Source organism: Stomoxys calcitrans, chromosome 1 (genome assembly GCF_963082655.1).
Source record: "Stomoxys calcitrans chromosome 1, idStoCalc2.1, whole genome shotgun sequence".
NCBI classification, from domain to species: domain Eukaryota; kingdom Metazoa; phylum Arthropoda; class Insecta; order Diptera; family Muscidae; genus Stomoxys; species Stomoxys calcitrans.
Window position 1 is genome coordinate 145,231,373 of NC_081552.1, and position 144,179 is coordinate 145,375,551.

Sequence of the window (144,179 nt, forward strand, 5' to 3'; positions counted from 1 at the left end):
CTTTTACAATACCAACCGACCTACACTAATAAGAAGTATTTGTGCAAAATTTCAAGCGGCTACCTTTACTCCTTCGGAAGTTAGCGTGCTTTCGACAGACGGACGGACGGACAGACGGACGGACATGGCTAGATCGACATAAAATTTCACGACGATCAAGAATATATATACTTTATGTGGTCTCAGACGAATATTTCGAGTAGTTACAATCAGAATGACGAAATTAGTATACCCCCCATCTTATGGTGGAGGGTATAAAAATTTGGTGTCCAAATTTCGGATGGGGTACTAAGGGGGGCCGCCCCACCCTAAAACCTACCAAGTATATATTTACACCAATCACGGCAATATGAGACTCAAGTGAAAGGTATTTAGGATAAGAAAACGTATCTGATATCCATTTGTCGAACCAAGTGGTAGGGGGGCCACCCCAAGCCTCAAAACACCCCTAAATCGGACATATTTGCCGATCATGGCAATATGGGAATCAAATGAAAGGTATTTGCGAGTAGAATTCAAATCTGATATCCAAATGTGGGACCACGTTTCTGGGGGTACACCCCTTCCCCAAAACACCCCCAAAACAAGACTTATTTACTGACCATGAGAATATGGGACTTAAATAAAAGGTATTTGAGTGCAGAATTAGAATGTGATATCCAAATATGAGACCAAGTGCTTGGGGGCCACTTTTCCCCAAAAACATCCCCCAAAGAGGACACATTTACGACCATATCCACATGTGGCTCAAAAGAAAGGTATTTGCGAGTAGAATACGAATATGATATCCAAATGTGGGATCACGTTTCTGGGGGGTGGACCCCTTCCCCAAAACACCCCCCAAACAGGACTTATTTAGTGACCATGGGAATAAGGGTCTTAAATAAAAGTTTTGGGGGCCTACCTCCCCCCAAAAACCTTCCCCAAAGGGGACAAATTTACCACCGTAACCATATGGGGCTCAAATGAAAGGTCTTTGGGAGTAAAGCACCAGTCTGATATCAATATTTGGAAAAAGTCTCTATGGGGCCACACCACCCCCACAACACCACCCAAATAGGAAGTATTTGCTGACTTTTGCAATATGAGGCTCAAATAAAAGGGTTTTTAAAGTAGAACACAAATCCGATATATATTTTCAAGGCCAACTAACTGAGTGGCCGCCCATCCCATAAAACACCCACCAAGCCGGTCATGTTTGCTGACTATGGAAATATGGGGTTCAAATTAAAGTTATTTGGAGTACAACATGTATCTGTTATCAACATTAGGGACCAACTGTCTAGGGGACGTTCCAACACCATAACAACCCCCAAATAGGACGTAGTTGCTCACCAAGACAATTTGGGTCGTAATGAGAGTGGAACTAAATATTTATAGTTTTTAGGGCCAATACCCCAAACGGGACATATTTGCTGACTTTTGCAATATGGAGTTTAAATGAGATTTGAAAACGAATTTGATATCCAACTTTGAGGCCAATGGCAATATGGAGTTCAAATAAATGATATATAGATACATGAGAATAGAGCACGTTGCTGATATATTTTCCGGACTTAGTGTTTGGGCGACCACCACAATCCTCAAAATACCCGTAAATCGGGCATATTTACCGACCATGACAAAGTGGGCCTAAGTGAAAAATATTGGGGGGTAGAGTGAGAATTTAGCGCTCATTCTAAAATCTCTGACACCAAGTATCGACGTGTCTCCCACAATTGGATCTTTCCATCGGGCTTTTGGTCTTCCCGGTTTGCGTGTACCACCGTGTTTGCCTTCAAAAGACTTCTTTGCTGGAGCTTCTTCATCCATTCTGACAACATGACCTAGCCAACGCAGCCGTTGTATTTTGATGCGTGTAACTATGCTATCGTCGTCATACAGCTCGTGGTTCATACGCCTATATTCTCCGTTAACGCAAACTGGTCCATATATTTTACAAAGGATCTTTCTCTCCAATACTCCAATATCCGGTTTGGGGTATTGGCACTAAAAACTATAAATATTTATTTCCACTCTCTTTACGACCCAATTGTCTTTCCCATATTCCCATGGTCATTAAATAAGTCCTGTTTGGGGGTGTTTTGGGGAAGGGGACCGCCCCCAGAAACGTGATCCCACATTTGGATATTATATTCGTATTCTACTCGCAAATACCTTTCATTTGAGTCTTATATGAGGATATCAGATACATTTTCTTATCCTAAACACCTTTCATTTGAGTCCCATATTGCCGTGATTGGTGTAAATATATGTTTGGTAGGTTTTAGGGTGGAGCGGCCCCCCTTAGTACCCCATCCGAAATTTGGATACCAAATTTTTATTTTTAGGGTACTATATGAGAGCACACAAAATTTCGCTTAAATCGCACAACCCATCTCCGAGATCTCGCGTTTCTAAAAATTAGGGTAAGGGGGAGGGTCTGCCCCCCTTAAGATATCATAAAATGTAGAACCCTATTTTCACCACGGGTTCATTATGCACTATCTGTTAAAATTTCAAGAAAATCGGTTTAGCCGTTTCTGAGTCTATAAGGAACACACAAACATACAAACAAACAAACATACAAACAAACAAACATACAAACAAACACAAATTGATTTTTATACCCTCCACCATAGGATGGGGGGTATACTAATTTCGTCATTCTGTTTTTATACCCTCCACCATAGGATGGGGGGTATACTAATTTCGTCATTCTGTTTGCAACTACTCGAAATATTCGTCTGAGACCCCATAAAGTATATATATTCTTGATCGTCGCGAAATTTTATGTCGATATAGCCATGTCCGTCCGTCTGTCCGTCCGTCCGTCCGTCCGTCCGTCTGTCCGTCCGTCCGTCCGTCCGTCCGTCCGTCCGTCCGTCCGTCCGTCCGTCCGTCCGTCTGTCTGTCGAAAGCACGCTAACTTCTGAAGGAGTAGAGCTAGCCGCTTGAAATTTTGCACAAATATTTCTTATTAGTGTAGGTCGGTTGGTATTGTAAATGGGCCATATCGATCCATGTTTTAATATAGCTGCCATATAAACTGATCTTGGGTCTTGACTTCTTGAGCCTCTAGAGTACGCAATTCTTATCCGATTTGAATGAAATTTTGCACGACGTATTTTGTTATGATGTCCAACAATTGTGCCAAGTATGGTTCAAATCGGTCCATAACCTGATATAGCTGCCATATAAACCGATCTTGGGTCTTGACTTCTTGAGCCTCTAGAGTGCGCAATTCTTATCCGATTTGAATGAAATTTTGCACGACGTATTTTGTTATGATATCCAACAACTGCACCAAGTATGGTTCAAATCGGTCCATAACCTGATATAGCTGCCATATAAACCGATCTTGGGTCTTGATTTCTTGAGCCTCTAGAGTGCGCAATTCTTATTCGATTTGAATGAAATTTTGCACGACGTGTTTTGGTATGATATCCAACAATTGTGCAAAGTATGGTATAAATCGGTCCATAACCTGATATAGCTGACATATAAACCGATCTTGGGTCTTGACTTCTTGAACCTCTAGAAGGCGCAAATCTTATCCGATTGGAATGAAATTTTGCACGACGTATTTTGTTGTGATATCCAACAACTGTGCCAAGTATGGTTCAAATCGGTTCATAATCTAGTATAGCTGTCATATAAACCGATCTTGGGTCTTGACTTCTTGAGCCTCTAGAGGGCGCAATTATCGTCCGATTTAACTAAAATTTTGCACGTAGTGTTTTGGTATTACTTTCAACAACTATGCTAAGTATGATTCAAATCGGTTCATAATCTGGTATAGCTGTCATATAAATCGATCTTGGATCTTGACTTCTTGAGCCAAGTGATGGCGCAATTCTCATCCGATTTGGCTTAAATTTTGCATGAGGTGTTTTGTTATGACTTCCAATAACTGTGATAAGTATGGCCTAAATCGATATAGAACCTGATATAACTGCCATATAAACCGATCTGGGATCTTGACTTCTCGAACCTCTAGAGGGCGCAATTCTCATCCGATTTGGCTGAAATTTTGTACAAGGCCTTCTCTCATGACCTTCAATATACGTGTCTAGTATTGTCTGAATCGATCAATAGCTTGATACAGCTCCCATATAAACCTATCTCCCGATTTTGCTTCTTAAGCCCTTACAAGGCGCAATTTTTATCCGAATGAACTGAAATATTACACAATGACTTCTACAATGTCAATCAGCATTCAATTATGGTCCAAATCGGACTATTACTTGATATAGCTCCAATAGGATAACAGTTCTTATTCAATTATTATTATTTGTCTAAAAAGAGATACCGCGCATAGAACTCGACAAATGCGATCAATGGTGGAGGGTATATAAGATTCGGCCCGGCCGAACTTAGCACGCTCTTACTTGTTATATATAAGATATCCTTCACCGATCCTATTCATGTAATGAAAATTTCTATCCTTCGTCTGTAGTTTGTTGTAAAAATTGCCAGAGAAGACTGTTCATTTTATTGTCCTTAAATTGTTGGGTAATATTTATGTTGCTTTAGATTTTGGTCTAACTATAGTATTTAACTGGCTGTGAAATTTCTGTAGCCAGTATTACCATAACCCCCCATAGTTCAGACTATGGAGTATACGCATCCCTACCTAATGAGAGGTGGCCCCCTCGGTCGGCAGGGGCGTGTGTGAGTGGCGTGGGAACGAACGATTTCACGATGTTCGTGAATGTGTCCGTCAATTGTCTGCCTTTAAGAATTGAGATATTGAGATGAGATATTTTTCCATGCGCAGATAAAGTCTTGAATGGGCCAAATCCTATTATATTTGGATATACAAATATGCCAATTAGACCGATAACCCAATTTAGTCCTTTGGCTCTTGGAGTCAAGACATCTACCCTTTCATTCCCCTTTACTCTGCTATGGACCAGCACCAAATCGAAGCGGATTTTGTCATACCCAGCGAAGGCGAGAACTCCAAGACACTATCTTTGTAGTTATTTCTCTATTAGGCAACTGTGCATTAAAACTTTCACCCTCGACAACAGTGCGTTGACTCTGCACTATCTCAGGTTATTGGTCTGTAAGATTTGTATACCCTCCACCATAGGATGGGGGTGTACCAATTTCGTCGTTCCATTTGTAACTCATCGGTATATTAACCTGGGACCTAACAAAGTATGTATATTCTTGACCGTCTTAACATTCTGAGTGAATTTAGCCATCTCCGTCCGTCTGTCAGTCGAAAGCACTCTAACTTTCGAAGGAGTAAATCTAGGCGCTTGACATTTTGCACAAATACTTCTTATTAGAGTAGGTCAGTTGGGTTTGTAAATGGGCAAAATCGGTTCTTGTTTTGGTATAGCTGCGATATGAACTGATCTCGGATCTTGACTTCTGGCTGAAATTTTGCACGTAGCGTTTTGTTTTGACTTACCAGAACTGTGCTAAGTATAGCTCAAATCGATTCATAATCTTGAGCCTTTGCAGCGCTGAAATTTTGCATGAAGCGGTTTGTTTTGACTTCCAACAAGTATGCCAAGAAGTATGGTCTAAATCGGTTTTTAATCTGATATAGCTCCCATATAAACTGGTCTTCCGATTCTTATTCGATGTGGCTGAAATTTTGGGCGAGTTGTTTTGCAGCAACTTTCAACAACTGTGCAATATATGGTCTAAATCGGTTCATAACCTGATATTACTACCATATAATCCGATATGGGATCTTGATTTCTTGAGCCTATAAAGTGCGCAATTACTATCCTATTTAGCCGAAATTTTGCATCATGTGGTTTGTTTTGAATTCCAATAACTATGACAAGTATGATCAAAATCGGTTTTTAACCTGATAAATATTATCCGTTATCCTTTGTTTGCCAATAAAGGGATAGCGAGCAAAAAACTTAACAAGTGCGGTGCATCCTTACACTCAAAGACAGTTTTTGATCCTACCGCCTTGATTGTCATCACCCTAAAAGTCGTTAACTATCTGAGAAGATATTCACCCTAGACAATCTCGCATTCCTGTTATCGCCAGCAAGAAAAAACGAACTCGGTCTGTCGGATTTCAATATAAATGACTACATCAGTTCTCTTTTCTAGCTTTGATCCGTCCACGCAGCATGAACTATTAGATTTCCGTCAACAGAATAATGTGATGATGGAAAGTGTTTCATACTCGATCTCAACTGTTGTTCTTGTTGTCACTACATTTGTTATGGTCCTCGTCAAGGTCCATAAGTGAGCAATCTTGTTCCGGTCCATGCGACCGATCGCCGCTAGAAGCTACAGCCGTTGGTTATTTAAAGGCACCAATAACTCAGCTTGTCATATCTAGTATCACCGGCAGTCAGTATTTAAGCAAGAGCCGATGCCAACCGGCCTTTCACTGAGAATCTCCACTCGATACAGCTGATTGTATAATGGCGAAGGAAGAATTGTATGACAATTTTGTGTTGCTATGAATGTTTCGCCACTTCTTTGAATCGCCCTCAAAATCATAGACTCGACATTCAAAAGGCAAAAGTGTGGGAGCGAACAAGTGTATCATAACTAAACCGAAATTGGATGAAAAATACGACCCAGATATAAAATCTAGCGTTTGGTCTGCGCCGAAATGAGCATTTATGGAGATCATCTTTGGATATAGAAGAGGCTAACGCATGTCAATGTTCTTACCTTGAAAGCAATTTAAAGGTACGTATTCAGTTCGTCTATAGTGGAAAGTTTTCACAAAACATTGTTTCCCTTATACAGGGTGGCTGATGAAAGCCGCTACCAAAAAAAAATGTAATAACTTTTTTTCTATTTAATAATAATAATTTAATAATTAATTTAATTAATTAATTAATTAATTTAATTAATAATAATTTAATAATTAATTTAATAATTTAATTTAACATGAATAAAAGAAAAATGTATTCCATACACCGAAAAAAAAATGTAGCAATATTCATCATTGTAGCAATATTCATCAGCTACCCTGTAGACTGGTACTACGTTTTTATACCCTTATATATATATACTTGACCGTCATGTCATTTTTTTAAGTCGACCTAGCCATGTCCGTACGTCTGTCCGTCTGTCGAAAGCATGCCAATTTTCAAGGGAGTAAAGCTAACCGCTTGAAATTTTGCACAAATACTTTTTATAAGTGTAGGTCGGTTGGGATTGTAAATGGGCCAAATCGGTCCATGTTTTGATATAGCTGCCGATCTTGGGTCTTGACTGTTTGAGCCCCTAAAGGGCGCAATTCTCATTCGATTTGGCAGAAATTTTGTACAACGGCTTCTCTCATGACTTTCAACATACGTGTCTTATATGGTCTGAATCGATCAATAGCTTGATACAGCTCCCATATAAACCTTCCGATCTCCCGATTGCTCGTTTATAGTGAGTGGTGTCAGATTAGATGTTCCTATCCTCATCAATTTGGTCTTTGTTATGATTATCCTCAGGCCTACTTTGGCAGCATTTTCATTCAATCGTTCCAGTTTCGGCTTTATGTGCTAAAAGCGATGCGTAAAGAGGCATATATCATCCGTGTTGTCGATGTCTCCGAGGAAATCGTTAATAACCCGGGGTATGCCATAGGTTGGCCCAGTATTTGTTGCTTCTAATACGGAGTCTAATAAAATTAAGTATAGCGTCGGTGACAGGATGCAACCCTGCTTCATTCCTTTATCGATCCCGAAAAGTCGGCTCCCTTTTCCATTGAAACGAAATGAAACTTCAGTATGCCTATACAGCTCCCTAATTAGTGTCACGATCTTTTCAGGGATGCCCTTGTTCAACAGCGTGCTCCACATTGAACTTCGCGAGACTGTATCGAAAGCACGATTGAAGTCGATGAATAAAAGTTATAGGTGTGTATTAAGTTCTGCAGACTGTTCAATGATTATGCACAAGAAGTTAATATGATCGGCACAAGAACGTCCTGGCCGAAAACCTGTCTGTTGCTTCCTCAAAATGCTGTCAAGTGTAGGCGACAGTTCTTACACTGGATTAGGCCACCCTTTTTTGTGATTGTGATCATGATCCCCTTCTTCCATTCCGTTGGAATAGCGTTTGTATTGCAGGCCTCTCTGATTATTGGCGAGATCGCTTAAGCTATGGGGTATGCCCCACACCGCAACAGTTCAGCAGGTATATTATCAGGGCCGGCTGATTTGCCGTTTTTGAGTGAGACCAGAACGGCCTCAATTTCTTCGCAGATGGGTGGGACCGTAGATATATCCCTGCGTGGGTTTCGGCGCACAGGGGGATTAAGAGGGTCGGAGCTTACGTCCTCGGTTGCTGAAGAAACCGCGCCATCGCTCTAATTGCTGTTAGGGCGTTGTTAATTCCGACCCGTCCTCATATTATATTATAGCCGTTGGCCTTATACTGTTGCCACTCATTTGTTTTATCCCTTTCAGACCTGAAAAAAACTTCCTCCGATGATGCTTTGAAAATTCAAAAAAAAAATTTGATCCCTGGATTATGAGAAAAGGACATAACACTTTTGTGTTACAGGTTTTCGGTTTTTACAAGTAGATAAATATTTGAAATATATATGACATTTTATAGTCAGATAGCACAATCATGTACGGGGGTCTGAAAGGGTTGTTGACTCGTATACACCATGCATGTTTCCAATATTAGCTGCATTTTCGGCTTGCTCTACCGGCGATATTCAGTAATATCCGCAATTTTAGTTACAATTGATTTTGCGCGTAGCAGAGCGTTGCGTAGACGTTTTCGGTGTTTTATTATACCCTCCACCATAAGATGGGGGGTATACTAATTTCGTCATTCTGTTTGTAACTACTCGAAATATTCGTCTGAGACCCCATAAAGTATATATATTCTTGATCGTCGCAACATTTTATGTCGATCTAGCCATGTCCGTCCGTCCGTCTGTCTGTCGAAAGCACGCTAACTTCCGGACGAGTAAAACTAGCAGGTTAAAAATTTGCACAAATACGTCTTATTAGTGTAGGTCGGTTGGTATTGTATATGGGCCATATCGGTCCATGTTTTGATATAGCTGCCATATAAACCGATCTTGGGTCTTGATTTCTTGAGCCTCAAGAGTGCGCAATTCTTATCCGATTGGAATGAAATTTTGAACGACGTGTTTTGCTATGATATCCAACAACTGTGCAAAGTATAATTCAAATCGGTCCATAACCTGATATAGCTGCCATATAAACCGATCTTGGGTCTTGACTTCTTGAGCCTCTAGAGTGCGCAATTCTTATCCGATTGAAATGAAATTTTGAACGACGTGTTTTGTTATTATATCCAACAACTGTGCCAAGTATGGTTCAATTCGGTTCATAACCTGATATAGCTGCCATATAAACCGATCTTGGGTCTTGACTTCTTGAGCCTCTAGAGGGCGCAATTCTTATCCGATTGGAATGGAATTTTTTGTACGACGTGTTTTGTTATGATACCCAACAACTGTGACAAGTATGGTTTAAATCGGTCCATAACCTGATATAGCTGCCATATAAACCGATCTTGGGTCTTGACTTCTTGAGCCTCTAGAGGGCACAATTCTTATCCGATTTGAATGAATTTTTGCACGAAGTATTTCGTTATGATATCCAACAACTGTGCCAAATAAGGTTCAAATCGGTTCATAACCTGATATAGCTGCCATATAAACCGATCTGGGATCTTGACTTATTGACCCCTAGAGGTCGCAATTATTATCCGATATGCCTGAAATTTTGTACGATGGATCCTCTCATGACCATCAACAAACGTGTTTATTATGGTCTGAATCGGTCTATAGCCCGATACAGATCCCATATAAATCGTTCTCTCTATTTTACTTCGTGAGCCCCAAAGGGCGCAATTCTTATACGAATTGGCGGAAATTTTACACAGGTCTCCAACATATAATTTAATTCTGGTCCGAACCGGACCATATCTTGATATCGTTTTAATAGCAGAGCAACTCTTTTCTTATATCCTTTTTTGCCTAAGAAGAGATGCCGGGAAAAAAACTCAACAAATGCAATCCATGGTGGAGGGTATATAAGATTCGGCCTGGCCGAACTTAGCACGCTTTTAGTTGTTTTCTCTATGGTTTCGTTGCTTATCCATGGTTTTTGGGATCGTTGAGCAATGCGTTTGATAGGGGTGGCCGTCTCCGTATATGCTGCTGTTATGTCGGCTGATGTATGGGTGTTATTTTGTTAATGTTGCATTGTATTCGCGCGCTATTTCGGGGTCTTTTAGGTTTAAGAAGTTGAACTTTGAGCTTTTTGTTTTAGTCCTTTTCACTATGGCTGGCCGTAGACGTAGAGTGACCACTAAGAGCTATCACTATCGATGTCGGCTCCTCGTCTAGTTTTCAAATCCATGATCAAACACCCCTGACGGGTGTTTCCATCTGGTGATTCCCAAGTATAATTGTGTATATTTTGTGCCTCCAATAAAGAGCCGGTTTCTTGCACAGAAATCAACCAATTTGTCGCCATTGTCATTCCTGGTATCGCCAAGTCCACCTGTATAATAAATAAAAAAAAAAATACACGTGGTAAAATCTTACTGCCTGTTTCACTAAGCTTATTGCTTCCACTCACTCGCACACTATCAGTCAAACAGCTGATTTGGGTTCCAATAAGAAGCAGAAAAACGACTAATCGGGTGAGTGACAACGTGCAAGAAGACGTAAGCAAATTGCTTTATAATTGCGTTTCACTATGCGTGTGCTAGTGTCAATTCGAAGAAGACAAGTGTCAAAAACACTCACTTGCATTTTAGCCTTCGCGCGCTAAATTATTAAAAAATGGAAAAGAAAATGTAAGTTGTTTTCACATAAAAAGCTGTTTTGCTGTTTTATTTTTTGCTAATAAATCGTATTGTTTGTAGCGTAAAAAAATCTACACCCCAGCAGCTACAAGAGCTGGTCAAAGCCATGATGGAGGATTCGGATTTGGCCAAGGGTATTCCAGTATTTGGAGGGTCCAAATATACAGTGGATGAGAAGTGGAAAACCATTACCACAAAATTAAATATGCATGGCCCTCCTATGCGTACCACAGCCGAGTGGAGAAAGGTATGTACGATAATATAATGGTTCTAATTTTATATAATTTTTCAATTTCAGACTTGGGCGGACTTAAAATCGCGCACCAAAAAGAAACTGATGGATAATAAAAAGAGCTTGGAAGCTACAGGTGGTGGCGAATATGCTTTCTGTGCCCTAACAGAATTGGAGGAGATGGTAGACCGTGCTATATCAGCCACTAGATCTGCGGTTCCGACCGGTGCTAAGTACGGCTTTTGTTCTCAACAACCCATAATGGTTGAAGAAGACATTGTAGAGTGCTTCACACCTTATGTAGCGTCACCGCCGCGTAGCAACAAAGATGTGGCTGTAAATACGCCAAAAAGAAACGGGGTACCTGATTGTAGTAAAAAAAATTATCAGGTTGTGCCCACAAACTACAGTTTATACACAAGCGGAATGGCTACCACTATTACAGATACCACCGCCCCATCTAGCACCCCCGCAGCTACCACCGTCCCATATAGCACCGCACGACCTAGTACCGCCCCATTCAGTACCGCCCCATCCAGCGCCGCCCCATCCAGCGCCGCCCCATCCAGCGCCGCCCCATCCAGCGCCGCCCCATCCAGCGCCGCCCCATCCAGCGCCGCCCCATCCAGCGCCGCCCCATCCAGAACCGCCTCATATAGCACCGCCCCATTTAGCACCGCCTCATTTAGCACCGCACCATCTAACACCGTCCCATCTAGCACTGCCCCATCTAACAGTGCCGCTGCTACTATGGCGAAGAAGCGGAGAATGGAGTATGAAATACCATCCAGTTCTGCAAAGAACAGTAAGCAAGAAGAACCAACTTATTTGATAAAAAAGCAACTGCAAATTGCAGAGACAACGGCTGGCATAATGGAAAAAATAGTTGCAGCCATTGACGCTCAAACTGATGTTTTCAAAGAAGTAATAATAGAATGGCAGAAAAATAAATAGACTAATATTTTTAAAATATTTTTTGAGAAGTACAAATTTTTATTTTTATGCTTGTGTGTTATGACAAGTCCTTCATAAACCCCATCAAATATGAATTTTACAAAAAAGTGGGTTCTTATGTATCATCATATATTTTTATCTACGTGTGTTTTTTTAGAAATACAAATTTGTGATTTGTTTTTAGTTTTATGTTTGTGTCTTATGGCTAGTCCTTCATAAATCCGATTAAATATGAATTTTACAAAAAAATCGGTTGTGTATTTTATGCATTTTTTTATCTACTTGCTTTTGTCGAGTACAAAATTTTATTTTTTCTTTATTTTAAGTTTGTGTGTTATGGCTAGTCCTTAATAAATTCTATTAAATATGAATTTTTGCAAAAAATCGTGTTTTTATTTCCAAATAAACCTTCCTATGCCACTATGGGCATATACCTAAGCTAGTAATCGACTTGCTGAGGGATCTTTCTGGTCAAGAATAACCTTCAGCTCAATATCTTCAAGTTTTAGTGTGGGGTTTATTTACACTAGTAAATTTCATAACATATAACATTATTATGTAGGTAACTAAAAACCTATAAATTAATTGCAATATTTCTTCTTATACATATTGCTCTGTCATCTTCTTCTTGCACACTTTCTTCGGTATTAGGCATCGTTATATCTGGGTTTATGTAGGGGTCCGTTGGCTCTTCGATGCATTTGTATGTTATACACATGTTGTGTAAAGCACAACATGCGTTTATTATTTGGGTTGCCTTCTCAGGAGAGTAGTGCAATCCCCGCGAGCCAATAATGCATCGAAATCTGTTTTTTAATAGACCGAAACATCGTTCAACAACATTTCTAGCACTGGCATGCTTTCTGTTGTAACGTGTTTCGGCCAGATCCCTTGGATTCCTGTATGGTGTCATTAAAAATGGCTTCAGCTTATAGCCTCCATCTCCTAGAAGAAAAATGAGCTGAAAAAAAAAATTCTTTCTACAAATGATTTATTACCAAGAATCCAAAAGTTCCGCTTTCCCCGATCAAAATCATTTTGCAATTTGAGGTCTGCGGTGCTTGCTTCCCATATAAAAGCGTCATGGTTTGCGCCAGGATGACGGCCATCAACACAAATAATTTTCATGTTGTGGTCACAGATCTAATAAAACACAAATTAAAAGTAAGTTAGGGATCTGTCTTACGGCGGCTATGTTTGGCTACAAGTTACGGTCTACATTATACTGCGCATAAAAGTCAAGAGGTCTAATACCCCTACTGTAACAAATTTCAACATAAATGAATATAGAACAATCTTGAACTTGTGCATATACTTACCACCATGGCATTAATACTATAATACCCTTTTCTATTATAGTACAAATGTTTGACGTCATTTCCAGGCCCCTTAAATCGAACGTGGGTTCCATCAACACATCCTATAATTCCTGGAAATCCTGTTTTTTCGAAAAATGACGCCATGGTGTCTTGCTCCTCTTCCTGAGTAGGTGTTTTTATCCATTTGCCGCAAATCCAATTTTCAAACAATTGGAGACACTCACGAATTATACGGCAAACGGATGATTTTGAGGCGGATGAAATAATTTCATTGCCTACTGTGCTTTGGTAGCTTCCAGTAGCCAAAAACCTCAAAAAAGTGGCCAGTTTTATATCTGGCCGTATATATGTGCTACGTACCATCGGTGACCATTTATCCTGAAAAGTGTCTAGCAGCATCAAAAATATATCTTTAGACACCCGAAAATTAGCTACAAACCTGTGAATAAGAAGTGCCAGTTTATTAAAAACTTATTACAAAAATTAAAATCAAATCAATTTGTGTTTGTTTGTTTGTGGTTTCCGCCTCACCCCAAAGAACCGCCAAATATATCAATGAACCAAGCACGACAATATGGGACTCAAATGAAAGGTATTCAAGAGTAGAAAACGAATCTGATATCCAATTGTGGGACCAAGTGTTTGGTGGAGCAGCCCACCCCCCAAAACACCCCTAAATCGGATATTTTTAACGACCATGACAATATTGTGCTCAAATGAAATTTGAGAGTAAAGCACAATGCTGGTATTTTTCAGGGGTAAGAGTCTGGGCTCTCGCCCCATCCCCAAACAGGACATATATATGTGAGGACTAAGGCAATAACAGGTATTTGAAAGAAGAATCTAATATATGTTTAGAGTCACGTTTTAAGGGACACTTCGTCCCACAAGCTCCCCCTACGCCAGACTATGGCATTATGGGGCTCAAACGAATGCTAGTTGGCGGAAGTAGAGTACGAATCTGACATCCACTTTCGGGGCAAAAGATTTGGCTAACCCAATCCACCACCAAAATCAAACCGGACATATTTACCGACCATGGAAAGGCATTTGGAAGTAGAGAACCAATTTTATAACCAAGTTCGAGGCGAAATATTGGGCTCCTATAAAATCTTTTAAGAATAGAGTACATCTAACTTCCAATCTTAAAATACCCTAAATCCTCCGAGCGAATTCATAGGCCATTAAAGATCATGTGAGATTCAAAAAAAGCATTTATATTGTGATACTGTAGTCAAGCGACGTACATGTACCACTTTCACAGCACGATATTTCACAAAAAGCTCTTGAATTGTCAAAAATAACTATTCAAAGGATAATTTTGTTCCATATATTGTAAAAGAAGACGCAGCGGAGCGGGCCCGGTTCGGCTAGTATTTTATACTTACTGGTTTGTTGGCATTTCCAGAACATTTGCGGTGTCACGCAAATGTCTACGAGGAATTTCCTCTTCTTTTTTTTTCAAAAAATATACTGCCACCGAAATATACATTTTTTTATTTAAATACGACGCACTTTTTCTGTTTCACTTTTATTTGTTTGTTTATTTTTTTTTTTTTTTTTTTTTGACACATTGTGTCAACTTTTCCGATTAGTGAAGACTACTTTTCTGTTTTTTATCTGTTTTCGCGTTTTTTTTTGCCAAATATACGTATTTTTTTTAAACTGTAGATCTGGCAGCATTTTCTCTCACTCACGAAACGTAAGGCCATGCGAATAATTATATACGAGTAAGTGAAACCCATTCTCACTCGGAGAGTGAGTGACTACCATTCGTTCTCGTAGCTTGTCACTCAGCTTAGTGAAACAGGCTGTTAGTATTCACCCGTTGAAACATATGCTTACAGCTGTTCTACTGGACCAAATCAATCAATGTAGAATCGATTTTTATGATCAGTGGAATGTTTGCGATCGATTGAGGTACAGACATCTAGATAATACAGCCCATAGTGCTCTATTATCTAGATGTCTAATGTTAGAAATTCCATATAAATATTCAATCATTCGTGGTTTGAGGTTATCTTCATTTCCTTGTGGTTAAATCTTCGCTCTTTGTATACTTAAAGTAAAGGCGATAACACATATATTCGATAACTTTCATAAAAAAACTCCTGAAATAGTTAAATATTTTCACGTCCAAAAAAGTTTTTGTGTCGAGTTGGGAATCACGTAATGAAATGTGTTTTTTAACTATGATTCAGATTTATTCCCCAGTCGCTGTATACCTTATTAGGTATTCAGAAATTGTACTGAGTGGTTGTTGTACGCACACATGTTTCGGGCACTTTGACAATTGCATGCACATGTCATACGGACTCCAATGCCTATTTGTTTGTTGCAAGTATTGCCTTAGAGTTTTGCATACAAACACGAGAGGTACAAGCAGCAGAAAAAACAAAAACCTTAGAATGTATGGATAATTTCCACATGTCACCATTCAGTAGCTTACTTTAATTCAATGTCCTGAGCCATAGTCCGCTCAATGCGATTATAAGCTAGAAATGTCCAATTAGGTGCGACCGTGTCGAGCCTACCCAACGCCCTGCTATACAAGAAAATAGTCATGGAAATAAATATCAATTTAGCGTGAGTTGCTCTGCAATTAGGTTGAAACAAGTGATGCTCAAAATGAAAATGTGAATATATGTATGTAAAATACTCTCTCTAAGTATTTTTATCCCCACCACCGTTGGATGATGGTATACTAATCTAGTCATTCCGTTTGTAATACCTTGAAATATTCGTCTAAGATCCCATAAAAAATTTCTGACGTAGCCGTTGTGTGTTTGTGTGGACGTGTTTTTATTTCGCTCCTCAAAGAAAAAAATCCGTGTTTCAGATAAGTACTACCTATTACGAAATTTTTTTTTACTTTTTGGAGGAGGCTCAAAATTATCTCCAAAGACTCGACAGCTGCGGTCTCCTATGGGTGTAGGTGCTTTGGCACCTGTAGTCGAAAGTAATGCTTCAAGCACACAACTAGTCGACAGACTAATTAATGTGGCAGAGACGGATCCGGGGCACGACGAAAAAGACCGAGGAGTGTGTACCGACATCGCAATCGCGGAAAGTGCTGGATGCTGGAAGGTATAGAACTGACATTCCAGGCACTTCTACGGAAGCTGGAGAGAGAATCATATCTCTACCGAGGAGCATAACACTGCTAAAATACTGAAGAAGCAAAATAGCTCCCCGCCTTCAAGTACTCTGGGAAGACCAAGCCATCCCCCCCGCAATGGAGGCACCAGACATTGTCCTGTGGAGGGGACAAAGTCGGAACAGCAACGAAGGAAGCGCACACGGCCCCTTAGTCTTCATGGAGGAATGTGGCTTCCTTTTGGAAGTCCATGGGAGGATGGTCGCTGAGAAAGGCAAGGAGCCGCCCGTACCGGCAAGGAGGCATAACAGAGATGAGATGACTTATGCAGTCATCGATATCGGCTGTGTATCCGGTAGGATTCCACCAGATCGTGGGTCCCAGGTGAGGCATTTTATAAACAAATGGATTACCGATTATGTGTTGAACTCTGGAGGGGGTCCACCCATTCAAATTATGTACTGCGAGTATAGAGGGAACATCTTAACGCTGCGCTTTGCGCCAGCGGAATGTATTGATACCGTCAAAAAGCTCTTTGGGTCCACACTCCCTGGGTCGCAAAGCTCGACCTTGCGAGAATGATGGACATCCCACAGTTTACAAAGGCGACGGTCTTCATCAAGAATGTGAGCGGCGAAATCGCGACGGAACGCATGACGAAAGTCTTAAACAAGCAAAACCAAGATGTTGCCATGGAGAAATGGGAGGTTTTCCACAGGGTGGAGAAGGAGAAAGGAACTCTCCTTGTGGTGATCTTTATCAAGTCTCCGTGAAAAGTTTGGCAAAGACTAAAGGCAAAGGCATGGCGAACTACGGGGCAATGGCCGTCTTTTTCAGGATTGGGAAGACTAGGATAGGCAAATATCCTCATATTGAGCTATCAGGCGGTGCAGTGGCGGGACACTCACTAACGCCTAGCGAACAGGCAGCCGACTACAAGATTACCACCGCCTCTCTCATTGGAATGACTAGGATAAGTAATGATCCTAATACTTAAACATCAGGCAGTGCAGGCGCGCGAGATCCAACACTGCCTAACGAACAGGGACCCGACGACGGAACCATCTACGACTTTCTCAAGATTCGGTAGACAAGAAGGTGCAAAGATCCTGATATTAAAACATCAGGCAGTGTAGTGATGGGAAATTCAATGCAGCTTAAAGAACAGGGAACAAACGAGGAGACCATCACCCACATCCAGATAAACCTCCATTGGAGCGAGACAGCTACTCACGCCCTGATGGAAAAATCAGGTAGGGCAAGATTCATATTGCCTTAAATCAGGAGCCATGGACGACACAGAACAAAGTTTATGGAGTGAACCATATCAACTACCAATTATTCGATGCGAACATTGGTACTCGGCCGAGAACCTGCGTTATTTGTCATAGAAATTTTAATTATATATTTTCCCCAGAGTTGTCAACGTCGGATGCAACAGTGGTGAGGCAGTGGAGCATACGTGGCATCACTTTATCTGCCTCTCGACTCTCCGACACCGCCACCCACGTCGGAGCTGCAACGACTGGTGAGGAAAGCAAAACAGAAAGGAGACGAGGTACTATTGGGTTGCCCAAAAAGTAATTGCGGATTTTTCATAAAGTCACAATAAATTTTTTCACAGCTTGTGACTCTGTAATTGCATTCTTTCTTCTGTCAGTTATCAGCTGTTACTTTTAGCTTGCTTTAGAAAAAAAGCGTAAAAAAGTATATTTGATTAAAGTTCATTCTAAGTTTTATTAAAAATGCATTTAATTTCTTTTAAAAAATCCGCAATTACTTTTTGAGCAACCCAATAATAAGGTGCGATGCGAACTTTCACCACATTTCGTGGGGTAGCACCAACACTAATAAGCGGGGCCAAGCCCTGACAGTTTTCTGAATACTAACGACCCAATAACACTTAATATTGATATCTCCGCCAACTTTGTTAGTAGGATTAGGGAGAAGGTATTAGATGTGACAATATGGAAAATCTAATCGATGAGGTTCAGGATTTGAGGGTCTCCATGGAACACTCTTTCTCTGACCATCGCTACACCACAAGTGGGCATTTTATCACCACTCCTTTTGGTGACCACCATAAATAACCTATTACGGATGCTGACTGAGGAGGGTTTTGAACCACTCTGCTATTCAGATGTTGAAATACTTCTTAGGGGTAAGAATCCGAACCAGCTGTGCAGAAGGACCGATAAGGTCTTGCATATGCCATATGACTGTGCTAGACCCAGGGTCTCAATGGTTACACATAGAAGACAGAAATATGCCTATTCCCGAGGAAGACGAAGGTGGGCCAACTTAACGCACTAAGTTTCCTCAATAAGACGATTTCGATATCTGACAAGGTCAAATACTTAGGTGTGATCTTGGAAAGGAAACTGAATTGGAAGTGTCACATTCGGGAGCGTACTGAGAAGGCTCACAGGTGTTGGGCACTATGTAGACGGGCCGTAGGCTCGAAATGGGGCCTGAATCCGAGGAATGTCCACTGGCTCTACGGGAGCGTGATTAGAATGAGAATGGTAGCAGCTCATACATACGTCGATAGGAAATCTGGAAGCAATGGAAGAGGTTTCCGATCGGATACCTTAGACGACACTTGAGGTCGAGTGCGAGGCACTGTTGCCAGCGGCACTGTCTTGGGCTGACGGACCCCAGTACTGCCGCCTGGAAAATTATGTTACACGGATAGATCGAAGCTAGGGGAAAGAGTGGGCCTTGGGGTCTACATGGAGAACCCATTGACTGAGACTTTTTTTTTAGACTGCCTGACCATAATTCGGTCCTACAGGCACAGATCCGGGCGATCACGGAATGCGTGAGGTGATGTGGACCTAACACGAGTATGTCGAGTGTGAACATCTTTACGGACAGTAAAATTGCCATAAGGGTAATAACAACCATGAGGGTAAGGTTACGAACAGGCTTGCAACGTGAGAAAGATATTAAAGCCTTCTCTGAGGATGGCAGAGTCCGCATCGTTTGGGTGCCGGACCATAACGGAGTAAGGGGGAATGAAGGAACAGACGATTTGGCAGTGAAGTCCAGAGAATTATCGTCAATAAACTTGGTTAACCCGAAGCCTTTCGGCTCGACGCAGTCCGATCCGAGTGAGAGGACAAGGCTCTTATTGAAAGGAAGTAAGAAAGAGGTCAGTATAGCTTTTGGTGTCATAGCGGGACACAGAGGACTACGAGCTCACTTGCGCAAAATCTGTGCGGCAAGTGATAGCATATGTAGAGCATGTGAGAAAGATGATGGGACTTTGGAGCATTTCCTAATGCGTCACCCGGCTTTCGCTTCTAACAGATGCCTGCACATGGGTGGGACACAATACCAGACATGTACCAACTTAGGGGCGTGGCATGGAATTCAATGGAACAATCCTAACTTAGATTTTCGTTATCGAGGTTACTTTTTTGGCATTTAGAGCGGACAACAAGCCGATTACTGGCGGTTGTCCGCTCTAAATACATTTACGGATTAATATCTGCACCCTCTTTTCAACCTAATCTAAGACCCCATAAAGTACAAATTTTCTTGATCGTCTCGGCATTCTGAGTCGATCTAGCCACGTCTGTTCGTCTGCCGAAATCGCGATAGCGGTCGAACGTATAAAGCTACCAGCTTGAAATTGCACAGGTACTATTCATATAATTCGTTGGTTCATATCTGGACTTTCGCCTGCAGGACCGTATTATGGCCGAGCCGTCAAAAACAGATCTTTGTTTCTGGGTTCTGAATGTAGACCCCCAGCCACAATTTGTCCCATACCCTTGATTCATCTGTGTAGCATGAACTTCCAGATGGCATCGCCAGAGTTCAGTCATTCCGAGATATTCAACTCGTTACTAATTTGTAAAAATGAATTATAAAAAGTTTGTTTATTTCTCTTTCAAGACCAGGTTAATGATCGAAAATTTCAATGCAATGAAAATTAAAGCTAGACCTCCCATCCTTGGTGGTGGGTATATAAAAGTAAGAGCGTTGGACTAATTTTATTTCCCTTATTATCTATGAATCCCATTGCTTATGTTCTTTGAACGATTTTTTTATAGGTAAATTAATTACGTGGACTGCTATAGAAGTTTCTGACCTAGGCGAAACTAAGTGTTGCCAGGTGCACTTTGAAGTTTCTATTGGAAAGTTTGACATTTTCTAGAATAATCGTGCTCAGAACGTAAGACGTTCGCTTTTCATTTGGGTTGTTTAAAGTGACTTGAAAAAAGTAAAATGGCATTAAGTTCTGGCCGGGCCGAACTTTGTAAAACTTCTCTCCAAACATATGTCGCACTGCGGCATGCCGTTTGGACTGGACTATAAAAAGGAGGCCCCTTATCGTTGCGCTTAAACTTGAATCGAACTTCATTCATTAATATGTAAGAAGTTGCCCCTGTTCCTTAGTGGGACGCTTATGGTCAAAATTTGCATTTTGCAAAAATGGAATTAACTCGTGAATATTTTTCTACGACTATTTTTCACAACTAAAGAAACCTACAGCACTGGCTTTATGAGTTCAGTGGTGGGCGATGCTCGCTCAAAGTCGAATTCTGTGAAGGTGGTCCAAAACCGGCCGTTGTACCGGAGTACATTGCAGTACGTGAACTTATAATGCAAGATCCTCATGTGACATACCGTGAGATAGAGGCATTCTTGGGCATTTCCTTCACCAGTGCACATTTGATATTGCATAAACACATTGCCGTAAAAAAGATTTGTTCTCGTTGGATTCCACATACTTTTGCAATCGTCAAATAAGGGTCGTGTCGATTAGTGCGCAGAAATGTTAAAAAATACGATCGCAGTGCTTCAAATATGATCCACTATTCATCACAGGTAGCTGATAGTGGATCTGAGCGTATGAGCCCGAATCAAGACAACAATCGCCCTTGTGGGTCTTCGAAGTCGTGTCAAATCTAGCGAAAGTTGTTCGTGGAAGAAGCACTTCAATGAAATTGGTCGCCTTTTTCTATGCAAAAATGGTCATGTGGCGATTGTTCCGATTAAGCAACGTATGACGGTCAATTCTGCGATGCATGCCTTGTATGTATGAAGTCCTGGATAAAATTCGAAAAACGAACCAGAGATAACGAATCATTTTTCACTATGGCAATGCGAGCTCTCACATATCGGCTCAAACCAGGTCTTTTTTGAACGGCCAAAATATCGAACTGATGGGTCTCTCAAAACTCACTGTTTCAAACTTCATCAAAATCGGATGAGAAATGCTCCTTTTACAGGCTCAATACTTTATATCGGGAAATCGGTCTAATGGCAGCTATATCCAAATATGGTCTGATCTGATCAGAACAAACAGGTGCAAAAGGGCACCAAAGCTCACGGTTTTAAATTTCATCGAAATCGGATGAAAAATGCTCCTTTTATAAGCTCAATATCCTATGTCGAGAGACCGGTCTATATGGCAGCTATATCCAAACATGACCCGATCTGGACCACATTCAACTAGAATGGGTAGGGATCTATTAGAACTCACTGATGGAAAGTGACCATTTTATTACCCCAAGACTTTAAGTCTGGAGATCAGTCGATATAGCGGATATATATAACAAAATTCCGATTGTATGGGATCAGGTGATCAGGTTTATATACAAAGAATACGAAATCATTAAAAATAGTTTACAAAATGTTTTTTACCCAACACATCTGCAAAATTATAAATGATCAGCATTTGGGTATATATGGATAAATACCCGGGCATTTTCCGAATTTACCTTTTGGGTATTCACCCATCGCCCGTCTCTAGTCATTAGCCGCACAGTCCTGACTTGGCACCCAATGACTTCTTATGTTTCTCAATATTTTGAAAAACAATAAAACCATTTTTATACCCTCCACCATAAGGGGGTATACTAATTTCGTCTTTCTGTTTGTAACTACTCGAAATATTCGTCTGAGACCACATAAAGTATATATATTCTTGATCGTCGTGAAATTTTATGTCGATCTAGCCATGTCCGTCCGTCCGTCTGTCTGTCGAAAGCACGCTAACTTCCGAAGGAGTTTAGCTAGCCGCTTGAAATTTTGCACAAATACTTCTTATTAGTGTAGGTCAGTTGGTATTGTAAATGGGCCATATCGGTCCATTTTTTGATATAGCTGCCATATTAACCGATCTTGGGTCTTGACTTCTTGAGCCTCTAGAGTGCGCAATTCTTATCCGATTGAAATGAAATTTTGCACGACGTGTTTTGTTATTATATCCAACAACTGTGCCAAGTATGGTTCAAATCGGTACTTAACCTGATATAGCTGCCATATAAACCGATCTTGGGCCTTGACTTCTTGAGCCTCTAGAGTGCGCAATTCTTATCCGATTGGAATGAAATTTTGCACGACGTGTTTTGCTACGATATTCAACAACTGTGCCAAGTATAGTTCAAATGGGTTCATAAACTGATATAGCTGCCATATTAACCGATCTTGGGTCTTGACTTCTTGAGCCTCTAGAGTGCGCAATTCTTATCCGATTGAAATGAAATTTTGCACGACGTGTTTTGTTATTATATCAAACAACTGTGCCAAGTATGGTTCAAATCGGTCCATAACCTGATATAGCTGTCATATAAACCGATCTTGGGTCTTGACTTCTTGAGCCTCTAGAGTGCGCGATTCTTATCCGATTGAAATGAAATTTTGCACGACGTGTTTTGTTATTATATCCAACAACTGTGCCAAGTATGGTTCAAATCGGTACTTAACCTGATATATCTGCCATATAAACCGATCTTGGGTCTTGACTTCTTGAGCCTCTAGAGGGCGCAATTCTTATCCGATTGGAATGGAATTTCGCACGACGTGTTTTGTACATAACAGTATTTTTTGCCGGGAGAAGACGTGTTTTTTATCGAGCTCCAGAAACTGCTTGGCTTACCAGTGGAAGTCGTCCTTATTTCATCTTAAACTGTGACGAGTATTGGGCTTTGCTGACTGCGATTCATCTCAGGTCAGTGACTCGATCAGTTGATTGGAGTTTTTTGAAGAAAATTCATTTTAAAAACTCTAAATTATGCACAATTTAACTGGAAAGCTAAACACAAAACAAATCACTCAATTGTAAAAGGAGTATCAACAATCAGGTGTAGCAGTCACAGCTGTTATTTCTTTCTGCCAAATAATGGTAAAGTGGATATAGCTGCCGTATCAGTTCAAAAAACATTAGTAGGGTGTTATCACCGATGATTGGATACAAAGAAGAAGCATACGGAAGCGCCTAAAAATATACCTTAAATCTAGTTTGTCGAGTCTTGAACAGTTTTACCAACCACAAGACAATAACAAATATGTGGGAGTCCCCTGCTCATAGTAAAAATACTCCTACTGGCACAGTGGGAGTCGATGAACAAAAAGCAAAGCGTAAACTCGCAGAAACATCTCCGGAAATTGCTACGGTAGGAAATATGTCCACAGCAGCCTTAATGAAATTAATGAACGATACGATGTCAATGTTACTAGATAAAAAAATTGCTAACTTACCAACCAAATCTGACATTATGGAAATAAAAAATAACATTGAGGGAGTAAAGGAGGAAGTCACACGTTTATCGGAGGAAAATAAAACAATGAAGGCGGAAATTAAACTCTTGAAAGAAATCAATGATGCCAATGAACGAAAATTAGAGAGACTTGATGTACAATCAAGAAGGAAAAATATCATCGTGAGAGGGTTACCACTCAAAAGTTCTCTATACGGAGCGGTAAAAGATTTTTTCAGGAATAAATTAAAAATTAACATGGATGTGGAGATAGAATATGTCAAAAAATTGAAACAGGCCAATGACAAAATGACGGTTCTGATAGAGCTTAAATCTGGAAAAATGATAGCCGATATATTCAAAAACACGAAGCACCTTGCTGGATCCACAATATTTGTGGAAAGAGATTTGTGCGGAATTCGGCTAGAAAGGAAAAAGATTATGATGCAGCTGAAGAAGGAAATTCTGCAAGTTGACAAGAGCAAGAAAATTGGAATTCGTGGAGACCAACTAGTAGTTGGTGGAAAGATCTTCTTCTGGACGGGAAATGATGAGCTGATGTGTGGTCAACGAAAAGGCAAGGAAGTCCTTGCAGAGGAATATGGTGTTGTAGCTCAAAATATACTCTTAGATTATAATAACTTATTGAGTAAATATAATTCAAAAAACTAATAGACTATGATAAATGTAAAACGAATAGCACCATAGATAGAAAGCCAATTGAAAACAAGAAATTTATTTTGAATTTAGTATCATATAATGTACATGGGCTGGGAGGAAAATATCTTCACCACGATTTTTTTAAATATTTAGAGGATTTTCATGTATTTATCCTGCTAGAGACACATGTCGAAGAGAGTCAAAAAAGTAAATATGAAAGTAGATTTAAAAATTATTTGTTGTATTGGAAAGCCGCTACTAGAATCAGTAATAGGGGAAGAGCAATAGGTGGGCACGTTTGTGGCATAAGAAAAGATTTACAATCTGTCGGATTCAGACATAAGTTGATTCAAATTGGAGGTATAGATATTATACAATGTCGGCTAAATCAGATGACTTTTGAAATAGTTCCTGTGTATCTAAGAGGAGCAAACTGGATGCAAGACTTCGGGAGTTTAAAAGAGGCTGTGGAAATGTCAAATTTGCCAAAAATTGTTATAGGCGACCACAATGCCAGAATTGGAGAAGAACAGCAAATTTGGGAAGAGTCAGTAGAAGAATTCATCGCATGCAGCAAAATAAGGAGATCGAAGGATAAAACTGTAAACTCATGCGGAAGAAAGTATGTTGAGTTTTGCAACAATAACGGGCTAATAATTCTTAATGGAAGAATCACAGGGGATGCAGAAGGAAATTTCACCTTCGCAAACCAAAACGGCAGTTCGGTTATTGATTTGTGTGCAGTCTCACATGACATGGTTGCGAATGTTAGTAACTTTAATGTTGAAAATCAAGTGTGGTCGGATCACTGGCCCATAACATTAAAATTGGAATGTAATAACGATTTAAAGTCAGACACTGAAAAATTGCACCAATTGCCGAGATTATACTGGAAAAATACCAATAAAGCAACTTATCAGCAAAAACTAAATGCAAATGTAACCACTGTATTATCCGACTACGCATGTTTAGCAGATTTTATAAGCCTCATTTCAAGCTCTTACCCTAAAAGTACAATAAGCAGGAAAGTAGAGTACAAAAACAAATGGTTCGACACTGAATGTTTTCGGGCAAGAGAGAAATCTATGAGGTTGCTAAATATATATAGATCTACAGATCTGATACAAGACAGAAAAGCCTATAGTGTGCAAAGAAAGGAATATCATCTCATTTGTAAGCGAAAACAATGCGAGTACAATATAAATCTAACCAGAAGATTGGACACGGTTAGCGATAGTAAAACATGGTGGGCATTAGCAAAGGAAATTAGACAACATGAAAATCCGATTGGATGCGAAATAACTGCCGAAACATTAAAGAATTATTTTGAAATTCTACTCAACCCTACTGATAACTCGAAACCTATCTACTTTGCCCCACCACTTTTGGAGGAAGTTCTTCTAGACAGTGACTTCACTTTAGAAGAAATAAGGGAGCAGCTGAGTAAGTTAAAGGAAAGGAAGGCCCCAGGTGAAGACGGCATTCCATACGAGTTTTTTATCAATGCTACGGATGACTTTCTCTCAGCTTTATGTCAAATTTATACAAAAATTTTCAATGGTAGCCAAGACTTCGATACTTTCCGCACCAGCGTTATATTCCCCATACATAAAAAAGGTGATATTAATGCAGTCGGAAATTATAGAGGAATAAGTTTTATGAACTGCATAGCAAAGCTTTTGTTGGGCATGATAAATAACAGAATAACTGAGTGGACGAATAGACTGCAGGTGTTAAATGAGTTTCAAGCTGGTTTTAGAAAAGGATATTCGACAATTGACAATGTTTTTAACCTAGTGTCAATTATAAATCTAAAGCTTGCTGAAAGAAAAAAAGTTTACTCATTTTTTGTCGACTTCAAAGCAGCGTTCGACAGGGTTCCAAGACAGCAACTTATATACAAAATGCACACAATAGGGCTCTCATCAAAAATTGTGGATTTTATTGCTAAAGTATATAAGAATACAAAATCAACGATATGGAACGGTAAGGAGTTGTCTGGATATTTTGAAACAAAATGTGGAGTGAAACAAGGTTGCCTGCTATCGCCCTTACTCTTTGCCCTTTATTTAAATGATCTGCACGATGCTTTAGGAGGTGGTCTATACATAGACAATTTGAATGTCCGTCTTTTGATGTATGCAGATGATACTGTTTTAATATCAGATGATAAAGATATACTACAAAAAATGATAAACAATCTGGCAGAGTATTGTGATCTCTGGGGAATGGAAGTAAACAAAGACAAGTCAGAAGTGATGGTATTTAGAAAAGGAGGGAGAATTGCTGACGTTGAAACATGGAAATATAAGGGAGAAAGTCTGAGGGTTGTAAATGAATATCAGTACCTTGGCATAACTTTGACACCAAAGCTTTCTTTCGCTAAACATATTGAGAATAAAAATAATGCATCCAAAATTTGTCTGAATGTAACATGGAAGGATTTCACAGGAAAACCGAATATTTCACTAACTGCTAAGTGGAAAATGTTTCTGTCAGTTTGTAGAGCGATCCAGAGTTATGGTTCACAAATATGGGGAAATGCTTATTTTGAGGACGTGGAAAAATTATACAGATATTTTATTAAACGTATACTGAAGCTACCAGAAAATACGCCCAATTACTTATTGGCTTTGGAAACAAGCTACGAGGAAGGATATGTGTACACTTATTCAATGCACTTAAAGTACTTGCAAAAAGTGATATTTGAAATGCAAGGGCATCGATTGCCAAATAAACTTTCTCTGAAAGTTATAGAAAGAAATATTTCTTGGTACAATGATTTAAAATTAATGCTATCAAAATACCAAATCCAAAGTGCTGATATTGGCGAAAGCAAGGAAACATGGAATAATGCATGCTATCAACTTATTGAAGGAATAAAAATGCGTAGCCTAAGGGATCACATGACCAAAGCCCGTGAGAGTGCTCACAGAATCTACAAATACCTTAATTATGAAGTAGGACCAATATACTGCAACAACAGTTTTAAACTAAGTCAAATATCATGCATTATACGAGCCAGAGGAGATATTTTGCCTTTAAACGGATCTATCTACCGAAATAACATTAGTCGTATATGCTCTATTTGTAATATGGGAGAAGAGGAATCAGTATGTCACTTCGTGGGCAGATGCCCAATATTTTCCAATTACAGACTAAAATTTTTTAACAAAACTTTTCTTGATGAAAATGAGGTTATCTTTCAGTTAGATGGAGGTGAAGATATGTCCTGGTCTACTTTATATAATTACCTTAGAGAAGCCCTTAAATACAGAGATTTATTGATAAATGAATTTAATTATTAATTTTAACGTAAATTTTTAAACTCAATTTTCCAGCAGACGGTTTAAGAAAAACCATGCTGAATATTCTTTATAGATAATAAATAAAACATATAGTATTATATATTTTTATAACGTTTAATAAAATAAAATAAAGAATGAATACTAATACTAACGTGTTTTGTTATGATACCCAACAACTGTGACAAGTATGGTTTAAATCGGTCTATGTTTTGATATAGCTGTCATATAAACCGATCTTGGGTCTTGACTTCTTGAGCCTCTAGAGGGAACAATTCTTATCCGATTTGAATGAATTTTTGCACGAAGTATTTCGTTATGATATCCAACATCTGTGCTAAGTATGGTTGAAATCGGTCCATAACCTGATATAGCTGTCATATAAACAGATCTGGGGATTTGACTTCTTGAGATTCTAGAGGGCGCAATTCCTATGCGATTTGGCTGAAATTTTGCATGACGTATTTTATTTTTACTTTCAACAACTGTGTCAAATAAGGTTCAAATCGGTCCATAACCTGATATAGCTGCCATATAAACCAATCTGGGATCTTGACTTCTTGACCCCTAGAGGTCGCAATTATTATTCGATATGCCTGAAATTTTGTACGACGGATCCTCTCATGGCCATCAACAAACGTGTTTATTATGGTCTGAATCGGTCTATAGCCCGATACAGATCCCATATAAATCGTTCTCTCTATTTTACTTCGTGAGCCCCAATAGGCGCAATTCTTATACGAATTAGCGGAAATTTTACACAGGTCTCCAACATATAATTTAATTGTGGTCCGAACCGGACCATATCTTGATATCGTTTTAATAGCAGATCAACTCTTTTCTTATATCCTTTTTTGCCTAAGAAGAGATGCCGGGAAAAAAACTCAACAAATGCAATCCATGGTGGAGGGTATATAAGATTCGGCCCGGCCGAACTTAGCACGCTTTTACTTGTTGACGATAAAAATGTACATTTTCATTATTAGGGCAGAAATTTATATAGCCTCCTTCGTAGTCATTTAATTTTTATTTTTTTTTTTACTACCCTAGGGTGGGGGTATACTAATTTCTCCATTCCGCTTGTAATATATCGAAATATTGATTTGAGACCCAACAAAGTACATATATTCTTGATCGTTTTGATGTTCTCAATCGATTAATCTGTCTTTCGATATCACGCTAACTTCCAAAGTGGTAAAGCTAGGCGCTTGAAATTTTGCACAAATACTTTCTATTAGTAGTAGTAGTAGGTGGGTTGTGATTGCAAATGGGCCATATCGGTTCATGTGTTGATATAGCTGCCATATCTACCAATCTCGGATTTTGGCTTCTTGAGCCTCTAGCTGGCGCAATTCTCATCCGATTTGGCTTAATGTTTGAATGAGGTGTTTTGTTTAAACCTTTAAAAGCCGTGTCAAGTATCGTCCAAATTGGTTCATAACCTGATACAACTGCGATTTAAAACCGATCTTTAGAACCGCTTTTTGAGCATCCAGAAGGCGCCAATACCACCCGCCAATACCAACAGCTGTGCCAAGTGTAGTCCAAACTGGTCTACATCCTAATATAGCACCCGTATAAACCAATCGCCCGATTTGACTTCTTGAACCTGAAGAGGGCGCATATATTGTATAATCTTATTTGACTAAAATTTTAAACGTCGTATTGTTTTGATGCATTGTTTGGATGTTGAGGAAGTCATTGAGAAACATTTTTCCCAAATCGGATAAGAATCGGGAGATCGGTTTATATGGGAGTTCCATCAGGCAATAGACCGATTCAGACCATATTTTACACGTATGTCGAAGTTCACGCATGTTGAAGGAGACGCCGTTGTATAAAATTTCGGCCGAATCCGATAATAATTATGCCCTCCAGAGGCTCAAGAAGTCAAGATCCCAGATCGGATTATATAGCAGCTATACCAGGTTATGAATCGATTTAGACCATACTTGGCACAGTTGTTGGAAGTTATAACAAAACACCTCCTAGCAAAATTTCAGCCAAGAATTCAAACTCGGGATCGGTTTATATGGCACCTATAGCAGATTATGAACCTATTCGAACCATACCAATAGAGTTGTTGGAAGTCATAGCAGAACGCTACGTGCAAACTTTCGGATAAGAACTGCTCCCTCTAAAGGCTTAAGAAATCCAGATCCGAGATCGGTTTGTATGGCAAATATACCAACACACTTGCCCCATTTACAATCCCAACCGACCTGCACTAATTTACAATCCAAACCGACCTGCTCTTGTGCAAAATTTCAAGAGTGTTGCATAACTTCTTCGAAGTTTGCGTGGACGGACAGAACGCGTTAGAGATATCATACGAGATAGTTTTGGTATTAACTCACGGTATTGCCTTACTCTCAATACAGTTGATACCATACCGAATCAATTATTCTTTGGGTGCATGACTTTGGAAAGCCCAAAAACAAAATATTGGAGATTGAGGGCAACTCTGTATTTAGAAATCATCTGGTAAAGTTGTCGTTAGTTCTTGTGTTCAATATTTTTAACCAAACTATGGAAAATAAATATTTGAGTGTCAAAACAAACATTTATAGTGTATTATAATGAAATGAACGTATAATGTTCCTGCAGGTATGAAATTAAACAAAAATTGTGAAATTTGGTTGAACCGTTGTTTTAGGCTATTATTTTTGTGCAATAAAATGTGTCATCATCAGTATGAAGTGTATGTATTTTTTCCCGAGTTTCGCTTTCTAGAGGCTCCGGGAGTATAATCGGGAGATTGGTTTAAATGGGAGCTATATCAGGTTATGTACCGATTTTAACCATACTTGCCGTGGATGTTGGAGGTCATAGGAGATGTCAGTAGGCAAATCGGATGATTGTTGCCCCTAGTAGGGGCTCAAGAAATTAAGTCGAAGAATGTCAATTGAACACCCACTGCGAAAAGTAGGCACGACTCATAAAATATAGACTCCAGATTTTGCAGGCGTTGTTTTGAAACCCTCACAGTGGCTGGTTCAAAATTTTAATGACCTGGCTGCTTCCTGAGAGTCATTGGGCCCATAGTGCATACGCACAATCTGATCACAGTCATTCCCAGTCCTTCCATTATTTGCCCATGAATATTCCATTAAGGAACAGCGGGGATATTTCTCTCCTATTAATGAGTGTTGTCCAATGCTAGTTTAAGTTCAACGATAAGCGATCTCATTTGCATTGTCGAGTCCAAACGGCTTGCAGCTTAGCGACACCACTACGCAGAGTAACATCCACTGCTGATTATCTTAGGTAAATAAATACTTCACAAGTGTCGCCAACACTATCATGTTCTAGACCGGAGGTCGCTCCTAAACTCTCAATAAATTTGAGAGTATGGTTAGGTAAGGTTTATGTCTCAGTCTGCCATAAAACTTATTTAGACGTCTGTTATGATACCACAGAAACAGAAGAAGGAAGTTGCCTTCTAGTTCCTGCCGTTGAACCACCGAGATCGCTTTAAAAGACCAACATCTTACGAAAGTTCACATCCGCTAAATCAGATAAGTCCTCAAAGAAATAAGGAGTATCAATTTACTCCTTCTGACTGCCAGTACGAGACACTCACTCATCAGATGTTCTACAGCCTCTTCTTCTTCGACGTCCTCCATCAATCTCCAGTCTGCCAGCATGTTTTCCGATCGGACAATGACCTGTCATGACAGTCACAATGACTAAGACTTCTGTTCTAGCCAGCAACAGTAAAGCGGTATACCTCTTCAATTTTAGAGTGTCCACAACCTCCACTTTGTAACCATATGTCATTCGATGCCATTTGTGCCTGATCCTGAAGACTTAGCTTGCTCACCCAGGGATTCCAGTTTGTCTGGAATGTGTAAGGTAGTACCCAGTCTCGCAAGCTCGTCAGCTCCTCAATTCCCTGGGATATCGCTGTGGCCCGGCGAATTTTGAATAGTTTAGCCATCTCGTTGAAAGGTTGTTCAGCCATCTCGTTGAAAGAACTGTTTCCCATAGATTTAATTGCTACTTGGCGGTCTAAGAACATATTTATGACAGTCAAAGTAATGACATTATACCTTAGCCATTCAACCACTCCCTTAATTCTAAGGATCTCCGCTTGTTACACACTTCAGTGGTCTAGTAACCGTTTCGATATGAAAAATCATATTTCTCAAAGTAACCCCAAATCCCACCTGGTCGTTTAGATTGTATCTATTACCAGGGATATTGTAGTCCCATTCGGTTCTATCAGGAAAAGAAGTATAGTACTTTCTATCAAAAAGTGGCTCAGGCAAAATGTAGTCCATATTGTAATCGGGCTTTATATAATGGATAACACAGTCGTCTATCCGCAATGTCTAGCGACATTAGGTTACGCTAAGTTAAACAAGTAAGAGCGTGCTAAGTTCGGCCGGGCCGAATCTTATATACCCTCCACCATTGATCGCATTTGTCGAGTTCTATGCGCGTTATCTCTTTTTAGACAAACATAGAATATTGAATAAGAACTGTTATCCTATTGGAGCTATATCAAGTTATAGTCCGATTCGGACCATAAATGAATGCTGATTGACATTGTAGAAGTCATTGTGTAATATTTCAGTTCATTCGGATAAGAATTGCGGCTTGAAGGGGCTCAAGAAGCAAAATCGGGAGACAGGTTTATATAAGGGCTGTATCAAGCTATTGATCGATTCAGACCATACTAGACACGTATGTTGAAGGTCATGAGAGAAGCCCTTGTACAAAATTTCAGCCAAATCGGATTAGAATTGCGCCCTCTAGAGGTTCAAGAAGTCAAGATCCCAGATCGGTTTATATGGCAGCTATATCAGGTTCCATATCGATTTACGCCATACTTAGCACAGTTATTGGAAGTCGTAACAAAACACCTCATGCGAAATTTCAGCCAAATCGGATGAGAATTGCGCGCCCAATTGGCTCAAGAAGTCAAAATCCATGATCGGTTTATATGACAGCTATACCAGATTATGAACCGATTGAAATCATACTTAGCACAGTTGTTGAAAGTAATGCCAAAACACTACGTGCAAAATTTCAGTTAAATCGGACTATAATTGCGCCTTCTAGAGGCTCAAGAAATCAAGACCCAAGATCGGTTTATATGGCAGCTATATCAGGTTATGAACCGATTTTAACCATACTTAGCACAATTGTTGGATATCGTACCAAAACACGTCGTGCAAAATTTCATTCAAATCGGATAAGCATTGCGCACTCTAGAGGCTCAAGAAATCAAGACCCAAGATTGGTTTATATGGCAGCTATATCAGGTTATGCACCGATTTTAACCATACTTGGCAGAATTGTTGAATATCATAACAAAATACGTCGTGCGAAATTTCATTCCAATGGGATAAGATATGCGCACTCTAGAGGTTCAAGAAGTCGAGACCCAGATTGGTTTATATGGCAGCTATATCAAAACATGGACCGATATGGCCCATTTACAATACCAACCGACCTACACTAATAAGAAGTATTTGTGCAAAATTTCAAGCGGCTAGCTCTACTCCTTCGGAAGTTAGCGTGCTTTCGACAGACAGACGGACGGACGGACAGACGGACGGACATGGCTAGATCGACATAAAATTTCGCGACGATCAAGAATATATATACTTTATGGGGTCTCAGACGAATATTTCGAGTAGTTACAAACAGAAACTAAATTAGTATACCCCCATCCTATGGTGGAGGGTATAAAAAATAAATGCAAATATTATTCCACCCCATGGCACTACCGCCATACACCTAAGCCAGTAAAAGGCTTGTTATGAGCTCTAAACAATAAAAAGTAGCGTCGAAAAAGAAAATCTAAGCCAGAAATTCCGTGCTGCATACAAAATCTCTAATCGTTTTCCATGCCACGCCCCTTAGTTGCTTCATGTCTGGTATTGTGCCCCCACCTAAGCGCCGGTATCTGTTAGCCACAAAAGCCGGGCAATGACATAGGAAATTCTCCAACGTCTCATCATCCTTCCCACATACCCTACACTTGCTATTACTCGCCTCACCGATTTTGCATAAGTGAGCTCGTAGTCCTATGTGCTCCGTTAAGATACCGAAAGTTATACTGACCTGCTGCTTACTCCATTCAGCAATAGCCTCATCTTCTCTTGATCTGGATTTGGCCATGGGATTTTCGTTGTCCTACCGACCGTTTCGCTGTTCCTTTGTGTTAAATGCGCGTTCGTAGCCCACTCCCTTAACTTGAATTGCGTCGACCCAAAAGAATTCGGGTTATCCAAGTTTATTGACGACAGTCCTCTGGCATTCACTACCAAATCATCTGTTTTCTCATTTCCAATTACTCCGCTATGGCCCGGCACCCAAACGATGCGGAACGTGACATCCTCAGAGAGGGTATTTATCTCCTTCATACGTTCCAAGACTGTTCGTGATCTTATCCTCCTGGTTGTTATTGCCCTTATGGCCATTTTATCGACATTATAGATTTTTATGCTCGAAGTCCTCGCGATAACACCACACCACTTCACGCATTCCGTGATCGCCCGGATCTCCACCTACAGGACCGTATTATGGTCAGGCAGTATAGAATAAATCTCAGTCCCTGGGTTCTCAATGTAGATTTCCAGGCCCACTCTGTCTTCTAGCATTGATCTATCCTTGTAACATGATTTTTCAGATGACAGTACTACTATGGTTCCGTCAATCCAAAACTGTGCCGCTGGCCATTCCATTCTAGGTTTCCTATCGTCGCCTCGATTATACCACGAGCTGATAACATCCTCTATCTATTCTCTTATAGCCGCAGTCCCAGCCGCAGTGACTGTCTCACACTTAATCTGTTTGTCTATGGGTCGGATATCTAGAATCCCCTGGTCGGTCAGAAAAACATAATTCTCAGAAAAAACCAACTACCAAATTCGTATGTGAAACTTTAAATTCTCAACGAATTTTAGCATTGAATCGAAGACATTATTTGTTGCAGTACGTAAGTAAGTCTACAAGAAACTTGGCAGACAAAATTAATGAAATTTTGTGGACTTTCAACAAATTCTTTAGTTGAGGTAGTTATTAAAATAGGCGTACTTCCGCACAAAACTCTCATGCAATTCATGACTTGCAAACACAGGCTCGAGTCCCCTGGTCGGTCAGAAAAAATTATTTTTTTATACCCTCCACCATAAGATGGGGGGTATATTAATTTCGTCATTCTGTTTGTAACTTCTCGAAATATTCGTCTGAGACCCCATAAAGTATATATATTCTTGATCGTCGTGACATTTTATGTCGATCTAGCCATGTCCGTCCGTCTGTCCGTCCGTCCGTCTGTCTGTCGAAAGCACGCTAACTTCCGAAGGAGTAAAGCTAGCCGCTTGAAATTTTGCACAAATACTTCTTATTAGTGTAGGTCGGTTGGTATTGTAAATGGGCCATATCGGTCCATGTTTTGATATAGCTGCCATATAAACCGATCTTGGGTCTTGACTTCTTGAGCCTCTAGAGTGCGCAATTCTTATCCGATTGGAATGAAATTTTGCACGACGTGTTTCGTTATGATATCCAACAATTTTGCCAAGTATAGTTTAAATCGGTCCATAACCTGATATAGCTGCCATATAAACCGATCTTGGGTCTTGACTTCTTGAGCCTCTAGCGTGCGCAATTCTTATCCGATCAGAATGAAATTTTGCACGACGTGTTTTGTTATGATATCCAACAACTGTGCCAAGTATGGTTCAATTCGGTTCATAACCTGATATAGCTGCCATATAAACCGATCTTGGGTCTTGACTTCTTGAGCCTCTAGAGGGCGCAATTCTTATCCGATTGGAATGGAATTTTTTTTACGACGTGTTTTGTTATGATACCCAACAACTGTGACAAGTATGGTTTAAATCGGTCCACAACCTGATATAGCTGCCATATAAACCGATCTTGGGTCTTGACTTCTTGAGCCTCTAGAGGGCACAATTCTTATCCGATTTGAATGAATTTTTGCACGAAGTATTTCGTTATGATATCCAACAACTGCGCCAAGTATGGTTGAAATCGGTTCATAACATGATATAGCTGTCATATAAACAAATCTGGGGATTTGACTTCTTGAGCTACTAGAGGGCGCAATTATTATCCGATTTGGCTGAAATTTTGCATGACGTATTTTATTTTTACTTTTTACAACTGTGTCAAATAAGGTTCAAATCGGTTCATAACCTGATATAGCTGCCATATAAACCGATCTGGGATCTTGACTTCTTGATCCCTAGAGGTCGCAATTATTATCCGATATGCCTGAAATTTTGTACGATGGATCCTCTCATGACCATCAACAAACGTGTTTATTATGGTCTGAATCGGTCTATAGCCCGATACAGATCCCATATAAATCGTTCTCTCTATTTTACTTCGTGAGCCCCAAAGGGCGCAATTCTTATACGAATTGGCGGAAATTTTACACAGGTCTCCAACATATAATTTAATTGTGGTCCAAACCGGATCATATCTTGTTATCGCTCTAATAGCAGATCAAATCTTTTCTTATATCCTTTTTTATACCCTCCACCATAGGATGGGGGGTATACTAATTTCGTCATTCTGATTGTAACTATTCGAAATATTCGTCTGAGACCCCATAAAGTATATATATTCTTGATCGTCGTGAAATTTTATGTCGATCTAGCCATGTCCGTCCGTCTGTCCGTCTGTCCGTCCGTCTGTCTGTCGAAAGCACGCTAACTTCCGAAGGAGTAAAGCTAGCCGCTTGAAATTTTGCACAAATACTTTTAATTGGTGTAGGTCGGTTGGTATTGTAAATGGGCCATATCGGTCCATGTTTTGATATAGCTGCCATATAAACCGATCTTGGGTCTTGACTTCTTGAGCCTCTAGAGTGCGCAATTCTTATCCGATTGGGATGAAATTTTGCACGACGTGTTTTGTTATAACATACAATAACTGTGCCAAGTATGATTCAAATCGGTTCATAACCTGACATAGCTGTCATATAAACCGATCTTGGGTCTTGACTTCTTGAGCCTGTAGAGTGCGCAATTCTTATCCGATTGGAATGAAATTTTGCACGACATGTTTTGTTATGATATCCAATAACTGTGCCAAGTATGGTTGAAATCGGTTCATAACCTCATATAGCTGCCATTTACACCGATCTTGGGTCTTGACTTCTTGAGCCTGTAGAGTGCGCAATTCTTATCCGATTGGAATGAAATTTTGCACGACATGTTTTGTTATGATATCCAACAACTGTGCCAAGTATGGTTGAAATCGGTCCATAACCTTATATAGCTGTCATATAAACCGATCTTGGGTCTTGACTTCTTGAGCCTGTAGAGGGCACAATTCTTATCCAATTTGAATGAATTTTGGTACGTAGTATTTTGTTATGATATCCAACAACTGTGTCAAATATGGTTCAAATCGGTTCATAACCTGATATAGCTGCCATATAAACCGATCTTGGATCTTGAGTTCTTGAGCCTCTAGAGGTCGCAATTATTATTCGATTTGCCTGAAATTTTGTACGACGGATTCACTCATGACCATTAACCTACGTGTTTATTATGGTCTGAATCGGTAATAGCCCGATACAGCTCCCATATAAATCGATCTCTCTATTTTACTTCTTGAGCCCACAAAGGGCGCAATTCTTATTCGAATTGGCTGACATTTTACACAGGTCTCCAACATGTAATTTAATTTTGGTCCAAACCGGACCATATCTTGATATCGCTCTAATAGCAGAGCAAATTTTTCTTATATCCTTTTTTTGCCTAAGAAGAGATGCCGGGAAAAGAACTCGACAAATGCGATCCATGGTGGAGGGTATATAAGATTCGGCCCGGCCGAACTTAGCACGCTTTTACTTGTTTTTCATTAAATTTATTTTGAAAATTCGGCATACAAAATTATGAATTTCGTATTCAGAAAAAATTTTAGAGTGCTTATTTAGTTATTTCATCATAAAGAAGATGATGTCAGTAGACTAGTGGATGCGCGCAAGACTACCAAACATGAGATCATGGGTTCAATCCTCTACGGCACCAAAATTATAAAAATTTATTTAAATGGTAATATTTAATAGAGGAGTGACAGAGAAAACTCCGAGAGCATACCCATAAAACGAACGAGACAAAACAGCGCGAGCCGAAAAGAGTGCCTTTCAACAACAAATTTTTACTTTGGGTCGATTGAGATTCAAAACTTCCGTAGTAGTTTTTTCAACCAAAGTTGTTGTTTTTGGACGCGGTCCCCTTCGCTCCGCCTCTGCCAAGACAACATGTTCTCTGAACCCGTTGTATTATCCTTACGATGTACTTTTTCTCCATCGCAATCCACCAAAGTACTGAGGCGTAAGTAAGTATCCGACTATGCTCGGGTTCAGGTTCCACTTTAAACCTAATTTAGAACGAGTTTACTTGTTTTGAATGCATTTTGACAGTTTTTCAGGCGAAAGATCGAACTTATAGGCTGTAAGAAAGAACTAAAAATGTTATTAATTCATGTCAAAATGGTTATTTACAAACTTTAAAACAGTGTTATAGGAGGTTCTATAAAGGAAGTCGGTCAAATGCCCATGAGCATTCCATTAAGGAGCAGGGGCAAACTTCTCACATATCAATGAGTGCAGTCCATTGTTATAGGTATCAAAATACAACGGTTGCGTTGGCTAGGTCATGTTGTCAGAATGAATGAAGAATCTCCAGCGTACTCGAAAACCCGGACCGCCAAGAGCCCAATGAAAAAATCAAGTGGTGAGAGACACTTCGAAACTTGAAAGAAGGAACGCAGAGATCGAGGCGCTTGGAACGCTTTTCTACGTTCGGGTAATGGGACAAATGTTCTGTCGCAGACAGTTAAAGTAAAGTAAAGTATGATATGGGGTCTCCTTTTTAGCCGAGTCCGAACGGCGTTTCGCAGTCCGACACCTCTTTGGGGAGAAGTTTTTACATGGCATAGTACCTCACAAATGTTGCCCGCATTAGGGGAAAACCACCGCTGAAAATGTTTTTTCTCAATACTTCAGGTGTATTTTATAGAAATCGGTAGAGATTTGGATAAAGCTCCGACATACATATCGCCCGCTTTCACCTTCAAAAGCCACTGCAAGCGTATTTTGTTTTTACCAATGTTCTCAAAATTTTGCACAACGCTTTTTTCGACAACTACCAACTAAAATATCAAAGATTTGGTCTATATCGGTTCAGTTTTATATATAGCTCTAATATATTTATGTTCATCCGATTTTGAGCAATATTGCAATAATGTAACCGGTTGTCTCCTTTCATTTGAGCCACATATTGAAATGGTTTAAAAATTTTTTTCGTTTGGAGGTTTTTTGGGAAAGGGGTGATACCCTAAATACATGGTCCCACATTTGGATATCAAATTCGTATTCTACTCCCAAATACCTTTATTTGAGCCCCATATTGCGATGGTCACTAAAAAATTGCTGTTTGTGGGGTATTTTGGATAAGGGGTAGACCCCAGAGAATTGATCCCGAAAATGGGTAGCAATTCTTGCTCTACCCCCCAATTCCTTTTTTTTAAGCTCCACATTGACATGGTCGGTAAATATGCCCCATTTAGGGGTATTTTGCTGATTGGTGTAGTCCCCCAAACACTAAGCCCGGAAAATATATCACTAACGTGCTTTATTCTCATATATCATTTATTTGAACTTCATATTGCCATTGCCATATCAAATTTGTTTTCTAATCTCATTTAAACTCCTTATTGCAAAAGTCAGCAAATATATCCGGTTTGGGGTATTGGCCGTAAAAACTATAAATATTTAGTCCCACTTTCTTTACGACCCAAATTGTCTTGGTGAGCAAATATGTCCTATTTGGGGGTTGTTTTAGTAGTGGGACATCCGCTAGACAGTTGGCCCCTAATTTTGATATCAGATACGTGGTCTTCTCCCACATACCTTTAATTTGAGCCCCATATTTCCATAGTCGGCAAACATGACCGGCTTGGGGGTGTTTTGTGGGATGGGCGGCCACTCAGTGAGTTGGCCTTGAAAATATATATCGGATTCGTGTTCCACTTTAAAATCCCTCTTATTTGGGCCTCATATTGCAGTAGTCGGCAATTTCCTACTTGGGTGGTGTTATGGGGATGGGGTGACCCATAGACACTTTTCCCGAATATTGACATCAAATTCGTGCTTTACTCCCAAATACCTTTCATTTGAGCCCCATATTGCTGGTCGTAAATTTGTCCCCTTTGGAGAATGTTTTTGGTGAGAGACGGCCCCCCAAACAATTAGTCCCATATTTGGATATCAGATTCGTATTCTACATTCAAATACCTTTTGTTTAAGCCCTATATTCCCATGGCCAGTAAATAAGTCCTGTTTGGGGGGTGTTTTGGGGAAGGGGTGGACCCCCAGAAACGTGGTCCCACATTTGGATATCAGATTCGTATTCTACTCGTAAATACCTTTCATTTGAGTCCCATATTGTCATGGTCGGTAAATATGTCCGATTGAGAGGTGTTTTGGGGGTTGGAGTGGCCCCCTTAGCACTTGGTCCGACAATTGGATATCAGATACGTTTTCTTATCCTAAATACCTTTCATTTGTGTCCCATATTGTCGTGATTGGTCTAAATATATGTTTGGTAGGTTTTAGGGTGGGGCAGCCCCTAGGTACCTCATCCGAAATTAGGATACAAAATTTTTATTTTTAAGGTACTATATGAGAGCACACAAAATTTCACTTAAATCGCACCACCCATCTCCAAGATCTGGCGTTTCTGAAAATTAGGGTAAGGGGGAGGGTCCACCCACCCTTCAGATATCAAAAAATGTAGTACCCTATTTTCACCACGGGGTCATTATGTACCATCTGTGAAAATTTAAAGAAAATCGGTTCAGCCGTTTCTGAGTCTATAAAGAACACACAAACATACAAATAAACTAACAAACAAACCTACAAACAAACACAAATTGATTTATGTATATATATATATATATATATATATATATATATATATATATATATATATATATATATATATATATATATATATACATATACATATATACATATACATATATATATATATATATATATATATATATATATATATATATATATATATATATATATATATATATATATATATATATATTTCTGAAAACCTCCCCCGAGGTCCATCAAAATTGATTCTGAATTAGATCTTTGAGAGATTTCTAATATATAAATAATATGATGCTTTAACTGTTTGACATATAAACTTTAAAATTTACACCGTGTGTTGCATCAATGCGCGTTCACTTATACCCATAGAACGTGTAAAATAAACATCCTTAATTATGAATAATGCCTTTTGACTCTTTACGAGTGTAAAGAGTGTACACACTTTGACAAATCATTGCCACTTTCGAGCCGTGGAAGTACAAAAACCTGTAGTTTTCAAATTACAATTGACATTTCATCAATCATAAAGCCAATGCCTTTCATGGGAGGATGATTCTTAACCCAACGAATAAACCTCAAATCAATCGACAGGAGCCGTTCATTGCTGTTTGACAAAGAAAGTAATTATGCATAAAATTCTTGTGCTTCTTGACAACGGTTGGCAGAAATTTATGTCCCAGCATCCTAATGAGGCAAAGGGGGTGGTACGAAAAATACAAAGGTCACCATATTGGGATTGCTATAAGCCTGTGTTCTTTTTGCCACCGTTGTGATATTTTTCTTCCAATGATAAAATTTCACCCGACTTTATGTCTGGCATAGTTGTCATCATTATGCTTTAAGGCAAATGCAGAAAACATTGTAATGCAAGCACATTTTTTTAGATTTTGCAAAGCATCTTTTTCTACAACAAGAATCTTCTAAATCGGCTCAGTAATTAAAAAGCATTAGCACATAAAATGTTAGAGAGAGCAATGTTTTGTCAACTTTTATTAAGGACTAGCTGGACAGGGCCCGCTCCGCTGCGCCTTCTTTTACTTTATATGGAACAGTATTATCCTTTGAATCTTTATTTTTGACAATTAAAGAGCTTTTATTGAAATACCATGCTACTAAAATGGTTTGTGTATATAGCTTGTGAAACAGTATATCAATATAAATGCCTTTATCTGAATTCCATATGATCTTTATTCGTCTATGAATTCGCTCGGAGGGTTTATGGCCATTTAAGTTTGGATGTTTAAAATTTATTTTAACTAAAAAGACTTTGTTGGAGCCCGATATTCTCATATGGATTTTGATAGTGGTAGGTGCCCCAGGGTGGTGTTTGGTGGGTTGAGGGGGTGGTGTGGACCCCCAGAAATATGGTCCCGTAAGTGGGTATACCTTTCATTTGAGCCCCAAATTGCCAAGATCGGTAGATATGTATGTCCAATTTAGGGATGTTTTGTGGAATGAGATGGTCCCCCAGACACTTAGCCCTGAAAAAATATTAGCGTCGTGCTCCACCCTCAAAAAGGATATTTTTAAACCCCATATTGCCATTGGTCTACGTGGAGTTTATGGGATGAGGCGTCGCCAAAACACTTGGCCCCAAAATTGTTTATTAAATTCGTTTTCAACTGTCAAATACCTTTCATTTGAGCCACATATTACCATGGTTGGTAAATTATTACTATTTGGAGGAAGGAGCGGTACCCCAAATACATGGTACCACTTTTGATTATCAGGTTCGTATTATTCTCGCAAATACCTTTATTTGAGCCCCATATTGCGTCGGTCAGTAAAAAATTGTTGATTATGGGTTGTTTTTGGGGAAAGGGTAGAAACCCTGAAAATTGGTTCTGAAAGTGGGTATCAATTTCTTGCTCTACTCTCAAATACCTTTCATTTGAGCCCCACATTGACATGGTCGGTAAGTATATCCGATTTGGGGGTGTTTTGGGGAGTGAGGTGTTCGCCCAAACACTTTGCCCTGAAAATATATCAGCATCTTGTTTTACTCTCAAATATCATTTATTTGAACCTCAAATTGCCATTGGCCACAAAATTGGATATCAAATACTAATCTCAAACACCTTTCTTTAAACCCCTTATTGCAAAAGACAGCAAATATATCCGGTTTGGGGTATGAGCCCTAAAACCAAATTGTCATGGTGAGCAAAAACGTCCTATTTGCGCCTGGGACGTCGGTTAGACAGTTGGTCCCGAATGTTGATATCACATTCGTAGTCTACTTCCAGTTACCTTTAAGTTGAGCCCCATATATCCATAGTCGACAAACATGACCGTTTTGGGGGCTGTTTTTAAGGATGGGGCGGCCACTCAGTGACTTGGCACTGAAAATATATACCAGATTCTTGTTCTACTCTAAAATACGTCTCATTTGAGCCCCATATTGCAATGGTCAGCAAATACATCCTGTTTGGGTAGTTTTATTGGGTTGGGTTTTTCCCTTTCATTTGAGCCCATATTGCTATGGTCGTAAATTTGTCCCCTTTGGGGGGGTGTTTTGGGGAAGGGGTGGGACTCCAGAAATTTTGCCCTACATTTGGATACCAAATTCGTAATCCTCTCGCAAATATCATTCATTTAAGTCCCATACTGCCATTGTCGGTAAATATGTCCGATTTAGGGGGGTTTTGGGATAGGGGTACGACAATTGGATATCAGATTCGTTTTCTACTCTTAAATACCTTTCATTTGAGTCCCATACTGTCGTGATTGGACTACCTCCTAGGTACCCCATCCGAAATTTGGATACCAAATTTTTGATTGTAGATTACTATAAGAGGGCACACAAAATCTCACTTAAATCGCACCACCCATCTTGATACCCTACAGGTATCAAAAAATCTAGTACCCTATTTTCACCATGGACTCATTATACACCATCTGTGAAAATTTCAAGAAAATCTATTCAGCCGTTTCTGAGTCTATAAGGAACACACAAACAAACAAACAAACAAACACAAATTGATTTTTATATATGAGACTAGCTGAAACCGGCCCGCTTAGCAGAGCTTCCTTTTACACCATATGAATTATAACTTGCAATTCAATTACTCTTCTTTGCATTCACTAAGTTATGTATATATTTTGAGGCCATGTTTTTATAGAACTTTTGGACTATTGTTGAAGCTTGTCCCAGGGTAAGAGGGTTAAACAAAAAATACCGAAAACAGTCAAAAGTTATTTCCTTTATTTTTTTATTCAAAGGACAGACAACTTGTCAAAACAGTAGTGAAAGGCATATGATCAACTTTGAACACACTCTCCTGTACGTCTCGCGCTCTTTTTCTTTGTTCGTGTTTGGTTGGCTATTCAAATAATTTCTATCTTCCACTAGATGGCGCTGAATTTGTTGTTGGTGATGCTCGCTGTTTTTTCCAATCACATTGTCATCATTTTGTCTTCAGTCGAATTTCTACATTTTTCGGCCTATCTAATGTCACCGTTGTGCATAGGTAAGCATCTTGGGCTTACCCATGCCAAAAATATCAGAAAAAAAATTGTGCACTGGATATTCTTTCAATAATGGTTGCGCAATAATCATTATCCATTTATGACTTCAGCACAAAAACTTACGGCCTAGAGCACTAAATTTTTTTTCCTCCATCATAATCTAATTTCGTCATTCCGTTTGTAAACCATCCAAATATTCATTTGAGAACCAACAAAATATATATGTATATTTTTGATCGTCTTGATATTTTAAGGCGATTTAGACTTGTCGGTCCGTCCATCTGTCGAAAGCATGCTAAATTTCAAATGGATAAAGCTAGGCGCATTAAAATTTTGCACAAATAATTCCTATAAGTGTAGGTCAGTTGGGATTTTAAATAAACCGATTTTGGATCTTGACCTCTTGAGCCCCTAAACGCAGCAATTCTTATCCGATTTGTATCTAATAAGTATAGTTGTAAAAGATATTTTGTTATGACTTCCAACATCTGTGCTAAGTATGCTTCAAACCGGTTTAAAACTTGATGTAGCTCCCGTATTAACCCTAGAGGGCGCAATTATTATGCGATTTGGCTAAATATTATTTTAACGACTTCTCCTATGACCTTCCACATTGAAAACAGCTATTTTCTCTTTATAAAATCAGCTGTTTTCAATGACTTGGGGAACGAATCGAGTGACAAAACAAACAAAAAATTGTGGTCATCGGCATGCCACTTGGGCTCGACTATAAAAAGGAGGCTGCTTATCTTTCAGCTAAATTTTCCATCAAACCAGCTCCACTGAGCTTTCGCTTTCAAGAAAAAAAAAGAAAAATGTCTCTTACAGTTCTGATTCTGTGTACGTTCGTTGAGCCTTCCCCTCTAACAGTAATTTGTAATTTTTTGTAATTTGTAATTTATTTATTTACACCCGCACAACAAGAATATAAAATTCTTATAATTAAAGTGCGGGTACTATCTCCAACAATTGTACATAGTGAACACTTAAAACTAAGAATCTATAGCTTTACAATACATCACAGTTTTTGAATGAATAACTTACGGAAAAAACTAATAATTGTGGCTTTGTAGATTGAATTTAAAAGAAAAAGAAACAATAGTGAATTTATCAATTAAAGAGGAATTAATAGACTTAGTTGATCCGAAAAAAAAGAAATTAAGGTAAGTATAGAAGAATAAAAATAAATATATAAATGAGTCTTAACATTCATCAACTTAATGCAGTAAAATGTTTCCAAAGTCTGGTTTTAAATGTTGCCGAGTTACTGAGTAATTGCAGATCATTAGGAAGAGAATTCCAGAGACGTACAGCGAATATGAACATATGCCATTCAGAAACAAGCCTCCGATACATTTTGGGAATGATTTTTTTACCTCTAGTAGATCTGGCGAAATCAATAAATCCATACAGGTATTGTGGTGCCTGCGTGTAGATCAGTTTATGCAGGAAAGTAAGCGATCTTAGGAACAACAATTGCTGTAAGGAGACGCCATACAGAGATAAACAGTATTCAGAGATGGAATCGCGCCGTCTCAAGCCAAATACATAACGAGTAACGCTATTAAAAAAGGTGTTTAGCTTACGTCTACTTACCGAGTCGCAATTAGCAAACAACTCACAGCCGTAGAGAATGCCAGGAACAAGATAAGTCTTTGCCAAGAGAGACCTAACCCGCAGCGGAGTAACCGAATATCCCTGACCAACAACAGAGTCGATATGATTACTCCAAGCCAGAGTGCTGTTAATAACAACGCCCAAGTTCTTTGCATGAGGAACGATTTCCAATCTAGAGTCGTTAATGAATATACCGACATCACATGAAAAACGAGACAGCCTGTTTCTGATAACCACACACTTGGACTTTACAGGGTTGAGACACAGGCCATTGGCTTTCGCCCACGTGCTGACTCTTGACAGATCATGATTAAGCAGACGTATGTTTTCTGCAATCTCATCCCTCGGACTGCTGATATATATTTGTACATCGTCAGCGTACATATGTACCTCACAATAAGACAATTGACCCGCCAAGTCGTTACTGTACAATGAAAAGAGAAGAGGACCCAGAATTGATCCCTGAGCAACACCTTTTGAAACAAGCAGAGGTGCCGATAGAGAAGACTTATAACTGACGGACTGAGTGCGGTGTGACAGGTACGACAAAATAAGACGAACGGACGTAGAGGAAAAATTGTAAAGATGTCTCATCTTATCACATAACAAGGAATGATCCACAGTGTCAAATGCCTTAGAATGGTCAAGAAGAACAAGAAAATTGATCTTGTCATTCTCTAAATTGGCCCTGATCCTCTCAGTGACCTCTGCCAAGGCAGTTACGCAGCTGTGGTTAGGTCGAAACCCGGACTGTCTCACATATAACAAAGAGTTCTCGTTGACAAAAGACGACATTTGCAAATACAACAATTTCTCAAAGACCTTTGACAAGTAACAAAGAATCGCAATTGGTCTATATTCCTTGGAATTTTTAGGCAGTGGGATGACTTTGGCATGTTTCCACGCTAATGGAAAGTAACTCGTGGTCAAAATCCTATTGAAAACATAGGTTACCTGAGGAATAATAAGGGGGAGCAAGAGTCTTACAAATCTAGGATCAATGCCATCAGATCCGACAGCGTTAGACTTTACAGTCGCGACGCACTCAAGGACATCGGTGGGACCAATACAGCTGAAGCCAAAACCAGAGTCGTCATCGAGGGTGGGGGAGACATTGAAGCCATAGAAATTGGGATCAACTGGGATCTGTGGGACATTAACAAAAGCATCATTAAGCCCATTGATGTCCAAGTTTGTTGAACATCTATTAGTATCTTTCCCAGTTTAACACAAACTTGGATATTCGCACTCTACTAAATAAATTTTTATCTATGGCAAAGATAGCCACATAAACTACCTGAATTATCTATCTTAGGGTGGGAAATTTGCAAAAAAAATAGTACAGCAAACAACCGCAACGAGATTCCTAGACTTTATTTTTCTTTATTTTACGAACCGATAGGTTGCCATAACAAAGATAAATGCTGCATGATCAATTTTTACCACTCTGCCCTCTCTCTGTTCGTGGTGGCGTCTCCATTCAGTAATCCATTTGCAAACAGAATAGATGACGCTTATTTAAATGCTAGTGCTGCCATCGATAAGGGAAAAGTTTAGACTTTAATACCCAAAATGTTAATAAAATAACTTAAAAGTTCTCCGTTCCATGTCGCCCTGGGTGCTTGCGCAATCACACATAAACGACAGAGAATTTTACATTTCTCCCATCTGTTAGAGCTTTTTTAAACATGTTATGAATCTATAAATTTCCTTTGTCTATTCTGCTACTCGCTTGGAGCGGCTTAGCGCCCATAACATTGATCATCATGTGTTAATTGACTATAACTGACTATATGGCTACCTGTTGAATAGTCATAATTTAGTCTTTTTAAATCAAATTGCCATATTAAACGATTGTCAGTGGTAGAGAACTAATTTGCCGGTCTTTATATTAGGTGCGGTGGCGATAGTTCTTAGTAATTAAACCATGTAAAACTTCTGAACAGTTTGAAGTGTTGCCCAGCAGCACGTTGTTTTGACATATCTAGGAAAAGAAGGCTCCTTGTCGATGGGCTAAAAATGGCGGCCACCTTGACTTAAGGTTTGCAACTGCTCCTATCACACTCAACTTCATAACTTTGGGGGTACGGCGGCAGTGTCCTGTTAGGTCATTATAATTGATCAACTGTTTCGAGGTGAGGTGGTCCACTAAATATATTAGCAGAATATCGTCCACAACCTGATACTTTGAATTTAACCCCATATTGTCATAATTGGTGCACACAGCCGTTTTGTGGGGGAAGCCTCACTCCATCTGCCACTTGAGCACAAATTTGAATGACGCACACCACTTAAAAATATCTTTCACTTGATCTCCCATTGTTTTATTGGGGAGGTAAAGCACCACCTAGATTCGTGGACACAAAGTTTAATGTCATATTCGTAATCTGCTTCCAAAAGCTTTTAATTTGAGGCTCATCTAGCTAGGATCGATTTATATTCCCATTTGAGGGTGTGAAGAACTTGGACCTCATTTTTTATGGCACATTCGTAGTCTAGTCCCGAAAACTTTTCATTTGAGTTCCATATTGATATTTACGTCCAATATGTTTGTTTGGGGGAGTTTTTGGGGTTGGACGACTCGTCGCATACTTCACCCAATTTCGTATTCTACTCCCCAATACCATTCATTTGATACCCATATTGTTCCTATTGGTACAATTTTGATTTAAGGTGGTGGTTTTGGGGTAATGGGGGAGGGTCCGCCCCCTTCCAATATCAAAAAAAAAACTGAAAAACCCTTTGCTCCTTCCTGACCATTATCGTAGCATACTAGATAAATGCAGGCCAGCAATAACATGTTACGGAAACCCTATATCTTCATCTATAAATGTTATGAAAACGGCCAAATACACGTGTTGTGTTGCCGCCTATACTGGAATACGTTTCATAAGCCTGAATTGATAAACTCTTTTCAACGTCCAAACAATGACCAATGTAAAATTTTATACAATAATATAAAAAACAAATAAAAGCGTGCTAAGTTCGGCCGGGCCGAATCTTATATACCCTCCACCACGGATCGTATTTGTCGAGTTCTTTGCGCGGTATCTCTTTTTAGGCAAACAAAGAATAATGCATAAGAACTGTTATTTTATTGGAGCTATATCAAGTTATAGTCCGATTCGGACCATAAATGAATTGTATGCTGAACATTGTAGAAGTCATTGTGTAATATTTCAGTACATTCGGATAAGAATTTCGTCTTGTAGGTGCTCAAGAAGCAAAATCGGGAGATCGGTTTATATGGGAGGCAGGGAGGTAGCCAGGATTTTGTTTCGAGGGGAGCCCACCCCACATTTTTTTTTTTTTTGAAAATTGTCGTCGCTACTTTTTGCGGGTATTGGCCCATCAGCGGTGACATGCAGTTAAATTCAGAGCTAAACTTAATTTTCTTATTTCTCCTCCCATGGTGAAACAATTAAAGATGGTCTCATTTGTTTAACAACCACATATCATATGGTGCATTCCGCCATCTCGTCATCAAGATGCCATTTCAAAATTTGCATTCTTCTCAACACAACCAAAGAAACTTGCCCTCGTTTACGTACGTGTGCCAGTTAAATGAGAGAAAGATAAATTCAAACAAAGAGAGTGTGCAAAAAATGGTGTAGTTTGCTGAGAATGCAAACACAGAACTGACATTTTGCAAATGCAAATTAAGCCCATGATCATTTCATTAAGGAAGAGGGGCAAACTTCTCACATATCAAAGAGTGAAGTCTGATTCAAGTTTAAGCTCAATGATAATGGGCCTCATTTTTATAGCCGAGTCCGAACGGCGTGCCGCAGTGCGACACCTCTTTAGAAAGAAGTCTTACATAGCATAGTACCTCACACTAGAACTAGAAGTCAGAAATACGAAGAGATTTCCACGTTACAGGAGCTGCAAACTTTTTTCTTTCTTTGCCCACTAATATTTACTCTGTAGATGAAATAAATAAATAATGACCTAACGACAGCTTAAGGTGGTTATTAAGATCTTTCAATCTTTTCAATGAAGAACATTTTTTTGGAAGAAAATTAATAATTCAAAATGTAAATTCTAAAATTTTTTAAAAAATATTTCACTGTGTCCAACTCTTCGGTCAAAGCATACAGAACTAATAAATTTCTACTAGAATCAATGCTGCTTGCTATTGACTGATAGATCTCGATCCTAACTCACTGCTAGCTCCGTACCAATTGCCTTAAAAACTGTATTGTGAAATTCCAAGGAAAAACTAATTAGTTTCATTTGAAAATTACCGTGATATAAGGTAATTGTTTTGGGCGGAAATTGGCTTGTCGAAATTCGGCAATTTTTATACCCACCACCGTAGGATAGGGGGTATATTCATTTAGTCATTCGGTTTGGAACACATCGAAATATCAATTTCAGACCCTACAAAGTATATATATTTCGGATCGTCGTAAAATTCTAAGACGATTTAACGATGTCCGTGTGTCTGTCCGTCTGTTGTAATCACTCTACAGGCCTCAAAAATTGAGATTTTGCTCTGAAATTTGGCACAGATACGTTTTTTGATGCACGCTGGTTAAGTTTTGAATGGGCCAAATCGGACCATAATTGGATATAGCTGCCATATAGACCGATCTCCCGATAAAGGGTCTGAAGCCCATAAAAGGTTTATTTGTTAACCGATTTCGCTGAAATTTGAAGCAGTGAGTAGTTTCAGGTCTCTCAACTTCGAACCTAAATATGGTTCAGATCGGACTATATTTAGATATAGCTGCCATATAGACCGATCTGCTGATAAAGGGTCTGAAGCCCATAAACCCTTATTTTTTTATCCGATTTCGCTGAAATTTAAAACAGTGAGTACCTTAAGGCCTACCAACATATTTAGATTTAGCTGCCATATAGACCGATCCCGACAAAACATAGAGAAATTTAGCCCATTTACAATCCTATCCAAACTACAGTAAAAAAAGTTTTTGTGCAAAATTTCAAGCGCCTAGCTTTACTCCTTCGAAAGTTAGCGTGCTTTCGCCAGACAGACGGACGGAAATGGCTAGATCGACTTGAAATGTCATGACGATCAAGAATGGTTAGTACACGCCCATCCTATAGTCGAGGGTATAATAAAGTTTTATATTATCTATTTTCGTGATGTATTACATAACTTTTGTTTACTACAACCACAGTATTTAATAAGTAAAAAGGCGTTAAATTCGGCTGGGCCGAACTTTGGATACCTACCACCTCGGGTATATATGTTAACCACCTTTCATCAAAATCCGGTGAAAATTGCATACCTTATGTCACAAAGTAGTTATATCGAAATATATTTCGATTTGGACCAAATACTAATAAGTACAAGTCATTGTTCAATTGTATATGACAAAGTATTTGTCTTTTTAATAGCTATATTTAAAAACGAGTAAAAGCGTGCTAAGTTCGGCCGGGCGGAATCTTATATACCATCCACCATGGATCGGATTTGTCGAGTTCTTTTCCCGGCATCTCTTCTTAGGCAAAAAAAGGATATAAGAAAAGATTTGCTCTGCTATTAGAGCGATATCAAGATATGGTCCGGTTTAGACCACAATTAAATTATATGTTGGAGACCTGTGTAAAATGTCAGCCAATTCGAATTAGAATTGCGCCCTTTGGGGGCTCAAGAAGTAAAGATCGATTTATAGGGAGCTGTATCGGGCTATAGACCGATTCAGACCATAATAAACACGTATGTTGATGGTCATGAGAGGATCCGTCGAACAAAATTTCAGGCTAATCGGATAATAATTGCGATCTCTAGAGGCTCAAGAAGTCAAGATCGCAGATCGGTTTATATAGAAGCTATATCAGGTTATGCACCGATTTGAACCTTATTTGACACAGTTGTTGAAAGTAAGAATAAAATATGTCATGCAAAATTTCAGCGAAATCGGATTGGAATTGCGCCCTCTAGAAGCTCAAGAAGTCAAGTCCCCAGATCTGTTTATATGACAGCTATATCAGGTTATGAACCGATTTCAACCATACTTGGCACAGTTGTTGGATATCATAATAACATACTTCGTGCAAAAATGCATTCAAATCGGATAAGAATTGCGCACTATAAAGGCTCAAGAAGTCAAGACCCATGATCGGTTTATATGACAGCTATATCAGGTTATGGACCGCTTTGAACCATACTTGGCACAGTTGTTGGTTATCATAACAAAACACGTCGTGCAAATTTTCATTCTGATCGGATAAGAATTGCACACTCTAGAGGTTCAACAAGTCAAGACCCAAGATCGGTTTATATGGCAACTATATCTGGTTATGAACCGATTTGAACCATACTTGGCACAGTTGTTGGATATCATAACAAAACACGTCGTGCAAAATTTCATTCTGATCGGATAAGAATTGCGCATGCTAGAGGCTCAAGAAATCAAGACCCAAGATCGGTTTATATGGCAGCTATATCAAAACATGGACCGATATGGCCCATTTACAATACCAACCGACTTACACTAATAAGAAGTATTTGTGCAAAATTTCAAGCGGCTAGCTTTTCTCCTTCGGATGTTAGCGTGCTTTCGACGGACAGACGGACGGACGGACAGACAGACGGACGGACGGGCGGACGGACAGACGGACGGACATGGCTAGTTCGACATAAAATGTCGGGACGATCAAGAATATATCTACTTTATGGGGTCTCAGATGAATATTTCGAGTAGTTACAAACAGAATGACGAAATTAGTATACCTCCCATCCTATGGTGGAGGGTATAATAAACCGATCTAAACCATATACGACACGGATGTCGAAAAGCTTAACTAGGTCACTGCGTCAAATTTCAGTGAAATCGGAGTATAAATGCTTTTATGGGGCCAAGACATTAAATAGATATATCGGTCTACATGGCAGCTATAACCAAATCTTGATCGAATTGGGCCAAACTGCAGAAAAATGTCGAAGAACCTAACACAACTCACTGTCCCAAATTTGGCGAAATCGGACAATAAATGCGCCTTTTATGTGCTCAAAACCTTAAATCGAGAGATCAGTCTATATGGCAGCTATATTTAAATCTGGACCGATGTGCTCCAAATTGAAGAATGACGTCGGAGAGCTTAACACAACTCACTGTCTCAAATGTCGGCGACATCGGACAATAAATGCGCCTTTTATGAGCCCAAAACCTTAAATCGAGAGATCGGTCTATATGGCAGCTATATCCAAATCCGAACCGATCAAATTAAAGAAAGATGTCGAAGGGCCTAACACAACTCACTGTCCCAAATTTGGCGAAATCGGACAATAAATGCGCCTTTTATGTGCTCAAAACCTTAAATCGAGAGATCAGTCTATATGGCAGCTATATTTAAATCTGGACCGATGTGCTCCAAATTGAAGAATGACGTCGGAGAGCTTAACACAACTCACTGTCTCAAATGTCGGCGACATCAGACAAAAAACGCGCCTTTTATGGCCGCAAAACCTAAAGCCGAGAGATCGGTCTATTCGGCAGCTATATCCAAATCTTTATCGATCTGTGCGATATTGAAGTACATCAAGGGCTTAACTTAACTCACTATCCCAAATTTCGGCGACATCGGACAATAAATGCGCCTTTTATGAGCCCAAAACCTTAAATCGAGAGATCGGTCTATATGGCAGCTATATCCAAATCCGAACCGATCAAATTAAAGAAAGATGTCGAAGGGCCTAACACAACTCACTGTCCCAAATTTTACCAAAATCGGATAGTAAATGGGGTTATTATGGGCCTAAGACCCTAAATCGGACGATCGGTCTACATGGGGGCTATATCAAGATATAGTCCGATATAGCCCATCTTCGAACTTAACCTGCTTATGGAAAAAAAACTGTGCAAAGTTCAATATCTCTATTTTTAAAGACTGTAGCGTGATTTTAACAGACAGACGGACGGACATGTCTAGATCGTCTTAGATTTTTATGCTGATCAGGAATATATATACTTTATAGGGTCGGAAATGGATATTTCCATGTGTTGCAAACGGAATGACAAAATGAATATACCCCATCTTTCGGTGGTGGGTATAAAAACAATATATAAATGATTAAACTGTGTAGCTAGTTTTATAACTTAAATTAAAGTTTTCAATCGGTCATTAACTAGCCTAATTCCTATGCCTGCTTAAATGGCCTGTAATTGCATGACATTTCATTGCAACATTATTGTGTCGATACTAAGGTAAAGATACGTAGTATGTATCTATTAAACTACGTTTGGTTGAACGTATATAAAGCAGTGCCTGAATCGCAGGTCGTTCGTTACCTGATTTAAAAAAGAGATGTGTACGTGATTAGATTTTGTGGCAAGAGCAAAAACGCAATGTGAATTAAATGTCGAGAATTAAAACATAGCTGGTGATCAAGGATATTGTTGCTAGGACCTAACATGCTTTGGTAAAAAAAATAAGTTTCTTCATATATTATGACTATTTAGCGAAGAAAAGTGGATTTTAACGACTATTGCTTAAAGCCGCACATACTTTCAAAATTAGTAGGCTAATCGCCATTAATTAATTTCTTTAATATAGAAACCATCAAATGCAACAGGATTCTATAATGGTTTCAAGAAGTCTCACTCTTTAGAGTTTGAGAAAATTTTTTGTTTAATTTTTTGAGCTATTAAAAAAATTGCCCACTTTCGACAAACCAATTTTCTCCCAAGACATGACCTAATTGGACGGGAAATTTTTATACCCTCCACCATAGGATGGGGGTATACTTATTTCGTCATTCTGTTTGTAACAGCTCGAAATATGCGTCTGAGACCCCATAAGGTATATATATTCTTGATCGTCATGTCATTTTAAGTCGATCTAGCCCTGTCCGTCCGTTTAACTGTAGAAAGCACGCAAACTTTCGAAGGAGTAAAACTGGCCGTTAGAAATTTTGCAAAAATACTTTTTATTAGTGTAGGTCGGTTGGGATTGTAAATGGGCCAAATCGGTCCATGTTTTAATATAGCTGCCATATAAACCGATCTTGGGTCTTGACTTCTTCAGCCTCTAGAGGGCGCAATTCTCGTCCGATTTGATTGAAACTTTGCACGTAGTGTTTTGGTATCACTTCCAACAAATGCGCTAAGTACGGTTCAAATCGGTCCATGTTTTAATATAGCTGCCATATAAACCGATCCTGGATCTTGACTGCTTCAGCCAATAGAGCGCGCAATTCTCATCCGATTTGGTTGAAATATTGCATGAGGTGTTTTGTTATGATTTCTTATAACAGTGTTAAGTATGGCGCAAATCGGTACATAACCCGGTATAGCTGCTATTTAAACTGATATGGGATCTTGATTTTAATTTTTAGTACTAAAAATTTTAAAATACAGTTGAACCTCTATTATCCGGCTCGCTCGGGGCCAAGCATAGCTCAGAAAATCGAAACACGGTTAATAGATTTTTTTTTAATTTCATTATTTAGGTATGTCTAAGATTTCATATAAATTGGTATATAGATATATTTTTAGCACAGGATGTGACATCATCATAGCACTCCATCTACTTTGAGAGGTCATACATTGAACGTCCAGGCGTTATAACAATGTTTGATTGTATTGCAGCAGCATAATTCACCTTTTCGTTATATTGTGACAGCACGTTGTTTCAAGCATTGAGTCAAACTTGTGGTGTTACATTGTCCCAAGATATAGCACCTGTCCACAAAGCCGTCTTGATATTCAAAGACTTGGCGGAATCATGTGTGCTGCCTGAATCCAAAAATACTTGGATGATTAATTTACCGTTTTTGAAGCTTCGCTTCTTGATCCATAGGATGAATTAAGCATGTGGGATTCGGTGGAAGAAATGTTACCGTAAATGTTTCAAATATCAGAATAGTTTCATCTGGTTGTGCTTTCACTTATCAAGAAGCAAAAGCACATCGCCCTCCTTATCGTATCCAATGTTTTGTAGATGTTGCCTTACTTCATGCCCTTTTTTCTCATACCATCCATAGATTCACTTCTAAATTGTTTTCTTCTTTTTTTATTAAATTGCGTAAAGTTTGTATGCCGGTACAAATTTTTTTGAAAATAAACCAACGGAGATGTATATTCACTGTGATCTTTAATCAGTTCTAATTTATCCTGTATTGAAAGAACTTTCAATTACAGACATAATGTAGTTTGACACTCAACTTTTACTCAGCATAAAAAGTGCACATGGTGCACGATTAAAAGAGGTAAGCAGGGTTAAAAGGGGGAGCATTACTGAAGCACGAATAGAATAGAAGTAAATCATGGTTAATAGAGAGCCAAAATTTAAAGAACGTCATGCCGCTTAACAGGGGTAACCGGTTAATAGCTAGGTCACTGCGTCAAATTTCAGTGAAATCGGAGTATAAATGCTTTTATGGGGCCAAGACATTAAATAGATATATCGGTCTACATGGCAGCTATAACCAAATCTTGATCGAATTGGGCCAAACTGCAGAAAAATGTCGAAGAACCTAACACAACTCACTGTCCCAAATTTGGCGAAATCGGACAATAAATGCGCCTTTTATGTGCTCAAAACCTTAAATCGAGAGATCAGTCTATATGGCAGCTATATTTAAATCTGGACCGATGTGCTCCAAATTGAAGAATGACGTCGGAGAGCTTAACACAACTCACTGTCTCAAATGTCGGCGACATCAGACAAAAAACGCGCCTTTTATGGCCGCAAAACCTAAAGCCGAGAGATCGGTCTATTCGGCAGCTATATCCAAATCTTTATCGATCTGTGCGATATTGAAGTACATCAAGGGCTTAACTTAACTCACTATCCCAAATTTCGGCGACATCGGACAATAAATGCGCCTTTTATGAGCCCAAAACCTTAAATCGAGAGATCGGTCTATATGGCAGCTATATCCAAATCCGAAGCATGTGGGATTCGGTGGAAGAAATGTTACCGTAAATGTTTCAAATATCAGAATAGTTTCATCTGGTTGTGCTTTCACTTATCAAGAAGCAAAAGCACATCGCCCTCCTTATCGTATCCAATGTTTTGTAGATGTTGCCTTACTTCATGCCCTTTTTTCTCATACCATCCATAGATTCACTTCTAAATTGTTTTCTTCTTTTTTTATTAAATTGCGTAAAGTTTGTATGCCGGTACAAATTTTTTTGAAAATAAATCAACGGAGATGTATATTCACTGTGATCTTTAATCAGTTCTAATTTATCCTGTATTGAAAGAACTTTCAATTACAGACATAATGTAGTTTGACACTCAACTTTTACTCAGCATAAAAAGTGCACATGGTGCACGATTAAAAGAGGTAAGCAGGGTTAAAAGGGGGAGCATTACTGAAGCACGAATAGAATAGAAGTAAATCATGGTTAATAGAGAGCCAAAATTTAAAGAACGTCATGCCGCTTAACAGGGGTAACCGGTTAATAGAGGCCTGGATAATCGAGCTTCAACTGTACTTAAAAGTTGTTTCGTACTACGTTTCTGAGTAAGGACTTTCAAACTGTTCGTAAACTGAGCTTATTCAAAAAACGGGTGCAAGCTTTTAATATTTTTATAGCCTACACTACTACTGTCGTACAGGAAAAAGAGATAGACCCATTAACAAGCATACCGACCGACACTAAATCGCTTTCCGAATCGATTTAGCTTTATCCATCTGCCTGTTCAACTGTCTGTCTGTTGTGTACAAATTTATAACAGACATCAATCATCAAAGACGGCCCAGAGACAATGCCAATTGAAATTGGATGAAATCGGTTCAGATTTGGATATATGTAGCTCCCATATATATGTTCGTCCAATTTCGACTAATACTGCAATAATATCGTCATTTGCCAACCGAGCCTCGCGAAATAAGAAGCTAAGGTTTCTCCTCTGACTCTTCTCATCACCAGTGAATTTCAAAGAAATGGGAGCCGTCCCATGTATATATGTTGCCTGACTTTATCAACCAATAGTTGCAAAATTTTGCACAACTATTTCCTCTATGACTCCTAAAATATGTAGGGATTTTAGTCAAAAATCTACATAAAAACAATATTTTAATAAAATTTTTCCAAAAGCCAAATTTCAATAAATTTTTTGAGACAAAATTTAAATATATTTTTTCCAAAAGTTTAAAATATAAAATAATTTTTTCTAACGCATAAAATGTAAATGACAGTTTTTCCACACATAAAATTTTAGTGAAATTTTTTCCAAACACAACATTTCAATGAAAATATTCTTTTTTAAACAAAATTTCAATAAATAAATTTTAATACAAATTTTTCTAAAGAATTTTTAACAAAAAATTTCCTAAGCATTAAATTTCAGGGACATTTTTCATGATAACATTTTAAGAATTTTTTGAAGACAAAATTTTATAGATATTTCTCTTAAATTTTTCCAAACACAAAATTTCAATGCTATTTTTCTAAAGACAAAATTTCAATGACATTTTATTCTTAAGACAAAAATTTAGTAATATTTTTTATTAAGACAAAATTTTAATGCAATTTTTTATAAGAACAAAATTTTTATAAAACTTTTTATTTTTTTTATTTTCAAAAACATTTTGTGCGAAAAAAATATTGAACGTTTCTTTAATGACAAGACATCAATAAAACTTTTTCTAAAAATAATATTCGATAAAGGTTTCTTTAAGAAAAATTTCCCTGAAATATTTACTGTTATATTTCTTAACTTTGCTGTTTTTCAATTCAAGTTGGGATCTGTGTTTATTTATTTATTAATATTTCAAAGGAATGCTTTCTCATGATATGATACATCTAAATGTGAAACAGAACATGACTTCCATTTACGAAATATCGATAAATAATCTATCTATATGTATAAACAAGTAAAAGCGTGCTAAGTTCGACCGGGCCGAATCTTATATACCCTCCACCATGGATCGCATTTGTCGAGTTATTTTCCCGGCATCTCTTCTTAGGCAAACAAGGATATAAGAAAAGAGTTGCTCTGCTATTAAAACGATATCAAGATATGGTCCGGTTCGGACCACAATTAAATTATATGTTGGAGACCTGTGTAAAATTTCAGCCAGTTCGTATAAGAATTGCGCCCATTGGGGCTCACGAAGTAAAATAGAGAGAACGATTTATATGGGATCTGTATCGGGCTATAGTCCGATTCAGAACATAATAAACATGTTTGTTGATGGTCATGAGAGGATCCGTCGTACTTGTCACAGTTGTTGGATATCATGACGAAATACTTCGTGCAAAAACTCATTCAAATCGGATAAGGATTGCGCCCTCTAGAGGCTCAAGAAGTCAAGACCCAAGATCGGTTTATATGGCAGCTATATCAGGTTATGGACCGATTTCAACCATACTTGGCACAGTTGTTGGATATAATAAGAAAACACGTCGTGCAAAATTTCATTCTGATCGGAGCCCTCTAGAGGCTCAAGAAGTCAAGACCCAAGATCGGTTTATATGGCAGCTATATCAGGTTATAGACCGATTTGAACCATACTTAGCACAGTTGTTGGATATCATAACAAAACACGTCGTGCAAAATTTCATTCTGATCGGATAAGAATTGCGCACACTAGAGGCTCAAGAAGTCAAGACCCAAGACCGGTTTATTTGGCAGTTATAACAGGTTATGGACCGATTTTAACGATACTTTGCACATTTGTTGGATATCATAACAAAACACGTCGTGCAAATTTTCATTCCAATCGGATAAGAATTGCGCACTCTAGAGGCTCAAGAAGTCAAGACCCAAGATCGGTTTATATGGCAGCTATATCAAAACATGGACCGATATGGCCCATTTACAATACCAACCGACCTACGCTAATAAGAAGTATTTGTGCAAAATTTCAAGCGGCTAGCTTTACTCCTTCGGAAGTTAGCGTGCTTTCGACAGACAGACGGACGGACGGACAGACGGACGGACATGGCTAGATCGACATAAAATTTCGCGACGATCAAGAATATATATACCTTATGGGGTCTCAGACGAATATTTCGAGTAGTTACAAACAGAATGACGAAATTAGTATACCCCCCATCTTATGGTGGAGGGTATAAAAACTAGCTCGACAGGGCACGCTCCGCTGTGTCTTCTTACCTTATATGAAACAAAATTTTCCTAGGAATACTTATTGTCGATGATTAAAGAACTTTTAGTGAAATACCATGCTACGAAAATAGTATATCGCTTGACTAACAGTTTAACAATATAAGTGCTTTTATAGGGATCCCATATGATCTTTATTGGTCTCCGAATTAAAGTTTGGATGTGAGGTGTACTCCATTCTTAAAATTCTTTATTTCAGCCCGATATTCTCATGATGTCTGATTTAGGGGTGTTTTCGGGGGTGAGGTGGTTCTCCAGACACATGGCCCTGAAAAAATATCAGCATAGTGCTCTTCTCTCAAATACCATTTTTTAAACCCCATATTGCCATTGGTTTAAGGGGAGTTTATACGATGAGGCGTCCCCCAAACACATCGCCCAAAATTTGGTTATCAAATTAGTTTTCTAATCTCAAATACCATTCAATTAAACCCCTTATTGAAAAAGCCAGCAAATATGTCCGGTTTGGGGTATGGGCCCTAAAAACTATGAATATCGAGCTCCACTGTCTTGAAGACCCAAATTGTCGTGGTGAGCAAATACGTCCTACTTGGGGGTTGTTATGGTGGTGTGACGTCCCCAAGACAGTTGGTCCCGAATGTTGATGTCAGATTTATGGTCTACTCCCAAATACCCTTCATTTGAGCTCCATTTTTCCATAGTCGGCAAACATGACCGGCTTGGGGGGTGTTTTGGGAGATAGGGCGGCCACTCAGTGACTTGGCTTTGAAAATATATATAAGATTCGTGTTCTAAAATACCTCTTTTTTGAGCCTCATATTGCAATGGTGAGCAAATACTTCCTATTTGGGTGCTGTTATGGGGGTGGGGTGGCACATAAACACTTTTTCCCGAATATTGATATCAGATTCGTGCTTTTAACTTGAGCCTCATTGGACAGTTTTGTAAGAACTGTATTCTTAGGTCACACACAGTCAGTTTAATTCTTATCAATTGTTAGGAGATAAAATGTTTAATAATATAGCCAGCAGCATTTAGTCTATAATAGTTTCGTGTTATAAGTTCCCACATGTGGCGTTTGGTGATGTTTGGCCGCATGGTGTGGATATGTTAGAGTATTTACATTAGAAGATAAGACTGTATTTTTATGTGCATTTTGAATGTAGCTGCATTTGTCTAGGGTGGTCTTAAGTGCATCTTTAAATAGGCATATCGCTGCGTGTGTGACCGTATATGTTAAGATATTTGTACATATAGATTTAGGTTTAGAGTTAAGAAATTGATTTTAATAAAGTGAGTTCAATTTTAGTTCGCAACCTGACAACAACTACGTCTTTTTATTATTATCCGCCCCAAGTTCTCCCAAGTAAAAAAAACCCGCAAAGAAAAAGAAAAAAAAAAAAAGTTTTTTTTAAAGAGAAAAAATATACATATAAAAAAGTGTGGTGTTATTTTTTTTTTGTTTGTTCTGTTTGAGTGTGAAAGTTTTTGTGGGTGCTTTGTAAAAAAGAAAAAAGCAAGTAATAAAATATAAAAATATTTCAAAGAGAAATATTTAAAAGAAAACGATTGTAAATTTTTGAAAAAAAAAATTACAATTTATTTAAAAGTGAAAATATTTAAAAGTATATATCTGGAGTTATATAGCTCACAAAAAGTAATATATTTTATTATAAATCAAATATTAAAAACAAAAACAAAATTGATTCAATTCGCGTCGTGTAAACTTAAAAATAATAACAACCTAAGTTTAATTAGAACTAAAAAAGTCGGTAAGTGAGTTTTTTAACTTTTATTTTTTTATTATTAAAGAAAAAGAAAAAAAAAGTAATAATGGCCCTAGAACTGATTTCTCGTCAGAAAGAAGTTGGGGAATATATTACTAAATTGTACAATGAGTTAGGACAATTGGCAAAGTGTAGTGTATCGGGAGAAGATGTCATGGAGAAAATAAATGACATTTATATCTCTTTCACTGCAACTAAGGGTGAATTTGAGGCGAATGATAAGGAACTCCAATCACCATCGCATACGCTTAGTATGAACCCCTACTATAAGGGTTCTTTCGTAAGCGAGGTGAGGGATGTCATGGAGAAATTCCGGAGCCTCTATGACGTTATTGTGGTTAAGGCAGGTGGAGCTAGGACGGCTTCTACCCTTACACTGAACGAATTTCCTCTTCCTGGAAATTTTGCATCAGGAGGAGCAGTTCCTAAAGTGATGCCAACCGTGACGAAAACGGTTGATGACAGGAAGATTGCGGAGAGAAATTCGGCGTCATCAGAGAGACAGAGAAGTCGTAATTCACCGCATTGGTTGGAATCACACTTCAAGTACTCTCTGAGCGATTTAGAGTTTATTATAAATGAGGCCATGGAAAAAGACATTTCTCGCGAAGAGGTGCGAGAGGTATTTAACACCGCTCAAACGAATTATATTGAATATTCGAAGGAATTTGGTGAAGACGAGCTAACCGAACTTTTCTTCGCGTTAAAAGACAAATACCAAATGATTCCTAGAAAAGAGTTTAGGCCCATGACTCTTCCATTTTCTCTTCCATCAGTGGAGATTCCAGTATTTAATGGAAAGATGGAGGAATGGGAGACGTTTAGGGAACTTTTTGAACAACTTGTGATTGGACAGCCAATATCAAAAACACAAAAGATGTGTATTCTGAAGGCAAAGGTAAGTGGCGAGGCACGTAGGAAAATTTCTAAACTGCCCGCTACTGAAGAATATTTTGAGACTGCATGGAATATATTGAAAGACCATTACTCAAATAAAAGAGCTGCAACATCAATATATTTTAGGTCGATTTTAGATGCTCCTTCCGTGGCATACAATTCACAAAGCGTGAAAAGATTTGTGGATGTCGTAGGAGAAAGCTTGCAGGCTTTGGAGACAACACGTATTGATGCACAAGAGTTGTATCACTCATTCGTGTGCTATGTACTGCAAAGGAAACTGGATGAAAATTTAAGAATCCAGTTTGAGCAGTCTGTGGGAGCACACGGACAGCTCCCAAAAGTTGACGATTTAATGAATTTTTTGCGAAGGATGCAATATTCATTAGAGGCAAGTCAACAATTTTCTGGGTACTCCGGTAAGCAAAAGTCCGGGGACACAGATTCAAGATGGGGGGATTCGTCTAGAACGCAGTCACAAAAGGTGAATGAAGATCGTTCTGATGGAAATGCGAAGGGGCAATATGAACCAAGGGAAAAATGTCCTCTTGGTTGCGCTGTTGGACATTTTTTGAATAGATGTTCCAAGTTTCGCGTCCTGCCCATTGAAAAGAAGTGGAATATTGTTTTAGAAAAAAATAGATGTTCCAGATGTTTAGCTAGCGGGCATTTTAAAAGCAAATGCACTAGTAATATTAACTGCAGAACTTGCCAAGGTGAGCACAACTCCTTGTTGCACAAGGAAAAAGTGTGCTCAAAAAGTACTGTGGTAAACAATAAGCATTGTGAGGATACGTGCGTATTGTTATCAACAGCTTCTGTCTTAGTAAAAGATAGAGAAGATAAATGGGTTCAATGCAGAGCATTGTTGGACAGTGGTTCTCAAGTTTGTTTGATGACGAAGGCGTTAAAGGATAAACTTAAATTAAATGGCACACAATCTCAAACGGAGGTTGAAGGATTGTCAAGGAACAGGTCCTTGTGCCAGGAAAAGGTGGAGGTTATGATGAAGTCCAAGACGTCAAAATACAAGACGAACTTGAATGCATTGGTCATAACGACAATATTGTCGAATGTTCCAGAGACAAGGGTGGTGGCGGATCGGATTCCGCAGGAATTGTCATTGGCAGACCCAAAGTATAATATTCCGAATGGAATAGATTTGCTTGTGGGGGCTGAAATATTTTACGAGATATTGGTTAATGGGAAGATTAAATCGGGGGCCAGTATCCTCCAGAATACGAAGCTGGGGTGGATAGTAAGTGGTCCCGCGACAATTGATAAATCTTCCAAGGAGCGAAAGGTTGTAGCAACAATTCAGACTCGATGTGATGAGTTGCTGAAAAAGTTCTGGGAGATAGAAGAGATCCCACGAGCGGTGAAGCTTACATCAGAGGAGAAGAGGTGTGAGGAGTTGTTCGAGGAGGGTGTAAGGAGAGCGGAAGACGGTAAGTTCGAGGTACGATTACCATTTAAGCAAAATGTTGAGGTGTTGGGGAGTTCTGGCGTTATTGCAAAGAGGAGATTCATGGCATTAGAAAAAAAGCTTAATAGGAATGCTGACCTTAGGATACAATACCATGATTTCCTTAGAAAGTATCTTGAATTGGGTCATATGGAGGTGGTAAAGGACATAAGGAGTGTAGAGGGTGGATATTACTTACCTCATCACTGCGTCCTTAGGCCAGAGAGCTCAACGACAAAGTTAAGGGTGGTATTTGATGCTTCTTGTAAGACATCAACCAGTTATTCCTTGAACAACATACTATATACTGGGCCTAGAATCCAAGATGAGCTATTTGGTATTCTGCTCAGATTTAGGAAGTATAAGTATGTATTTTCTGCCGATATTGAGAAGATGTATCGGCAGATATGGGTTGCGAATTCCGACCGCAAATTCCAGTTGATATACTGGAGGTTTAATGCGAATGAAGAGGTGAGAACATTTGCATTAAACACAGTTACATATGGAACAGCATGTGCTCCATATTTGGCTGTAAAATGTCTGCAAAGGATAGCAGACTTAAAGGAGGCAACACATCCAAATGAATCTCAGGCAATAAGGAGTGACTTTTATATGGATGATCTTATGACTGGGGGAGATTGTCTTGGGGAGGTTGTGGAGATGAGAAGGAATTTGGAGGCAATATTGCTCGAATTCGGCATGCCGTTAAGAAAATGGTGTGCAAATAACAGCCAAATATTGGAGGGCATTGCAAAAGAAAATATTGAGGGGAGCCTTAATATAGAGGACGAAGAGTTGCCTGTGAAGGCGCTTGGAGTGATGTGGTGCCCGCGTAGCGACGTATTTTCCCTGAAGTACAAGGCCACGGAGGATGGAAAGTTTTCGAAACGTTCAATATTGAGCGAAACAGCTAAGCTATTTGATCCTCTTGGTTTTGTGGGTCCCGTAATTGTATCTGCGAAAATATTATTACAGGACCTATGGAAACTAAAGATGGATTGGGATGACGAAGTTCCTATGGAAATAGGCTCGACATGGTCCAAAATAAAGAAGGAATTGGTGGCGCTCAATTACGTTAAAATAGGGCGTCACATGATTTGCTGCGAACCTAAGAGGGTTGAATTGATAGGTTTCTCCGATGCTTCAATGAGAGCTTATGGAGCAGTGGTCTATTTGAAATCTATAAATGCATTGGGTGACATTTCGGTACGATTAGTAGCCTCCAAATCTCGGGTAGCACCGACCAAGATAGTTACGCTGCCCAGGCTAGAACTGTGTGCCGCTGCATTACTGGTGGAATTAGTTTCGAAAATAAAAGAAAATTTTCAAATTAAAATTGACAATGTTTTCTATTACACCGATTCCACTATAGTTCTGAATTGGATAAGGATTGATCCGGCTAGGCTGCAGGTGTTTGTCTCCAATAGAGTAAACGATATTCAAACCAAGACTATTGTAGCGAATTGGAGACATGTATCATCCCAGCAGAATCCGGCAGATTTATTATCCAGAGGTGTGTTTCCTAAAGAAATGCTTGACCACAAGAATTGGTTTGAAGGTCCAGCCTTCTTGAAGGAAAGCTATTTGACATTCGTGGAACCAGAACAACTAATTGAGATTCCCGAGTTGAAAAAGATGGCTAAGGTAGGTGTCGTAGTAAAAGGAACAGTGGTGTGGGAGAAGATAAACCACCGGAACAAATTTGCATTTTTAAGAAATGTAATAGCCTGGGTATTAAAATTTGTCAACATAGCAAGAAAGGGTCCTTCGAAGTCATTTATAATATACAAAAAAGAGGCTCTTCGGCTGATAGTGCATGACATTCAAAGGGATAGCTTTGCACAGGAGATATCTGCTCTGAAAAAGGGGGCAAATGTGACGAAGTCTTCACATCTTAGAACGCTGTGTCCGTTTTTGGATTCAGATGGTATTTTAAGAGTAGGAGGAAGGCTACAAAATAGCAATTTGTCTTTCGAAGCGAAGCACCCTATGATACTTCCGTACAAAAATAGAGTGGTGGAATTAATGCTAGAAGAGGTGCACATTGAAAAGTAGCATATAGGACCTCAAGGGTTACTGGCAATATTTAGGCAACAATTTTGGCCGCTACGTGGAAGGCAACTGGTAAGAAAGGTGGTAAGTAAGTGCTACAGGTGTTTTAAAGCCGAGCCCAGAAATTTGCACCAACTTATGGGAAATCTTCCTGAAGATTGAGTTATCAGGACTAGGCCATTTTTAAATACGGGCATTGACTTTCTAGGACCAATAATAATTCATTATAAGATTAGAGGAAAAAGGACTGACAAAGCTTACGTTTGCGTATTTGTGTGTTTCGCTACGAAAGCTGTTCATTTGGAAGTAGTCTCGGATTTGACAGCAGCAGCGTTTATTGGAGCTTTAAAGAGATTTGTGGCCAGAAGGGGTTGTCCTTTGAAGATTTATTCAGATAATGGCACAAATTTTGTTGGGGCAGCTAACAGTTTACATGAGGTGTATGAACTGTTTAGGAGCAGCGACCTGACCAAAGACCTTGACGAATATTGCGCTCAACGGGATATTGAGTGGTTAAATATTCCGGCTAGGTCGCCACATATAGGTGGTTTATGGGAAAGCTGTGTCAAATCAGTAAAGAGACATATAAATAGAGTGGTAGAGGGGACAATGACATTTGAGGAAATGAGTACTCTCATGGCGCAGATTGAGTCCGTTTTAAATTCTCGTCCGTTAACCCCCTTGTCAGACGATCCCAATGATTTTAGTGTTTTGACGCCTTCGCATTTTCTCATCGGGGAATGTTTTTCAACAGTTATTGACGGAGAAAATAATAAAAGTTACCAAGGTTTGCGGGGACATTGGAGGGACGTACAGGCGAGAATGGAAGAGTTTTGGGATAGATGGTCCAACGAATATCTGTCCGAGCTTCAAAGGAGGTACAAATGGGTGGAAAAAAGTAAGAATATTAAGCCGGGCACATTGGTATTATTAAAAGAGGACAACCTTCCGCCCCTTTGCTGGAGGCGGGGGAGGGTCATCCGAACTAGAATGGGTTCGGATGGATTGTGCCGGATGATAGACGTAAGGACAAGCAATGGAGAAACGAAAAGGTCGGTTCACAATGTTTGTCCTTTTCCTATCGACGAAGAAGTTGATAATGAAGGGTCGGACAAATCGACCATAATAAGAAACAAAAAGACAATAAATGAGTCGGTAAAATCGGCTATAATTATGAAGAAGGAAAGAAAAAATAATGTTAAAAGTAAAAATATGTTCATTGTAATGTTGTTAATGTTAGCTATTTTTAAGCCAATTAGAGCTAAAGTAGAAATAGTTAATTTTACTGATAAATCCGGCGTCTTCTTTGAGGAAGTGGCTGTTGTTGGATTGACGAAAACTTCCTGGAATATTGTGGCACACGCAAATATGGCTGAATATGTGGCGAGTGTAAAGGCGTGCGGCAAAGCGGTCGAAAAACTTAATGTCGAGATGCAGAATATACCCGATATGAAGCAAGTGAGAGTAATTCAGCAGTTGCGAGAAGCCCACGATCACATAATAAATCAACATGAGCTCATAATGTCATCAGCGCCGGTTCGAAGAAACAAAAGATCGGCGCTACCATTTGTTGGAGGAATACTTCGTTCATTATTTGGGCTGATGGATGAGGAGCATGCTGATGAGCTGGTGAGGAGAATTAATTTGGGTGATGCGAACCAAAGTGCAATGTTGGAGCTGATAAATAACCAGACATCGCTTCAAGACATCACCGCGAGAATTATCAAGGAGCAGAACCAAGCCGTTTTCAAAAATATAGAGAAGCTGCGTGAATCCTCCGAGTTGCTGCAAAAGGAGATCGGCACTCTTGAGAATAGAGAAGTTATAATTCTGCGGATAACCGAATTGCTTGCGACATTACAAGAAGTGGAGTCTATTCAGAGAGATTTGATCGATGTGATGGTTAACATTCGGGGCAGTTTCCTTCATGAAATTCTCCCGCTAAAGACATTCAGGCAGCAGATACGTATAATCAATTCATCGGTTGGTAAGAAGCTCCATTTACCAACGGAATCACCAATGGAGCTAGCACAGATAGCTCATGTGACGACCAGGACTACACAAGAGTATATGCTGTTTAATATACGGCTCCCTCTGATCAATGTGGATCACTTTTTGGCGTATGCAGTTCAAGCTTACCCTATAATCCATGATGGAATGTCAGTCCAGTTGAATACGCACAGCAACTACTTAATGATCAACGAAGAAAAGACGTTATTTTACACCATGAAGGAAGACGAATTCACCAGATGCCAAAAAATCAAAGATTTGACGATATGCCCCCAAATACATCCCATCTACAACGCTAGAGAGTCATCCGAATGCGAAGTAAAGCTATTTGTTTATCCAAAAGTCTTTCCAGATAGCTGTGAGTTCGCAATTACAAAGTTTCGTAATTTCTGGAAGCAGCTCCATGTGCCAAATGCTTGGGTTTTCTCTATAACGAACGGATCATCCACCGATATCAAATGTGATGGAAATCGACAAGACATTGTGCTCCAAGATCAAGGATTATTAAGAATGCAGCCGGGTTGTACTCTTGAAACTGAAGAAATGAAACTATGGGCGCACGAGACTTACAAGAGCAACGTCAACTACATATTTCCCCATCTCAACATCTCATCATCCTTACCACCACTCACCCATCTACAACTCAAGAACGATATCGAAATCTACAAGTTGCCAGACATACCGAAGGTAAATACATTTTTGGGTTTCCCTGTTCATCTGGATACACATCACTTAACGCACTATAGTCTAAGTTTTACAACGTGCATTGTCATCACTGGTATCCTTGTTGCGTTATTCTTTGTCATCAAAAAGCTATGCCATTTGTCCAGCCGGTATCTGCCTGTATCCATCGCCCTTCCCCAACTTAGATAGAATATTCAAATATTATATCATGAATTGTATAAAAATTATTGTATAAAAATTAACGGAGTCAATAATGTGTCACATCGATTAAGTCATGTAATTAATCTTTATATTAAAAATTCTAGTTCTAATTAGCAAAATAATTAATATAAAAATTGAATGATTGGATGTTGTTATTGTTAAAAGATTGGGATCTTTTAAGGCCGGCAATATGGACAGTTTTGTAAGAACTGTATTCTTAGGTCACACACAGTCAGTTTAATTCTTATCAATTGTTAGGAGATAAAATGTTTAATAATATAGCCAGCAGCATTTAGTCTATAATAGTTTCGTGTTATAAGTTCCCACATGTGGCGTTTGGTGATGTTTGGCCGCATGGTGTGGATATGTTAGAGTATTTACATTAGAAGATAAGACTGTATTTTTATGTGCATTTTGAATGTAGCTGCATTTGTCTAGGGTGGTCTTAAGTGCATCTTTAAATAGGCATATCGCTGCGTGTGTGACCGTATATGTTAAGATATTTGTACATATAGATTTAGGTTTAGAGTTAAGAAATTGATTTTAATAAAGTGAGTTCAATTTTAGTTCGCAACCTGACAACAACTACGTCTTTTTATTATTATCCGCCCCAAGTTCTCCACTCATATTGCTTTGGTCTTACATTTGTCCCCTTTGGGGTGAGTTTTTGGGGAGGGGTGGCTCCTCAACGACTGAGTCCAACATTTGGATACCAGATTCGTTTTCTACACTCATATACCTTTTATGTGAGCCCCATATTGCCATGATCAGTGAATAAGTCCTGTTTGGGGGGTGTTTTGGGAAAGGGGGATGACCCCGCAGAAACTTCGTCCCAAATTTGGATATCAGATTCATATTTTACTCGCAAATACCTTTCATTTGAGTCCCATATTGCCATGGTTGGTATATATGTCCGATTTGGGGATGATTTGGGGGTTGGGGTGGTCCCCAAACACTTGAATATCAGATACGTTTTCTAGTTTTAAATACCTTTCATTTGATTTCCATATTGTAGAGATTGGTGGTAGGATAGGGTTTGCGATTTATATGGTGGGTTTTGGGGTTTGTATACCAAATTTTTGTTTGTAGATTACTATAAGAGAGCACACAAATTTTTGAAAATAATGGTAAGGGGGGGGATCCGCTCCCCCTTCAGATATCAAAAAATTTTATACCCTATTTTCACCACGGGATCATTATGCACCATCAGTGAAAATTTTAAGAAAATCGGTTCAGCCGTTTGTGAGTCTACAAGGAACGCACAAAAACATAAACAAACAAACACAAATTGATTTTTGTGTTGTGACGTGATTTGTGACGATGAATTTGTGTTTGTGGGTTTGTAAATTTGTTTGTTCCGTATAGACTCAAAAACGGCTGAACCGTTTTTTTTCAAGTTTTCACAGATTGTGGGAAGTGGTCCGAATAGAGCAATAGGCTATATAATTTATTGATATTGGTAGGGGGCGGACCCTCCCCCTTACCCTAAAAGTACGACACCATAATAAAAGTGATCCGATCGGAACAATATGGGATTCAAATGAAAGGGATTCAAGAATAGACTACGAATTTCGTATTAAGAATTGGATTCAAGTAACTGGGGGGCCGCCCCGACCCCAAAACCCCCTAATATAGGTGTAATGGACGATAATGACAATATGGGACTCAAATGAATGGTATTTGGGAGTAAATTACGATAATGGTCAGGAAGGAGGAAAGGGTTTTTTCGTTTTTTTGATATTGGAAGGAGGCAAACCCTCCCCCGTTACCCCAAAAACACCACCTTAAATCAAAAGTGGACCAATAGGAACAATATGGGTATCAAACGAGAGGTATTGGGGGGTAAAATACGAATATGGTATTAAAAATTTGGGTGAAGTATGCGAGTTGTCGTCCAACCCCAAAAACTCCCCCAAGCAAACATATTGGACATAAGTATCAATATGGGACTCAAATGAAAGGTTTTCGGGACTACACGACGAATGTGACATAAAAAATGAGGTCCAAGTAATTAGGGGGCTCCCCACCCTCAAATGGGAATGTGCGGTTGTTTGCTGTACTAATTTTTGCAAATTTCCCACCCTAAGATAAATAATTCAGGTAGTTTATGTGGCTATCTTTGCCATAGATAAAAATGTATTTAGTAGAGTACGAATATCCAAGTTTGTGTTAAACTGTTAGTGGGGAAGGCTCAACGAACGTACACAGAATCAGAGCTGTAAGAGACATTTTTCATTCACATCTTGAAAGCGAAAGTTCAGTGGAGCGTGTTTGATGGAAAATTTAGCTGAAAGATAAAAGGCATCCTTTTTATAGTCAAGCCCAAGTGGCATGCCGATGAGCACACATTTTTTTTTTTGTTTTGTCACTCGATTCGTTCGCCAAGTCATTGGGGCTGATTTTATAAAGGGAAAATAGCTGTTTTCAATGACTTGGCGAACGAATCAAGTGACAACAATAAAAGCGGGAAAAGTTCGGCCGGGCCAAATCATACATACCCTTTACCATGGATCTCAATTGTCATTTTTTTGCCCGCTATCTCTTTAGCAAACAAAAAATAATGGATATAAATTGCAAAGCTATTGGAGCTATTTCAGGTAATCAACCAATTCGGAACATGCTTTGTTTGGCTGTTGGAGACCATAGTAGATGTCATTGCGCAAAATGTCAGCAAAAATTGGATTAGAATTGAGCCCTATAGTGGCTCAAGAATTAAAATAGGGAGATCGGTTCATATGGGAGCTATATCAGGTGATGGACCCATTCAGACCATATATGGCACGTATATGGAAGGTCATAGGAGAAGCCGTTAAAATAATGTTTAGCCAAATCGCATAAAAATTGCGCCCTCTAGAGGCTCAGAGAGTCATATTAGGAGATCGGTTTATGTTGGACCCACATCAAGTTATAAACCGATTTGAAGCATACTTAGCACAGACGTTGGAAGTCATAACAGAATATCATATACAAAACTATATACAAATCGGATAAGAATTGCGTCGCTTAGAGGTCAAGATCGAAAATCATTTTATATGGCAGCCATATCAAAATATAGACCAATATGATCCATACAAAATCCCAACTTTGTGCAAATGGCAGTATTGGAAGTATTTGGCCGTCATGGCTAAACCGACTTAGAGTGTCACGGTGATCAAAAATATACATATACCTTGTTGGTACATATGCTTTGTTGGTTCTCAGATGAACGGAATGACGAAATTAGATTATGATGGAGGGTACAAAAAGGAAAAACTAATTTAGTGCTACAGGCCGTAAGTTTTTGTACTGAAGTCATAAATGGACAATAATTATTGTTGCAACTTCAATTGAAGGAATATCCAGTGCTCAAATTTTTTCTGTTATTTTTGGTGGGTAAGCCGAAGATGCTTACCTATGCACAACGGTGACATTAGATAGGCCGAAAAAAGTGGAAATTTGATTGAATTCAAAAATAGACAAAATGATGGCAATGTGATTGTAAAGAACAGCGAGCATCACCAACAACAAATTCAGCTCCATCTATTGGGAGTTAGAAATTATGTTTTCGGTATTTTTTGTTTAATCCTCCTACCCTGGGACAAACTTCCACAATAGTCCAACAGTTCTATAAAAACATGGCCGCAATATATATACGTAACTTAGTAAATGCAAAGAAGAGCAATTAAAAAGAAAGCTATAATACATATGGTGCAAAAGGAAGCGCTGCGAAGCGGGCCGGGTTCAGCTAGCCTTATATATAACAAGTAAAAGCGTGCTAAGTTCGGCCGGGCCGAATCTTATATACCCTCCACCATGGATCGCATTTGTCGACTTCTTTTTCCGGCATCTCTTTTTAGGCAAGACAGGATATAAGAAAAGATTTGCTCTGTTATTAGAGCGATATCAAGATATGGTCCGGTTTGGACCACAATTAAATTATATGTTGGAGACCTGTGTAAAATGTCCGCCAATTCGAATAAGAATTGCGCCCATTGGGGGCTCAAGAAGTCAAGATCCCAGATCGGTTTATATGGCAGCTATATCAGGTTATGAACCGATTTAAATCTTATTTGACACAGTTGTTGAAGTAAGAATAAAATACGTCACGCAAAATTTCACCCAAATCGGATACGAATGGCGCCCTCCAGAAGCTCAAGAAGTCAAAACCCAAGATCGGTTTATATGGCAGCTATATCAGGTTATTGAGCGATTTGAACCATACTCGGCACAGTTGGTGAATATCATAATAAAACACGTCGTGCAAAATTTCATTCCAATCGGATAAGAATTACGCGCTCTAGAGGCTCAAGAAGTCAAGACCCAAGATCGGTTTATATGTCAGCTATAACAAAACATGGACCGATATGGCCCATTTACAACACCAACCGACCTATACTAAAAAAAAGTATTTGTGAAAAATTTCAAGCGGCTAGCTTCCTCCTTCGGAAGTTAGCGTGCTTTCGACAGACAGACAGACAGACGGACGGACATGGCTAGATCGACATAAAATGTCACGACGATCAAGAATATATATACTTTATGGGTTCTCAGACGAATATTTCGAGTAGTTACAAACAGAATGACGAAATTAGTAACCCCCCATCCTATGGTGGAGGGTATAAAAATCAATTTGTGTTTGTAGGTTTGTTTGTTTGTGTGTTCCTTATGGACTCAGAAAAGGGCTGAACCGATTTTCGTGAAATTTTCACTGATATTGCATAATGATCCCGTGGTGAAAATATGGTACTGAAGGGGGAGTGGACCCTCCCCCTTACCCTAATTTTCAGAAACGCTAGGTCTCGGAGATGGTTGGTGCGATTTAAGCGAAATTTTGTGTGGTCTCTCATAGTTACCCACAAACAAAAATTTGGTATAAAAATGTTGGATGGGCGGGCGTCCCACCCCAAAACCTTCCAAATATATATATACACCAATCTCAACAATATGGGACTAAAATGAAAGGTATTTAAGATTAGAAAACTATCTGATATCCAATTGTCGGACCAAGTGTTTGGAGGATCACCCCAACCCCCAAAACACCCATAAATCGGACATATTTACCGACCATTGCAATATGAGACTCAAATGAAAGGTATTTGCGAATAAAATACGAATCTGATATCCAAATTTGGGACAAAGTTACTGGGGGGCCACCCCTTCCCCAAAACACCTCCCAAACAGGACTTATTTACTGATCATGGCAATACGGGGCTTAAATAAAAGGTATTTGGGTGTAGAACGGGAATTTGATATATTGGAACAAGTGTTTGAGGGGCCGCAATATGGGGCTCAAATGAAAGGTCTTTGGAAGTAAAGCCCGAATCAATGTTCGGGAAAAGTGTCTATGGGGCCACCCCACCCCCATAACACCACACAAATGGGAAGTATTTGCTGACCATTGCAATATGAGGCTCAAATGAGAGGTATTTTAGAGTAGAACACGAATCTGATATATATTTTCAAAGCCAAGTGACTGAGTGGCCGCCCCATACCCCAAACCGGTCATGTTTGCCGGTTTGAATCTGACATCAACATTCGGGGCCAACTGTCTAGGGGACGTCCCACCACCATAACAACCCCCAAGTAGGACGTATTTGCTCACCACGAAAATTTGGGTGTTCAATACTGCGGAGCTCGATATTCATAGTTTTTAGGGCCCATACCCCAAACCGGACATATTTGCTGGCTTTTTCAATAAAGGGTTTAAGTGAATGGTATTTGAGATTAGAAAACGAATTTGATATCCAATGGAAATATGGGGTTCAAAAATATGAGAGTAGAGCACGTTGCTGATATATTTTCAGGGCTAAGTGATTGGGGGAACCTCCCACCCTCCAAAACACCCCTAAATAGGGTATATTTACTGACCATGTCAATGTGGGGCTTAAATGAAAGGTATTGGAGGGTAGAGCAAGAATTGATACCCACTTTCGAGACCAATTTTTTGTGGGTCTACCCCTTTCCCAAAATACCCCACAAACAGCTATTTTTACTGACCATCGCAATATGGGGCTCAAAAAAGGTATTTGGGAGTAGAATACGAATTTCATATCCAAATGTAGGACCATGTATTTAGGGCATCACCCCTTCGCCAAAACACCACTCTAAGGGTAAACATTTTTCGAACATGCCAATATGTGGCTCACATGAAAGGTATTTGAGATAAGAAAACGAATTTGATAACCAATTTTGGGACCATGTTTTGGGGGACGTCTCATCCTGTAAACTCCCTCAAAACCAATGTGGGTTTTTAATAAATGTTATTTGAGAGAAGAGCATAATGCTGATATTTTTGCAGGGCCAAGTGTCTGGGGGACCCCCGAAGACACCCTAAATATTCAAAGGAACATTTTGCTCCATATAAAATTAAAGAAGGCGCAGCGAAGCGGGCCGGGCACAGCTAGTTTTAAATAAAAAAAGAAGACCTCGAGCTTGAATTTAAAATAGCAAGGTTGAAAACAACAGTCTGCTATAAAAATTTCAAAACTTTTTTATTCTAAACAAGTAAAAGCGTGCTAAGTTCGGCCGGGCCGAATCTTATATACCCTCCACCATGGATCGCATTTGTCGAGTTATTTTCCCGGCATCTCTTCTTAGGCAAAAAAGGATATAAGAAAAGAGTTGCTCTGCTATTAAAACGATATCAAGATATGGTCCGGTTCGGACCACAATTAAATTATATGTTGGAGACCTGTGTAAAATTTCCGCCAATTCGTATAAGAATTGCGCCCATTGGGGCTCACGAAGTAAAATAGAGAGAACGATTTATATGGGATCTGTATCGGGCTATAGACCGATTCAGACCATAATAAACAAGTTTGTTGATGGTCATAAGAGGATCCATCGTACAAAATTTCAGGCATATCGGATAATAATTGCGACCTCTAGGGGTCAAGAAGTCAAGATCCCAGATCGGTTTATATGGCAACTATATCAGGTTATGAACCGATTTGAACCACAGTTGTTAAAAGTAAAAATAAAATTCGTCATGCAAAATTTCAGCCAAATCGGATAGGAATTGCGCCCTCTAGTTGCTCAAGAAGTCAAATCCCCAGATCTGTTTATATGACAGCTATATCCTGTTATGAACCGATTTCAACCATACTTGGCACAGTTGTTGGATATCATAACGAAATACTTCGTGCAAAAATTCATTCAAATCGGATAAGAATTGTGCCCTCTAGAGGCTCAAGAAGTCAAGACCCAAGATCGGTTTATATGGCAGCTATATCAGGTTATGGACCGATTTAAACCATACTTGGCACAGTTGTTGGGTATCATAACAAAACACGTCGTACAAAAAATTCCATGCCAATCGGATAAGAATTGCGCCCTCTAGAGGCTCAAGAAGTCAAGACCCAAGATCGGTTTATATGGCAGCTATATCAGGTTATGAACCGAATTGAACCATACTTGGCACAGTTGTTGGATATCATAACAAAACACGTCGTGCGAAATTCCATTCTAATCGGATAAGAATTGCGCCCTCTAGAGGCTCAAGAAGTCAAGACCCAAGATCAACCATACTTGGCACAGTTGTTGGATATCATAACAAAACACGTAGTGCCAAAATTCATTCAAGTTGGATAAGAATTGCGCCCTCTAGATGCTCAAGAAGTCAAGACCCAAGATCGGTTTATATGGCAGCTATATCAAAACATGGACCGATATGGCCCATTTACAATACCAGCCGACCTACGCTAATAAGAAGTATTTGTGCAAAATTTCAAGCGGCTAGCTCTACTCCTTCGGAAGTTAGCGTGCTTTCGACAGACAGACAGACGGACGGACGGACAGACGGACGGACGGACAGATGGACGGACGGACAGACGGACGGACATGGCTAGATCGATAAAAATGTCGCGACGATCAAGAATATATATACTTTATGGGGTCTCAGACGAATATTTCGAGTAGTTACAAACAGAATGACGAAATTAGTATACCCCCCATCTTATGGTGGAGGGTATAAAAATGTTTAAAATGTAATTTTTCATACCCACCACCAAATGACAATTTGTAACACATTGAAACCATTTCCGATCCTTTAAAGTATCCGATCCTATAAAGTATATACAATAGATCGTCGTAAAAATCTAAGACGATCTACCCATGTCCGTTTGTCTGTCCATCCGTCCGTCTATCCATCCGTCTGTCAATCCGACCGTCCGTCTATCAATCTGTTCGTTCGCCTTGAGTCCATAAAAGGCGCATTTGTTGTCCGATTTCGCTGAAATGCAGCAGCGAGTTCTGTAAGGCCCTCTTTTTCAATTTGGTCTTGATCGGTCCAGACTTGAATATGATTGCCATATAGACCGATCTCTCGATTAAAGGTCTTTAAGGTCATAAAAGACACATTTATTGTCCGTGAGTGGCATTCGGTTTATCGATATCCTTTTTGACAACGGCCCAGATCGGTTCAGATTTGAATATAGCTGTCATATAGACCGTTCTCCCGATTTAAGGCCTTGGTCCCATAAAAAGTGCATCCGATTTCGCTGAAATTTGATGCAGTCACAAAATTTGACATAACTTGTATTTATTACACCACTCAACGAATTTGGTTCAAATTGGACCATATTTGGATATAGCTGCTATGGGTTCATAAATAATGCATTTTTCACCGGATTATGACGAAAGGTGGTTTATACACGAGGTGATGGGTATCCAAAGTTCGGCTCGGCCGAACTTAATGCCTTTTTACTTGTTTTTATTGAAAAATATTTTACTACTTTGTTCGGAGTCGGGCAAAATTACTCGACTCCGGCTCCAAGACTGACCCCGCACCTCTGGTTAAAACTATAAGCAATGATATGATTTTATGCACTGGAAGTAAATTGCTTGATTATTCCAAAGAATTTCGTCAAAGTAAAATTACTCACTTTCTTGATGCACGAGTCAATGTGCAAATTAAAACGTAATCTACCATCCAAAATAATGACCGCGTTTAAAAAGGAATCAAAGTTATCTAATTTATAAGAACTTATGTAATATTCACCTGAAATTGGACCAAGCCAGACCTAGCCCTGAAAAGAGATAACTTCTTGCACTTTTTAATATTAGACGCCACGCCATTAACATAACACCAGATTAGAGAGTTTAGAAATTACAAAGAAGAATCGAAATTACAAAACAGTTTAAGATCATCTGCAAAAACTAAAATCATTGAAAACTGAATAACTGATGGATGATCGTTAGAGTAAACAACGAACAGCAATGAACCTAATGGCTGCACTGTGGAGCACCACAATAAGCAGCTATATCCTTGGAAAGAACAGAAGGGAAATCCATCATGCCAAGTTTAAACAGTAATGAATCGTGCACTATAGCATCAAAACATTTATTAAAATCAGTGTAAATTACATCTGTTTGATTTCTGTTTAAAAAAACCATCATATACGTGACACGTCAGTTCCAATAGATTGGTCAAAGTAAACCTGCCCCTAACAAAGTCGTGTTGGTGTGACAAAATGGGATATCCTTTGAGAAACCAGTAGTTCAAACAGCTTTGGTATTGTACTTGATTTCGCAATACCCTTATAATTCTCAATAATACATCTGCTACCAGTTTCGTGAAAAGGAATTATATAACTTGACCTCCAGTAATGAAGAAAAAAATAGTTGAATATGGCTGTATGTGGCCTATTTAATATTCGCCAGTACACCATCCGGCCCAGGTGTCTTAGTACTCTAAATGATTTCAAACCATTCAGCACCTCATCATCAGTAAGAATAACAAGTTTGAAATAATTCATCCTATTAATGTCATAAGCAGTGGTTGAACTGGAACACTACTTGGTATAGCTGCTTTGGAAAAATCTGCGAGCATTTCCTTACAGTCAAGTTTCATGTAACTCTCGAACCTTCCTCTTTAAAATCACAAACTTTTAAAAGCTACTTGGTTTACTGTACAGATAATTCCTCATCGCTCTCGAATAATTGAATTAATTCAATGAAGATTCCATTTCTTAAATTTCTTAAAAAGTATAATTTTTATATCCACCACCGAATTATAGGTGTATTTTCATTTTGTCATTCCGTTTGCAACACATCGAAATATCCATTTCCGACCCTATAAAGTATATATACTTGATCAGCATAAAAATCTAAAACGATCTAGACATGTGCACCCGTCTGTCTGTTGAAATCACGCTACAGCCTTTAAAATAGAGATATTGAAATTTGGGACAGTGAGTTTTGTTAGGCCCATCGACATCCTTCGTCAATTTGGTCCAGATCGGTCCAGATTTGGATATAGCTGCCATATAGACCAATCCTCAGATTTAGGGTCTTAGGCCCATAATAACCACATTTGTTATCCTAATTTGCTGAAATTTGGGGCAGTGAAATGTGTTAGGCCCTTCGACATCCTTCTTTAATTTGTCTCAGATAGGTCCACATTAGAATATAGCTGCCATATATACCGATCCTCCGATTTCGGGTCTTAGGCCCATAAAAAATCACATTTATTATCTGATATTGCTGAAATTTCTGACAGTGAGTTATGTTAGGCTCTCCGTCATCGTTCGTCAATTTGGCGCAGATCGGTAAAGATTTGGGATATAGCTGCCATATAGACCGATTCTCCGATTTAGTGTCTTAGGCCCATCAAAGCCACATTTATTATCCGATTTTTATGAAATTTGAGACAGTGTGTTGTCTTAGGCCCTTCGAAGTCCTTCGTCAATTTGGCCCTGGTCGGTTTAGATTTTGATACAACTGCCATATAGACCGACCTCTCGATTTAAGGTTATGGGGCCATTAAAGGCGAATTTATTGTCAGATTTTGCCAAAATTTTGGACAGTGAGTTAAGTTAAGCACCTTCGCCTTCCTTCTTCAATATGGCACAGATCGGTCCAGATTTGAATATAGCGGCCATATAGACCGGTCTCTCGATTTAAGGTTTTAGAGCCCAATAAAAGGCGCTTTAGTTGTCCGATGTCGCCGAAATTTGGGACAGTGAGTTGTGTTAGGGACCTTCGACATCCATCTTCAACTTGGCCTAGATCGGTCCAGATTTGAATATAGCTGTTATATAGACCGATCTCTCGGTTTAAGGTTTTGGGCCCATAAAAGGCACATTTATTGTCCGATTTCACTAACATTGAACACAGTGGACATATGCTAGGCTTTTCGACATCCGTGTCGTATATGGTTCAGATCGGATTTTTTAGATATAGCTACTAAAAAGACCAACATTTTGTTATTTTTGCTAACTCCGTGTCATTAGCTATAACATTTTTTACAAACCACTTGCAATTGAACGTCAACAGTCGAAATCCAAGTCGAATGGCATCCATTCTCAGGTTCCGCAAATGGCAAACATATACATTAGGAAACATGCGCGATCGACATAAACACCAGGTCCAAAATTCTATCCCTTATGTTACGAATGTTATTCATCCGAAACAAGCACTTATGAAAAAAGTTCTTCCTGAATTTATACTTACCAATTGAAGAAACTATTAATGAAACAGGCACATAGCCAACCACGTTCCCTTTCGAGACACACGACATCTGGGGTATGTTGAAGTCAAACAAACAAGTCCGAATGTCTAAGGTTAATATCTATCTCCGAATTCGGTACAATATAGGATGACGTTAAAATGTGAATCTTGTCCAAATATTTCGTCTTGAGGCATAAAAACTCAATATCATCATAAACCATAAGCCTAACCCATTCAGGAGTTATGAACATCTATAAGCACACCTCCACCAACCCTACCTACTCTATCACATCTATAAACTTGGTATTGATCAGAAAAAGTTCAGTATTACCGTAACCAGGTTCCCATGATAACGAATTTCTTAAAATCACTACCGGAAGATTTCAAATTGATGTGTCTGAGATTCATATTCAGGCCAACAGGCCACAATGCACTTCATACCATTAAAATATAATATATCACCTGATCAACTTAACAAGTAAAAGCGTGCTAAGTTCGGTCGGGCGCGAATCTTATATAACCTCCACCATGGATCGCATCTGTCTAGTTCTTTTCCCGGTATCTCTTTTTTTTAGGCATACATATGATAAAAGAAAAAAATTGCTATGATATTGGAGCTATATCAACTTATGGTCCGATGGTCCGGATCATAATTAAACTGAATGTAGAAGCCGTTGTGTAAAATTTCAGCCAATTTGAATAAAAACAAGTAAAAGCGTGCTAAGTTCGGCCGGGCCAAATCTTATATACCCTCTCCACCATGGATCGCATTTGTCGAGTTCTTTTCCCGGCATCTCTTCTTAGGCAAAAAAGGATATAAGAGAAAAGAGTTGCTCTGCTATTAAAACGATATCAAGATATGGTCCGGTTCGGACCACAATTAAATTATATGTTGGATTATATGTTCAGGCATATCGAATAATAATTGCGACCTCTAGGGGTCAAGAAGTCAAGATCCCAGATCGGTTTATATGGCAGCTATATCAGGTTATGAACCGATTTGAACCTTATTTGACACAGTTGTTGAAAGTAAAAATAAAATACGTCATGCAAAATTTCAGCCAAATCGGATAGGAATTGCGCCCTCTAGAAGCTCAAAAAGTCAAATCCCCAGATCTGTTTATATGACAGCTGTATCAGGTTATGGACCGATTTCAATCATACTTGGCACAGTTGTTGGATATCATAACGAAATACTTCGTGCAAAAATTCATTCACATCGGATAAGAATTGTGCCCTCTAGAGGCTCAAGAAGTCAAGACCCAAGATCGGTTTATATGGCAGCTATATCAAAAACATGGACCCATTTGAACCATACTTGGCACAGTCGTTGGGTATCATAACAAAACACGTCGTGCGAAATTCCATTCCAATTAGATACGAATTGCGCCCTCTAGAGGCTCAAGAAATCAAGACCAAAGATCGGTTTATATAGCAGCTATATCAGGTTATGGACCGATTTGAACCATACTTGGCACAGTTGTTGGATATAATAACAAAACACGTCGTACAAAAAATTCCATTCCAATCGGATAAGAATTGCGCACGCTAGAGGCTCAAGAAGTCAAGACCCAAGATCGGTTTATATGGCAGCTATATCAGGTTATGGACCGATTTGAACTATACTTGGCACAGTTGTTGGATATCATAGCAAAACACGTCGTGCAAAATTTCATTCCAATCGGATAAGAATTGCGCACACTCTAGAGGCTCAAGAAGTCAAGACCCAAGATCGGTTTATATGGCAGCTATATCAAAACATGGACCGATATGGCCCATTTACAATATCCAACCGACCTACACTAATAAGAAGTTTTTTGTGCAAAATTTCAAGCGGGCTAGCTTTACTCCTTCGGAAGTTAGCGTGCTTTCGACAGACAGACGGACGGACGAACGGACGGACGGACGGTCGGACGGACATGGCTAGATCGACATAAAATGTCGCGACGATCAAGAAATATATATACTTTATGGGGTCTCAGACGAATATTTCGAGTAGTTACAAACAGAATGACGAAATTAGTATACCCCCCATCTTATGGTGGAGGGTATAAAAATAAACAAGTAAAAGCGTGCTAAGTTCGGCCGGGCCGAATCTTATATACCCTCCACCATGGATAGCATATGTCGAGTTCTTTTCCCGGCATCTCTTCTTAGGCAAAAAAAGGATATAAGAAAAGATTTGCTCTGCTATTAGAGCGATATTAAGATATGGTCCGGTTTGGACCACAATTAAATTATATGTTGGAGACCTCGTGTAAAATGTCAGCCAATTCGAATAAGAATTGCGCCCTTTGTGGGCTCAAGAAGTAAAATAGAGAGATCGATTTATATGGGAGCTATATCAGACTATAAACCGATTCAGACCATAATAAACACGTATGTTAATGGTAATGAGAGAATCCGTCGTGCAAAATTTCAGGCAAATCGGATAATAATTGCGACCTCTAGAGGCTCAAGAAGTCAAGATCCCAGATCGGTTTATATGGCAGCTATATCAGGTTATGAACCGATTTGAACCATATTTGGCACAGTTGTTGGATATCATAACAAAATACTACGTGCCAAAATTCATTTAAATTGGATAAGAATTGCGCCCCTCTAGAGACTCAAGAAGTCAAGACCCAAGATAGGTTTATATGACAGCTATATAAGGTTATGGACCGATTTGAACCATACTTGGCACAGTTGTTGGATATCGTAACAAAACACGTCGTGCAAAATTTCATTCCAATCGAATAAGAATTGCGCACTCTAGAGGCTCAAGAAGTCAAGACCAAAGATCGGTTTATAATGGCAGCTATATCAGGTTATGGACCGATTTGAACCATACTTGGCCACAGTTGTTGGATGTCATAACAAAACACGTCGTGCAAAATTTCGTCCCATTCGGATAAGAATTGCGCACTCTAGAGGCTCAAGAAGTCAAGACCCAAGATCGGTTTATATGGCAGCTATATCAGGTTATGAACCGATTTGAACCATATTTGGCACAGTTGTTGGATATCATTAACAAAATACTACGTGCCAAAATTCATTTAAATTGGATAAGAATTGCGCCCTCTAGAGACTCAAGAAGTCAAGACCCAAGATCAGGTATATATGGCAGCTATATCAGGTTATGAACCGATTTGAACCATACTTGGCACAGCTGTTGGACATAATAACAAAACACGTCGTGCAAAATTTCATTCTGATCGGATAAGAATTGCGCACGATAGAGGCTCAAGAAGTCAAGACCCAAGATCGGTTTATATGGCAGTTATATCAGGTTATTTACCGATTTGAACTTTACTTCGCGCAGTTGTTGGACATAATAACAAAACACGTCGTGCAAAATTTCATTCCAATCGGATAAGAATTGCGCACTCTAGAGGCTCAAGAAGTCAAGACCCAAGATCGGTTTATATGGCAGCTATATCAAAACATGGACCGATATGGCCCATTTACAATACCAACCGACCTACACTAATAAGAAATATTTGTGCAAACAATAGGAAATCATAATAAAATACGTCGTGCAAAATTTCATTCCAATCGGATAAGAATTGCGCCCTCTAGAGGCTCAGGAAGTCAAGACCCAAGATCGATATAAGATTCGGCCCGGCCGAACTTAGCACGCTTTTACTTGTTAGTACTTACTCATTTAAGGTTTCTCACGTTGCAAAAGAAGTTAAACAAGTAAAATTGTTTATAAGATCGTTCGAGGCCGGATCTAATATACCCTTCACCATGGATCGCAATTGTCAAGTACGGTATGGGGGAGTTTTTGACAGTGAGGCGGACCCCCATATATCAAATTCGTGCTCTGGTCTCAAATACCTTTCATTCGAGACCCATATTGTCATTATTGGTTTATATTCCATTTTGGTGGTGACTTTGGAGGTGGGGCGGCTCCCTAGATATACCACCCATCTCCGAGATCCTGCGTTTTTGGAAATAGGGTAAAGGTCCGCCATTAAAGTTAGTATGTTAGATCTACAGGAGGCCACCGTAGCGCAGAGTTTAGCATGTACGCCTTTGACGCTGAACGCCTGGGTTCGAATCCTGGCGAGACCATCAGAAAAAAATTTCAGCGTTGGTTTTCCCCTCCTAATGCTGGCAACATTTTGTGAGGTACTATGCCATGTAAAACTTCTCTCCAAAGAGGTGTCGCACTGCGGCACGCCGTTCGGACTCGGCTATAAAAAGGAGGCCCCTTATTATTGAACTTTAATTTAAATCGGACTGCACTCATTGATATGTGAGTTTGCCCCTGTTCCTTAGCGGAATGTTCATGGGCAAAATTTGCAATTTGCAATGTTAGATCTACTTCATTCTCTTGGATTTGGTGGTGGATTGGAATAGCCAAATTCTTTGCCCCAAAAGTGGATATCAGGTTCATACTCCATTCCCGAAAATTATTTACATTGGAGCTACATATTGCTATATGTCGTTATATAGATTCGTAAAATAACATTGGAAGTACATACACGCTTTTCTCCGTGGCTCCCGTATTTTGATACTTATCTTCGTTTCTGAGCAACTTGGGGGCGCTGAAATATTCGGTGGACAGGGGTCGTGTCCCGTGGAAGATTGGCGGATGGAGAGCAGAGTGTGCAGGCTTTTCTTCACTTAATATTTTGGATTCAAAAAACTACAAACTGGATAATTAAAATTATTTTTCACTGGAAACTCGTAAAACACTCAATGTTACCCGATTCAACACATACAAAAGGTAAACAGAACAAATCAAAACAAAACAATTCTCTTTTCTAAACTGTCAGGCATACCTAGTGTTGCCACTCAAATACAATAATTTGTATACCGGACCTACGGTTTGCGTACTGATCTATGTCAGCGCGGTGTTGCCAACACCAATTTATTTACACATAAATTTAAAATATGTCAGTTACTCCTACTACCCAGCAAAACAAAACGAAAGCTAGCTGAAACATCACCTGATTTTGGAAAAATGGCAAAAAAACCAGTAGGTAATATGGACGTGGAAGAAGTTAATGAATATAATGAAATTAACTACGAACAATCTTTTGGAAGAAAAATTGGAAAGCCTGCCAACTAAGTCGGATATTGAAGAAGTAAAAGCAGGAATAGCTTCTACTTCTGCAGAGCTCGTAGAACTTCGGGAAGAAAATAGAAAATTAAAAAGAAGAGATAAATATTCTTCAAAATTATCAAAAGGAAAGCGAGGAAGAAATAAAATGGTTAGAGAATCAAATCAAAAACAATAAGTTTAATATTCAGGGGAATTAGTTTTGAGAAGAATGCAATGGAGTCTGTGAAGAAAGTCTGCAACAACATTTTAAAAATAGATGTGCAAATCATGTCGGCACATATCTTATCGAAATTTAACGAAACTTGGCACAGTCATTGCGGAACTTGATTCGGAATCCACATTATTATATTTATTAGGAACTACAAGAAATCTTGCGGGTACCAAAATCTCGATAAGCAGAGATATAAATCCAAGGCGCCGACGCAACAAAACTATACAACTTATCCATCAAGAAATTAATCTGGAATGTGAGTACCAAGCATAAGATAATCGGTCAGAGACGACAAGTTCAAAATTCACGATAAGTGGTTTGTATGGAGTGGCCAAAAACGAATTAATTTGTGGAAAAGATAAAGCTGAAATTGCATTGAGAAAACTATACGGCGAAGAAATTGAAAAGGAAACATTTGATGCTATTTTGGAAAAAATAAACTCAAAAAACTTTTAAATTCTCACATCTCACTACGCCCTAAAGTGAATATAGATAAGATAAACAAATTAAAAATTATGTCATATAACATAAATGGATTCGAAAATAAATTCTTGTACCCAAATTTTTTCAGATATATAACGAGTTTTGATATTTTAATACTAGTGGAAACACATACTCTTGAAGATAAAGCTCCCAGATTTCACAAATACCTGCCTGGTTTCGAAATATCTTGGATATTTTGCAAAGAAAATTAATAATTTTGGAAGAGCATCGGGGTGGAGTTATGTTGGCTATTAATAAAAATGTTAACCAAAGGAATATCCGGTATGATTTCCAAACAAGGAACTTCGGTGCTGAGTATTATCGTATCGTGCGGGTATCAGAAAATGACGATTGTACCATTATATATCAGAAGTGCTGATTGGGAAAATGAATTCTCCGTACTAAAAAGGAGTATGTACGATTTCGAAAATGATAATCTAATAATTTTGGGCGACGTATATGTGAGGATAGGCGAGCTACAACAAGTTATCTCACCAATACACGAGGAAGTTTTTGCAGCCGGTTATAAAGAACGAAAATCTATGGATAAAGAAGTGAATGGAAAGGGAAGAAAATATCTGGATTTCTGTAACGATTTCAACCTCACGATATTAAATGGGCAGACAGAAGGCGATAAAGAAGGGCATTGCACATTCATTAGTACAGTTGGGTCCTCAGTAAATGACATTTGTGCGATATCCCAAGAGCTTTTACATCTAGTTCAATCTTACCAAGTAGATGAACAAATTTGGTCAGACCACTTACCCATAATTTTGGAATTAAAATTAGAGAATAATAGATCCATAAATAATAAACTCAGCCTATTGCCGAAAATCACATGGAAAGTGTCGAATAAGGATAAATATCAAAGAGAACTCAGCAAGAATCTAGCTCATCAAAACCAATACACTGAAATAAAACAACTTACTGATATTATTATTTCATCTACAGAGTGTGTAAATACTCCACAATTTAGCCCACATAATAAATGGTTCGATACAAAATGTTACTGGGCGCGAAAAAAAGTTTTTATGTCTTTAAATAAATTTAGAAAAAGTCAAAATGAACAGCACCGGGTAACATATATGCGGCATAAAAAAGCTTATGGGGAAGTATGCCAAGCAGCAAAACTAAGTTATTTTGAACAACTACATCAAAGGATAAATAATATCAATAACGGGAAGGAATGGTGGAAATTGGCAAAGGAAATAAATAGACAGGAATTTAAAGTGGGCAACGCAATAACCGCTAACACATTTAAGGATTATTTTATGAACTTATTAAATCCCAAACAAATTTCACTAGATATCCAATATGCTCCAAGTATGATTCAGGATAGTCTACTAGATGGAGTTATAACGCTAGAGGAAATCAAATCCATGCTATCCAAAGTTAAGTTCAATAAAGCACCAGGAGAGGACAGAGTACCCTACGAATTTTACATCCATGCTACGGATGAATTTTTATTAGCTCTTTCTAGAGTATATTCGAATGCATACAGAGCGGGCAGTGTAGAAGAATTAATGGTTAAGACTATCATCTTTCCAATCCATAAAAAAGGAGATTTCAACGATCCAGCCAATTATAGAGCAATATCCTTTATGAATACTGCAGCAAAAATATTTATGGGAATCTTAAACCAAAGACTAGCACACTGGGTTGAAGAAAACGGAATAATGGTGGAATACCAAGCTGGGTGTAGAAGACAATACTCAACAGCAGACAATATTTATAACCTCGCGTCTATTGCAGCTATTAAGCTGGCCGAAAAGAAAAAGCTATATGCATTTTTTGTAGATTTTAGAGCCGCTTTTGATAATGTGTCTCGGAAATCTCTTATATACAAGCTATTTTCAATGGGTATCTCATTTAAGTTTGTCAGAATGATAGAAAGCTTGTACGAAAGTACGAAATCAGCAGTTTGGAATGGTCATGAACTCTCTACATACTTCGATACCACATCAGGCGTTAAGCAAGGATGTCTTCTATCGCCATTGCTATTCGCTCTATATATTAATGACCTCCACGAATACCTGGAAGGCGGCATTGTCATACAGGAGAGAAATATCCGAATCCTTATGTATGCGGATGACATTGTCATCATGGCTGAAGAGATACAAATTTTACAAAGTATGATCCATAAACTGGAGGAATATTGTAACATGTGGAACATGGAAGTCAATACGAGCAAATCGAAAATTATGGTCTTTAGGAACGGGGGAAGATTGTCAACCCAAGAAAAGTGGTACTACAAAGGCCAGGAATTGGACATTGTTGCTGAGTATGCTTATTTGGGAGCAATTTTTACGCCAAAACTAACTTTCAAAAGCCATGTAATAAATAGAATATCCCAAGCGAAAAATGCAGTCAATTCCACATGGAAGCATTTTCTAAAACAAGACAAAATTAGTTTACAGATGAAATGGAAAATCTATCTTGCAGTTTGCAGATCTATCGAAGCATATGCAGCACAAGTTTGGGGATTTGCGCACTTCGAAGAAGTAGACAAATTCCAACGATTCTTTCTGAAACGTATCCTAAAACTACCGGAAAATACACCTAACTATGTAATTGATCTCGAAACGAATGTTGATGACGGACACAAATATACGCTACAACTGCACCTGCAATACATCTATCGATCGCTGTTTGAATATAACATAGATAGACTACCAAACTTCTTGAGTAAAATAGTCCTGGAAAAGAAAATATTCTGGGCAAAATCTGTTAATGATCTTCTATCTCATCATGGAGAAGCAAATCTAGAGGTTAGTACTAGCAATTTTATGTGGTATTATACATGCTCCAGACTACTGGAAACACTAAGCTGGGTAAATAAACAGAAGAAAATAGAAAGTGCAATGCAAAGCAATACAAGGATGTACAAAAATCTAGACTATAATTGGGGATCTCTATACTTGAATGAGAAATACGATCAAAAGAACATGCGATGGATAATGAAAGCCAGAGCTGATATGCTCTTTCTGAACGCCAATAACTATTCAGCGAGTGAAGAACAAACTTTATGCACACTCTGCAACCTCCAAGAAAGGGAAACAATTCAACATTTTCTGGGAAAGTGTCCAATATTAGCCGAAATAAGACGGCAAGTCTTTGGAATAGACTATCTACCACTATACCAAATTATTGACATACTAAATGGCCATCGAAGTGCTGACTGGGAGAATCTAATAAGATATCTGAGAACAGCAATGAAATACAGATCATATGTCGTGAATGAATACCAATAATTTTGTATGTACTTTTCTAACAAACTCAAAAACAATATGTTAAAATTCAATTTTTTTTTATAATTTTTGCCTCGGCGGACGACAATATTGTCATAGCCGTATTCATTCTTTCATTTGAATAACTCGATACTTTAATCCGGAAAATTGTAATTGAAGAACATGTATACTGTTATTTAAAATAAAGGAAGAATTACTACTAGTCGTTATATATAAGTGGTTTAGAAGGAGTTTATGAGGTGTGGCGTCCCTGAAACACTTGGCCATGAAAAATATACAGATTTGAGCCCCTTTTGTCCAGTTTGAGGAGTATGCAGGGTGGGGCGGCCTCCTACGTACTTACAAACAAACAACATATTTTGCCCATGAACATTCCACTAAGGAAAAGGGAAAAACTTCTCACAGATCGGATTCAAGTTTCAAGCTTATTGATAAGGGGCCGAGTCCGAACGGCGTGCCGCTGTGCGACACCTCTTTGTAAAAGCATCGTGCTTTTACCCCCTTTAACCAGTGGCCTCAATTGCCACTGGTTAAAGGGGAGTTTATGTGATATCAAATTCGTTTTCAACTATCAAATTCGTTTTCTACTATCAAATACCTATTATTTATCGCCATAGCAGGCAATCATGACCAGTTTGAAGGGAGTTTAGAGGCGGGCCCTGAAGTAATATCAGGATCGTGCTAGAGCACGATTTTGTTTGAGCCCCATAATGTCAAGCATTTTAAAGGAGGCTATCAAGTTATTCAGGGCTAGGAGGTCTCGTTCAGATTCATACTAATTAATTTTTTTGTATTGGTTATCTACATTCAAAATCATATTTTAAAGCGACCACTTGGGATACTACATTCTTAAAGATCCGCAGGTCCTCCTGCGTCCATCCCAATTTGAGTATAAAGAGTGTACTCTACTACCAAAGACCTTTCATTTCTTTCCTATTCTATCCTGATCGGCCTTCATATATTATTTCATACTATTCATATATAATTTTTAACTGCTGACACGTCTTTTAATTTGGGTACAATATATTCTCCGTCATCCTACATGACAATTTGGGCCCCCCACACATTCGATGATGATGACACGTATAGTGAGTCAGAAGAGGGAGAAGTGCGGGAATATAAAATTGTTGTTCCTCCAATCGTAGTTGATCCAGTGCATACTTTTCAAACAGTGTACCAACTAATCGGAACATCGCATGAATTTAAAAGAATGTCCGTAGGCACGAAAATTGTATCACCTTCACTAGCTCTTTATGAACTTGCTAAGAATAAACTAGTGGAAAAGAAATTCACATTTTTTACTCATGAATATAAGGACACCAAATTATTCAAGCTAGTTCTTTATGGTCTACCCCGCATTCCAGTAGATGAAATAAAAGAGGAGCTCAAAAATTCATACAATGTTAATGTTGTAAACATAAAAGAAATTACAACTTCTCGTTCATCAGCTGATGATGCTTTATATGCTTTAGATTTTGACCGCTCTCAAAACACAAAATCGCAAGTCTTAAAAATTAGACGTTTGTGCAGTATCGTTGTGCACTGGAGAAAGCCCCATAAGGGAAATAAGGGACCAACACAATGCAATAAATGCGCTATGTATGGCCACGGCGCAAGAAATTGCTACCGTAAGAGTATATGTATAGCATGCGGAGGAGAGCATGACCTTGCAAACTGCCAAGTAAATAAAACAACTCAAGGTAGTCCCGCTGTTTACAAATGCTTCAATTGCATAAAAAGAAACTTAAAAAACAACGGCCATCGAGCCGATGACCCAAGATGCCCGTGCCGTAAAGAGTATATGCTGATTCGTGAAAAAATGCTTAACAAATCTAGAGCATTTAGTCGTCAACCAAATCCGATGCCCCAAGAAAATGACTCAAGCTTTATCCAACATGAACCTTTAAATAATAATCCCAGCACAAGCTACGCCAATGTAACTCAACCTCCACACGCTCAACATAATGAACTTTTCAGTATAGATGAACTGTTCCAGATTTTCACAAAATCGGTTTCAGATCTACGCAATTGTAGAACCAAAATCGAGCAGCTCAACGTTATAATGTCAATGCTGAAGTATGCTATATAAAAATACTTCAGAACGCCTCAAAATAATGCATTGGAATTGTCAAGGCATTACAACATATTCGCAATCACAAGAACTACATCAGTTTATCACAGACTACTCGATTGACATCGTTCTTTTAAATGAAACTTTTCTGAAAACTATACATAAATTTGTAATCCCTGGATATGTTATACACCGAGCTGATAGGACTACCCACGGAGGCGGCGTAGCCATAGCAGTTAGAAATACAATCAAACACAAGGTTGAAAATTCGTTTCCAACGAAAATCATAGAAAACAAATGTATCTCAGTAGATTTCTGTAAAGCAAAAGTTAAATTTGTTGCAGCATATTGCCCGCTTTACACTTCTGACTTCCAAAGTGATCTCGAAATTATGACGTCTGCAAATGTTGAATTCTTTATTGCTGGGGATTTTAATGCCCACCACACCAGCTGGAATTGCGCTGATAGCGATGTGGCCGGAAAAGTGTTATTTGACCATCAAAATAAATCAAACTACTATATATATTTCCCACCTAGTCATACAAGATTTCCCCAAAATCAAACCATCAGACGACCGTCAACAATTGATCTTCTACTATCAAATTCCTCTTTAGTTTTTACCGACCTGGAAACGCATCCGCACAAATTAAATTCCGATCATGTACCTGTAACATTTACGGTTAACGAGAAATTCAATGAAGCCATAAAATTATACCCAGATTTTAGAATGGCCAATTGGCAACGTTTCAAGTCATTGTTGGATTTAGAACTTTGCAATTCTGATGTTTTTAATTGTGAATTATCACTTCGTGACGTTGACAAGACGATTGAGGGTTTTGTGGATTTGCTGGGTGAGGCCTGCAGTAAGTCAGTGCCTCATGGTCCCAGAGCCACAGGCAGTGCTAGGATGACAGCTGAATGTAAGCTTATGATTTCGACCAGGAACAAATTCAGAAGAATGGCTCAGAGGAGTACGGATCAGAGTTTAAGAACTACGTACCAGGCTGTGGTCCGGGAAATTAATAAGATGATTGCAATTGGCATGAATAGAAGTAGAAACATTCAATGGGGTAACTTTTTATCTACCTTGAGGATTGGCAGTAGGAACTTTTGGAAGGTTACAAGGCGTATTAAGGGCCAAAATAGGGGAATAGGAGATTTGGTTTATAACGACAAGATGATTTGTTGTAATCATGAGAAAGCTGAAATTCTCGCTGAGCATTTCGTAAATGCTCATCGGACGACGGTGGGTATGATGAGTACAATGGAAGGAAAAGTGGAATTGACGACAAAGGCGATACAGGAGGACTCGACCCCGAACGACGATATGACATCCTTTACGAATCAGGAAGAGGTAGCATTTCTGATAGGTCGTCTGAGGAATGGTAAGTCACCGGGAATTGATCAGGTTAGTAATTTATTATTGAAACAATTGCCAGATTCGGCTGTAAGGTTCTTAGTAAAAGTTTTTAACTTTTGTATTAAATTTTCGGTTTTTCCAAGACCCTTCAAAATAGCAAAGGTCATTTCGATTCATAAAAAGGGAAAAGACCCCAAATCACCTACCAGCTACCGCCCCATCAGCCTTTTGAGCTCGATAGGCAAAGTTTTTGAGAGAATTATATTTCACAGACTTCAGAGTTTTGTGGAAGAAAATGACCTAATCCATGACTGCCAGTATGGTTTCAGAGCACAACATTCCACAACTCATCAGGTTAAAAGAGTTGTGAAAATGATACGTCAGAACAAGCAAAGACGACATTCGACAGGAATTCTTTTTATCGACATCGAAAAAGCCTTTGATTCAATTTGGCACAAAGGTTTACTATATAAGCTTAATAAAATGAAATTTCCATTATATTTGATTAAATTGGTAAATGATTTCCTTACCGAAAGAGGCTTCACTGTAGATGTTGAAGGTCAACAATCGTCGATAAAAACCATTCCTGCTGGAGTTCCCCAGGGTTCTGTTCTGTCTCCCCTTTTATACTCGCTTTATACCTCAGACATTAGGCCTTCCAGAGAAAGCGACATCGCCTTCTACGCTGACGACAGTGCGTTTATTTGTCAAGGGAAAGTATCGAATGCGATAGTAGGTAGAATGCAAAGGGCACTAAATTCGGCATCTAAATATTTTTCAAAATGGAAGATAAAAATAAATGAGCAGAAGTCACAGGCGATACTATTCCCTTTTAATAAATCTCCCAAGAGACAACCTACGCGTAAGCTGATGGCAAATGGAAGGGAAATACCTTTTTCAAAGACGATAAAATATCTTGGAATTACCCTTGATGAGAAATTGACTTTTAGGCAGCATATAGACAGTGTATGTGTTAGTGCTGTGAGATGTGGGCGTGCACTGTTTCCATTACTGAATAGGAAGTCCAAGTTAGACATTAGGAACAAATTGATGCTTTACAGGATGTGTATAAGACCTATACTTACTTATGGGTGCCAGATATGGAATGACTGTGCGATGACTCACAGGAGGAAGATCCAAATTATTCAGAATAAGAACCTCAAGATTATTTACAATCTTCCTCGACGATATCCCACAGCAGAATTGCATCGTAAGTCCAAACAAAAACTGATTGAAACCTTTATAAATGATATGACACTGACATTTAATGACAAATGTAGAAGGTCAACCTACAGTCATCTGAGAAGTTTGGTTTAGCGGGTTCTATTTTTCTACTATACAAGTAGTATAGTTAAAATTAGTAACCGTTTGTAAAACTTCTTTAAACTTAAATATTGTGATATTAAATTTAGGTTTTTTACTATCTTTTTCCTAATATATTATGTACTTTTAAGTTGCTTTCATAAATAACATACATGCTCATTTGCTGAAATATCTTATAGATAGAAACTCAAAAAAATGTATTTTTGTATATATAAGAAAAAAAAAAAAAAAAAAAAAAAAATGAAATATTGATAGAAATAATAAACAAACAAACAAACAAACAAAACCCCCCAATCAAATAACCCCAAAAATCGAAAATGAAACAACTCCCCAACATGCTCTATGGAAAGCCAACACAACTATTTTTAGGGAGCTATTTCGTTTTTTGGGGATTTATTTCATATAAATTTTTGGGGAGTGATTTCATTATGAAATAGCTCCCCATTCTCTTAAATGAAACTAATCCCCAAAAATCTATAAATCAAAGAACCATTACACATTTCGCATAGCAACAGCAATGCGTGTTCCTGAATTCATTCTTCAGCAATCAATGAACATTAAGAGATAATTTTGTTTGGTTGAAAACACCGTAAAGCAAGGATCTGCTGAAATGAACTGTGAAGTTATTATTGGTCAAAGACGTAACAGTGAGCAGCTATAGGTGGTAAATCACAAAATGATATATCATCATAAGTCATCTTATAAAGATTTGATTAAATATAAGAGCAATTTTATCTTAGTGCGTTAGAAGCCTCAATGAAAAAATGTCAAAGATTAGTCGTTGCTAGTGTTTCCTTCTCATTGGTCCGGACCATAATTGAACTGAATGTTGAAGACCATAGTCGTTGTGTAAAATTTCAGCCAATTCGAATAAAAATTGCGCCCTTTAGGGGCTCAAGAAGTGAAATAGGGAGATCGGTCTATATTGGAGCTCTATCAGGCTACAAACCGATTCAGACCATAATTGACACGTATGCTGAAGGTCATGAGAGAAGTCATTGTACAAAATTTCAATAATTGCGACCTCTAGAGGCTCAAGAAGTCAATATTCAAGATCGGTTTATATGGCAGCTATATCAGGTTATGGACCAATTTGAACCATATTAGCACAGTTTTTGGAATTTATAACAAAACACCTCATTCGAAATTTCAGCCAAATCGGATAGGAATTGCGCCTTTTAGAGGCTGAAGAAGTCAAGACCCCAGATCGGTTAATATGACAGCTATATCATGTTATGGACCGATTTTAACCACACTTAGCACAGTTATTTCAGCCAAATCGGGTGAAAATTGCGCCCTCTAGTGACTCAAGAAGTCAAGATCCTAGATAGGTTTATATGGCAGCTAAATCAAAACATAGACCGATATGGCCCATTTACAATCCCAACCGACCTACACTAATAAAAAGTACACGTGCATTTCAAGCGGCTAGCTTTACTCCTTCGAAAGTTAGCGTGCTTTCGACAGACGGACGGACAGGGCTAGATCGACATAAAATTTCATAACGATCAACAATATATATACACTTTATATATTGTCTCAGATGAATATTTCGAGGAGTCAAAAAGAGAATGACGAAATTAGGATACCATCATCCTATGGTGGAGGGTATAAAAACAGGTTCCAATGTCCCTTAGCATTGTGGTGGAAATGAACCCAACACATTGGTGCTAGAAAAACAATAGCTCCATTAAAATCAGTAAGGAAAGGCAAAAGTCGGGCGGAGCCCACTATATAATACCCTACACCACCGAGTCTACGTTATAATTTCAATATACATCACTTATATCAAAATTTAGTCAGATTTTGATTTTGCATACCTATTGAAATATCGAATAGAATCTTCTACGATTTTCTTACGATGGTACAAAAATTGTGGCTTCTACAGCATTAAAATTCGAAACACATAAAAGACATATATGGGAACTTTACCTAAATCTGGTTCGATATTGATGAAAATTTTTGCATGTAGTGCGACGTCAAATAAACCATATCCTGCAAAATTCTGTAAGGATGGGACAAAAATTGTGGCTACTACAGCTTTCAAAGGGCATATCGTATGAAAAATATATATGGGAATATTGACGTCAAAAAAGCACTTCGTGCCAAATTTGGTATAGATCGGACCCAAATTGTGCCTTTTACAACCTTAAAAGACCATATCGGATGAGAGACATATATGGGAGCTATATATTAATCTGATCCGATTCTGATGAAGTATTAAGACGTCACACGAAACATATCATGTTAAATTTGGTAGTGATCGGACCAAAATTGTGGCTCCTAGAGCTTTAAAAGGGCATATCGGATGATTTATATATATGGGAGCTATATCTAAATCTGGACCGATTTTAATGAAATTTTGCACACAAATTGGGAACTTAAAAAAAGCTTTGAGCCAAATGTTAAAAGGATCGGACCAAAATTGTGGCTTCTACAGCTTTGAAAGGGCACATTGGATGAAATATATATATGGGTGCTTTATCTAAATCTGAACCGATTTTTTCAAAATCAATAGCGTTTATTCTTGGACCAAAAAAGAGACTTATGCTAAATTTTGTGAAAATCGAACAACAAATGCGACCTGTACCTTGATTAAAACAAAACATGGACAGACGGACATAGCTAAATCGAATCAGGAAGTGATTCTAAGCCGATCCGTATACTTATTGATGGGTGTAGCTCTTCTCCTTCTTGGCGTTGCAAACAAATGCACAAATCTATAATACCCTGTACCACAGTGGTGTTGTAGGGTATAAATAGCTTGAAGGTCACTAGATAAAGGAATTGACACATGAAGAGATGTTGTACAGTAGAGAGCAAATGTTGGTTTGTTGTGGTCTTGGATTCCAAAGGAAATCCCCGTTGCATTCTAAGCTTAATACCAGAGACAAGCAAAGAACTTTGCCCGGCAGACGGGGGACTCAGTGAACATGGTGGCGCTGATGATTGGTCCCTGGTGTGTTGTCTGTGTCCATTCCGCCTGCATGTCTGGCGACTTCTTTTCTGTAATAAATAAAAACCCATTTATTCTAGTGATATTCATTCTCATGGTCAACAGCCCTCGTCCCTGCCCTTTGGGAGATTAATGCAGAACTAGTTGGTTATTAATATTTATGAACAACGCAGTTATAAATGGTTTATTAAAAGCTGAAAACTTAATGCAGATCTTAACCTCAACTTCAATTTTATATATACTGAATTAATAAAATAATTATTTGAACAAATTTCCTAAATCTATTTCAATCTTTAGAATGAAATAAGCCCCCAAAAAATATTGGGGAGTTTTTTCAGTTTCTATTTGGGGGACTTATTTCATTTCAATTTTTGGTGAGTTATTATGAAAATGCTACCCAATTTTGGTGATTTATTTCATTTCCTGTTCTGTGGAGTTATTTCACGGGGATTTATTACGTGGCACCGAAGAAATTCCCAAAGATTCTTCTATCTCACGGCATGCCACATAAGGATTTTGCATTATAAGTTCCAGCCCGGAAACAATTTGCCTTGGTACCACGGCCGTTTTCGGATGACCTTCACGGAATTCGAATTGAAGCTAGCGTTGGCCACGACTGCATTCCTTCATCCTATTTTTCACGGTGCTATATGATGGTGTTTCATCGCCTTATAATGACACAAGTCCATCAATGCACTCTTGTCGTTGTCAAAATTATCGCACGAAAATGTTCACAAGCTAATTCCTTTTTTTCGTCAAATTAATTTTTTCAAGTCAATGTATACATGATAGTTGTAAAGGGTGATTTTTTAGGAGCTATAGGGAAGTTCTTCAAAAGAAAACACATAAAATTAAAAACAAGTAAAAGCGTGCTAAGTTCGGCCGGGCCGAATCTTATATACCCTCCACCATGGATCGCATTTGTCGAGTTCTTTTCCCGGCATCTCTTCTTAGGCAAAACAGGATATAAGAAAAGATTTGCTCTGCTATTAGAGCGATATCAAGATATGGTCCGGTTTGGACCACAATTAAATTATATTTATGTTGGAGACCTGTGTAAAATGTCAGCCAATTCGAATAAGAATTGCGCTCTTTGTGGGCTCAAGAACTAAAATAGAGAGATCGATTTATATGGAAGCTGTATCGGGCTATTGACCGATTCAGACCATAATAAACACGTATGTTAATGGTCATGAGAGAATCCGTCGTACAAAATTTCAGGCAAATCGGATAATAATTGCGCCCTCTAGAGGCTCAAGAAGTCAAGACCCAAGATCGGTTTACATGGCAGCTATATCAGGTTATGGACCGATTTGAACCATACTTGGCACAGTTGTTGGATATCATAACAAAACACGTCGTGCAAAATTTCATTCCAATCGGATAAGAATTGCGCACTCTAGAGGCTCAAGAAGTCAAGACCCAAGATCGGTTTATATGGCAGCTATATAAGGTTATGGACCGATTTGAACCATACTTGGCACAGTTGTTGAATATCATAACAAAACACGTCGTGCAAAACTTCATTCTAATCGGATAAGAATTGCGCACTCTAGAGGCTCAAGAAGTCAAGACCCCAGATCGGTTTATATGGCAGCTATATCAGGTTATGAACCGATTTGAACCATACTTGTCACAGTTGTTGCATATCATAACAAAACACGTCGTGCAAAATTTCATTCCAATCGGATAAGAATTGCGCACTCTAGAGGCTCAAGAAGTCAAGACCCAAGATCGGTTTATATGGCAGCTATATCAAAACATGGACCGATATGGGCCATTTACAATACCAACCGACCTACACTAATAAGAAGCATTTGTGCAAAATTTCAAGCGGCTAGCTTTACTCCTTCGGAAGTTAGCGTGCTTTCGAATGACAAACGGACGGACATGGCTAGATCGACATAAAATTTCACGACGATCAAAAATATATATACTTTATGGGGTCTAAGACGAATATTTCGAGTAGTTACAATCAGAATGACGAAATTAGTATACCCCCCATCTTATGGTGGAGGGTATAAAAAAAAAACATGAAACCTTTATTTAAATCGATAGTACCGTCCAAACAATTTAATGTTTGATGATTATTTCATGCAAATGTTGGGCGTGACTGCGCCTCAAATGGTCTTCGCTTAGTCCAATTTTGACATACTCTTTTCAACATTTTGACCGGTATCTCACGAATAAATGTTTCAATGTTGTCTTCTAATGCGCCAATAGAATCGGGATTGTCTGTATAAACATGAGCTTTAACATAGCCCCACAAGAAATAGTCTAAAGGCGTTAAATTACACGATCTAGACGGCCAATTGACCGGTACCGAACGTGAAATAAAATTTTCACCGAACTCGCCTCTCAATAAGTCCATTGTTACGCCTGCTGTGTGGCATGTGGCGCCGTTTTGTTGAAACCATATGTCATTCAAGACAGGCTCTTGCATTGTTGGCGAAAAAAAGTTGGATATCATCTCACGATATCGCTCACCATTCACAGTTACGTTACGATTCGCATCATCTATGAAGAAGTACGGTCCAAAAATGACACCAGCCCATAAACCGCACCATACTGTGACATTTTTTGGATGTATTGGTAGCTTTTGCAATGCTTCTGGATGATCTTTTTTCCAAAATCGACCATTCTGCTTATTTACGTACCCATTGAGCCAAAAATGAGCTTTGTCGCTCAATGAAAGAAGCGCGCGATAAATTTTCTTAACACAGCACTCATTTTGATAATAAAATTCAATCATTTTCAAGCGTTGTTCGTTTGTAAGACGATTTATTGTTAAATTATAGACCAAACTGAAAATGTATGACTGTTAAACAAAACAAGAAACATGTGTGAGTTGTTTAAACCGGAGCTGCCAAAAAAATAATAGCTAATAAATAATCCTTTATATCAAAACATGCTGAGTACGATTATGCTAGAGCTTGTCAAACTTTCCAACTGAAATGTCAGATTGCAGCTTTGCTAATATAGCAACCTCGAAGCTGCATCGTCTTAGAATTTTCGACATTCAAGAATGTATATACTTTGAGCGGCTGAAAATGATTATTTAGATATGTTACAAACGAATGACAACCATCGTTCGGTGGTAGGTATAACAAGTAAAAGCGTGCTAAGTTCGGCCGGGCCGAATCTTACATACCCTCCACCATAGATCGCATTTGTCGAGTTATTCTCCAGGCATCTCTTCTTAGGCAAAAAAGGATATAAGAAAAGATTTGCTCTGCTATTAGAGCGTTTAGAGCAAGATATGGTCCGGTTTGGACCACAATTAAATTATATGCTGGAGACCTGTGTAAAATGTCAGCCAATTCGAATAAGAATTGCGTCCTTTGGGGGCTCAAGAAGTAAAATAGAGAGACCGATTTATATTGGAGCTGTATCGGGCTATAGACCGATTCAGACCGTAATAATATGTTGAAGGTCATGAGAAATCCGTCGTACAAAATTTCAGGCAAATCGGGTAATAATTGCGACCTCTAGAGGCTCAAGAAGTCAAGATCCCAGATCGTTTTATATGGCAGCTATATCAGGTTATGAACCGATTTGAACTTTATTTGACACAGTTGTTGAAAGTAAGAATAAAATATTTCATGAAAATTTTTAAACAAATCGGATAGGAATGGCGCCCTCTAGAAGCTCAAGAAGTCAAGTCCCTAGATCTGTTTATATGACAGCTATATCAAGTTATGAACCGATTTGAACCATACTTCTCACAGTTATTGGATATCATAACAAAACACGTCTTGAAAAATTAATTCCAATCGGATAAGAATTGCGCACTCTAGAGTCTCAAGAAGTCAAGACCCAAGATCGGTTTATATGGCAGCTATATCAGTTTATGAACCGATTTGAACCATACTTGACACAGTTGTTGGATATCATAACAAAACACGTCGAGCAAAATTTCATTCCAATCGGATAAGAATTGCGTACTCTAGAGGCTCAAGAAGTCAAGACCCAAGATCTGTTTATATGACAGCTATATCAGGTTATTGACCGATTTCAACCATACTTGGCACAGTTGTTGGATATCATAACGAAATACTTGGTGCCAAAAATTCATTCCAATCGGATAAGAATTGCGCACTCTAGAGGCTCAAGAAGTCAAATCCCCAGATCTGTTTATATGACAGCTATATCAGGTTATCGACCGATTTCAACCATACTTGGCACAGTTGTTGGATATAATAACAAAACACGTCGTGCAAAATTTCATTTCAATCGGATAAGAATTGCGCACTCTAGAGGCTCAAGAAGTCAAGACCCAAGATCGGTTTATATGGCAGCTATATCAGGTTATGGACCGATTTGAATTATACTTTGCACAGTTGTTGGATATCATAAAAAAAAACGTCGTGCAAAATTTCATTCGAATCGGATAAGAATTGCACACTCTAGAGGCTCAAGAAGTCAAGACCCAAGATCGGTTTATATGGCAGCTATATCAGGTTATGAACCGATTTGAACCATACTTGGAACAGTTGTTGGATATCATAACAAAACACGTCGTGTAAAATTTCATTCCAATCGGATAAGAATTGCGCACTCTACAGGCTCAAGAAGTCAAGACCCAAGATCGGTTTATATGGCAGCTATATCAAAACATGGACCGATATGGCCCATTTACAATACCAACCGACCTACACTAATAAGAAGTATTTGTGCAAAATTTCAAGCGGCTAGCTTTACTCCTTCGGAAGTTAGCGTGCTTTCGACAGACAGACGGACGGACGGACGGACGGACGGACAGACGGACGGACATGGCTAGATCGACATAAAGTGTCGCGACGATCAAGAATATATATACTTTATGGTGTCTCAGACGAATATTTCGAGTAGTTACAAACAGAATGACGAAATTAGTATACCCCCCATCTTATGGTGGAGGGTATAAAAAGTGCATCTCTAACCATTGAGTTGTACAAACTTATCTTACTAAATCGAATTATTTCTGGTTGTTGGCCGATCTACCGATTAAACTTGTTGAACTCTCAAATACTTTCTGTCCGACTTTGTTGAGATAAGCAATATGATTATTTATTAATAGATAATTGAATTTACAACGTTGTTGTTGTTGAAACCACATATTCATGTGGAGATGGCGATCCTCGTCAAGCACCTGTAGATGAGCAAGCTCCTTCCGGTCCAAAGGACCGATCGCCGCGGAAACAGAGTGACCATTGGTTATTTGCAGGCGCCAATAACTCGCCTTGTCATATCTACCATCATAGGCACTCGGTATTTGTGCAAGGGCCGGTGCCATCCATCCTCTCTCTGAGATTCTCCGCTCGATATCGCTTATTGTACGCGACTGCCATTGCAGCAACTCCGTATGGAGTATTTCACTATCCGCAACCTGTGGACGCGCCCGGCAGCTTGCAGCTAAGCTTCTCATGACAGCAATGATGGTGTTCATTCATGAGATCGGACCTCAATGTTCCAGCCTGTGTGGTACTCACAGCTATCCCGTGCCGAGTGAAGGAAAGTGAATTCACAATGATATGGGAATTCACGGTTTGGAATTGTGAATTATTTCATTTGCGAATCTGCACCTGATATGTCCGAACTGCGAACAGAAAACTGAAGCCTACGCTCGGGCGGATGTATAGCAAAAGGAAATGAAAATTTGCCAATGAACATTCCACTAAGAAACAGGGGCAAACTTCTCACATATCAATGAGTGCAGTCCGATTTAAGTTTTAAGCTCAATGATAAGGGACCTCCTTTTTATAGCCGAGTCCGAACGGCATGCAGTACGACACCTTCTGGGAGAGAAGTTTTTACATGGCATATTTCCTCACAAATGTTGCCAGAATTAGGAGGAGAAAACCACCGCTGAAATTTTTTCTGATGGTCTCGCCAGCATTCGAACCCAGGCGTTCAGCGTCAAAGCGGAGATGCTAACCTCTACGGTGACCTCCTGTATAGCAAAAGTACAAGGCTGAAATTTCCGCCTTGGATTTGGAGAGGCGTCACAACAACACCGAAGGGTAACACGCTACACTATAACTACCATTTTACAAGACATGAATTTGGCTGTGGATTTGTTCTTAGTCGGAGACTGAAACACCTTGTCTTCAGATTTATTCCGGCTAATGGGAGACTAGCCACAATCCGACCAAAAGCCCAATTCTTTTACATAATTCATATCTGTGCCCACACCATGACGGAAGACAAGGACGACCAGACCAAGCATACATTTTATGGGCGAGATCTTATGAGCTCTTCCCCAAATATGACATTATTTAAATCGTGCTGGGAAACTTTAATGCCAAGATAGGATGAGGAAATATCTTTGGCGCAACGTCGGAAAATTGAGCCTGCATGTGGGATTGCTATTTGATGGATTGATACTAATAGAAATTGCCGCGGCAACGGCAGCAAAGGTTTGCAACCGTCTTATCGTCGCTGGAAACGTACAGGCTGACACTGCACCGAAGTTGGATGTCGAAAAGGTGCAAACGCAACGAATGTCAACAGCATACTTCACTCGACTGATTCTTTTGCTTGATGGAAGCACTCCTTGCTCCGATTGGTGCAATGGGAAACCGTTGCCCACTCCATGAAAGATGTATCGAATTCTGTACTTCGGTGTCAAAAGCTTCCTCCAAGAGTGCTATGATGCTAGTAAAGTATGGGGCGTATGGATCATCTGATGTTACAGTGGTATAGGTCATAGAAAAAACGGGATTGAGTAGTTAAAAAAGCTTCGCTATTGGGTTTTTTATAAAACAAGTAAAAGCGTGCTAAGTTCGGCCGGGCCGTATCTTATATACCCTCCATCATGGATCGCATTTGTCGAGTTCTTTTCCCGGCATCTCTTCTTGGGCAAAACAGAAGGATATAAGAAAAGATTTGCTCTTCTATTAGAGCGATATCAAGATATGGTCCGGTTTGGACCACAATTAAATTATATGTTGGAGACCTGTGTAAAATGTCAGCCAATTCGAATAAGAATTGCGCCCTTTGGGGGCTCATGAAGTAAAATAGAGAGATCGATTTATATGGGAGCTGTATCGGGTTATAGACCGATTCAGACCATAATAAACATGTATTTTGATGGTCATGAGAGAATCCGTCGTCCAAAATTTCAGACAAATCGGATAATAATTGCGACCTCTAGAGGCTCAAGAAGTCAAGATCCCAGATCGGTTTATATGGCAGCTATATCAGGTTATGGACCGATTTGAACCATACTTGGCACAGTTGTTGGATATCATAACGAAACACGTCGTGCAAAATTTCATTCCAATCGGATAAGAATTGCGCACTCTAGAGGCTCAAAAAGTCAAGACCCCAGATCGGTTGATATGGCAGCTATATCAGGTTATGAACCGATTTGAACCATACTTGGCACAGTTGTTGGATATAATAACAAAACACGTCGTGCAAAATTTCATTCCAATCGGATAAGAATTGCGCACTCTAGAGGCTCAAGAAGTCAAGACCCCAGATCGGTTTATATGGCAGCTATATCAGGTTATGAACCGATTTGAACCATACTTGTCACAGTTGTTGCATATCATAACAAAACACGTCGTGCAAAATTTCATTCCAATCGGATAAGAATTGCGCACTCTAGAGGCTCAAGAAGTCAAGACCCAAGATCGGTTTATATGGCAGCTATATCAGGTTATAAACCGATTTGATCCATACTTGGTACACTTGTTGGATATCACAAGAAAACACGTCGTGCAAAATTTCATTCCAATCGGTTGAGAATTGCGCACTCTAGAGGCTCAAGAAGTCAAAACCCAAGATCGGTTTATATGGCAGCTATATCAAAACATGGACCGATATGGCCCATTTACAATACCAACCGACCTACACTAATAAGAAGTATTTGTGCAAAATTTCAAGAGGCTAGCTTTACTCCTTCGGAAGTTAGCGTGCTTTCGACAGACAGACGGACGGACGGACAGACGGACGGACATGGCTAGATCGACATAAAATTTCGCGACGATCAAGAATATATATACTTTATGGGGTCTCAGTCGAATATTTCGACTAGTTACAAACAGAATGACGAAATTAGTAAACCCCCCATCTTATGGTGGAGGGTATAAAAAAAGATAAACAGTAGGTCTTAATAGTAGAGGATCATAAAAAGGGACGATTTTTGTCTCGATCAAGGATACGTCTCACTTAGCCAAAATTTAGATTTCAATCAAGTAAAAATGAGGCTACTTCTGCTCTAGCCTGGCGTACAATTAAGTTTATTCTCTAAAATACTTCTGGCCAAGTGATTGCAATTATTAATATGCCTTAAAGTGGTTCATGCAACTCACTTGTTACACTTCAAAGTTGAGTCACGATTTCATCACTATTTCAGGTGGCAATTACTGTAATTAACTCAGTGGCCCAACAGATAAGGCCATTTTTGGTTGGAATTGTTTGTGAAATGTGTTTGTGATAGTTCAGCACAACTGTTGCCAGGCCAACACTGAATAAACTCCTTGTATTGAGCTCTTTAATTGAGTACTGTCTTGTACTACGTTAACAATTGTTGATAATTGCTTTGTTTACCTAGAATAATTGTTCATATGTGCGCAAAATGGTCATAAAGGAACTGGAATGGAACTTTACATGTCCATGCATTGCTCATTTAAGCAGATGTTGGCGTACAGCAACATTTTAAAATGGTTTTGTTTTGTGCTCCACGACCCTTTCTGCTCTGAATTCCTTTTGTCGCAAGAACTTCCACAAGTGTATAGATATTCAATAATATTGGGTTGCCCAAAAAGTAATTGCGGATTTTTCATATAGTCGGCGTTGACAAATTTTTTCACAGCTTGTGACTCTGTAATTGCATTCTTTCTTCTGTCAGTTATCAGCTGTTACTTTTAGCTTGCTTTAGAAAAAAAGTGTAAAAAAGTATATTTGATTAAAGTTCATTCTAAGTTCTATTAAAAATGCATTTACTTTCTTTTAAAAAATCCGCAATTACTTTTTGGGCAACCCAATATTAATGGTGTGTCAGTCCACACAAAACTCTTGCTTGGGAGTATGCCAGTACGAGTACTTGGATTTACAATTTTTCTACTCTGAATTTTAGTATGATTCATTAGGTTAGACATTCGTAGACAACGAACTTGTTGGACGACTTTATAATACCATAAATCTGGTGCACATGTGTGGTTTGATGTTTTGAAGTGCATCAGTGTAGAAGTCTATGTACCACATTTTCCAGATATGTCGAAGTTACTATTGCGTCACAATGCTTAAAAATGCAAAACAGTGAAAATAATTCCACATCTTTTGAACTAATGGTTTGGGCACCATTGAATCGCCATTTGTAGAAAAGGACATACCCCACATAAATAATTATATGTGCAAAAAAATATTGCTGTTTGTCATCTAAATGAGACCAGTAATTGAACAACAATTAAAGAATAAACAAGTAAAAGCGTGCTAAGTTCGGCCGGGCCGAATCTTATATACCCTCCACCCTCTATCGCATTTGTCGAGTTCTTTTCCCGGCATCTGTTCTTAGGCAAAAAAAAAAAAGGATATAAGAAAAGATTTTCTCTGCTATTAGAGCGATATTAAGATATGGTCCGGTTTGGACCACAATTAAATTATATTTATGTTGGAGACTTGTGTTAAATGTCAGCCAATTCGAATAAGAATTGCGCTCTTTGTGGGCTCAAGAAGTAAAATAGAGAGCTCGATTTATATGGGATCTGTATCGGGCTATAGACCGATTTAGACCATAATAAACACGTATGTTAATGGTCATGAGAGAATCCGTCGTACAAAATTTCAGTCAAATCGGATAATAATTGCGACCTCTAGAGGCTCAAGAAGTCAAGATACCAGATCGGTTTATATGGCAGCTATTTCAGGTTATGGACCGATTTGAACCATACTTGGCACAGTTGTTGGATATCATAACGAAACACATCGTGCAAAATTTCATTCAAATCGGATAAGAATTGTGCCCTCTAGAGGCTCAAGAAGTCAAGACCCAAGATCGGTTTATATGGCAGCTATATCAGGTTATGAACCGATTTAAACCATACTTGGCACAGTTGTTGGGTATCATAACAAAACACGTCGTGCGAAATTCCATTCCAATCGGATAAGAATTGCGCCCTCTAGAGGCTCAAGAAGTCAAGACCCAAGATCGGTTTATATGGCAGCTATATCAGGTTATGGACCGGCTTGAACCATACTTAGCACAGTTGTTGGATATCATAACAAAACACGTCGTGCAAAATTTCATTTCAATCGGATAAAAATTGCGCACTCTAGAGGCTCAAGAAGTCACGACCCAAGATCGGTTTATATGGCAGCTATATCAAAACATGGACCGATACCATCCCCCTTACCCTAATTTTCAGAAACGCCAGATCTCGAAGATGGGTGATGCGATTTGAGCGAAATTTTGTGTGCTCTCATATAGTACCCTAAAAATAAAAATTTGGTACCCAAATTACGGATAGGGTACCTAGGGGGGCTGCCCCACCCTAATACCTACCAAACATATATTTAGACCAATCACGACAATATAGGACTCAAATGAAAGGTATTTAGGATAAGAAAATGTATCTGATATCCAATTGTCAGACCAAGTGCTAGGGGGACCACCACAAGCCTTAAAACACCTCTAAATAGGACATATTTACCGACCATGGCAACATGGGACTCAAATGAAAGGTATTTGCGAGTAGAATACGAATCTGATATCACAATATGGGACCACGTTTCTGGGGGTCCACCCCTTCCCAAAACACCCCCCAAACAGGACTTATTTATTGACACGAATGTCGAGTTTTACGCAGATACCGGGCATTACGGCCCAAACCTGCGAGGCCCAGGGGTGAATACAATGCGTCTATCAACGCCCCCACATGTGGTAACCCACACATGAGTACCACCTAAAACTCCTTCCGATCTATGGGTCACGGCACCCGGTTGAAAACGCAACTCCAAGCCGAGCTTATGCTCTACCCGCGATTTGGGTACAAACCACAGCCACCACGTTGCTCCCCACTGGGGCCTCACCATTGTCAGGCTGGAACCAAAGTTCCAGAGGCTCCTGACACCCGTGGTACCAGATTAAAGTCTCCGGTCAGACTTCGTAGCCTTAAAAGACTACTACCAGTTGAACCAAAACAAACCCCAAAAAATCACCCTACGCTGACCTCAGCCAGCATACAGAAGTATGCATCAAACATACAACCAGACAATATACACAAAACACAAACAGGACACGGCAGCCCTCACGGGCTACGCCACATAAATCAGCAACAACATGGGATTTTACAATCAACGCGGCCACCCTCACGGGTGACCGATCGCAACCACAACAGCTAAGGGAATCAACAATGGACAAACACCGCTGCATCAACATGGGCAAGGCAGGTGCCAGGCCATGCCATGCGCAGCACCAAATCACACAGTCGCGCCAGCACAGCAACACCTCGTTATGGATAACTAGCGTGCATTCATACCTCCACTAAGTCTAGTCCGCCTCCTAAGAAATACTTCCCGGGAAAAGGTGGCCAGCCTTGCAACAGTCGTCTAGTCCTCAAGGGCCCTAGTGAAATCCCACACCGCCTCGCTAATCCCCATCGCGCCCAAATCTCTAATGTCTGCATAGTACGGGCATTCTGACAGTACATGCCTCCAGTCCTCAGGTCTCCCACAGTCGCACAAATCAGTCGCGGACAGATTCCTCTGATGCAAAAATGCATTAAAAGAACCATGTCCCGTCAGTATGAAGCCCAGACTTAGGCCGAAGCCAAAGTCCGGGCGGTCTCGTACGAACGTCGCGTCACGAATAAATTCGTAAGTCACCCCACCATTGTCACTGTTCGTCCATCTAGTACTCCACCTATCATCAAGACGCTCCAAAAGGAGTGTCTTGAGCCGCCTAATATCCCCATCTGCAAGCTCCGAAGCGGTGAGCCAATCCTCACGCACTAATGGAATTCCCTTTTTCACACTATACAGAACGGCCATGTAACTCACGAGTAAGTCAAGCGAGGGCGCGCCAAGCAATACCTGTAGTGCATCTGTCGAAACAGTCCTGCACACAGGCAAGCAAGCCAGCATTGCCACCCTCTGACAAGAGAGGATCTTCTTCCGTCCTAAGACAGTCGCAGCAATTCCGTGCCATACAGGCGCTCCATAAGTTGCGCAAGCAACAAATAGACCACCATATATGGACTGAACAGCGCGACGACTAAGACCCCAATCACTTCTCAGAACACGCTTAACCATGCCGGCTACTCCAGTCATCTTCTCCTTCACCCGATCCAAATGGACCAGGAAACCCATTCTCTCCATAACAGTCACTCCCAGATATTTGATGAGCGCTACGTTCCTGATGCTAGCTCTACCAGATCGAATCGTGGGTGGACGATTCCGCGACAAGATGCCCTTGAACAACATTGTCACGGTTTTGTCCTCCGCGACGTCAACACTAACACGATAGCTCCATTCGCGCACAATGCCCATGGCAAGCTCACCACTAGTTTCCAGAGCAAGTCTGGAATCTCCTTCAACCAGGAAGAGCAGGTCATCCGCATATGCGCTGATTTTGAAGGACTCAGCGAGACGTCCCAGCAGGGAATCCATCATGAGGTTCCTTATATATGGAGCACAGATGGAGCCCTGAGGGCAGCCACGCTGAATATCCTTCCAAACCGTATCGCTAGCACCAACAACGCAAGCTCTTCTATCACAGAAGTAACTACGCCAGAGAGAAAGTTCCCGACAACCTATTTCGCCTAATCTCGTGAGTACACTACGCCATGAAAGGTAATCAAACGCGCCTTTGAAATCGACAAATATGCCAAGGACATATTTGGCGCTCGATTCTCTCACACAGTTCTGCACGTGGATCCAGGCATCCACAGTGCCTGGTCGGTACCTGAACTGGTACGGAGAAGTACCCTCCTCGTAGCCCTCCCTAAATCTTTTCACCATTATCCTCTCCAATACTTTTGCAAGCACGGGGAGGAGACTGATGCCTCGATACGATCTTGGATTGCTCCTCAATCGATCGGGCGATTTTAGAAGGACTACGACTCGAGCACATTTCCACGTACGAGGGAAATAACCTGCTTCGACACATCGTGTGAGGATCAACTCGACATGGTCAGGTATAGCCTTCCAGATGCTTTTACACATCTTTCCAGTCATACCGTCCATGCCAGGTGACCTCCCGCTTCTAAGCCGGCAAACACTGTCCACTATCTCGACCCTTTCGAGACTTGGAGGAGGCACGATCATCTCCACACTGGGAGCCTGTTCGTGCTCATCCGCATCGGGAAAGAACGTTCCCATTAACACCCTAGCACACTCGTTCCAAGAAGTCAACATGTTGTCCCCCACTCTAAAACCGCCCAGATCACCCTGACTAGAACCCTGTTGCCCACCGCGCCGGCACACGCGGTATACCTTGCCCCATGGATCATCTCTGTTGTCCTGTACAAATCTCCTAAAGTGATCTTCCTTGCTCTCAATCAACAGTTGCTTGTACGTCCTCAAATTGCTAAGGTAGTCGTTTCGGCGTGAAACAAGATCCTCAGCATTGGAAGTTCTGGCTCTTTGGAATCGCTTCCTCAGACGCCTGACGTTCCGCCGCATTGTCTCCAGCTCACGGTCCACCACTTGACCTTACTTGGTTTCGCCTTTCGACGTCTGCCAAGGAGCGCATCATTCACCGCGCTCATCCACTCGTCAGTGCCCTAAAGTCATCTAAAGACAATGCTGATGCAGTCTCCCTAAAACTTTCCACAGTCCCAGTTCACGTCTCGGTCTTTCCAGCACCTGGATCGTTCAGTCGTAACCCGAGTCCGTCGATCCCTGGAAGTGACCATAATCTCAATCGGATTATGGTCACTTGAGCCCCATTCGTCACAAACCCTCCACCTAAACTGGTAAGCAGTAAATGCCGCCCCATTTGCAGCCGCAACGTCAATGTCGCTAACGCCTGAAGGCCCATTAAAGGTATACTTCTCGCTCGGTACGTTCAACACACCGACGTCATTCAAAGTCAACCAATCGCTAAGCAACCGCCCACGATGGCGATTCTCATGACCAAGCGAGTGCTGGGTCATTTTCGAGAACCACATCGGGGAGGTTGCGTTGGCGTCTAAACTTAGGATGAGCGGATTGCTACGTATCCATATATCCAAGATAGGGCTCCAAGTCGGCGCTAAACCTATAATAGATGCTAGCCAAGAACATCTTACCACACCGCCCTTCTGCACAAATACAGACTCCCCACTGGCTATAGCTAACCACCGTACAGTCGATGTCGCTGTCATCTACAATTATCGCAGAGTCACCACCGCTGTCAGTAAAGACTCGCATCCCCGCCTGCAATCCTACAACACTACCATCCACTACGTACGGTTCCTGTACCAGCGTGACCGAGCAACCAGTGCTGCGCATGACATGACCCAACTCCTGCGTCACCGCTCTAGACCGCTGGCAATTAAATTGAAAAAATTTAATTCCCATGACGATCCTTAATGCCTAGCATTCGCCCTAGCCGCCAAACCATCATAAATCGGACAGGCCGCGGAGATCATCATATGATCCGCCGGCAACCCCTTAAACGCACAATTGCGACAGTGCACGGGGTTCGGGCAGGCCGAAGCCACATGTCCGCCCAGTCTACAACGGCGACAAACATCGCCCTGCACGCGGCAATCCCTCACCCTGTGGTCGAATCCCATGTACCGATGGCATGCGAAGACCGCATCCTGCATCCGGGCGATGAAGCGGAACCACGTCACATAAACGCCCTCCTCCCACAACTTGTCTGCCACCCTCGGAGAGCACTCCAGGGTGACATTGGCAGCGCCACCCTCCGGCTTCCAAGGCGCGGAAGCCAGACGCACCGACCAAAGGTACACCTCCTCAGTCATCGTCTCCTTCAGATTGAGGGAGTACAGCTCCGCCATGAAATCATCGGGAGTTATGGCAGCATGTACCCCCCTTACAACGACCTTCGGGCCCAGCTTTTCGCGGACCTCCACCTCCAATCCCACCTCCCCGAACTTGCCGTTCGCCCTGATCCGCTTCCTCTCAGCCACCGACGGGGTGCGGATAACCGCTCCACCATCCCGAGTCGGCCGGACACCATGGACCCTCACACCAAGTGTAGAGCCCACCTCCTCCACCACCTTCTTCACGACCTCAGCTGAAGTCGTCACCGCCTTCCCCTTGCCCTTCACCACCACCGACCATGTCTCCACCGGCTTCACAACCGGCACAGACGGGGCGGCAGCGACAGCGACAGCAACGGGGGCAGCGGGGGCAACAAATGTGCCAGTTCTCGCGTTCACAGCGCCGGGGGCAACAGAAACAGGCTGACGCCCACCCACCAACGCGCCGCGACCAGCCATCGCCTCATAAGCCGACAGCTTAGCCTCGTTATCCAGCATCAGCCTCATAAGTAGCTCCTCATACTGCCCAGCATACTGGATAACTCTTCTCGCCATACTCCCACTCACACCAGCCTCATACACAGCACCCACCAAGGCATCCGTCACCTCCTTCTTCTCCCCTACCGTGACGCCTTGCTTCCCCAACCGTGCAGCAAATACCCGCCTGCGAGCTCTACTCTCCCGCTGCTCCCCCTTCCGCGGAGTAGATGGACCCCCACCTTCACTGGCAACACCAGCACCGCCATCAACCACCGCCGCCGCACTGGCACTACCACCAGCGCCATCAACCCCACCAGCTGTCCTCCGACTACCAGATGGCAATTCACCACCTGCCACCACCTTCCCTACCGCCACACCAGGCGAACCCAGTTTCAGGCGCTTCCCATCCTCGCCTCCACTGCCACTGGACAACAAGTCCACTGATTCCTTCCTCATCATTCCTCCAGCACGAGCCACGGACGAATCGGTGCTAATCCCACCATCCGAGGTCCCTCCACCTCCTACACTCCCCTTCTTCACGATTAAGGGGATTAGGATGGTCTCCCAAGACCTTTCATTAGAACCCCATATTGCTATTGTCGTAAATTTGTCCCCTTTGGGGGATGTTTTTGTTGAAAGACGGCCCCCCAAACACTTGGTCCCATATTTGGAGAGCAGATTCGTATTCTACATTCAAATACCTTTTATTTAAGCCCCACATTCCCATGGTCAGTAAATAAGTCCTGTTTGGGGGGTGTTTTGGGGAAAGGGTGAACCCCCAGAAACGTGGTACCACATTTGCATATCAGATTCGTATTCTACTCGCAAATACTTTTCAGTTGAGTCCCATATTGCCATGGTCGGTTAATATGTCCGATTTAGAGGTGTTTTGGGGGTTGGGGTGGACCCCCTAGCACTTGGTCCGACAATTGGATATTAGATACGTTTTCTTATCCTAAATACTTTTCATTTGATTCCCATATTCTCGTGATTGGTCTAAATATATGTTTGATAGGTATTAGGGTGGGGTGGTCCCTCTAGGTACCCCATCCGAAATTTGGATACCAAATTTTTATTTTTAGGGTACTATATGAGAGCACACAAAATTTCACTTAAATCGCACCACCCATCTCCGAGATCTGGCATTTCTGAAAATTAGGGTAAGGGGGATGGTCCGCCCCTCCTTCAGATATCAAAAAATGTAGTACCCTATTTTCACCACGGGGTCATTATGCACCATCTGTAAAAATTTCAAGAAAATCGGTTTAACCGTTTCTGAGTCTATAAGGAGCACACAAACATACAAACAAACAAACCTACAAACAAACACAAGTTGAATTTTATACCCTCCACCATAGGGTGGGGGGTATACTAATTTTTATACCCTCCACTATAGGATGGGGGGTATACTAGTTTCGTCATTCTGTTTGTAACTACTCGAAATATTCGTCTGAGACCCCATAAAGTATATATATCCTTGATCGTCGCGACATTTTATGTCGATCTAGCCATGTCCGTCCGTCTGTCCGTCCGTCCGTCTGTCGAAAGCAAACTATCTTCCGAAGGAGTAAAGCTAGCCGCTTGAAATTTCGCACAAATACTTCTTATTAGTGTAGGTCGGTTGGTATTGTAAATGGGCCATATCGGTCCAGGTTTTGACGTAGCTGCCATATAAACCGATCTTGGGACTTTACTTCTTGAGCCTCTAGAGTGCGCAATTCTTATCCGATTGAAATGAAGTTTTGCACGAAGTGTTTTGTTATGATATCCAACAATTGTGCCAAGTATGGTTCAAATCGGTTTATTACCTGATATAGCTGCCATATACACCGATCTGGGATCTTGACTTGTTGAGCTTCTAGAGGGCTCAATTTCAACAACTATGTCAAATAAAGTACAAGTCGGTTCATAACCTGATATAGCTGCCATATAAACCGATCTGGGATCTTGACTTCTTGAGCCTCTAGAGGCCGCAATTATTATCTGATTTGCCTGAAATTTTGTACGACGGATTCTCTCATGACCATCGACATACGTGTTTATTATGGTCTGAATCGGTCTATAGCCCGATATAGCTCCCATATAAATCTATCTCTATATTTTACTTCTTGAGCCCCCAAAGGGCGCAATTCTTATTCGAATTGACTGACATTTTACACAGGTCTCCAACATATAATTTAATTGTGGTCCAAACCGGACCATATCTTGATATCGCTCTAATAGCAGATCAAATCTTTTCTTATATCCTTTTTTTCCTAAGAAGAGATGCCGGGAAAAGAACTCGACAAATGCGATCCATGGTGGAGGGTATATAAGATTCGGCCCGGCCGAACTTAGCACGCTTCTACTTGTTATAAATAAGAAGATGGGGTATGGACGAATATTTCTAGGTGTTACAAACGGAATGATTAGATTAGTATACCTTCCTATGGTGGTGGGTATAAAAATACATATATTGGAAACGGCATCTTTTTAACGATTCTTCTTTTCAAATATCACACGGTTATTTGTGCCCCAAATTGCATGGGGCACAGCTAACGAAAATTGATTACGAATGTTCAAAGGTTGTGAACATCTTTCGTTATTCATAGCTTCCTGAAGTTCATAAAAGTTGTTCGCTTGAACTTTGGACCAACACATGTAGTCAGTTTGGAAGATTATGAAACAAACAATTTATCAATGCCACAACTGGAAGGGGTGATGTGTCCTTGAGCGTATGTATGTAATGAATGTTCCTCCACTGTATTCCAACACCCGCATTTGTACTCATCTCATCATAAATGCTGGGCATATCCCCCCACCCCCACATTGATTGGACCATTCAAAAGGATTGAGTTTCCTAGCGTTTAACATAAGATTTTTTTTCTTTCCTTTTGATTTTATATTCTTGAGGGTTGCTTTTCCAATAAACAATTTTGGACGTTACAATTTCCGATTGTGTGCTTGTGTCCCCAATAACGATTTCATATAAAAAATAAGATAATGAGCATATTCTATTTAATTTTGGGACAATGGCCAATACGATATCTCGCACAAATAAATGAGAATGAATTCAAGAGTTACATTAGGATAATCGAAGAAATCGACCTTGTTTTGTAAATGTTGCAAAAAATTTCCTTGCCGAATAAAAATTTAACAACGATTTTAAATCGATTTGTGAATGTGTATAATAACGTTAACGTCAAATAATTATTAAATAATTATTTCTTCTTACATACAAATTAGGCGAGCTACAATCAAGCTTGAGGTCTTTATGTGGTCGGTTAAACCATACACACTTGACCCCAAATTTGGAAACCATTTTTTTTTCGCTAAAAATTTCGTTAAATCGCTGTGAAAATTTAAAAAAACAGTTTTGAGCTTTTTTTTATACGGAACATATAAACATGCAGACACAGATTGATTTATATATATATAAGAAACCACGAACATAGGAAGGGACTAGATTACCTAATCTAGTCATTATATTTCGTAATTTAACAGCCCGAAATCTGATCAGCGACGCGTTTATACTTAAGGTTTCCGCTTGATACAGTACAGATACTTCTTTAATCAAGTTTACACTAGAGACCAGACCCGTTTACACTACGATATTTGACAGTATTTTTATTGTGTTCAGCATCTATATTGTGATCAGCAATTAAATTGGTGAAGCGATCTTATTAAAATTTAATTATAAAAGAATTTAATTACAAAAGAATAAGAAATTGTTACATGTTTAGAAAAAGTGCTGCCCAAAACTACCGACAATAACCGGTACTCAATACAAACGCAGTGTTGCATTTGAATTTCGAAGGAAATTTGCTGCCAATCTCTTCAAATAAGTAGATTTGCTCACACTGAGAATGTATGGGAATTTTGAAGCAAAACACACGATTTCCGAAATCTTGTCGGAAATCTAGATTTCCTTCACTTGTACACATGGTTTTACTTAAATTTGCCGATGAGGATTGCATATAACCTATTTCGGCTAAGATTATACAATGTGACAAGGATAAGTATATAAAGGTTTTCGAGACAGTCTGTAATCAGTCTCACTAAGACATTTTAATACAATGTGATACCATCGGAACAAGAGAAGGAAGAAGACTACTAGTTCTTACCGTTGACGTATTGTTATTTCGCTCCGCAAGAATTTTTCTTTAATTCGTAATAGGCCATTATTTTGGGAAAAAAAAATGAAGTCACTCAAGGATAGCTACGATTGTGTTATCCATTAGATGGTTAACGATCTGCGCCTGTTTCCAGTGGAGCAGCAGATTTAGAGCCCGGGAGTAGGCTTAGAATGGACTCTAAAGACCCAGTAGCTGCGGTGATGTATCCGGCAGCACCATGTTGTCTGCTACTTATACCGCGATTGGTGAAACGGCTACTTAAAGCTTCACTAGCCGACAAACGACTGGTCGGCAGGGGCTTTTGACGAAGACACCTGGTTCGAGTGTTAAGGACAAGGCTGAACATATTCTATCGTTGAATGCCTATAATTTGAATAGGCCATCGGTATTCCCCGCTCCCATCGCTCTCAGCTTTATTAAGAGGCTTGGTGCGAATGATCCTAAGATTCTCACTATGACGCTGAACGCCTGGGTACGAATCCTGGCGAGACCATCAGAAAAACATTTTTTCAGCGGTGTTTCCCTCCTAATGCTGGCAACATTTGAGAGGTACTATGCCATGTAAAACTTCTCTCCAAAGAGGCGTCGCACTTCGGCACGCCGTTCGGACTCGGGTATAAAAAGGAGGCCCCTTATCATTGAGATTAAACTTGAATCGGACTGCACTCATTGATATGTGAGAAGTTTGCCTCTGTTCCTAAGTGGAATGCTCATGGGCAAAATTTGCATTTACCCGCTAAATTGGGCTCGGGAATTCGCTGCACAGGCTACCCCATAGACTACACGTATGATTCGGAAACTGCACCACAGTCAGCCTAAAAAAATGGGGCGCACAACAGTAAATGGGTCCAAGGTCCAATGCTAATGTCGCTAGGGACAGTTTGGTGATGGCAGTTGTCGAACTGGGAGAAGAACAGGGCTGCGTACCTAGGAATAATTGGAGTGGGATAGTCAATGGACTGTCATCCTCTAGTTTGTGACGATGCAGGTCAATACAAACTAATTGCCTCCGGGGATCAACGCTCAATTTAAATGTATCGCTGCGCCCTAAAAAAGACTGGTGAGATCTGGTCAGGCGCGGCACTGGATCTAGTCAAGAAGAATGATATTCCTTTCGACCAACGGCGCACGCTTGGATATCAGTTTCCTCAGTTTCCTAATCCATACTAGGATGGCTAAGGGAACGTAATCCTAATCTTTCAATACCGACTAGAAGATTGGATGAGGCTGATGGTGACCGGAGACATGCAGTATTCGTGCTAAACTCCGGCTGTCTCGCAGACCTCAACAAGTCTGAGAGAGTTGTAGCCTACGGATTGAACAAGTTGAAACTGAAGGTCTATAGAAGCGGTGGGGTTGGGGAATCAGGAGGTGACTCAGCAGTTGTTGCTGAACACTTGCTTGTGAAACTATCGACCACATAGCTAATGTCTGGCGGATTGCAGAAGACTGAAAATCCCCCTGCCACGATCGAGACAGAAGGGAAAGGCATTGAAACGGGACCCGGCAAGCCCTGTGTGGGTAGGTCATCCGGATGGACTGAAGGAATCGTCCACACCGCATGTGTCTAGTGTCCCGAAGAAGAGGGGTTCCACTGCTTTCTCACCTGCCCCTAAATGCGTACGGAAGCTCATCATGACAAGATCTAACGAATTTTGCGAGGATGAAATCCTGGCGAACTCAAAAGAAGAGGATGCCGTAACAGTGGTGGATATTCTAAATCCTGACTATGGTCCGGTTTCTGCAGATAAATCTCCACCATTGGGTACAAGGAATGGGAGACACAGAGCCTGCAAAGAGTAATCTAAAAGCTTTTCTTCTTCCGTCGGTAAGCACTGAACGAATCAGTAGTAGTCTATAATAATAGTAATAAGTCTCATTACAGGCTGTCTTCAGAGAAGAAGCCGCTTCTTCAGGGAAAAAGAGCCTCATTGTAAGAAGTGATGCTAATGCACTTCACCAGATATGCGGAAGTTCAGATGTCAACGAAAGGGGTGAGCTGCTTATCGAATATATTATAAGGTGCAATCTGGCGATTTGTAATAAAGGGGATAAACCGACTTTTATTACCAGGAACAGGCAGGAGGTACAAGATATTACCTTTGTATCGGAAGACATTGGCGCAAGAATATGCGACTGGGAAGTGTTGGATGACCACAGCTTCTCTGACCATCGTTATATTAGTTTCAGCCTTGGAGAAAATACTGCAGATTGGGATAGGTCAGGTTAGATTAGGAAGTGGAAACTACGGAGGATATAGAGATAGTGTTCAAGTGGATCACGAAGGCCCTGAATGACTCGCTTGTGTCAGGATGTCCTGGTGCCAATCCAAGTGGCAAACAGCGACCGCCATGGTGGACCCCAGAGCTGGTTGGTCTAAGGAAGGACTGCAGATTATCAAATGGGCGAAACCCACAAGAGTACCACACGATTGGGATATGTATAAGGCTGAGATAAGGGCGAGCTACGAAAGCCTCGGAACAAATCCTGGGCAGAATTCTGCAGCTCCGTGGAGAATACATCTGAACCTCTAGGCTAAGGAAGATTCTGTCCGCGCGATAGTTTATGGTGGGGTATATTCAGAAGTCAGAGAATGTATTGACATTGATTTGGGAGGAAGCATTAAAACTATTTGGAGTCTATTGGGGAAATTATGCCTGAGCCGAAAATCCTTTGGGCGATACAAAGTTTAGACTTCTTTCAGTCGCCAGGCCGTGATAATTTATCACAGGTGTAATTACAAGCTGCGTCTCATAGAATGGTTCCTTGGCTTAGAGAGATATACTCTGCTTGTATCGGCATGTCATAATAAGGCGAACATAAGGGGTGATTTTGTAGTTACTTTCTTTTTGGCAACACTGGTTTAAACAGCTCACTCACATTTCGAGTTTTGTTTCACTATCAGGCAGCTTCAGTTGGTCTATAATTTAACCATGAATCGAATACAAGCGAACAAAACTTGCAAATTATTGCATTTTATTATACCCACCACCGAAGGATGGGGGTACATTCATTTTGTCATTCCGTTTGCAACACATCGAAATATCAATTTCCGATCCTATAAAGTATATATATTCTTGATCAGCGTAAAAATCTAAGACGATCTAGCCATGTCCGTCCGTCTGTCTGTTGAAATCACGCTAAAGTCTTTAAAAATAGAGATATTGAGCTGAAATTTTGCACAGATTCTTTTTTTTACCATAAGCCATCGAAGATGGGCTATAACGGACTATATCTTGATATAGCTCCCATATAGACCGATCCGCCGATTTAGGGTCTTAGGCCCATAAAAGCCACATTTATTATCCGATTTCGCCGAAATTTGGGACAGTGAGTTGTGTTAGGGCCTCCGACATCCTTCTTCAATATGGCTTAGATCAGTCCAGATTTGGATATAGCTACCATATAGACCGATCCGCCGATTTAGGGTCTTAAGCCCATAAAAGTCACATTCATTTTCCGATTTTTCTGAAATTTGGGACAATGAGTTAATTAAAGCCCCTTTGACATACCTCTACAATATGGCACATATCGGTAAAGATTTGGATATAGCTGCCATATAGGCCGATCTCTCGATTTAAGGTTTTGGGCCCATAAAAGGCGCCTTTATTGCCCGATATCGCAGACATTCGCGACAGTGAGTTATGTTAAGCCCCTGCACATACTACTGCAATATGGCCCAGATCGGTCCAGATTTGGATATAGCTGCCATATAGACCGATCTCTCGATTTAAGGTTTTGAGTCCATAAAAGGCGCATTTATTGTGGGATGTCGGCAAATTTGAGACAGACAATTTGAGTTATGTTAAGCCGCTGGACATACTTCTGAAATACGGCCCAGATCGGTCCAGATTTGGATATAGCTGCCATATAGACCGATCTCTCGATTTAAAGTTTTGGGTCCATAAAAGACGCATTTATTGTGGGATGTCGCCGAAATTTGAGACAGACAATTTGAGTTATGTTAAGCCTCTGGACATACTTCTGCAATATGGCCCAGATAGGTCCAGATTTCGATATAGCTGTCATATAGACCGATCTCTCGATTTGGGTCCATAAAAGGCGCATTTATTGTCCGATGTCGCCGAAATTGGGGACAGTGAGTTGTGTTAGGCCACTCGATCTCTTTCTCCAATTTGGCCTAGATCAGTTCAGATTTGGATATAGCTGCCATATAGACCGATCTCTCGATTTAAGGTTTTGGGGCCACAAAAATCGCATTTATTGTCCGATTTCACCGAATTTTGGGACAGAGAGTTGTGTTAATCTCTTCGATATTATCCTGCAACGGTTTAGGTTCTCATTTCTTTGAGAACCTGTCTGATTTAGTGGATGTGAACATTCGCAAGTTGTTGGGCTTTTCAAAGCGACCTGTATGGTTCAACCGTAGGAACAAGAAGACATCTTCTTTATTCTGTTAATGTGATATCACAATGGATGAAAACGTCTAAGTGAGTCTGATGACAGACTGCCACTTAAACCCCCAACCTACCGTTGAACTAGCCAGATCGCTTTAAAAAAAGCCTTCTAAATCGTGAATGTCGAACACTTCTTCCACTTTCCAGTGAAAGATAGTCACACAAGAGATGCTCTAAAGGGTGATTTTTTAAGATCTATAGGGAAGTTTTTTTTTTAACATAAAATTCAGAAAAATGGATAAAATCTTTATTTGAATCAATAGTATGGGCCATATAATTTAATGTATGAAGTCTTATGCAAATGTTGACCGTGACCGCGCCTCAAATGGCACATCCGCTTAGTCCAATTTTGGCATACTCTTTCCAACATTCCGGCCGGTATTTACGAATAAATGCTTCAGTGTTGTCTTCCAATGCGTCAATTGAAGCGGGTTTGTCTGTATAGATATGAGCTTTAACATAGCCCCACAGAAAATAGTCGAAAGGCGTCAGTTGAATCGCATGATCTAGGCGGTCAATTGACCGGTCCCGAACGTGAAATAAAAAAAATTCACCGAACTCGCCTTCCAATAAGTTCATTGTTACGCGTTCTGTGTGGCATGTGACACCGTCTTGTTGAAACCACATGTCATGCAAGTCAAGCTCTTGCATTTTGGGCAAACAAAAGTTGGATATCACCTCACAATAGCGTTCACCATTCACAGTTACGTTACGATTCGCATCATCTTTAAAGAAGTACGTCCAATGATACCACCTGTGATATATCACAAAACTCATTTGTTACTTAAAATTGGATTAAAATTTCTTGTTGAATTACTTTGAGATAGGAGAATTAAAGAAAAAGAAAAGCAACATTTGATTTTTTGTATTTGTGACAATGGAAAAATTATTTGGAGAAAAAGAAAAAAGAACAATTTTAATTTTCAAACGGAGAAGACACACATTTTTTGTCGGAAGAAAAAAAACTAAAATAAGGAAATGTATTAAGAAAATTGAATTTTCATAAGTCGCCAATGGATTTTATATTATTATTTAATATAAGAAACCGCGAGGAATTAACAACCTCTGCTGACCGTGAAAATAAATCAAATTCAACATTCATTGTTTCTGGTCATAACAAAAGACGTTCATGGTTGACTCATTTTCCTAAAGCAACAAATTTCGCCAATTGAACATCTTTGCTTTATTGGATCTTGGTATGAATTCCTATATTGGAAAATTAACAAATTTTGACAATTGAGAATGCAAAATCCAAACATATAAAAATTTATTATCCCAACGTTGAAGTCTGGAGAATTTTGTTTTAAATTCGCCATCACTTAGGAGTCTAGATCGCTATAAAATTGGAACCATATTAATAGACGGAACTGTTATTGCTTCGTGGTTAGAGAACGAGGAATCCGTTTTTACTTAATTATATACAAAATTACACTGGAATTACACTTTTATTGATGTCTTTAAACTTTTGTAAATGTCCACATATCTTTGAAGTCAATAAGCGCTTGTCGGCGGATTATCAAGATTTATGTGATTATGAGTTAGATTAATTATACGACACCTTACACATATAAACTTATTTTGCTTTAATACATTTTAATTCATTCACACATAATTAATATACTATTATTTTAATTTTTGATTAAATTAGTTCATAATTTATATAATTCATAATTCATAATTTATTTAATTTATAATAATTTTACTTTCACATTGTTAATTTTCACAAGAAATACTTGTTTCATTGTAAATAACCAATTTGTTTATTCATTATATTATTTTACCATTTTCTTGAATTTTATAACATTGATCTAATATAAGAGTTTTTGAGAATATGATTTGCTAAATTTGTTTGCTAATTTCACGAAATTGAAGACATAATCTAAAAAGGTTAGTGGGCTGACTAAGTTTTTGCAAGTCGGCCTGGTTGGGCGGGTCTTCCGGCAAAGCAGGGGCTAACAACACCATGCTCCTCTAAACAATCATTTCTCCTCAAAATTAATCTGACTACACATAGCTCTTTATTTAGCTACCTATAATCTTAATTTTATCGTAACGGGCCTAGACACATACTTTTTGTAAGAACACCCCCCATATGCCCTGAGCACGGCCGGAATCAAAGGTAGCACGGCAGAAAGTACGTGATCGGTAGTGCAGTGGATCTTTAGCATAAACCGGCCCAAACTGTGACTTTTTCTGGATGCATTGGTAGTTCTTGCAATGCTTCTGGCTAATATTCACTCCAAAATTGACAATTCTGCTCATATAGGTACCCACTGAACAAAAAATGGTCTTCTTCGCTAAAAGGAAGAAGCGCGCCATAAACTTTCTTAACAGAGCACGCATTTTGATAATAATATTCAATGCCAATAAGATAATATTGGGTTGCCCATAAAGTAATTGCGGATTTTTCATATAGTCGGCGTTGACAAATTTTTTAAGCCTGTGACTCTGTAATTGCATTCCTTCTTCTGTCAGTTATCAGCTGTTACTTTTAGCTTGCTTTAGAAAAAAGTGTAAAAAAGTATATTTGATTGAAGTTCATTCTAAGTTTTATTAAAAATGCATTTACTTTCTTTTAAAAAATCCGCAATTACTTTTTGGGCAACCCAATAGCTTATTGTTGGACACAATGAGTGAGATTTCTGTACTACCAACGACATCAAAGCAGTGGACCTCTTCATGTTTATATTGGAGCTTTCACAGCCATAAATATGTAACTATTTGGCATCCCTGGCCCTTTGGGACTTATCACAAAGAATTGTCTTACAAGTCGCCAGAGGCATACTCACATACTCCAGTTTCTCTGGAATGCGTAAGGTAGTCTGTAGTCCGCACAACGACTCCCGAATTTTGAACTGTTCAGTCATATCGTTGAGAGATTTGCAACTGTCAGAAATACGTTCTCAAGATGTTTAAGGCCTGCATGACTGTCTGAATTTACTTTACTTTAATTAGCTTTGAAAGAACAATTATCCTACTAGCCGAACTCAGTATAGATTTCCGCCTCGATCTTCTGAGCTCCTTCTCCAATTTTAGACACCTAGTTTGTCTTCCTCCCCTTGATCTTTTCATCTGAGTGAAGTTGCTGACCATCTCAAAGTTATAGTTTACAACTTTCAATGTTTGCGTGGGTGCACAGAACGTTCCGAGAGTTAATACCATTCCCTTACTTTAATTTACCGCCAGGCCCAATTTAACTGACCCTCTTTCGACCTTTCAAAGGCTGTAGTAACTTCCGGTGACCGATCCATAATACCGATTTCGTCGGCATAGGAGAATAACATAAATTAAATAATGTTCCATTGCTATTCACAATTCCATCTCATATAATCTTTTCTAGGAGGATATTAAAGAAATCACGCGACAGGCCCATCTCCCAGTCTGAAACCAAGTTTGGTATCTAATGGTTCGGAGAGGTTCTTTTGAATTTTTGTTGAAGAACGTCTATTGCAAATGCAAATTTTACCCATGAACATGCCACTAAGGAACAGGGGCAAACTTCTCACATATCAATGAGAGTACAAAAGGCGTGCCGCAGTGCGACACCTCTTTGGGGAGAAGTTTTACATGGCATAGTACCTCTCAAATGTTGCCAGCATTAGGAGGGGAAAACCAACACTGAAAATTTTTTGTGATGGTCTCGCCAGGATTCGAACCCAGGCGTTCGGCGTCATAGGGGGACATGCTAACCTCTGCGCTACGATGGAACGACTATTAGCAAGCAACATTCTACAAAGCCTTGGTATGACATACCTCTGAGCGTACCTCGAAAGTGTCTTTGTACGCAATGGAAAAATGGTAGGTGTTGTTTTGTCCTTTCCAGGATTTGACGCAGTTGAAGCTGTTAATTCTCAATGAATTTTAGCAAGATATTAATTGTTGAAGTAGGTTTGTGGAGACTTGACAGACAAAATAATTGAAAGTTTGTGGATTTTCAACAAACTCTTTTGTTGAGTTAGTTGCTAAAATACGCGCACTACCATGAAGCTCACCAGACATCCATACCATATATGATTTGCAAACCCAGGTTCGAATCCCCCGACCGGTAAAATTGTTATTATTTTTTGTTTTCAACTTATTTTAGAATATTTTTCCAAAAAAATTTTATTTCGTATTAAAAAAAAAAAATTTATAAGTGGTTTTTATATTTTTTTTATACCCTCCAGCATAGGATGAGGGGTATACTAATTTCGTTATTCCTTTTGTAACACATCGAAATATGCGTCTAAGACCCCATAAAGTATATATTCTTAATCATCATGCCATTTTAAGTCGATCTAGCCATGTTCGTCCGTCTGTCGAAAGCACGCTAACTTTCGCTTGAAATTTTGCACGAAAACTTCTTATTAGTGTAGGTCAGTTGGGATTGTAAATGGGCCAAATTGGTTCATGTTTTGATATAGCTGCCATATAAACCGATATTGGGTCTTGACTTCTAGAGATTCTAGAGGGTGAAATTCTTATCCGATTTGGCTGAAATTTTGCATGAAGTGTTTTGGTATGGCTTCCAACATTTGTGCCAAGTACAGCAGTCCATAACCTAATAGAGCCGCCATACTAACCGATCTCCCGAATAGACTTCTTGAACCTCTAGAGGGCGCAATTCTTATCCGATTTGGCCGAAATTTGAGCCGCCATCTAAACAGATCTTCCGATTAGAATTCTTGGGCTTCTAGAGGGCGAAATTCTTATGCAATATGGTTGAAATTTTGCATATGTCGTTTTTGTATGACTTCCAACAGCTATTCTAAGTATGGTCTAAATCGGTATATAACCTGATATAGCTGCCATATAAGCCGATCTACCAGTTTGACTTTTTGAGCCTATGGAGGGCGCATGGTGAAGGGTATAAAAGGTTCGGCCCGGCCGAACTTAGCACATTTGTTGTGCACTTGAACATTCCAAGAATGTTCAAGTGCACAACAAAAAAAGTTTGCCAAAGTTGATGTGTTCGTTGTTGTTCTTGCATTGGTGAGTAGTTTGCAACGGAATAGTGGAAAGTTAGGCTTTCTTCTTTCTTTCTGCGCTAAGGAGAGTTAGAGGATTTATTGAGCTCTGTTTGCATTACATGGGATTCGGTCTTTCGTTATTAAATTGGATAAAGTTGTACCTTATTGGCAGATCACGAAATGGTGAAATTTGGTAATGCAGTGTCTTATAAATTTAATGTGAGTTCTGAGTGAGGAAGCCATCTTGGTCCTGTACCTTTTACTTTGTTCATTAATGACTTGACGAATGTAGTACGCCACTCTTAAGTACTTATGTTTGCGGACGATGTCAAAATATTTCTGACGTATAATCTCGAGACGTATCAAAGCTTACTGCAATCTGATCTTAACAGCTTTTTTGACTGGTGCAAAAATAATCTACTGGAACTAAACATTACAAAATTAAAGCATATGACCGTTTTTAGACTAGGTAGTATACAATCAAGTTATTATTTTAATGGCCACTTAATTGAATCTGTCTCATATATGTACGATCTTGGAATCCTTTTGGATCGCCGACTAGATTTGTAATTACTAATATTCTGTAATTACTAACAAAGCGTATAAGAGCCTAGGCTTTAGAAAACGCTGGGGTAAGGAATTCCGAGATCCAATAGGTACTAAGTAGATGTATATTTAATTTGGGAGTTGTATCTTAGAAAACGGTTCTGTAGTATGGGACCGAGTTTACCTTATTCATTCCAATACAATTGAATCGGTTCAGAAACTATTTTTATTATATTTTTACCTCAGGAATCGTGGCTGGATCCAGCAGGATTTGTCTAGCTATCATTAGAGGTTGAATAAACTTAAATTACCAACTTTGAAAAGTCGTCGCGTCATGCTGAATGTAATTTTTCTAATGAACTTTATTCATGGTAAAATCCTATCAGATTTTAATTTAGACAGACTTTGAATAAACGTTCCAATCAGAACAACTCGTCATTATTAACCACTTCAAATAAATTACTATACCACCAGCTATTCAAATAATGTCCACCAATTATGCAATAATGGCCTTCCCTTCTCATATCCAAAAGTTCGGCTTACAGAAGGCCGTATGCCGAAGAAGGTTTTTAACATGTAGGGCAACAAAAAAAGAGCAATAATGCTCTCTCATTTTTACTGGAGAGAGACAACTTAATTTTAAATGTTCTCTTTAGAATCTCCGAAAATCTATTTTTAGAATGAGAATTTTGTTTTTATACACACCACCCAAAGATGGGGTATAATCATTTTGTCACTCCGTTTGCAACACATCGAAATATCCATTTCCGACCCTATAAAGTATATATATTCTTGATCAACGTTAAAATCTAAGACGATCTAGACATGTCCGTCCGACTGTCCTTCTGTCTTTAAAAATTGAGATATTGAGCTGAAGCTTTGCACAGATTCTTTTTTTGTCCATAAACAGGCTAAGTTCGAAGATGGGCTTTATCGGACTGATCGGCCTATTAAGGGTCTTAGGCCCATAAAAGCAACATGATCAACGTTAAAATCTAAGACGATCTAGACATGTCCGTCCGACTGTCCTTCTGTCTTTAAAAATTGAGATATTGAGCTGAAGCTTTGCACAGATTCTTTTTTTGTCCATAAACAGGCTAAGTTCGAAGATGGGCTTTATCGGACTGATCGGCCGATTAAGGGTCTTAGGCCCATAAAAGCAACATTTATTATCCGATTTAGCTGAAATTTGGGACAGTGAGTTGTGTTAGGCTCTTCGACATCCTTCGTCAATTTGGCCCAGATCGGTTCAAATTTGGATATAGCTGCCATATAGATCGATCCTCCGATTTAGGGTCTTGGGCCTATAAAAGCCACATTTATTATCCGATTTTGCTGAAACTTGGGACAGTGAGTTGTCTTAGGCCCTTCCACATCTATTTTTTATCCACCACCGGAGGATGGGGGTATATTCATTTTGTCATTCCGTTTGCAACACATCGAAATATCCATTTCCGACCCTATAAAGTATATATATTTTTGATCAGCGTAAAAATCTAAGACGATCCGTCCGTCTGTCTGTAGAAATCACGCTACAGTCTTTAAAAATAGAGATATTGAGCGGAAATTTTGCACAGATCCTTTATTTGTCCATAAGCAGGCTAAGTTTGAAGATGGGCTATATCGGACTATATCTTGATATACAATAGTACCCATATAGACCAATCCTCCGATTTAGGATCTCAGGCCCATAAAAGCCACATTTATTATCCGATTTAGCTAAAATTTGGGACAGTGAGTTGTGTTAGGCCCTTCGACTTCCTTCGTTAATTTGGCCTAGATCGGTTCAGATTTGGTTATGGCTGCCATATAGACCGATCCTCCGATTTAGGGTCTTAGACCCATAAAAGCCACATTTATTATCCGATTTTGATGAAATTTGGGACAGTGAATTGTCTTAGGCCCTTCGACATCTTTTTTTAATTTGGCCCTGATCGGTTCAGATTTGGATATAGCTGCCATATAGACCAATTTCTCGATTCAAGGTTTTGGGCCCATAAAAGGCGCATTTATTGTCCGATGTCGCCGAAATTTGGGACAGTGAGTTAAGTTATTCCCCTTGATATACTTCTGGAATATCGCACAGATCGGTTCAGATTTGGAAGCTGCCACATAGACCGGTATCTCAGTTTTAGGTTTTCAGTCCATAAACGGCGTATTTATTGTCCGATTTCCGATTTTCCAGCAACACGTCGTTTGGTTTCGTCTATCGGTGAGCCAAAAATGGTTGCAACCTTATCGTTAAGGTTTGCAAATCCTGCTTTCCCGCTGAATGTTATAATTTCGGGGCTATGGCGGCCTACACGTTAATTAAGTCACACAGTGTCCCGTTAGGTCATTATAATTGATCGACTGTTTTGGCATGAGGTGGTCCGCTAGATATATGAGCAGAATAATGATATCAGATTCACAGTACACAGCCTTATACCTTTAATTTAACCTCATATAGTCATGATTGGTGCATACAGCCTCCTAGGTTCTTGGACACAAAGTTTAATGTCACATTCGTAATCTGCTCTCAAATGTCTATCATTTGAGTTTCATCAAGCTATGATTGAGTAGTATTCCCATTTGGTGAGCTTATCGGTGATAAGGCGACTATCAATTACTTGGACCTCTTTTTTTATGTTATATTCGTAGTCTACTTTTTTTCCGCCCCCAATGCGATATCAAAAAGTTATATAGCCTAAAGTTCCTTCTGGACCACTCCCCACAATCTGTGAAAATTTCAAAGAAATCGGTTTAGCCGTTTTTGAGTGTAGCGGAACAAACAAATTTACAAACCCACAAACAAACAAACACAAATTAATTTTTATATATATAGAAGAAGAAGATAACTCCGCTCACAATGGTGCATCATATTGACTGGCACTTTCCTTCTGCTCTCCTTTGGCGCACTTGTTGTCCGTAGAGCCCGATTTATTCCCAACGGCGACAAACAAAATCAGGGGACAGCCAAAGGTGCACACAAGTAGGGATGTCAATGTGGGTTTTTTTAAGCATTTCCCCTACATGGATACTTTACACCCCTGCTGGCGTGAACATAGGGTTTTGTCAGAGTAAAATAACGTTATTTTTACTCACAAATTCTTGCAAGAATTTATCGCAAAAAACATGTACTTTTATTGTTACAAAGTCCAACGTTTTTCAGAAAATAAGTTTGCTTGGCGAAAGTTTCTTTGTGTGAATCGTTTTTTTTTGTGTACCAAAAAATGAATGTACCTAAAAAACTCGTGTTTTTTTTTCGTTTGTCTGGCGCAATATGTCTGTTGTGCCCTAATGATTCTTGGACATTCGAGCAATTTTTAAAATCGTCACTTTCCGAATTTGCCATTCGCATATGACCGAGCTGCTTAACATACTGATTGCTCTTCAAAAACTAAAGATCGCTCAGTCATTAAAAAAATTTTATGGGTAAAATTGTGTATACACTCAAATACCCACCCTCCCTCTCATCGGTATGAAAGGTCTGGTAAATGAATAATCGATTGCGACACTTTTGCAATTAAAGATTTTTTACAACAAAAAAAAAAAAGATTCCTTTACCGTAGCCGAAGCTGCATAAGGGTTTACAATAAACAACATTACTTAAGTGTAATAATTTTACATTTACGGCTAACGTTTTATACGTGGGAGCGAAAATAAAAATAAATCTTTTGTAATAACACTTTTATTATGTCCTAAATACTTTACTTACTTTCCTTTAATTGGCTATGACAGAATATTTCTTCCACTAGCCGAACGTAGAATAGCGTTCCAAGCGCCTCGATCTTCTGCGCTCATTCTAAAATCTCTGACACCAAGTTTCGAGGTGTCTCCCACAACTTGATCTTTCCATCGGGCTTTTGGTCTTCCCGGTTTGCGTGTACCACCGTGTTTGCCTTCAAAAGACTTCTTTGCTGGAGCTTCTTCATCCGTTCTGACAACATGACCTAGCCAACGCAGCCGTTGTATTTTGATGCGTGTAACTATGCTATCTTCGTCATACAGCTCATACAGCTCGTGGTTCATACGTGGCCTATATTCTCCGTTATCGCAAACTGGTCCATATATTTTACGAAGAATCTTTCTCTCAAATACTCCAAGCACTGCCTCATCTGCTTTCACAAGTACCCATGCTTCAGAACCATATAACAGCACGGGTAGTATCAGTGTCTTGTAAAGTGTAGTCTTCGTCTGTGGAGAGATGGCCTTGTTTCTAAACTGCTTACTTAGTCCAAAGTAGCATCTGTTTGCCAGTATTATTCTTCGCTTTATCTCAAAACTGGTATCATTCGTTTCGATTACGGCGGTGCCGAGGTAGATAAAGTTACTGACTATCTCAAAGTTGTGGTTCCCAACTTTTTCCATATTCTTTATCTGCTCGGTTGTACAAGGCTTTTTGGGAGTGGAGACCATCCATTTCTTCTTATCTCCATTAACTGCCAGACCCATTTTCACTGACTCTCTTTCGATTCTTTCAAAGGCTGCAGTTACTACTTCCGGTGACCGACCTATGATATCGATATCGTCGGCATAGGCAAGTAGCATGTGTTCTCTTGTGATTAGTGTGCCATATCTATTCACTTCTGCATCTCGTATAATCTCTCCAGCAGGATATTAAAGAGATCACACGATAGGCTGTCTCCTTGTCTGAAACCTCGTTTGGTATTAAATGGTTCGGAGAGATTCTTTCCTATTCTTACTGAGGAACGCGTATCAGCAAGTGTCATCCTGCAGAGTCTTATTAATTTTGCAGGGACACCAAACTCAGACATGGCTGAAATACCTTTGAACGTAAAGGAGTATCGAAGGCGGCTTTGTAGTCAACAAAGAGGTGGTAGTTGTTGATTTGTCCTTCTCGGGTCTTTTCCAGGATTTGGCGCAGTGTGAATATCTGGTCTAGGGTGGATTTACCAGGTCTAAAGCCGCATTGATAGGGCCCAATTATCTCATTGACTTCAGGTTTTAATCTTTCACACAGTACGCTCGAGAGTATCTTGTATGCGATGGGGAGGAGACTTATTCCTCTGTAGTTGGCACATTCCGTCTTGTCTCCTTTCTTGTGTACGGGACATAGTATGCTGAGGTTTCAATCATCGGGTATGCGTTCTTCTAGCCAGATTGCGCAGATAAGCTGATGCATACGCCTTATCAGCGTGTCGCCTCCGGTCTTAAATAGTTCAGCGGGTAACCCGTCGGCTCCTGCTGCCTTGTTTTTCTTTAGTCGGGTTACTGCTACTTGGACCTCATTCTGACTAGGAGGTAAACATTCTATACCATCATCAGGGATTGGTTCCGCGGTATCCTCTTCGCCGCCAACATCGGACACTAGCAGTTGGGTAATCGCGAAATCTGTCAGCCTCAACCCATTACTGGACGTTATCTCGTGGAGGCTAAACTTTCCGACTGTTGGACCAAAAATTTCTTCCTTCCCTATTTTCGCATTAAAATCTCCCAGAACGATTTTAATACCATGGGCGGGGCAGCGGTCTTATTCTCTCTCTAAGCGCTCGTAGAAAATATCCTTGGTCTGCTCGCCTTTGTCTTCCGTCGGGGCATGGGCACAAATAAGGCTGATGTTGAAGAATTTGGCTTTTATGAGGATTGTGGCAGCGCCCCAACCTCATGGGTTTGTGGGATTGCATGTATCCCTCGTTGTGGCGAGCCGCTTGCTCCAAGATCCGACGCTCGCCGCCAGCCGCCCCTAACCTGGGAACAGACGCTGATGTTGGCCATTGGTTTTTTAAAGGCGCCAATAATTCGCCTTGTCATCTCGAGTATCATTGGCGCTCAGTATTTAGTTAAGAGCCAGTGCCACCTGACACCTCACTGAGACTCTCCCCTTGAAAATCGCTGACTGCCCGCGGCCGCATTTGCAGCTGCTCCGCATAAAAACGGAGCTTTCCACCATCCGCAACCTGTGGACGCGCCCGGTAGCTTTCAGCTAAGCTTCCCGTGATAACGATGGGCACCACACAAGTCGGAGCTCAAAGTTCCAGCCTGTGTGGTGCTCATAGTCATCCCGTATCGGCGTAAATACTTCCCAAACATTTAAATGTTTGCGTAAATCAGTTCCGTCAATTTTTTTTTTATCAGTGTACACAATGAAAAAAACGTGTTTCAATTCCACAGAAAAAAAGACTTTGAAAACGAACCAATATATTTCCTCGTAACAAAAAATAATGATAACGAACAACATTCTGTTGACTACAAATTAGAATGACACAAGAGAGCTTCGAGGAACAACTTGAGTTTTAAGCTGTTGTGTCATAAGCGCCAATAACGCTGCTGTTCATAACTATGCACAATATAATGGCACTGAACTTCATTCAAGTTACAGTGCTCAATGCTGTTCATTAAGGGCAAAACTGTAATCAAAAGAAATCATTCATAATCAAAATTAAGTTAACGTGAATTCGCAGTTTATACATGCAGACTGGTTCGGAATCCGTGCTATTGGTTTTGGTGTTCGTCAGCGTGATTAATCTTTGTCATATTGTCCTCGCTGACATGTTGTAGCTCATGTAATCAATGATACGTACTTATTCGTGTTTGCATTGAGAAGTGTTTTTCGGCATCGAAGTATTTTTAGAACAAACGAAAAAATGTCTTGTAATTCCATCTGCCTCTCTTGATTTGATATTAAATTAAGTATGAACAGGTTAAGATTAGCAGTACTGATAAGATAGACATAGGACGAAAAGACGATGTTCTCATTAGGGGAGGAATGGCATCTCAGATATTTCGACTCAAATATGGATATCAAATTCGTGCTGCAATTCCAAATCCCTTTAATATGGGCCCCGTATTGCCATTGCCAGTAAATTTGAAACCGCTGGGTACTTGAACCATAATTTTAGTACTATATTCGAGTTCTGGTCTCCCCACCGCCCATCGAGGAGGGTCCGCCTCCACCCGATATCTAAAAATGAAAACGTACAAAATCTATAAAAATGTTAAGAAAATCGGTTGAGCCAAGTATCATATAGTCATAATGGGTCTAATGGCGTTTTTGAGGGGTGGCATGACCTCTTATACTTCGATCTTATTTTGTGTGCCAGTTCGAAATCCACTCCCGAATACCTTTCATTTGGGGTTGGGGCGGCCCAATGGGTACCTAGACTAAAATTTTAATACCTATATTGTCCAGATTGGTCCACTTTTGATTTTGGGTTGTGTTTTTGACATTAGGGGGAGGATCCATCCCCCTTGCGATACCGAAGAGCCTATGTTTCCATCCAGACCAACCTTCACAATATGCGAAAATTTCAAGAAAATGAGTTCTGCCGTTTTACAGCCTATACGGAACAAACAAACCGAGTCCCATATATCCGTGATTGGCTAATGTGCCCATTTTGGGCGTTTTTGTGGGGGTAACCCCCTATACTTCGACATGAATTTGTATGCCAGATTCGTTATCTACTCCCGCATACTTTTAATTTGATAGCCATATTGTCCTTATCGGTCCACTTTTGATTTGGGGCAACGGTGGAGGGTCCGCCACTATCCGCTATCAATAAATTATAAAGTCTACTCCTACTTCCTGACCATAATCGATATCTATTCCCGAATACCTTTCATTTGAGTGCCATATTGTCATGACCGTCAAATAAACCTATTTTAAAGAGTTTGGGGCTGGAGCGTACCCCCAGGTACTTAGAAATTACTTTTATTATGATATTCGTACCCTACTCTTAAATACCTTTCATTTGAATACCATATTGTCCCGATTGACCCACTTTTATTTTGGGGTAGTATTTTTATGGTAAGAGGGGAGGGTCCGCCCCCTCCCGATATCAAAAAAGTATATAGCCTATGTTTCCTTCTAGATCAACCTTTACAATCTGTGAAAATTTCAAGGTAATTGGTTCAGCCGTTTTTGAGTCTTTACGGAGCAAACAAACCGACAAGCACACAAACAAACAAACACAAATTAAATTTTATATATAAGATTATAAAATTACAAAAATTTGTCTTTCAAAAATAATTTCGATGGCGGTCCGGCCCTCGGGGCCTATTTTCTCTTCTGCAGCTAGTGCAAGCGCATTTACTGACGAAACTTCCCAAAATTATGAAATTATGCACAACACTTTCCTAGACGACTATCAATTTATCTAAAGAGTTTGGTCGAAACCGGTTTAGATGTGAATTAAGCTCTCATATATATATTCGTCGGTTTTTGAGTAATTCGCAATTGTACTGTCATTTGTCAACAGATTGTCACGAAAATTGGCATTGAAATTTTTGTTAACTCAGATTTATTTTTATACCCTCCACCATAAGATGGGGGGTATACTAATTTCGTCATTCTGTTTGTAACTACTCGAAATATTCGTCTGAGACCCCATAAACTATATATATTCTTGATCGTCGCGAAATTTTATGTCGATCTAGCCATGTCCGTCCGTCTGTCCGTCCGTCCGTCTGTCTGTCGAAAGCACGCTAACTTCCGAAGGAGTAAAGATAGCCGCTTGAAATTTTGCACAAATACTTCTTATTAGTGTAGGTCGGTTGGTATTGTAAATGGGCCATATCGGTCCATGTTTTGATATAGCTGCCATATAAACCGATCTTGGGACTTGACTTCTTGAGCCTCTAGAGTGCGCAATTCTTATCCGATTGGAATGAAATTTTGCACGACGTGTTTTGTTATTATATCCAACAACTGTGCCAAGCATGGTTCAAATCGGTTCATAACCTGATATAGCTGCCATATAAACCCATCTTGGGTCTTGACTTCTTGAGCCTCTAGAGTGCGCAATTCTTATCCGATTGGAATGAAATTTTGCACGATGTGTTTTGTTGTCATATCCAACAACTGTGCCAAGTATGGTTCAAATCGGTCCATAACCTGATATAGCTGCCATATAAACCGATCTGGGATCTTGACTTCTTGATCCCTAGAGGTCGCAATTACTATCCGATATGCCTTCTTGAGCCCCCAATGGGCGCAATTCTTATTCGAATTGGCTGAAATTTTACACAGGTCTCCAACATATAATTTAATTGCGGTGCGAACCGGACCATATCTTGATATCGCTCTAATAGCAGAGCAAATCTTTTCTTATATCCTTTTTTGCCTAAGAAGAGGTGCCGCCAAAAGAACTCGACAAATGCGATCCATGGTGGAGGGTATATAAGATTCGGCCCGGCTGAACTTAGCACGCTTTTACTTGTTAACTTTAACGGTAGCCCTCACCATTTACAGTTACGTTACGATTCGCATCATATTTTAGGAGTACAGTCCAATGGTGCCATCATGGACCGTACTCCTCCAATGAATGCATTGGTAGCTCTTGCAATGCTTCGGGCTATCTTGACGTAAAAATAGACCATTCTGCTTATTTAAGCCAAAAATGGGCTTCGTCGCTGAACACAAGAAGCGCGCAAAGAACTTTCTAAACAGAGCACGTATATTGATAATTAAATTCAATAATTTGTAAGCGTAAGACATGGTTAAATTAGAGCGGACTGAAGATGTTTGTTTAAACCATTGTTGTCAACAAGATAATAGCTAAAAAATCACCTTTTATATGTCGGCTAGGACAAGTGCTATTGTGAATATTAAAATCCCAGTATGAGATCACATTTTATAGCAAATATGAGTAACGAACTTTTATTCTCTATTACTATCTCTATAAAACCCAAGAAGGAACATGAAAATATCTCTGTACTATCGGTTTTAATATCGGCCTCTAACCGCCAATCATGTAAGTGCCAAAATTTTGAGATTTTCAATTTTTTGATAGGAATCAACAATTTACGGCTGCTTTAACCTTTTGCAAAATTTTCAGCGGTGGTCTGCTCTTCCTAATGCTGGCAACATTTGTGAGGTACTATGCCTATGTAAAACTTCTCTACAAAGAGGTGTCGCACTGCGGCACGCCGTTCGGACTCGGCTATAAAAAGGAGGCCCCTTATCAATGAGCTTAAACTTGAATCAGACTGCACTCATTGATATGTGAGAAATGTGCCCCTGTTCCTTAGTGGAATGTTCATGGGCAAAATTTGCATATTTGGAAGTAGAGTACGACTCGCATGTTTAACAACAGATCTAAGTATCTGAGGGGTGCCCCACTCTCAAGCAAACCGCCAAAGGGACAACATTGGACACAAATTTAAAGTCTTTGGAAGTACAGTGCAATCTTATATTCAAATTTGGGGTCACCAATGAACTCATATTGGTCATACGAGACAATATGGGACGCAAATTAAAGGCGTTTAGAAGTACGAAGGTCATGTCCAAATTTGGAGACATTCAAAGAAGCTCCCCAAGACGGAATTATGGGTCGATTGGAAAATAGAGGATTAAAATTAAACGACTTAGACAGAAGATTACGGATTTGATATATTTAGGACGACGAGAGTGGAGCGGCCCAGTTTCGGTCACTTCAGTCCGAGCCATATACCCGATTATAAGTACTATTAACTTCGGGACATTTGCCCCTTTTCGAGAGTTAATTATTATTTTCATACCCGCTTCAATATTTTTTTAAAGTTGGCTTTTTGCTGCCAGCGTTATTTGAACTCAGGTCTTGACGTAAAAATAGACCATTCTGCTTATTTAAGCCAAAAATGGGCTTCGTCGCTGAACACAAGAAGCGCGCAAAGAACTTTCTAAACAGAGCACGTATATTGATAATTAAATTCAATAATTTGTAAGCGTAAGACATGGTTAAATTAGAGCGGACTGAAGATGTTTGTTTAAACCATTGTTGTCAACAAGATAATAGCTAAAAAATCACCTTTTATATGTCGGCTAGGACAAGTGCTATTGTGAATATTAAAATCCCAGTATGAGATCACATTTTATAGCAAATATGAGTAACGAACTTTTATTCTCTATTACTATCTCTATAAAACCCAAGAAGGAACATGAAAATATCTCTGTACTATCGGTTTTAATATCGGCCTCTAACCGCCAATCATGTAAGTGCCAAAATTTTGAGATTTTCAATTTTTTGATAGGAATCAACAATTTACGGCTGCTTTAACCTTTTGCAAAATTTTCAGCGGTGGTCTGCTCTTCCTAATGCTGGCAACATTTGTGAGGTACTATGCCTATGTAAAACTTCTCTACAAAGAGGTGTCGCACTGCGGCACGCCGTTCGGACTCGGCTATAAAAAGGAGGCCCCTTATCAATGAGCTTAAACTTGAATCAGACTGCACTCATTGATATGTGAGAAATGTGCCCCTGTTCCTTAGTGGAATGTTCATGGGCAAAATTTGCATATTTGGAAGTAGAGTACGACTCGCATGTTTAACAACAGATCTAAGTATCTGAGGGGTGCCCCACTCTCAAGCAAACCGCCAAAGGGACAACATTGGACACAAATTTAAAGTCTTTGGAAGTACAGTGCAATCTTATATTCAAATTTGGGGTCACCAATGAACTCATATTGGTCATACGAGACAATATGGGACGCAAATTAAAGGCGTTTAGAAGTACGAAGGTCATGTCCAAATTTGGAGACATTCAAAGAAGCTCCCCAAGACGGAATTATGGGTCGATTGGAAAATAGAGGATTAAAATTAAACGACTTAGACAGAAGATTACGGATTTGATATATTTAGGACGACGAGAGTGGAGCGGCCCAGTTTCGGTCACTTCAGTCCGAGCCATATACCCGATTATAAGTACTATTAACTTCGGGACATTTGCCCCTTTTCGAGAGTTAATTATTATTTTCATACCCGCTTCAATATTTTTTTAAAGTTGGCTTTTTGCTGCCAGCGTTATTTGAACTCAGGTCCCTCCAAATGCAAAGCGCATACTCTACCAACTCAGCCACCACACAATTAATGTAACGAACGGCAAAAGGTTTACTTTAACTTAACAACAAAATTGCAGTAGACAACATACCCCTTCATTACAGTTTGCAGGCATACGTAGGTGCATGCAATAGTGCAAGGGTAAAAATGCTCATATACAATCCGACTACATTTCTACCACAAACCCAAGTTCGATTCCCGCGGCCGGCAATTTTTTTCTGTTTTCTTTAAAGTAATTCTAGAAAATTTGGCCAATTTCATGTATATTCATGTATTTCTCATTAAACAATTTTTTATACCCTCCACCATAAGATGGGGGGTATACTTATTTCGTCATTCTGTTTGTAACTACTCGAAATATTCGTCTGAGACCCCATAAACTATATATATTCTTGATCGTCGCGAAATTTTATGTCGATCTAGCCATGTCCGTCCGTCTGTCCGTCCGTCCGTCTGTCTGTCGAAAGCACGCTAACTTCCGAAGGAGTAGAGCTAGCCGCTTGAAATTTTGCACAAATACTTCTTATTAGTATAGATCGGTTGGTATTGCAAATGGGCCATATCGGTCCATGTTTTGATATAGCTGCCATATAAACCGATCTTGGGTCTTGACTTCTTGAGCATCTAGAGTGCGCAATTCTTATCCGATTGGAATGAAATTTTGCACGACGTGTTTTGTTATGATATCCAACAACTGTGCCAAGTATGGTTCAAATCGGTCCATAATCTGATATAGCTGCCATATAAACCGATCTTGGGTCTTGACTTCTTGAGCTTCTAGAGTGCGCAATTCTTCTCCGATTGGAATGAAATTTTGCACGACGTGTTTTGCTATGATATCCAACAACTGTGCCAAGTATGGTTCAAATCGGTCTATAACCTGATATAGCTGCCATATAAACCGATCTGGGATCTTGACTTCTTGATCCCTAGAGGTCGCAATTACTATCCGATATGCCTGAAATTTTGTACGACGGGTCCTCTCATAACCATCAACAAACGTGTTTATTATGGTCTGAATCGGTCCATAGCCCGTTACAGCCCCCAATGGGCGCAATTCTTATTCGAATTGGCTGACATTTTACACAGGTCTCCAACATATAATTTAATTGCGGTCCGAACCGGACCATATCTTGATATCGCTCTAATAGCAGAGCAAATCTTTTCTTATATCCTTTTTTGCCTAAGAAGAGAAGCCGCCAAAAGAACTCGACAAATGCGATCCATGGTGGAGGGTATATAAGAATCGGGCCGGCCGAACTTAGCACGCTTTTACTTGTTTATACTTGATTTCCCCACTTTTTATATCCACCACCGAAGGATGGGGGTATATTCACTTTGTCATTCCAACCCTATAAAGTATATATATTATTGATCAGCGTAAAAATCTAAGACGATCTAGACATGTCCGTCCGTCTGTCCGTCTGTCTGTTGAAATCACGCTACAGTCTTTAAAAATAGAGATATTGAGCTGAAATTTAGCATAGATTCCTTTTTTGTCCATAAGCAGGTTAAGTTCGAAGATGGGCTATATCGGACTATATCTTGATATAGCACCCATTAGGGTCTTAGGCCCATAAAAGCTACATTTATTATCCGATTTTGCTGAAATTTGGGACAGTGAGTCCTCTTAGGTCCTTCGACATCCTTGGTCAATTTGGCCCAGATCGATTAAGATTTGGATATAGCTGCCATATAGACCGATCCTCTGATTGAGGGTCTTAGGCCCATAAAAGCCACATTTATTACCTGATTTTGCTGAAATTCGGGACAGTAAGTTGTCTTAGGCCCTTCGACATCCTTCGTCAATTTGGCTCAGATCGGTTCAGATTTGGATATAGCTGCCATATAGACCAATCTCTCGATTTAAGGTTTTGAGCCCACAAAAGGCACATTTATTATCCGATGTCGCCGAAATTTAGGACAGTGAGTTGTGTTAAAACTTTCGATATTATTTTTCAATTTGGCTCAGAGCGGTCCAGATTTGGATATAGCTGCAATATAGACCGAACTCTTGATTAATGGTTTTAGGGCCATAAAAGGCGCATTTATTATCCTATTTGGGACAGTGAGTTCTGTTAGGCTCTTTGACATTTATCTGCAACTTGGTCGAAATCGGTCCAGATTTGGATGTAGCTGCCATATAGACCGATATCTCGATGAAAAGCCTTGGCCCAATAAAAGGCGCATTTATATACCGATTTCACAGAAATTTGACACTGTGACGTATGTTAGGCTTTTCGACATCCGTGTCGTTTATGGTTCAGATCGGTTCATTTTTAGATATATCTACTAAAAAGATCAAAATTTGGTTTTACACAGTTGAACAATGACAATGATATAGCATTTTTCCTCGGATTTGACGAAAGGTGGTTTACGTATTTACCCGAGGTGGTGGGTATCCAAAGTTCGGCCCGGCCGAACTTAACGCCTTTTTACTTGTTAAATTGTTATTTGTTTCTTTTTTTTTTATTCATTTTCTATGTCATTGTCGAAATATATAAAAGAATTATGATTTTGGGCTCAAATTAAAGAGCGTCTCGAAAAAATAAGATTTGGTCGCAAACATTTTCCAAGATAGTACTGGAAGTGGGAGAAATAGTGCCGCAATAGATACTATTTGACACTTTCTTTGTAAATTGAGCTAGAGCTTTGAATTTTGGAACTTAGGTACACCATGGCAATCTTAATTGGATGGCTAGAAGAGTTTTTGAAATCTGTGCATTTAGGTACTAAAACAAGTACCAAAAATATACGAAATTGGTGATTTTTGTACAGGGCGAATGGATTAAGCTAGAATTTAGAATCTGCTGAAAATTAAAAACTGGAAAAATAGTACTGGTAATGGGAGAAAACGTGCGTTTAGTTCCGCAATTGGTACCATTTAGTACATTCTTTACAGATGGAGCTAGTGATCTGAAATTGTGCATGTAGTTAGAACTAGGAAATATATGATAGTTGACTAAATGATCTGTTCAAAATTCGTACATTTTGGTAACAAAATTAGTACTATTTGGTACTTTCTTTATAGATTTAGCTACAGGTCCGAAATTTGGCATGTAGATACAACGAGGAAGAATATGATGGATGACTAAATGATGTATTTAAAATTCCAATATGTTGGTACCATTTGGTATTTTCTTTATAGATGGAGCTAGAGATCTGAAATTTGTCATGTAGGTACAACTAGAATGAATATGATGGGTGACAAAATTTGGTACTTTCTTTATAGATGTTGCTACAGGCCTGAAATTTGTCATGTAGGTACAACGAGGAAAAAAAATTGTACATTGTTGTAGCAGAAAGTGTAAAATAGTACACAAAAGCTCATCTCTGCCAACAGCGAACGGGAGCAGCTAGAATTAAGCATTTTGACAAACATTATCGAAGACTTGACCAAAATAAGAAAACTTAGTACTAATTGTGGTGCAATTGTACCTTGAAAGTATATGTATACATCTTTATTCGTGCATTTAAGTACTCAAATGTAGGAAATGGTGTATTATTTACGGAGTTAGATAAAGCTCCCAAAATCGAGATATATCTTAACCTTGACGACAAGTTTTGGGCGGTCAGAAGATTTTTTTTTAAATCGTACATTTAGGTACTAAGACTTACAAAATGGTAATCGGGTTCACCTTGACATTAAAAATAGGGCTGCTAGAAGATTTGTTTTTAATTCGTTCCTTTAGATACTTAAACATACAAAATTGTACTTTCTTTACAGAGTGATCTTAAGCTCTCTAAATTAGGATATAGCTATTCCTTCACGAAGCGGACCGCCGGGATGCTAGTTGTAAATAAATACATTAATGAAAATAGCAATTATAATGTTTGTTTGTTTATTTGCTTCTTTATCTTAGTCTACAGAGTCTAGCTCCATAAAAATTCAATGTTGTTTGTTTTAGTACATAATATACGAATATCACAAATATCTTCTAGTCATTCAACACATACTGTCAAAGTGTAACTGCATCCCAAGTTTCAGAGCACCAGCTCAATACATTAGGAAAGTGCCATTTTGTACGTTTTAGTACCTTAACGTAAATGTTAAAAAAAAATCTTCTGGTGCCCACAATATACTGGCAAGGTGTAACTGCATCTCAAATTTTATAGCTTTAGCCCAATGTGCAAAAAGTACCATTTTCTACGTTTTAGAAATTAATTGAACGAATTTAAAAAAATCTTCTGTTTGAACGTTTAGGTACCTATATGTACGATTTTCAAAAAAGTCTTCTAGGCGCCAAATATATGCTTTCAAGCTACCAATTACACCACAATTAGTAAGTTTTATTCCACTTCTGGTACGATTTGTTACGACATATCGTATTTTTGTCAAGACTGATAATTCGTATCAAGTTGCTTAATCTAGCTGTCCCCGCTCGCTGTAGGCGAAGATAAACTATTTCGTACTATTAAGTAGTACACATAGGACTACAAGCTCACTTATGCAAAATTGGTGCGGCATGTGATAGCATGTGTAGGGCATGTGTAGGGCATGTGTAGGGCATGTGTAGGGCATGTGAGGCAGATGATGAAACTTTGGAGCATTTCCTATGTCAATGCCCGATTTTGGCTGATAACAGACACCGGCACTTGAATGGACACAATACCATATACCAATTAAGGGTCGTGGTGTGAACAACAATTAAGGATTTTGTTAGTAGCACGGAATTCCTGATTTAAATTTTTTTTTTCGATTTTTCCATTACTTTTTTTCATCCTCATAATTTTATAGCAGAGGTCTTTTAAGACAAATTTCTAAATTCGTAGATTGTTGATACTTTTTTTTGTACCTAAATATAAAATTTTCCAAAAACTCTTCTAATCATCCTATTAAGTTTGCCATGTACCAAAGTACAAAATAGTACCCAATGCAGCACTACCCAATGCACCACTTCCAGTACTATTTTGGAAAATTTTTTTCACTGATCCAATTTTTCAAGAGCTTTTTAATTTGAGCCCAAAATCATTCTCCCAACACTTTCCGCGTTGGGAACAAACACTGCACAAACATGTACCATTTCGTAATATATTGGTACTATTTAGTACATTAACGAACGAATATCGCCAAATCTTATTCCGCGTCTACGACCTTGGACCAACATTGCTGCAAAATTTATAATTCTAGCTTAAGCCTTGTAGGCTGGGCAGTGATTAGTCAGTAAATCACGCGAGGCTTTTATATATAGAGTAGAAAAGAATGTAAAACAAGTAAAAGCGTGCTAAGTTCGGCCGGGCCGAATCTTATATTCCCTCCACCATGGATCGCATTTGTCGAGTTGTTTTCCCGGTATCTCTTCTTAGGCTAAAAAGGATATAAGAAAAGAGTTGCTCTGCTATTAAAACGATATCAAGATATGGTCGGACCACAATTAAATTATATGTTGGAGACCTGTGTAAAATTTCAGCCAATTTGTATAAGAATTGCGCCCATTGGGGCTCACGAAGTAAAATAGAGAGAACGATTTATATGGGATCTGTATCGGGCTATAGACCGATTCAGACCATAATAAACACGTTTGTTGATGGTCATGAGAGGATCCGTCGTACAAAATTTCAGGCATATCGGATAATAATTGCGACCTATAGGGGTCAAGAAGTCAAGATCCCAGATCGGTTTATATGGCAGCTATATCAGGTTATGAACCGATTTAAACTTTATTTAACACAGTTGTTGAAAGTAAAAACAAAATACGTCATGCAAAATTTCAGCCAAATCGGATAGGAATTGCGGCCTCTAGAAGCTCAAGAAGTCAAATCCCCAGATCTGTTTATATGACAGCTATATCAGGTTATGGACTGATTTCAACCACACTTGGCGCAGTTGTTGGATATCATGACGAAATACTTAGTGCAAAAACTCATTCAAATCGGATAAGGATTGTGCCCTCTAGAGGCTCAAGAAGTCACGACCCAA

The 144,179-nt window shown here is 39.5% G+C and overlaps 2 protein-coding genes across 5 annotated transcripts; one reads left to right on the plus strand and one right to left on the minus strand.

Moving 5' to 3' along the window:
- Window positions 1-10,448: 10,448 nt before the first annotated feature.
- LOC131997095 (spore coat protein SP96-like) lies at window positions 10,449-11,962 on the plus strand. The gene is made up of 3 exons (XM_059367395.1): window positions 10,449-10,767; window positions 10,837-11,023; window positions 11,075-11,962. The coding sequence occupies exons 1-3, from the start codon at window positions 10,754-10,756 to the stop codon at window positions 11,960-11,962; spliced, it is 1,089 nt and encodes a 362-aa protein (XP_059223378.1). The 5' UTR covers window positions 10,449-10,753.
- Window positions 11,963-12,459: 497 nt separating this feature from the next.
- LOC106095011 (putative nuclease HARBI1) lies at window positions 12,460-85,110 on the minus strand. 4 transcript variants are annotated; one of them, XM_059370804.1, is made up of 4 exons: window positions 84,840-85,110; window positions 13,282-13,659; window positions 12,961-13,105; window positions 12,460-12,907 (listed from the first exon to the last, which is right to left on the minus strand). In XM_059370804.1, exons 2-4 carry the CDS (start codon window positions 13,642-13,644, stop codon window positions 12,537-12,539), a joined length of 879 nt encoding a protein of 292 aa, XP_059226787.1. In that variant the 5' UTR covers window positions 13,645-13,659; window positions 84,840-85,110; the 3' UTR covers window positions 12,460-12,536. The 4 variants fall into 4 exon arrangements, with proteins under 4 accessions (XP_059226787.1, XP_059226786.1, XP_059226785.1 ...); XM_059370803.1 differs by having other exon boundaries at window positions 13,282-13,720; XM_059370802.1 differs by lacking the exon at window positions 84,840-85,110 and adding an exon at window positions 14,670-14,804 and having other exon boundaries at window positions 13,282-13,720.
- Between the last annotated feature and the right edge of the window lie 59,069 nt (window positions 85,111-144,179).

What these genes read in the sequence shown, in the direction of transcription:
- LOC131997095 (XM_059367395.1), top strand. An exon ending in CCACAGCCGAGTGGAGAAAG is followed by an intron (nt 11,024 to 11,074) that starts GTATGTACGATA and finishes TTTCAATTTCAG; the next exon opens with ACTTGGGCGGACTTAAAATC.
- LOC106095011 (XM_059370802.1), bottom strand. Translation starts at nt 14,773, where the DNA reads ATGTATATTTCGGTGGCAGTATATTTTTTGAAAAAAAAAGAAGAGGAA. An exon ending in CTGGAAATGCCAACAAACCA is followed by an intron (nt 13,721 to 14,669) that starts GTAAGTATAAAA and finishes TCTTATTCACAG; the next exon opens with GTTTGTAGCTAATTTTCGGG. An exon ending in ATAGTATTAATGCCATGGTG is followed by an intron (nt 13,106 to 13,281) that starts GTAAGTATATGC and finishes GTGTTTTATTAG; the next exon opens with ATCTGTGACCACAACATGAA.